The sequence below is a fragment of the Bombina bombina genome, chromosome 1 (genome assembly GCF_027579735.1).
Source record: "Bombina bombina isolate aBomBom1 chromosome 1, aBomBom1.pri, whole genome shotgun sequence".
NCBI lineage: Eukaryota > Metazoa > Chordata > Amphibia > Anura > Bombinatoridae > Bombina > Bombina bombina.
The window spans coordinates 943,295,521-943,405,027 of record NC_069499.1 but is presented as its reverse complement, the minus strand read 5'-3'; the positions used below and the strand labels follow the sequence as shown (position 1 = coordinate 943,405,027).

The window sequence follows — 109,507 nt, the reverse complement described above, 5'->3', positions numbered from 1 at the left end:
GGATAGGAGAGAGAGGAGAGAGAGGAGAGAGAGGAGAGAGAGGAGAGAGAGGAGAGAGAGAGAGAGAGAGAGAGAGAGAGAGAGAGAGAGAGAGAGAGACAGAGAGAGAGAATGAATGAGAGAGAGACAGAGAGAGAGAGAATGAATGAGAGAGAGACAGAGAGAGAGAGAATGAATGAGAGAGAGACAGAGAGAGAGAGAATGAATGAATGAATGAATGAGAGAGAGAGAGAGAGAGAGAGAGAGAGAGAGAGAGAGAGAGAGAGAGAGAGAGAGAGAGAGAGAGAGAGAGAGAGAGACAGAGAGAGAGAGAGAGAGAGAGAGAGAGAGAATGAATGAGAGAGAGAGAGAATGAATGAGAGAGAGAGAGAATGAGAGAGAGAGAGAGAATGAGAGAGAGAGAGAATGAGAGAGAGAGAGAGAGAGAGAGAATGAATGAGAGAGAGACAGAGAGAGAGAGAATGAATGAGAGAGAGACAGAGAGAGAGAGAGAGAGAGACAGAGAATGAGAGAGAGAGAGAGACAGAGAGAGAGAGAGAGAGAGACAGAGAGAGACAGAGAGAGAGAGAGAGAGAGAGAGAGAGAGAGAGAGAATGAATGAGAGAGAGACAGAGAGAGAGAGAGAGAGAGAGAATGAATGAGAGAGAGACAGAGAGAGAGAGAGAATGAATGAGAGAGAGACAGAGAGAGAGAGAGAGAAACAGGCGAATGCAGTGGACTTCAAAGGAAGAAAAGGAGAGGGATGGAAATGGGGATAGGTAATGGTAGGAGCAGGAGAGTAAGATGCCAACACCGCCACCGTGTCTCTCACCTGGCCTAGGTGTGTGGCTAAAGTGAAGACCACCATGTGTGAGAGCAGCAATGGAAGCAGTGTCAGAGGAAGATAGCCAGGTTTCAGTAATAGCTAAAAGGTTGAAAGCGTTGGAAACAAACAGGTCGCGAACAGTTGTAAGCTTGTTACAGACGGAGCGAGCATTCCAGAGGGCACAAGAAAATGGAGGGGTTTGGTGTTGTTTGTTAATGGAGATTGAGAGGTATTTGTCATTGTTGTGACAATCGGCTCAAAGCGGTGGACACAGGACCACTCAATTGAAAGCCCAGGATTGCCGCTTTCAAATAAGGGGTATCAAGTTTTTGCATGCATTGTGAGGAGCAACACAGGGGATACCCCCATTTTGTTCCATATGCTTATGGTTCTGACAGGTGATCACTTAACACAGTGGTCATTGGATAATCACCTGGGAATGTAACTTCTCCTTTGAAAGGGTGGCTTTGCTTCTTTAAAAATAAAAAAAGGGGTCACTTGACTTGTGACAGTATATATTTTGGGGCGCAAGGGCCCTTTTATAGGACAGAGGACTGTAAAAGGCATCAAGTGTACAGGTGATTGCAATTTAAAGGAGCATGAAAGCACTAATTTGATTATGGGCTCTCTCCTCTTTAATGTGTGGTGTATGGTGAGAATGTGCTAGCTGTCTAACACTGCTTGCTTCGTCAGGTAGTTCCGCCAACTTCAACAGCACCACAGGTGCCAGTGGTGACATGACACGGCCTGCAGGGAAGAGAGAGAGAACTGCCCTCTCCTTTCCCCATTTGCAGTGCAGGGGGAACCCTGGATCCAGATCAGAAGGGAGGAAAGATGTGCATGAAAAGAATGCCTCATGCTCATCCAAGAGGTTAAAGGGACATAAAAAGTGTAAAGAGAAAACTACTCTGTTATATGCCAGCCATAGTAAAATGCTGTGATAAACCATTTAAAAAAACGAGTAAAAAACACAGCTCCGAGCAACAATGCCCTACTGTGAGCTAGCCGAAAAACATCTGTGTAGCCACCAATCATCAGCTAGCAGATAATAAAGTAAATTGAAAAGTCTCACTAAATTGGATGCTCTATCTGAACCATGAAAGTTCAAAAGTTGCTTAAATTTAAAGTGAATCTTACAGGAAGTTAATGTTTGTGTATCTAGGGCTCTATTTCTCAGTTACTGATAAACTCACACACACAAAAAAAAAAGACCACTCTTAAATGGAATGAATATTTCAGAACAAGATCCCTTTCAATTCAAAAGATAGAGGCAAGCATTTGTACAATAACAAGTTTCAATTGAAATTATATCCTTTTTGATTCCTTAAAAAACATAATTTATGCTTACCTGATAAATTTATTTCTCTTGTAGTGTATCCAGTCCACGGATCATCCATTACTTGTGGGATATTCTCCTTCCCAAAAGGAAGTTGCAAGAGGATCACCCACAGCAGAGCTGCTATATAGCTCCTCCCCTCACTGCCATATCCAGTCATTCGACCGAAACAAGACGCGAAAGGAGAAACCATAGGGTGCAGTGGTGACTGTAGTTTAATTAAAATTTAAATCTGCCTTAAAAGGACAGAGCGGGCCGTGGACTGGATACACTACAAGAGAAATAAACTTATCAGGTAAGCATAAATTATGTTTTCTCTTGTTAAGTGTATCCAGTCCACGGATCATCCATTACTTGTGGGATACCAATACCAAAGCTAAAGTACACGGATGATGGGAGGGACAAGGCAGGAACTTAAACGGAAGGAACCACTGCCTGTAGAACCTTTCTCCCAAAAACAGCCTCCGAAGAAGCAAAAGTGTCAAATTTGTAAAATTTTGAAAAGGTGTGAAGCGAAGACCAAGTCGCAGCCTTGCAAATCTGTTCAACAGAGGCGTCATTTTTAAAGGCCCAGGTGGAAGCCACAGCTCTAGTAGAATGAGCAGTAATCCTTTCAGGGGGCTGCTGTCCAGCAGTCTCATAGGCTAAGCGTATTATGCTCCGAAGCCAAAAGGAGAGAGAGGTTGTCAAAGCTTTTTGACCTCTCCTTTGTCCAGAGTAAACGACAAACAGGGCAGATGTTTGACGAAAATCTTTAGTAGCCTGTAAGTAAAACTTCAAGGCACGGACTACGTCCAGATTATGCAAAAGACGTTCCTTCTTTGAAGAAGGATTAGGACATAATGATGGAACAACAATCTCTTGATTGATATTCCTGTTAGAAACCACCTTAGGTAAAAACCCAGGTTTGGTACACAGAACTACCTTGTCTGAATGAAAAATCAGATAAGGAGAATCACAATGTAAGGCAGATAACTCAGAGACTCTACGAGCCGAGGAAATAGCCATCAAAAACAGAACTTTCCAAGATAAAAGTTTAATATCAATGGAATGAAGGGGTTCAAACGGAACTCCCTGAAGAACTTTAAGAACCAAGTTTAAGCTCCACGGGGGAGCAACAGTTTTAAACACAGGCTTAATCCTAACCAAAGCCTAACAAAATGCCTGGACGTCTGGAACTTCTGCCAGACGCTTGTGCAAAAGAATAGACAGAGCAGAGATCTGTCCTTTTAAAGAACTAGCTGATAAGCCTTTGTCCAAACCCTCTTGGAGAAAGGACAATATCCTAGGAATCCTAACCTTACTCCATGAGTAACTCTTGGATTCACACCAATAAAGATATTTACGCCATATCTTATGGTAGATTTTCCTGGTGACAGGCTTCCGAGCCTGTATTAAGGTATCAATGACTCACTCAGAGAAGCCACGCCTTGATAGAATCAAGCGTTCAATCTCCATGCAGTCAGTCTCAGAGAAATTAGATTTGGATGATTGAAAGGACCTTGTATTAGAAGGTCCTGCCTCAGAGGCAGAGTCCATGGTGGAAGAGATGACATGTCCACTAGGTCTGCATACCAGGTCCTGCGTGGCCACGCAGGCGCTATCAGAATCACTGATGCTCTCTCCTGTTTGATTTTGGCAATCAGTCGAGGGAGCAGAGGAAACGGTGGAAACACATAGGCCAGGTTGAAGAACCAAGGAGCTGCTAGAGCATCTATCAGCGTTGCTCTGGGGTCCCTGGACCTGGATCCGTAACAAGGAAGCTTGGCGTTCTGGCGAGACGCCATGAGATCCAGTTCTTGTTTGCCCCAACGATGGACCAGTTGAGCAAACACCTCCAGATGGAGTTCCCACTCCCCCGGATGAAAAGTCTGACGACTTAGAAAATCCGCCTCCCAGTTCTCTAAGCCTGGGATGTGGATCGCTGACAGGTGGCAAGAGTGAGACTCTGCCCAGCGAATTATCTTTGAGACTTCTAACATCGCTAGGGAACTCCTGGTTCCCCCTTGATGGTTGATGTAAGCCACAGTCGTGATGTTGTCCGACTGAAATCTGATGAACCTCAGTGTTGCTAACTGAGGCCAAGCTAGAAGAGCATTGAATATTGCTCTTAACTCCAGAATATTTATTGGGAGGAGTTTCTCCTCCTGAGTCCACGATCCCTGAGCCTTCAGGGAGTTCCAGACTGCACCCCAACCTAGAAGGCTGGCATCTGTTGTTACAATCGTCCAATCTGGCCTGCGAAAGGTCATACCCTTGGACAGATGGACCCGAGAAAGCCACCAGAGAAGAGAATCTCTGGTCTCTTGATCCAGATTTAGTAGAGGGGACAAATCTGAGTAATCCCCATTCCACTGACTTAGCATGCATAATTGCTGCGGTCTGAGATGCAGGCGCGCAAATGGCACTATGTCCATTGCCGCTACCATTAAGCCGATTACTTCCATGCACTGAGCCACTGACGGGCGTGGAATGGAATGAAGGACACGGCAAGCATTTAGAAGTTTTTATAACCTGGGCTCCGTCAGGTAAATTTTCATCTCTACAGAATCTATAAGAGTCCCTAGGAAGGAGACTCTTGTGAGTGGTGATAGAGAACTCTTTTCCACGTTCACTTTCCACCCATGCTATCTCAGAAATGCCAGAACTATCTCTGTATGAGACTTGGCAATTTGAAAGCTTGACGCCTGTATCAGGATGTCGTCTAGATACGGAGCCACCACTATGCCTCGCGGTCTTAGAATCGCCAGAAGTGAGCCCAGAACCTTTGTAAAAATTCTCGGGGCAGTGGCCAACCCGAAGGGAAGAGCTACAAATGGGTAATGCCTGTCTAGAAAGGCAAACCTTAGGAACCGATGATGATCTTTGTGAATTGGTATGTGAAGGTAGGCATCCTTTAAGTCCACTGTGGTCATGTACTGACCCTTTTGGATCATGGGTAGGATGGTCCGAATAGTTTCCATTTTGAATGATGGAACTCTGAGGAATTTGTTTAAGATCTTTAGATCCAAGATTGGTCTGAAGGTTCCCTCTTTCTTGGGAACCACAAACAGATTTGAATAAAATCCCTGTCCTTGTTTCGTCCGCGGAACTGGATGGATCACTCCCATTACTAGGAGGTCTTGCACACAGCTAAGGAATGCCTCTTTCTTTATCTGGTTTACTGATAACCTTGAAAGATGAAATCTCCCTTGTGGAGGAGAAGCTTTGAAGTCCAGAAGATATCCCTGAGATATGATCTCCAACGCCCCGGGATCCTGAACATCTCTTGCCCACGCCTGGGCGAAGAGAGAAAGTCTTCCCCCACCTAGATCAGTTTCCAGATAGGGGGCCGTTCCTTCATGCTGTCTTGGGGGCAGCAGCAGGCTTTCTGGCCTGCTTGCCCTTGTTCCAGGACTGGTTAGGTTTCCAGGCCTGTCTGGAATGAGCAACAGTTCCCTCTTGTTTTGAAGCGGAGGAAGTTGATGCTGCTCCTGCCTTGAAATTTCGAAAGGCACGAAAATTAGACTGTTTGGCCTTTGATTTGGCCCTGTCCTGAGGAAGGGTATGACCCTTGCCTCCAGTAAATGTCAGCAATAATTTCCTTCAAGCCAGGCCCGAATAAGGTCTGCCCCTTGAAAGGAATGTTGAGTAATTTAGACTTTGAAGTCACGTCAGCTGACCAGGATTTAAGCCATAGCGCCCTACGCGCCTGGATGGCGAATCCGGAATTCTTAGCCGTTAGTTTAGTCAAATGAACAATGGCATCAGAAACAAATGAGTTAGCTAGCTTAAGCGTTCTAACCTTGTCAATTTCATTCAATGGAGCTGTCTGGATGGCCTCTTCCAGGGCCTCAAACCAGAATGCCGCCGCAGCAGTGACAGGCGCAATGCATGCAAGGGGCTGTAAAATAAAACCTTGTTGAATAAACATTTTCTTAAGGTAACCCTCCAATTTTTTATCCATTGTATCTGAAAAAGCACAACTGTCCTCAACCGGGATAGTGGTACGCTTTGCTAAAGTAGAAACTGCTCCCTCCACCTTAGGGACCGTCAGCCATAAGTCCCGTGTAGTGGCGTCTATTGGAAACATTTTTCTAAATATGGGAGGTGGGGAAAAGGGCACACCGGGTCTATCCCACTCCTTGCTAATAATTTCTGGAAGCCTTTTAGGTATAGGAAAAACGTCAGTACACACCGGCACCGCATAGTATCTATCCAGCCTACACAATTTCTCTGGAATTGCAACTGTGTTACAGTCATTCAGAGCAGCCAATACCTCCCCAAGCAATACACGGAGGTTCTCAAGCTTAAATTTAAAAATTAGAAATCTCTGAATCAGGTTTCCCCGAGTCAGAGATGTCACCCACAGACTGAAGCTCTCCGTCCTCATGTTCTGCATACTGTGACGCAGTATCAGACATGGCTCTAACAGCATTTGCGCGCTCTGTATCTCTCCTAACCCCAGAGCTATCGCGCTTGCCTCTTAATTCAGGCAATCTAGATAATACCTCTGACAGGGTATTATTCATGATTGCAGCCATGTCCTGCAAGGTAATCGCTATGGGCGTCCCTGATGTAATTGGCGCCATATTAGCGTGCGTCCCCTGAGCGGGAGGCGAAGGGTCTGACACGTGGGGAGAGTTAGTCGGCATAACTTCCCCCTTGACAGAACCCTCTGGTGATAATTCTTTGACTGATCTTTACTGTTTAAGGTGAAATCAATACATTTAGTACACATTCTCAAATGGGGCTCCACCATGGCTTTCAAACATAATGAACAAGTAGGTTCCTCTGTGTCAGACATGTTTAAACAGACTAGCAATGAGACTAGCAAGCTTGGAAAACACTTTAAAACAAGTTTACAAGCAATATAAAAAAAACGTTACTGCGCCTTTAAGAAACACAAATTTTCCCAAATTTTGAAATAACAGTGAAAAAATGCAGTTACACTAACAAAATTTTTTCAGTGTATGTAATAAGTTAGCAGAGCATTGCACCCACTTGCAAATGGATGATTAACCCCTTAATACCAAAAACCGAATAACAAATGACAAAAACGTTTTTTAAACAGTCACAACTGCCACAGCTCTACTGTGGCTTTTTACCTCCCTCAATACGACTTTTGAAGCCTTTTGAGCCCTTCAGAGAAGTCCTGGATCATGCAGGAAGAAGCTGGATGTCTGTGTCTGTAATTTTTGCTGTGCAAAAAAAACGCCAAAATAGGCCCCTCCCACTCATATTACAACAGTGGGAAGCCTCAGGGAACTGTTTCTAGGCAAAATTCAAGCCAGCCATGTGGAAAAAACTAGGCCCCAATAAGTTTTATCACCAAACATATGTAAAAAACGATTAAACATGCCAGCAAACGTTTTAAAATACACTTTTATAAGAGTATGTATCTCTATTAATAAGCCTGATACCAGTCGCTATCACTGCATTTAAGGCTTTACTTACATTACTTCGGTATCAGCAGCATTTTCTAGCAAATTCCATCCCTAGAAAAATATTTTAACTGCACATACCTTATTACAGGAAAACCTGCACGCTATTCCCCCTCTGAAGTTACCTCACTCCTCAGAATATGTGAGAACAGCAAAGGATCTTAGTTACTTCTGCTAAGATCATAGAAAACGCAGGCAGATTCTTCTTCTAAATACTGCCTGAGATAAACAGTACACTCCGGTACCATTTAAAAATAACAAACTTTTGATTGAAGAAATAAACTAAGTATAAAACACCACAGTCCTCTTACGACCTCCATCTTAGTTGAGAGTTGCAAGAGAATGACTGGGTATGGCAGTGAGGGGGGGAGCTATATAGCAGCTCTGCTGTGGGTGATCCTCTTGCAACTTCCTGTTGGGAAGGAGAATATCCCACAAGTAATGGATGATCCATGGACTGGATACACTCAACAAGAGAAAAGGTCTTTAATATGGTGTCTAGTTTAACCAACTCATGTGTGACCCAGAGGGTTGCAGAAATTTGAAGTGATGCAGTAATGTTACTTGTAATTTCTTTTTGAAACAGGAAGAAATTAAAAGGAATGTACAAGAAGGCTATAGAAGATATCTGAAAATGAGCCAGCTCTGTTCTATTAAGTCTGGCTTCCTATTGTGTATTATGATTAGTATATACCTGTTATTCAATAATATAAAGCATTTTAAGGAGCTAATGGATGAAAAAGGGAATAATGAAGTAATAGAGTGTGGATACTACCCAGCAGAACTGTGTAAAGCTCTTTTTGAAGGAAAACCTGCAGCACTGATAGTTGGAAATGTGTGCCAAGAAGCACTCCCACCCTCAAATGATCAAGGTCTGAGGTACCTACAATTACCTACCAACTGCTCAGAAATAATTAAAGAAATGCACATTATCACTAAACCCCTTTCTGAAGAAGAAGCCAACTTTCATTTGGCTTATATAATAACCATTCATAAGAAACTCCAGATGTTTGTCAAGCTTCTCACAGCAATATATGCTCCTCAAAATGTTTACTGCATTCATATTGACAAAAAAGCCCCCAAGACCTACAAAAATGCTGTCTATACTATAGCCAGCTGCTTTCAGAACATTATTATTTCCTCAAAACAAGAAAATGTTGTGTATGGTGGATTTTCACGTCTGAAAGCAGATATTAATTGCATGGAAGACCTAATTCGTTCAAAGACACCATGGAGTTATGTTATCAATGTGTGTGGGCAGGATTACCCTATAAAAACAAACAAGGAAATTATAAAATACCTGAAAAGCAAGTGGAGAGGGAGAAATGTAACTCCTGGCACAATACAGCCACCTCACATGAAGTACAGGACAGAGGTGAGCTATAAAGAATTCCTCAATCAGGGAAAACCATATATCTGTCCATCTTCCATATTGAAAAACAGGCCGCCGCATAATCTTACTCTATATTTTGGAACAGCATACTATGCCCTCACACGAGACTTTGTGGAGTTTGTTTTATCAGACATCCGAGCCAAGGACCTTCTTGAATGGTCAAAAGACACATATAGTCCTGATGAACACTACTGGGTGACTCTAAACCATCTTAAAGGTAAGATATGTTTTTATATAGTCATTTGATCTTACTGTACAGTACCAAGTGTGTGTATTTTAGGGGGGTGAGCATAGAAACAGATGTTTAGGGACATCCTGTACGGGACAGAAAAAAAAAAGTGAAATTGATGGAACCAAAAATTTAAACCGTGGCAGAAAATTTTTAGGTTTTTGATGATTTTAAGACAACTTAAAAGGGACACTGAACCCAAAAATTTTCTTTTGTAATTCAGAAAGAGCATGCGATTTTAGGCAACGTTCTAATTAACTCCTATTATCAATTTTTCTTCATTCTCTTGCTATCTTTATTTGAAAAAGAAGGCATCTAAGATTTTTGGGGTTCAGTACTCTGGACAGCACTTTATTGATGGATGAATTTATCCACCAATCAGCAAGGACAACCCAGGTTGTTCACCAAAAATGGGCCGGCATCTAAACTGACATTCTTGAATTTCAAATAAAGATACCAAGAGAATGAAGAAAATTTGATAATAGGAGTAAATTAGAAAGTTGCTTAAAATTTCATGCTCAATTTGAATCACGAAATAATTTTTTTGGGTACAGTGTCCCTTTAAAGCCTAAAAAGGTACATGAAAACCCCCAAAATTATTTCAGGATTTAAATAGAACATACAATTTTAAACAACTTTTCAATGTATTTATATTATCAAATTTGCTTCACGCTCTTGGCATTCTTTGCTGAAGGAGCAGCATTTCACTACTGGGAGCTGAGCACACTGGGTAAGCCCCTTTAAAAGGGATGAATAAAATTGTGGTTGTTCTAAACCAGTGATGCAAGTTAAAATTAAATACCACTTGCTTTTTGTGTAAAAATTGATCTTTTAAAATGTTCGCTTAAAGGGACATTCCTGTGAAAATCATGTATTGGCAAAAATGCCAATGTTATCACTGTTTTGGTGTGAATTTTTCTCTGCATGTGCATGTGAAGCACAGCTAGATATTATCAGTGCACCAGCATTTTAAATACTGCAGCTGTTTAGAGAGCCAGTGGGGTTTATATCATATAAGCAATTAACAAAGAGACATTACCAGAGAATATAAGCACTTTAGGCTATCTGAGCAATGGCTGTGTTTTAAATGCTGGTCCATGGTGCATACTTAGGAGGCAAATTTATCAAGCGGAGGCGGACAGGGGCGCACATACGCGCCCCTTTCCGCCACAGCTCACCTATGGCAGGCTGAATTCCCCTGGCGGAATTCAGCATTGCACACGAGCGTTATTTTGCGCTCAAGTGCAATACTGCCCCCTGCCCGCGCACAGCCAGGCGGGCAGGAGCCATCAATCTCCCCTGTCGGACTAGACCACGGAGATTGAATGAGGTGAAAGATTAGGGAAGCAGCAGTTTAATAACTGCTGCTTGTTAAATACGGTGTGCAGGTTCTCTTGTGAGAACCTGCAGTCGTAGTGGGTCAAAAGGCTTGCAAAGCCTTTGATAAATCGATAAAAGGGGTAGGGAAGTCAAAAATTAAACTTGCAAGAATAAAATAGAGCATATACTGTAATTTTAAGACATTTTTAAACTCACTTCTATTTTCAAATGTGCTTTGTTTGTTGGTATCCCTTGTTGAAAAACTATACACACATATCCTACACTAGTGCACACATTTGTCTCTTGTGATTGGCTAACTAGATGTGTTTAGCTAGCTGCCAATGTTCATTCAGCAAAGGATAGCAAGCGAATGAAGCAAATTTGATAATAGAAGTAAATTGGAACGTTGATTAAAATTGTATGTTCTATTCGAATCATGAAAGAATATTTTGGGGTTTCCTTTCCCTTAAAATACACTTTTAAATCAGATATAGCTTTTAATAGAAACATTTTTGCTAATACATGCTAAATATATATATATATATATATATATATACACACACATATACATATATATATACATATACATACATATATATATACACACACATACAGTATGTCACAAAAGTGAGTACACCCCTCACATTTTTGTAAATATTTTATTATATCTTTTCATGTGACAACACTGAAGAAATGACACTTTGCTACAATGTAAAGTAGTGAGTGTACAACCTGTATAAGTGTCAATTTGCTATCCCCTCAGAATAACTCAATGTACAGCCATTAATGTCTAAGCTGTTGGCAACAAAAGGGAGTACACACACCTAAGTGGAAATGTCCAAAGTGGGCCCAATTAGCCATTTTCCCTCCCCGGTGTCATGTGACTCCTTAGTGTTACAAGGTCTCAGGTGTGAAAGGACAGCAGGTGTGTTAAATTTGGTGTTATCGCTCTCACACTCTCTCATACTGGTCACTGCAAGTTCAACATGGCACCTCATGGCAAAGAACTCTGAGGATCTGAAAACAAGAATTGTTGCTCTATCTAAAGATGGCCTAGGCCATAAGAAGATTGCCAAGACCCTGAAACTGAGCTGCAGCACGATGGGCAAGACCATACAGCGGTTTCACATGACAGGTTCTACTCTGAACAGGCCTCGCCATGGCCGACTAAAGAAGTTGAGTGCACGTGCTCAGCGTCATATCCAGAGGTTGTCTTTGGGAAATAGACGTATGAGTGCTGCCAGCATTGCTGCAGAGGTGGGGAGTCAGTCTGTCAGTGCTCAGACCATACGCCACACACTGCATCAAATTGGTCTGCATGGCTGTCGTCCCAGAGGGAAGCCTCTTCTAAAGATGATGCACAAGAAAGCCTGCAAACAGTTTGCTGAAGACAAGCAGACTAAGGACATGGATTACTCAAACCATATCCTGTGGTCCGATGAGACCAATATACTTATTTGGTTCAGATGGTGTCAAGTGTGTGTGGCTGCAACCAGGTGAGGAGTACAAAGACAAGTGTGTCTTGCCTACAGTCAAGCATGGTGGTGGGAATGTCATGGTCTGTTCCTACATGACTGACATACTGAAACAGAGCATGATCCCCTCCCTTCGAAGACTGGGCCGCAGGGCAGTATTCCAACATAACGACCCCAAACACACCTCCAAGACGACCACTGCCTTGCTAAAGAAGCTGAGGGTAAAGGTGATGGACTGGCCAAGCATGTCTCCAGACAAAAACCCTATCGAGCATCTGTGGGGTATCCTCAAATGGAAGGCGGGGGAGCGCAAGGTCTCCACCAGCTCTGTGATGTTGTCATGGAGGAGTGGAAGAGGACTCCAGTGGCAACCTGTGAAGCTCTGGTGAACTCCATGCCTAAGATGGTTAAGGCAGTGCTGGAAAATAATGGTGGCCCCACAAAATATTGACACTTTGGAAGACATTTTTACTTAGGGGTGTACTCACTTTTGTTGCCAACAGTTTAGACATTAATGGCTGTGTGTTAAGTTATTTTGAGGGGTTGAGGGGACAGCAAATTTACACTGGTATACAAGCTGTACACTCACTACTTTACATTGTAGCAAAGTGTCATTTCCTTAGTATTGTCACATGAAAAGCTATAATAAAATATTTACAAAAATGTGAAGGGTGCACTCACTTTTTTGTGACATATATATAAGGAGGAACCTATTACAAATAGTTATGAAAAATAGGTAATACATTTAAAAGGGCAACCTACACCTTAGATTAAGCTGCAAATAGGCAAATAGGCACTTGCACCTTTTCTATAAAAATGCTTTTAAAAATGAATATTGTTGGGGGACTTCCAGGCGGCCATGATAGGTCGCAGTTTTGTGTGCTGCTCCAGCCTTGATAGATTGGGCTTGACAAAACACAGTAACAAGTTGCCATCTGGCAAGAAATTAAAACTGCTGCAATCAAGCTAATCATCCTTTACCTGATGATCCTAAAATCATTGAGATTGCTGCCAGCACCAGAGCTTACATTGAGGTTGCGGCCTTCAGTAGAGTATCCTCAGGGCTCTGCCGTTGCACAACGCCGTGGTTGTGTTGCAATACAACCAATATTTTACTACCTTCTGAGACAGGGGACACACATTTCTTTGGCTACCACGTGTTGCTTCAATATGGCGCTGGATACTACACTAACTCTGAGGGAAGTGGAAGCCATGCTGGATGCTCATTTCTCTAGTTTCTATGCGGTGTTTGAGGAAGAATATATTTCTTTACAAGGTATCTGCGCTATTGCAAAAGGTGAGCTGCAGCCTTTAACAGAACTACCTACTGAACCTCTCACACATCTCACCCATAAGCCTACTGAAAATCAAGTGGCAAAACCTTATACCCCACAGGAAAACAAAATTCACCCAAGCACAAACATAGCGGTGCCGTGGGTGGCGTATGGCGACAAGCTAACAGCAGGTAGATAACATTAGTGAGAAGCAGTGCCAGTGGTTGGAGCCGAATGTGGCTTGGTGAGCTCTATCAGCGAAGTAACGCTGCAGAGGCCTCCGCAGCTTGATGTTGGTAGTCCAGATTCACGGAGACCTGCGATGTCCACAGCAGTTGATGTGCCTACCCTTAGCACTTGCGGGAAGGGTTCTGTCGATGTGCACCTCCCGACCCACCATACCCGTAATAAGGACCCATCTAAGATTTGCTGGTCCGCATTGGAAGGGCCGGGTTCACTCATGGAAGCGCTGTATCCTGAGAAGTTTGACGACGCAAATTTCAGATCCTTCAGAGGCCGTCATATAGCTCTTCATCTACTGGATAACCACCCCAACAGTTAAATTTGAACTCTCGTCCGCCACCCTCGCAATATCTGGATATCTGCCTGCACTTATGAGAACCGGAATAGGCTAAGATAAACCTTCAGTGGGCCCGTCACTTGCCTGGGAGGGAGCAACTGGCCTTCCTGAGTGGGTCCGGAGTCCTTGTGAAGTGTGAGAGTCTGGGGACTTACCTGTTACAACCCTGGTAATGCAGAGGGACACCAGCATCAAACTTTCATTTAACTATCTACAGTCCCCCTATTATGCAGTTTTAGGAGATTGTGATGAAGTCCTGTGGCTCCCTGATACCACTCGAAACTGGTTCAGCCTGCGATGGAATATGATGGGCTCTCTCGCTATACCCCCTATGCAGAAGCCACTACACACTTTCAAACTGGAGTGGGGTAAAAAGACTAATCTACAGTGTTTCAGACAAGAAGCTTCTTTATGGCTGCGATACTGGTCTGACAATTCATGCTAGAACTGTCGATTCCTCATATCCTAATTATGTAGACTTTGTCTGATTATGAGGCTATACAGCTTTATGCCAGCTATGCTCCTTTGGAGGGACACCCTAGTCCAGCTTCTGTATATAACGATAATATAAAGCTAGTATGAGCCATCCCCTCTTCATTTCATTTTATTGCAGTTTATTAAGGGGCTACAGTAAGGATTTTTTTGTGTGCTTTTTGTACCATTGTAGTGTATGTTATAGGCATCTGATATAAATTGTTCCTCCTAGCTATACAATCATTGGAATGTACAGAATGTCTTACATGTTCATATACCCTACTGGCTAGGTATAATATTGTGACTTACCCCATCTACACAACTAAAAGATACCACCCTATTTGCCATAAAAATATTTGCCTATTGATTAACCTACTTAGGTATAATGCTAGTGCTCATATTACTTGTGAAGCTGGTAGACATAAAGATACCTGTATAGTTATCTAATAAGCTAGTTACCACAGCTAATTGACACAGTTCTCTGTTTGCATAGCCTCTCAACTAGCTATAATACTACTGCAATTCTCTCTGTGCAACTAATAGACATAATGATATTTATACATTTGCTCATTGAGCTAGACACAGTATTATAGAATGTCCTATCTGTATAGCTAATAGATATGGCAATATTTTCCTACTTAATTACTTAGCCAGTACAAATACTATGATCTGCCTTACTCATGAGGCTGACTTAAAGGGACATTAAACCCAAACATTTACTTTCATGATTCAGAGAGAGAATACAATTCTAAACAACATTCCAATTTACTTCTATTATCGAATTTGCTTTATTCTTTAGATATCATTTGTTAAAGAAATAGCAATGCACGTGGGTGAGCCAATCACGAGGCAAATATTTGCAGCCACCAATCAGAAGCTACTGAGCCTATCTAGATATGCTTTTCAGGAAAGACTATCAAGAGAATGAAGCAAATTAGATTATAGAAGTAAATTAGAAAGTGGTTTAAAATGGTATTCTCTGGCATGCTGTCGGACTTCCGGAGGAGCAGCTCAGGTGTATGGTCACGTAAGACACCTGCTCTGATTCACCTTCTTTCAAGCCTGATGGCGGGAAATATGCGCCCAAAACCCTAGACCCTGGGCGGCTTGAATAGCCAAAATTACCGCTACCGGAGTCTGAATTAGTGCCACTCCAAAGCACTAAACTGCATTAAGTAGTACTCTTAAGGACTTACAAAGTTTTCAGTAAAACTCTCTCTGTTTTCTGACACTCAAAATTACTAGTAACTTGTTAAAATAAATAGTGGAGAAGCACAGAGAGGATAACTATTGGCTAAATCAATAAATTCAATGCCGGTAATATTTTGAACTTTTCCTCATTGCTGGCCCCTTTGAGCGGCCGTTGCTACCAACTCAGAGGACAGAACTAACAAATCCACGGCAGAGAAGCTGGGACCTGTTTAAAACAGCGCAGGATTTTACATAATCATTGCTGCCCTGGCTTTAATTCTATCTGTCTTTTCATAGTTTCTGAGGTGAACGAACCATCCTGACCAGGACTTAGCATACGGCCTCTTTTTGACCTTGCTGAACTTCGCATCTCCTACCTGGTTTGGAGTGGGGATTCCTGGCTCGTCGGCCGCTGCTGGCCTTGACGTGGACCATAGTGTCCCTTGATTCGCGGAGATCTTGCCGACGGAGGTAAGCGGAGGCGCAGTGATATCCTGGGCGCTGTATTCGATTGGTCCGGACTTCCCCTCCCACCGGTGCTGCGTGAGGGGTCCGGATCTTGCTCCTGCACTTTGTCGCCCATCTGGATCCTGACGGCTGCCATCTTCCTGGCGTTCGACCTGAGCTCTCCCAGGAAGCTCGCTCCGGGATTTTTTCTCTCTCAGCCTGTCCGGCGCTTCCCCTCCCACCGGTGCTGCGTGTAGGGGAGGCCCGGTCTCTTAGAAGGGTCGCCCTGAATACTGTGTGCCCCTGGTCAGGAATGGGTAAAGTATGCAACACATACATTGACTCTTGTATGTACTCCCTCAGTATCATTCAAGAAACATACCGCACAATATAATATCTCTCCCAGCTTACTGCAATTCAGCAGCCACCAGAACTCACACCTGAAATACTTTGACTTTGTCTGCTACATTTACAAAAATTCATATAAAGACTGTTACCTTGAGAATGGACTTTTTTACTTACTCCACGATAAAAACTGTGGGCTGATAGCAACTGTTTTGATCCATGATTTAACAAATATCTAATTCTTTTTTCTTTTGTTTTTTTTTTTCTTGTATAGAGATATTTAATTAAGGCATTGAAGAGTACCCTTTACATACCTATATAGGTACAGAGTGAAAAGCCCATATCAAACTAGGGCTCTATATAAAGAAGGAAAGAAGAAAAAGGGGAGAGAGAGAAGAAGGGGGGGGGGAGAGGAAAGGAGAGGGGGGTAGTATAATCGTCTTCCCTACGAATATTTACAAATTAAGACATAAATACCTTCCTTTACAGAAAGGCTTATGATAAATTTGAACATATAGCCTTATTGAGAAACAAAGTATAAAAGTTACTAACTAGTTAGATACTGGAAAAGATCCTCAACTCTCTCATATATAGCTAGATCAGTATTCTTGGTTATAAGTCCTGATATAATAACTAATGATGCCATCCTAAGTTACTGATGATAGAAATCAGGGGAGCTTAACCCATTTGTTGGTACTTTTTTGTTTGGTATCAGAGATATATACAAAATACATTATTTGTATCAATATTATTTTTATGTTACCAGGTGCATAAAATCTGAATAATTGAATTGCAACTCTACACAGGGAAAGGCCTGATATTTAATATGTGAGAACAATGTATTAGCTTTCACCTAAGTGATTTTTATTTTTCTGTATAGAGATATAAAAAGCTGCCTGATTAAACATAGCAATACCAATCTGCTACTGTCGCATAGAGGCATAAGAAAGCATCTACTCTACATATTACTATAAACTAATGTTTTTTTGTTCAGATTTACATTCTGACGAATATCTTGCACATTAAATATGGATTACTAGGGCTGATAACATACGGTCAGAGTGTTATTATCTATCATCCTTTTCACTCTTGAAGGCTGAAGGGAATATATACTCCTTTTGTGTAATTAGATGCAGTAAATGCCTCTTTGAGCTTTTTACCTGGTCTAAAGTATTCTTTAAATTAACCTGTTGTTAAGCTCTTAAAGCTAAATATTCTGAGTTCTTAAGCTCTCAATATTAGTGCCTATCAGACCAGATTAACTATATAGGCACTTGCTTGCTATTAATATAGTATCAGGATCTGAGTATTTCTCAGAATCTTGCTACTTAAACTGATATCAACCCCTTATAATTGTGCCTTTGCCAGAATTAAATACATGAATAAGGTTTATTTACAATTAGAATAAATTGCATTTACTTAGGATCTCACACTAGTCACCTTAGGTCACTATAAATACAGATCACTGCACTTTTTTTATATCACTGCCCACAAGTATCCCCTTTTAAAATACAATTCCCTTCACCTGTGTCAGCACTGTCACGTCCTCACATTACTTCACTTTTTCCCCTCCCCCTCCCCTTTTCCCCTTTTTTTTTTCTTTTTTTTCTTCTCACCTCCCTCACTCACTACACAATTCCCACTTTGCACACCTACATTTTTCCCTGCTCTTTCTTTATCTCCTATGCAGGGTCTGATTCACTCCTTATGCACTTTCCAAACACTTTTTCACAAGTACACTCTTTTTTACACAAATTAACTTTTTCACTCTCAGCACATGGACAAATTTTTCCATAATTTGTCCAAGACTCCCTCTCCCGCCATGGCGGCTCGCAATAAGGATAGAAAACACAAAGGCAATTCAGAGAACACTAGTGACAGCCAAGCGACTGTATCAAATAGTTCTACAGTGCAGGAAGCAATAAATATTCAAAGCCTAGTTGTAAGTATCTCAGACGCTCTTTCCCCTAAATTTGATGCTCTGCGAACTGAAATTAAGCAAGATATCTCTGTATTAACTCAGGAAGTACGACAATTTTCTAATAGATTACAAGAAGTTGAGCAGAGGGTGTCAGACCTTGAGGTTTTGACAATGTCGCATAACTCTAAACTGGAAGGCCTAAATACTAAAATTCAAAAAGTCTATAGTAAGCTAGAAGACCTAGAAAATCGTTCTAGGAGAAATAATATTAGAATTATAGGACTCCCAGAAGAGCAACAATATGAAAATCTCTCCTCTTTCATATCTAAAACATTACCTAAAATTCTTAATATTCCATCTGACTACCAATCTATTATTGTTGAAAGAGCGCATAGACTTGGCCCATCTCGCACAGATATGAAAGGTGGAAAAAGGCCTAGACCAGTAATTGCGAGATTGTTAAATTTTCAGGATAAGACGGTCTTACTTCAACACTACCGCAAGTACCAGCCAATTAGTATTGGAGGGGTTTCAATCCTGATTTTTCAGGATTTTTCGGCTGATACAGCGTCAAAAAGAAAAGAACTAGTTCCTATATGTACTAAATTTATACAGCATGGCTATCGGGTCACCATAATTTACCCTTCTAAACTTAAAGTCACAGTAAATGAGATCACACACTGGTTTCAGGAAGCTCATAAAGCTGAAACTTTCTTTAATTCACTAGACCCACCTCCTTAATAAGAGTATAGTCTAAATATGTCAATCAATGAATAAATGAAATGCAGGTTCTAAATGGGGGATACCCCGTGACTCTCTATCAAGCGGGTCATGGGGCAAGGGGTGGGTATTCTCTGTGGGGGTTTGTTTTTTGTTGTTTGGGATTTTTTTTTTTCTTTTCTCTCCCCTCTCTCCCTCCTCCTCTCCCTCTTGTTTTATAAAAGGCAATGATGGTAGATAAATACAAAGTAGTCTCTTGGAATGTGGGAGGTATCTCAACACCTACTAAGAGAAAGGCTATTCTTGCTCAGTTACAGAAAACACAAACAGACATAGGTTTTATACAAGAAACACACCTAAGTACAGAGGAATCTTTAAAATTAAGAGCCTCATGGGTTAAGGAAGTTTATTTTGCACCCAGTGTGAGAAGGAAAAGGGGAGTAGCTATACTAATAGGGAAGAAAATTGATTTGGTGGTTATCCACTCTGAGGCCGATCCTGGGGGAAGGTATGTTCTATTAAAGATTAAAATTGCCCACAAGGTATATACACTCTGTAATGTATACGGCCCCAATGTCTTTGATCCTGAATTCTGGGATACCCTTCAGTCTAAGCTTATTGTATATGCCACCGGGCATTTAATTATCGGGGGGGATTTCAATATGGCATCACAATGTCCAATAGATAGATTGAGATGTAATACCAAACGGCTGAAACAAAAAAAAAGACAATCTGGAATCTAAGATGCTTAAGAAAATTATGCAGAACTTAGGAGTACGAGATATTTGGCGGGCACAAAACCTTGATGTTCAGAAATACACTTGCTTTTCCAAAGCCCATAAAACTCTTTCACGCATTGATATGTTCTTGATTGATGAACATATACCTATCTCTCAGGTCAAATCTGAAATAGCTCAGATTACACTATCAGATCATGGTCCTATCTCCCTTGAACTCCATAATATGCATTCACAACCTACCCCATCTCGTTTCCTATTTCCTTATTTTTTGACGCCTGATTTTAAGTTTAAAAATTGGCTCAAAAGTAAATTTGAGGAATACGTGCATTTTAACAGCGAATATCTAGATCGTCCCGATATATTTTGGGAGGCTGCAAAAGCAGTGATGCGGGGGGAGATTATAGCTTACAGGGCCGCGCTTTTGAAAAAGATGAGATTTAGAGAGAAGGAAGTAGGTAAATTTCTGATTAATTCATATAATCAATTTCTCATGAATAAAACTCCTTCAAATTGGGCGAAATATGTTCGCGCTAAAAATGAAAGGGACACATTTATATTGCAACAAGAGGCCCAAAAGGAACTGAAACTTCAGGCCAAAATGTATAGGTTTGGCAATAAATCTGGTAGAATGCTGGCTAAATTAGTAAAAAATGAGAAAAAGCAGTCAAGTATTGAACAACTTCAATATAAAGGGAAATTATTGCTAAAATCTGAAGATATTTCACAGGCATTATTTGAATATTTTCAAGAGCTTTATGCATCCAAATCATATGACACAATGAACTCTGATGAGTTCTGGAGTAAAATTATTTGCCCCACACTATCAGCAGAATCTGCCGACACCTTAAATTCTCCCATTACTATAGAAGAAGTTGAGAAAGAGATTACTAAATTATCTTCAAATAAAGCAGCTGGTCCAGATGGGCTTCCTAGTGAATTCTATAAAATATTATCCGCGGAAAGTGCCCCTTTGCTGTGTAATCTTTTCAATAATTTTTACATAAATGCTAAACCTGTTCCATCTTCCTTTGCTGCGTCTTTCACGACTTTAATACTTAAGCCTGGCAAAGATCCTAAATGTAAGGAATCATATAGGCCAATAGCCCTTTTGAATTCAGATTATAAAATTTTAACTACAATATTGGCATCTAGACTTCAGGGGGCACTAGGTAAAATCATTCACTCTGATCAAGCAGGGTTTTTAAACAAATGCAATTCCTCTGCAAAAATTAGAGAGTTACTGGTTGTTGCGGAGTATTTTGGGAATTTATCGGGCTCAGAGGAGCGGGGAGAGGGCACCCCTGACCTTGCTATTCTATCTATTGATGCTGAAAAGGCTTTTGATTCTATCATTCATAAACACATAATAAATTCATTAATGCAATTTGGTATTAGAGGTAAGTTCTCTAAATTTGTAGAGAATTTATATAGCCAGCCCTCTACAAGACTCATAGTAAACAATAATCTCACACTTGATATATTACTGGGTAGGGGGACGCGTCAGGGGTGTCCCCTCTCCCCGCTTCTCTTTGATGTTTCCATTGAACCCCTAGCAATCTGGATAAGACAATTTCTTGAGGGTATAAAAATACATAATTACGAGATAAAAATTGGATTATATGCAGATGACTTGCTTTTGTATGTGGCTAACACTAAAGTGAACATTCCCAAGCTGATTTACATAATGGATCACTTTGGATCCTTCTCTGGATATAAAGTGAACTTGACAAAATCGGAAATATTCTGGCTTAGGAAGAACGCTACATCTCTTTTAAATATACCTTTCCGGGAGGTCACGGACTCTTTTAAGTATCTGGGGATCTGTATTCCGGTTAACTCTTCAGATTTATATAATTTTAACATTCCACCAATATTGAAAATTATTAGAGATAAACTTAAGTCATTGCAGAACTTACCTATATCAATTTCTGGTAGAATCGCACTATTTAAAATGGTTCTTCTCCCAAAGTTGCTTTACATTCTTCAAAACACTCCGATAATTTTATTAGAAAAAGATATTCGTACACTTAACAGTTCACTTATACAGTTATGTGGCAGGGGAAAAGATCAAAGATTTCCCTTATCAAATTGTCAATTTCAAAGGAATATGGTGGACTTGCACTACCAGATCTAAGGCTTTATAATCTTTGCTTCTTGGCACGGATAGCAATTGACTGGATTTTATCCAATAATTATGTCTTAAATAATGAACTTGAAACAGACGTTTGCACCCCGTACCTCCCAATAGCATTATTACACTCTGTAACAAAAGAAGTACCTGCGGAAATTAAGAAACTGAAAACAATCTTTAACCCACTTAAGGCATGGCATAAAATCGCCAACCTCCTATCAATTAATGCTAAGGCTTCCTCTTATCTGCCCTTAAGAGGAAATTCGAAATTTCAAGCAGGCCTTAACTCGGCTGTCTTTAAAGGATGGCACAATGCTGGCCTGAGTAAAGTTTATCAAATAATAGATGGGAATAGGGGATGCATTAAAACGTTTCAGGAATTAAAACGGAATTTAATCTATCTAACAAAGATTTCTTTGCTTATCTACAGGCAAGGCATTTTGTCTCGGAAATAACTAAGGAAAGGGGCTGGAGCTGGGGACTAGGAAAACTGGAAGACTGGCTTGTTTTAGCCAGGAATGGACATATGTCCATAGCTCCTTGTTATCATTACCTTAATGCTAGTAAAGGTCTTCCAATTTTATCCAAAATGGCAGCGGATTGGAACATATTAATCCCTCAGGGCAATGTTGAACCAAAGCTGCTTCAATTATCATTAAATAAAATTGCTCAGACCACACTTTCCGCTACCTGGCGTGAATCACAGGTTAAACTTCTTCACAGAGCTTACTTTACACCTGGGAGGGGCCTCAGATGTGGCAATTTTGGATTTAATAAGTGCCCCAAATGTGCATATCCTGCAGCAGATTTATCGCATATGTTCTGGGCATGTCCTAAAATAAGAAACTTTTGGCTCAAGCTAGAATACTGGTTAAAAACTGTTTTAAAGATAGCTCCTGTGACTTTAACATTTTTTCAAATAGTATTTTGTGTAAATGGGGGACCTGGTAAGCAAGTTAATGAAAAAGTAGTAATTTCTTCTATTCTGGCTACCAGGTATCTAATTTGCAAAAAATGGAAAAGTCGAGCACTTCCAAGTATTGTTGAAGTAAAGAACTGCATGAAAAAACAATGCATACTTGAGCAAAGAGATACAAATATAGACAATGAACAAGATATTAGGAAATTTTTTAGCGAATGGGCAATATATTTAAAGATATTTCCCACTACTGAAATAAATCATATAATTTTTCCATTTCGACACTCAGAAACAGTCCTGCTAGGAAACTGGTAGGTGGTTGAAGGGAGATGTGGAGGGAGACTGGGTAAAGGGGGTTTCCCTTTCCCCCCCCCCCTTTTTTTTTTTTTGTTTTGTTTTGTTTGTTTGTTGATTTGTTTTGTTGTTTATTTGTTGGTTTTAGTTGTTTTTTTTTTTAGAATAAAACAAAAAGCACCAACAGAGTATATTTACATAATTAATAGAGGTTAGTTTTTTCCAGATTTGGATTGGTCTTTTCATTTCTTTTATTTGTTTGTCTATGTGAATATACATTATGCAGGTATTATTACTATTTTTGTTTTTTAAGGCCTCTTTTACGGCTTGGAATGGATAAGCCAATGATGTGTTTGTATTATATTTACTCTGTTGGATTATAAATAAAGAATTAAAAAAAAAAAAATGGTATTCTCTATCTGAATCATGAAAGAAAAAACTTGGGGTTAATGTGCCTTTAAAGATACTTGTCTACTTATGTACTTGGCCAGTTAAAACAATGAAAATTATTTTCCTAGTACAACTAATAGACATAGCAATATCTGTTTACATATTTAGTCAGGTAGAACACCACTGTTTATCCTACTTGTATAGCTAATGGTCATAAAAACATGTTAATTTTTTTTTTTCATTACCAAGCTACCTATGGCTCCGTTACTTGTCTTACTAGAGCAACTAATACATATAAAATAATATGTTCACTTATTGATATATAACATACTTTATTATAAAACTCACTCTAATGTACCCATATACAAGGAGAGGTACAAAAGTGGCCTCTTGTGAATGTAGAGGGAAATTTAAGCTTTAAGTTCTAATAGTACCTAAAAAAAAATAAAAAAAAATGGAAGTCTGATTTAAGGTTAATTTTTAAGAAACAGACACCTGTTTAGGAATTCTCATTGTTATGTATATCTGTTAAATATTATGTGCATTTATATCTCGTGACCTGTACTTGTATACTGTAGTATTCCAACCAGATGTCACTGTATTTCTGTCTGTCATGTGATAGTTTTGAACCTCAATTAAAAAAAAAAAAAAAGATTTAAAAAAAAAAAAATGTATATGGCTTTTGCTGCGGAATGGCTCAATAAAAAAAAAAAATTGTAATGCCTAGAGATCATCTAATAAAGTTTATTTTAAAGGAGAAAAAAAAACTAAAAATGAATATTGTTTCTGGACACTTTGAAATGGCTGGGCTGCATATGGCACCCAATCACAAAAGGCTCATTAGTTGGATTCAACAGACTGCCAAGATTCAGCCCAGATCATAATGTCATCAGTGGGCGGCGCTTGGTAGTCATTTCAAAGTGGCCAGAAACAATATTCATTGTAAAATAACTTTTTTACTGTTCCTGCTGCATGATAAGAAAGAGGTGCAGGAGGCTATTTGAAGCTTAATCTAAGGTAAGACTTTACGATGACTAAAAGGTGTAGACTGTCCCTTTAAACTGAAACTAGCAAGAAGTGCATGGCTGTGCAACAACTAAATTCCTAGGACTCTAAAGCTCATTGGCAAATAAAGTTGAGTATTTTAGGCCAAGAAAATCCATTTTCAAGAAACAAAGCACAATAATACATTCTGAAATATTTTCTTTTAAAAGTGATGTATAAATAGTTTGCATATCACGTCTGTTCATGCTTATTGATTAATCCAGTCTTTAGTATAAGTAAACCGTCCAGCAAAACAGCACCAAAACAATGGTTCTATTGGAAACTGTCACTCATAACTACTTACACTGTGGAAATCATTTAATGTGTCTATGTATGTATCACTATATGGATTTGCTAGTATATGTACACTACACACACATATATACAGTTGTGCTCATAAGTTTACATACCCTGGCAGAATTTATGATTTCTTGGCCATTTTTCAATGAATATGAATGATAACACAAATACTTTTTTCACTCATGGTTAGTGTTTGGCTGAAGCCATTTATTATCAATCAACTGTGTTTACTCTTTTTAAGTCATAATGACAACAGAAACTACCCAAATGACCCTGATCAAAAGTTTACATACTCTGGTGATTTTGGCCTGCTAACATGCACACAAGTTGACACAAAGGGGTTTGAATGGCTATTAAACGTAACCATCCTCACCTGTGATCTGTTTTCTTGTAATTAGTGTGTGTGTATAAAAGGTCAATGAGTTTCTGGACTCCTGACAGACCCTTGCATCTTTCATCCACTGCTGCACTGACATTTCTGGATTCTGAGTCATGGGGAAAGCAAAAGAATTGTCAAAAGAATCTGCAGGAAAAGGTAGTTGAATTGTATAAAACAGGAATTGAGAATGGCAATCAGCGTTGTGTTCAAACTCTAATCAAGAAGTAGATAATGAGGGGTTCTGTTGAAACCAAACCACGGTCAGGTAGACCAACTAAAGTTTCAAACACAACTGCCAGGAAAATTTTTCGGGATGCAAAAAAACCCCCACAAATAACTTCAGGTGAAATACAGGACTCTCTGAAAACATGTGGTGTGGCTGTTTCAAGATGCACAATAAGGAGGCACTTGAAGAAAGATGGGTTGCATGGTCGAGTCGCCAGAAGAAATCCATTACTACGCAAATGCCACAAAGTATCCCACTTACAATACACCAAACAGCACAGAGACAAGCCTCAAACCCTCTGGCACAAAGTCATTTGGAGTGATGAGACCAAAATTGAGCTTTTTGGCCACAACCATAAATGTTACATTTGGAGAGGAGTCAACAAGGTCTATGATGAATGGTATTCCATTCCTACTGTGAAACACAGAGGTGGATCGTTGATGTTTTGGGGATGTGTGAGCTACAAAGGCACAGGAAATTTGGTCAGAATTGATGGCAAGATGAATGCAGTATGTTATCAAAAAATACTGAAGGAAAATTTGCATTCATCAGCCCGGAAGCTGTGCATGGGACGTACTTGGACATTCCAAAATGACAATGATTCTAAACAGAAGGCCAAGTCAACCTGTCATTGGCTACAGCAGAATAAAGTGAAGGTTCTGGAGTGGCCATCTCAGTCTCCTGACTTCATTATCATTGAGCCACTCTCTGGAGATCTCAAACGTGCAGTTCATGCAAGGCAGCCCAAGAATTTACAGGAACTGGAGACTTTTTGCCAGGAAGAATGGGCAGCTTTATCATTTGAGAAGATAAAGAACCTCATCCACAAATACCACAAAAGACTTCAAACTGTCATTGATGTTAAAGATGGCAATACACGGTATTAAGAACTGGGGTATGTAAACTTTTGATCAGAGTCATTTGGGTAGTTTCTGATGTCATGATTTAAAGAGAGTAAACACAGTTGATTGATAATAAATGGCTTCAGCCAAACACTAACCATGTGTGAAAGAAAAGTTTTTGTGTTATTCATATTCTCTAAAAAAAATGGCCAACAAATCATAAATTCTGCCAGGGTATGTAAACTTATGAGCACAACTGTGTATATGTATATGTATATATACATATACATATATACATACACATATACACACACTAAAGTGGTTTAAGCATTACTACTCTTAATGAAGACCTCACTTTGACAGTCATCTTTCACTAAGCTTGCTGAACTCAAAAAAATAAAATAAAATACATCAAAAATTAGAGTCACTACATGAAAGTATATCAGACATTCCCAGTCAAGAAAATAAAAAATAGAAATGTGGCAAGAGAACATTATTTGATCGTTGGAGTTTAGACTACCAATTAAAAGACAGTCCATTTGTAGTTGTGAATTGCACAACTATTCAGTGAGGATATGGTAAGTCTAAAGATTTATTTAAAGAGACTGATTCTAAAGATATTGAATATAATTAAAAACAGATAATTTACAGATAAATGTACTGAAACTTGACAAAAATATAGCAGGATGGGTTTTCAGATGTAATTGATTTAAGTGTAATGATTTGTTAGCAAGTAGGGAATTTACAGTAGTAATGGAGTAAGTACAAAAAGGCCCATAAAAATATCAATAGGAAAAAAGAAAGATGAAGATGAAAAGTGTAGAAATCTGCATCTTCATAGAATTAATGCCATCCTGGAGAGAAAAAAAAAATAATAAAAAAACAGAATTTATGCTTACCTGATAAATTACTTTCTCCAACGGTGTGTCCGGTCCACGGCGTCATCCTTACTTGTGGGATATTCTCTTCCCCAACAGGAAATGGCAAAGAGCCCAGCAAAGCTGGTCACATGATCCCTCCTAGGCTCCGCCTACCCCAGTCATTCGACCGACGAAAAGGAGGAATATGCATAGGAGAAATCATATGATACCGTGGTGACTGTAGTTAGAGAAAATAATTAATCAGACCTGATTAAAAAACCAGGGCGGGCCGTGGACCGGACACACCGTTGGAGAAAGTAATTTATCAGGTAAGCATAAATTCTGTTTTCTCCAACATAGGTGTGTCCGGTCCACGGCGTCATCCTTACTTGTGGGAACCAATACCAAAGCTTTAGGACACGGATGATGGGAGGGAGCAAATCAGGTCACCTAGATGGAAGGCACCACGGCTTGCAAAACCTCTCTCCCAAAAATAGCCTCAGAAGAAGCAAAAGTATCAAATTTGTAAAATTTGGTAAAAGTGTGCAGTGAAGACCAAGTCGCTGCCTTACATATCTGATCAACAGAAGCCTCGTTCTTGAAGGCCCATGTGGAAGCCACAGCCCTAGTGGAGTGAGTTGTGATTCTTTCAGGAGGCTGCCGTCCGGCAGTCTCATAAGCCAATCGGATGATGCTTTTAAGCCAAAAAGAGAGAGAGGTAGAAGTTGCTTTTTGACCTCTCCTTTTACCAGAATAAACAACAAACAAAGAAGATGTTTGTCTGAAATCCTTTGTAGCCTCTAAATAGAATTTTAGAGCACGAACTACATCCAAATTGTGCAACAAACGTTCCTTCTTTGAAACTGGTTTCGGACACAAAGAAGGCACAACTATCTCCTGGTTAATGTTTTTGTTAGAAACAACTTTCGGAAGAAAACCAGGTTTAGTACGCAAAACCACCTTATCTGCATGGAACACCAGATAAGGAGGAGAACACTGCAGAGCAGATAACTCTGAAACTCTTCTAGCAGAAGAAATTGCAACCAAAAACAAAACTTTCCAAGATAGTAACTTAATATCTACGGAATGTAAGGGTTCAAACGGAACCCCTTGAAGAACTGAAAGAACTAAATTGAGACTCCAAGGAGGAGTCAAAGGTTTGTAAACAGGCTTGATTCTAACCAGAGCCTGAACAAAAGCTTGAACATCTGGCACAGCTGCCAGTTTTTTGTGAAGTAAAACAGATAAAGCAGAAATCTGTCCCTTCAAAGAACTTGCAGATAATCCTTTCTCCAAACCCTCCTGTAGAAAGGATAGAATCTTCGGAATTTTTATCTTGTTCCATGGGAATCCTTTAGATTCACACCAACAAATATACTTTTTCCATATTTTATGGTAAATTTTCCTAGTTACAGGCTTTCTAGCCTGAACAAGAGTATCAATGACAGAATCTGAAAACCCACGCTTTGATAAAATCAAGCGTTCAATCTCCAAGCAGTCAGTTGGAGTGAAGCCAGATTCGGATGTTCGAATGGACCTTGAACAAGAAGGTCCTGTCTCAAAGGTAGCTTCCATGGTGGAGCCGATGACATATTCACCAGGTCTGCATACCAAGTTCTGCGTGGCCACGCAGGAGCTATCAAGATCACCGAAGCCCTCTCCTGATTGATCCTGGCTACCAGCCTGGGAATGAGAGGGAACGGTGGGAATACATAAGCTAGGTTGAAGGTCCAAGGCGCTATCAGTGCATCTACTAGAGTCGCCCTGGGATCCCTGGATCTGGACCAGTAGCAAGGAACCTTGAAGTTCTGACGAGACGCCATCAGGTCCATGTCTGGAATGCCCCATAATTGAGTTATTTGGGCAAAGATTTCCGGATGGAGTTCCCACTCCCCCGGATGGAAAGTCTGACGACTCAGAAAATCCGCTTCCCAATTTTCCACTCCTGGGATGTGGATTGCAGACAAGTGGCAGGAGTGATTCTCCGCCCATTGAATTATTTTGGTTACTTCCTCCATCGCCAGGGAACTCCTTGTTCCCCCTTGATGGTTGATATATGCAACAGTCGTCATGTTGTCTGATTGAAACCTTATGAATTTGGCCTTTGCTAGTTGAGGCCAAGCTTTGAGAGCATTGAATATCGCTCGCAGTTCCAGAATGTTTATCGGGAGAAGAGATTCTTCCCGGGACCATAGCCCCTGAGCTTTCAGGGGTTCCCAGACCGCGCCCCAGCCCACCAGACTGGCGTCGGTCGTGACAATGACCCACTCTGGTCTGCGGAAGCTCATTCCCTGTGACAGGTTGTCCAGGTTCAGCCACCAACGGAGTGAATCTCTGGTTCTTTGATCTACTTGGATCGTCGGAGACAAGTCTGTATAATCCCCATTCCACTGTCTGAGCATGCACAGTTGTAATGGTCTTAGATGAATTCGTGCAAAAGGAACTATGTCCATTGCCGCAACCATCAAACCTATTACTTCCATGCACTGCGCTATGGAAGGAAGAAGAACAGAATGAAGTACTTGACAAGAGCTTAGAAGTTTTGATTTTCTGGCCTCTGTCAGAAAAATCTTCATTTCTAAGGAGTCTATTATTGTTCCCAAGAAGGGAACACTTGTTGACGGGGACAGAGAACTTTTTTCTATGTTCACTTTCCACCCGTGAGATCTGAGAAAGGCTAGGACAATGTCCGTATGAGCCTTTGCTTTTGACAGAGACGACGCTTGAATCAGTATGTCGTCCAAGTAAGGTACTACTGCAATGCCCCTTGGTCTTAGCACCGCTAGAAGGGACCCTAGTACCTTTGTGAAAATCCTTGGAGCAGTGGCTAATCCGAATGGAAGTGCCACAAACTGGTAATGCTTGTCCAGAAAGGCGAACCTTAGGAACCGATGATGTTCCTTGTGGATAGGAATATGTAGATACGCATCCTTTAAATCCACCGTGGTCATGAATTGACCTTCCTGGATGGTAGGAAGAATTGTTCGAATGGTTTCCATCTTGAACGATGGAACCCTGAGAAATTTGTTTAGAATCTTGAGATCTAAAATTGGTCTGAATGTTCCTTCTTTTTTGGGAACTATGAACAGATTGGAGTAAAACCCCATCCCTTGTTCTCCTAATGGAACAGGATGAATCACTCCCATTCTTAACAGGTCTTCTACACAATGTAAGAATGCCTGTCTTTTTATTTGGTTTGAAGACAATTGAGACCTGTGGAACCTCCCCCTTGGGGGTAGTTTCTTGAATTCCAGGAGATAACCTTGAGAAACTATTTCTAGCGCCCAAGGATCCTGAACATCTCTTGCCCAAGCCTGAGCAAAGAGAGAGAGTCTGCCCCCCACCAGATCCGGTCCCGGATCGGGGGCCAACACTTCATGCTGTTTTAGTAGCAGTGGCAGGTTTCTTGGCCTGCTTACCCTTGTTCCAGCCTTGCATCGGTCTCCAGGCTGGTTTGGTTTGAGAACTATTACCCTCTTGCTTAGAGGGTGTAGAATTTGAGGCTGGTCCGTTTCTGCGAAAGGGACGAAAATTTGGCTTATTTTTAGCCTTAAAAGACCTATCCTGAGGAAGGGCGTGGCCCTTTCCCCCAGTGATTTCTGAAATAATCTCTTTCAAGTCAGGGCCAAATAGCGTTTTACCTTTGAAAGGGATGTTAAGCAATTTGTTCTTGGAGGACACATCCGCTGACCAAGGCTCTGCGCGCCACAATAGCAAAACCTGAATTTTTCGCCGCTAATCTAGCTAATTGCAAAGTGGCGTCTAAGATAAAAGAGTTAGCCAATTTAAGTGCTTGAACTCTGTCCATAACCTCCTCATACGAAGAGTCTTTATTGAGCGACTTTTCTAGTTCTTCGAACCAGAAACACGCTGCTGTAGTGACAGGAACAATGCATGAAATTGGTTGTAGAAGGTAACCTTGCTGAACAAACATCTTTTTAAGCAAACCCTCTAATTTTTTTATCCATAGGATCTTTGAAAGCACAACTATCTTCTATAGGGATAGTAGTGCGTTTGTTTAGAGTAGAAACCGCCCCCTCGACCTTGGGGACTGTCTGCCATAAGTCCTTTCTGGGGTCGACCATAGGAAATAATTTTTTAAATATAGGGGGAGGAACAAAAGGTATGCCGGGCCTTTCCCATTCCTTATTTACAATGTCCGCCACCCGCTTGGGTATAGGAAAAGCATCGGGGGGCACCGGGACCTCTAGGAACTTGTCCATCTTACATAATTTCTCTGGAATGACCAAATTGTCACAATCATCCAGAGTAGATAACACCTCCTTAAGCAGAGCGCGGAGATGTTCCAATTTAAATTTAAAAATAATAACATCAGGTTCTGCTTGTTGAGAAATTTTTCCTGAATCTGAAATTTCTCCCTCAGACAAAACCTCCCTCCTGGCCCCTTCAGATTGGCGTGAGGGTATGTCAGAACCATTATCATCAGCGTCCTCATGCTCTTCAGTATCTAAAACAGAGCAATCGCGCTTTCTCTGATAAGTAGGCATTTTGGACAAAATGTTTTTAATAGAATTATCCATTACAGCCGTTAATTGTTGCATAGTAAGAAGGATTGGCGCACTAGATGTACTAGGGGCCTCTTGTGTGGGCAAGACTGGTGTAGACACAGAAGGGGATGATGCAGTACCATGCTTACTCCCCTCGCTTGAGGAATCATTGTGGGCAACATCATTATCAGTGGCATCATTGTCCCTACTTTGTCTGGACACTATGTCACATTCATCACATATATTTAAATGGGGAGGAACCTTGGCTTCCAAACATACAGAACATCGTCTATCTGATGGTTCAGACATGTTAACAGGCATAAACTTGATAACAAAGCACAAAAAACGTTTTAAAATAAAACCGTTACTGTCACTTTAAATTTTAAACTGAACACACTTTATTACTGAAAATGTGAAAAAGTATGAAGGAATTGTTCAAAATTCACCAAAATTTCACCACAGTGTCTTAAAGCCTTAAAAGTATTGCACACCAAATTTGAAAGCTTTAACTCTTAAAATAACGGAACCGGAGCCGTTTTTACATTTAACCCCTATACAGTCCCTGGTATCTGCTTTGCTGAGACCCAACCAAGCCCAGAGGGGAATACGATACCAAATGACGCCTTCAATAAGCTTTTTCAGTGGTTCTTAGCTCCTCACACATGCATCTGCATGCCTTGCTTTCCAAAAACAACTGCGCATTAGTGGCGCGAAAATGAGGCTCTGCCTATGACTAGAAAAGGCCCCCAGTGAAAAAGGTGTCCAATACAGTGCCTGACGTTTTTTTAATACATCCCCAAGATTAAAAGAACTATTTATAGTTAACATCCATTAAATATACTTATAAAGTAATCGTTTTAGCCCAGAAAAATGTCTACCAGTCTTTAAAGCCCTTGTGAAGCCCTTTATTCTTATACTAAACTAAGAAAATGGCTTACCGGTTCCCATAGGGAAAATGACAGCTTCCAGCATTACCAAGTCTTGTTAGAAATGTGTCATACCTCAAGCAGCAAAAGTCTGCCCACTGTTTCCCCCAACAGAAGTTAATTCATCTCAACAGTCCTGTGTGGAAACAGCCATCGATTTTAGTAACGGTTGCTAAAATCATTTTCCTCTTACAAACAGAAATCTTCATCTCTTTTCTGTTTCAGAGTAAATAGTACATACCAGCACTATTTTAAAATAACAAACTCTTGATTGAAGAATAAAACTACATTTAAACACCAAAAAAACTCTTAGCCATCTCCGTGGAGATGTTGCCTGTGCAACGGCAAAGAGAATGACTGGGGTAGGCGGAGCCTAGGAGGGATCATGTGACCAGCTTTGCTGGGCTCTTTGCCATTTCCTGTTGGGGAAGAGAATATCCCACAAGTAAGGATGACGCCGTGGACCGGACACACCTATGTTGGAGAAAATAGGACTCTATAGGACTGACAAGCTATCCCATCAAAGGTCCTTTACAACTCTACCTTTGGTCATAGGCTTTTTTTTTTTTTTTAAATAAAGTCCTCTCAGTCTACCTAAACATGAAGACAGCGTTTGATTTTCCCAGGGACCAGAGCCAATGCTTTTTCTCTAACTGCAGTATCTTAGCCTGCTATTCCCTGCCTGCCTCAAGTCCAAACCCCAGGGGGGTTAGGACACCAAAACCTTCCCACTTACTCAGTATACCAAGGATTACAGGCCTTGAGGGCAGCAGGGGGATAGTGTGAGTGACGGGGAAGCATCAGTCCCAGGACCTGATAGCAGGCAGTCCCAGTAGACCGCATACAGCTCCGTTTTTTTCTCCCTAAGTGCTGTGGATCATAGTTGTCCATGAGGCAGTGTGTCATGTGATACCATGTACGATTATGTGTGGGGCTGCCCACGCATGGTTATAGTTACTAGCGATACTATAGCATGAGGCAACCTGTATCTGTATATCTAGCAGCGGAAAATCTAGATGGCAAGGATTTTTGCATGGACTTGGAAGGTTAAAAGGGACATGAACCCCAATTTTTTTCATTTATTACTTAGATACAACATACATTTTTAAACAACTTTCTAATTTACTTCTATTATGAATTTTGCTTCATTCTCTGGTGTCCTTTATTAAAGGCACAGCAATGTACTTATAGGAGCTAGCTAAACATATCGGTAACTCCTGAGCCTATCTAGGTATGCTTTTAAAAGGATATTAAGAGAACTAAGCAAGTTAGAAAATAGAAGTAAATGGGAAAGTCGTTTAAAATTCCAAGCTTGACCTGAATCACAAAATACATTTTTGGGGTTTCATGTTTATTAAAGATTCAGATGTACAGGCACACATAGGTAGGACTTTTGGATCCCTCCAACAGCAATATACACTTCCACAGATCACTTCTATGCATATTTAAAGCTCCAACACCATATAAATGGGCAGATCCACAGAGATCAGGGAATCTGTCATGTCTCCCTTCCATATAGATCATGTGGCTTTTAAGATGGGTTGAATTTCTGTATATGTTCTTTATGATATGATAGTTAAAAGGACAGTCAAGTCCAAAAAAAAACTTTCACAATTTAAAAATAGGGAATGTAATTTTAAACAACTTTCCAATTTACATTTATCGCCAATGTTGCTTTGTTCTCTTGGTATACTTAGTTGAAAGCTAAACATAAGAGGTTTATATGCTATTTTCTTAGACCTTGAAGACCATCTCTAATCTGAATTCATTTTGACCACTAGAGGGCATTAGTTCATGTGTTTCATATCCATAAAACATTGAGCTCATGCATGTGAAGTTACCCTGGAGTGAGTACCGATTGGCTAAAATGAAAGTCTGTCAAAAGAACTGAAATAAGGGGGCAGTCTGCAGAGGCTTAGATACAAGGTAATCACAGAGGTAAAAAGTATATTTCTATAACAGTGTTGGTAAAGCAAAACTGAGGAATGGGTAATAACAGAATTTATGTTTACCTGATAAATTACTTTCTCCAACGGTGTGTCCGGTCCACGGCATCATCCTTACTTGTGGGATATTCTCTTCCCCAACAGGAAATGGCAAAGAGCCCAGCAAAGCTGGTCACATGATCCCTCCTAGGCTCCGCCTACCCCAGTCATTCGACCGACGTTAAGGAGGAATATTTGCATAGGAGAAACCATATGGTACCGTGGTGACTGTAGTTAAAGAAAATAAATTATCAGACCTGATTAAAAAAACCAGGGCGGGCCGTGGACCGGACACACCGTTGGAGAAAGTAATTTATCAGGTAAACATAAATTCTGTTTTCTCCAACATAGGTGTGTCCGGTCCACGGCGTCATCCTTACTTGTGGGAACCAATACCAAAGCTTTAGGACACGGATGAAGGGAGGGAGCAAATCAGGTCACCTAGGCTTGCAAAACCTTTCTCCCAAAAATAGCCTCAGAAGAAGCAAAAGTATCAAACTTGTAAAATTTGGTAAAAGTGTGCAGTGAAGACCAAGTCGCTGCCCTACATATCTGATCAACAGAAGCCTCGTTCTTGAAGGCCCATGTGGAAGCCACAGCCCTAGTGGAATGAGCTGTGATTCTTTCGGGAAGCTGCCGTCCGGCAGTCTCGTAAGCCAATCTGATGATGCTTTTAATCCAAAAAGAGAGAGAGGTAGAAGTTGCTTTTTGACCTCTCCTTTTACCAGAATAAACAACAAACAAGGAAGATGTTTGTCTAAAATCCTTTGTAGCATCTAAATAGAATTTTAGAGCGCGAACAACATCCAAATTGTGCAACAAACGTTCCTTCTTTGAAACTGGTTTCGGACACAGAGAAGGTACGATAATCTCCTGGTTAATGTTTTTGTTAGAAACAACTTTTGGAAGAAAACCAGGTTTAGTACGTAAAACCACCTTATCTGCATGGAACACCAGATAAGGAGGAGAACACTGCAGAGCAGATAATTCTGAAACTCTTCTAGCAGAAGAAATTGCAACTAAAAACAAAACTTTCCAAGATAATAACTTAATATCAACGGAATGTAAGGGTTCAAACGGAACCCCCTGAAGAACTGAAAGAACTAAGTTGAGACTCCAAGGAGGAGTCAAAGGTTTGTAAACAGGCTTAATTCTAACCAGAGCCTGAACAAAGGCTTGAACATCTGGCACAGCTGCCAGCTTTTTGTGAAGTAACACAGACAAGGCAGAAATCTGTCCCTTCAGGGAACTTGCAGATAATCCTTTTTCCAATCCTTCTTGAAGGAAGGATAGAATCTTAGGAATCTTAACCTTGTCCCAAGGGAATCCTTTAGATTCACACCAACAGATATATTTTTTCCAAATTTTGTGGTAAATCTTTCTAGTTACAGGCTTTCTGGCCTGAACAAGAGTATCGATAACAGAATCTGAGAACCCTCGCTTCGATAAGATCAAGCGTTCAATCTCCAAGCAGTCAGCTGGAGTGAAACCAGATTCGGATGTTCGAACGGACCCTGAACAAGAAGGTCTCGTCTCAAAGGTAGCTTCCAAGGTGGAGCCGATGACATATTCACCAGATCTGCATACCAAGTCCTGCGTGGCCACGCAGGAGCTATCAAGATCACCGACGCCCTCTCCTGAGTGATCCTGGCTACCAGCCTGGGGATGAGAGGAAACGGCGGGAACACATAAGCTAGTTTGAAGGTCCAAGGTGCTACTAGTGCATCCACTAGAGCCGCCTTGGGATCCCTGGATCTGGACCCGTAGCAAGGAACTTTGAAGTTCTGACGAGAGGCCGTCAGATCCATGTCTGGAATGCCCCACAGCTGAGTGACTTGGGCAAAGATTTCCGGATGGAGTTCCCACTCCCCCGGATGCAATGTCTGACGACTCAGAAAATCCGCTTCCCAATTTTCCACTCCTGGGATGTGGATAGCAGACAGGTGGCAGGAGTGAGACTCCGCCCATAGAATGATTTTGGTCACTTCTTCCATCGCTAGGGAACTCCTTGTTCCCCCCTGATGGTTGATGTACGCAACAGTTGTCATGTTGTCTGATTGAAACCGTATGAACTTGGCCCTCGCTAGCTGAGGCCAAGCCTTGAGAGCATTGAATATCGCTCTCAGTTCCAGAATATTTATCGGTAGAAGAGATTCTTCCCGAGACCAAAGACCCTGAGCTTTCAGGGATCCCCAGACCGCGCCCCAGCCCATCAGACTGGCGTCGGTCGTGACAATGACCCACTCTGGTCTGCGGAATGTCATCCCTTGTGACAGGTTGTCCAGGGACAGCCACCAACGGAGTGAGTCTCTGGTCCTCTGATTTACTTGTATCTTCGGAGACAAGTCTGTATAGTCCCCATTCCACTGACTGAGCATGCACAGTTGTAATGGTCTTAGATGAATGCGCGCAAAAGGAACTATGTCCATTGCCGCTACCATCAAACCGATCACTTCCATGCACTGCGCTATGGAAGGAAGAGGAACGGAATGAAGTATCCGACAAGAGTCTAGAAGTTTTGTTTTTCTGGCCTCTGTCAGAAAAATCCTCATTTCTAAGGAGTCTATTATTGTTCCCAAGAAGGGAACCCTTGTTGACGGAGATAGAGAACTCTTTTCCACGTTCACTTTCCATCCGTGAGATCTGAGAAAGGCCAGGACAATGTCCATGTGAGCCTTTGCTTGAGGAAGGGACGACGCTTGAATCAGAATGTCGTCCAAGTAAGGTACTACAGCAATGCCCCTTGGTCTTAGCACAGCTAGAAGGGACCCTAGTACCTTTGTGAAAATCCTTGGAGCAGTGGCTAATCCGAAAGGAAGCGCCACGAACTGGTAATGCTTGTCCAGGAATGCGAACCTTAGGAACCGATGATGTTCCTTGTGGATAGGAATATGTAGATACGCATCCTTTAAATCCACTGTGGTCATGAATTGACCTTCCTGGATGGAAGGAAGAATAGTTCGAATGGTTTCCATCTTGAACGATGGAACCTTGAGAAACTTGTTTAAGATCTTGAGATCTAAGATTGGTCTGAACGTTCCCTCTTTTTTGGGAACTATGAACAGATTGGAGTAGAACCCCATCCCTTGTTCTCTTAATGGAACAGGATGAATCACTCCCATTTTTAACAGGTCTTCTACACAATGTAAGAATGCCTGTCTTTTTATATGGTCTGAAGACAACTGAGACCTGTGGAACCTCCCCCTTGGGGGAAGCCCCTTGAATTCCAGAAGATAACCTTGGGAGACTATTTCTAGCGCCCAAGGATCCAGAACATCTCTTGCCCAAGCCTGAGCGAAGAGAGAGAGTCTGCCCCCCACCAGATCCGGTCCCGGATCGGGGGCCAACATTTCATGCTGTCTTGGTAGCAGTGGCAGGTTTCTTGGCCTGCTTTCCCTTGTTCCAGCCTTGCATTGGTCTCCAAGCTGGCTTGGCTTGAGAAGTATGACCCTCTTGCTTAGAGGACGTAGCACTTTGGGCTGGTCCGTTTCTACGAAAGGGACGAAAAACATAATTTATGCTTACCTGATAAATTCCTTTCTTCTGTTGTGTGATCAGTCCACGGGTCATCATTACTTCTGGGATATAACTCCTCCCCAACAGGAAATGCAAGAGGATTCACCCAGCAGAGCTGACATAGCTCCTCCCCTCTACGTCAGTCCCAGTCATTCGACCAAGAATCAACGAGAAAGGAGTAACCAAGGGTGAAGTGGTGACTGGAGTATAATTTAAAAGATATTTACCTGCCTTAAAAACAGGGCGGGCCGTGGACTGATCACACAACAGAAGAAAGGAATTTATCAGGTAAGCATAAATTATGTTTTCTTCTGTTATGTGTGATCAGTCCACGGGTCATCATTACTTCTGGGATACCAATACCAAAGCAAAAGTACACGGATGACGGGAGGGATAGGCAGGCTCATTATACAGAAGGAACCACTGCCTGAAGAACCTTTCTCCCAAAAATAGCCTCCGAAGAAGCAAAAGTGTCAAATTTGTAAAATTTGGAAAAAGTATGAAGCGAAGACCAAGTTGCAGCCTTGCAAATCTGTTCAACAGAGGCCTCATTCTTAAAGGCCCAAGTGGAAGCCACAGCTCTAGTGGAGTGAGCTGTAATTCTTTCAGGAGGCTGCTGTCCAGCAGTCTCATAGGCTAAACGTATTATGCTACGAAGCCAAAAAGAGAGAGAGGTAGCAGAAGCTTTTTGACCTCTCCTCTGTCCAGAATAAACGACAAACAGGGAAGAAGTTTGGCGAAAATCTTTAGTTGCCTGCAAGTAGAACTTGAGGGCACGAACTACATCCAGATTGTGTAGAAGACGTTCCTTCTTTGAAGAAGGATTTGGACACAAGGATGGAACAACAATCTCTTGATTGATATTCCTGTTAGTGACTACCTTAGGTAAGAACCCAGGTTTAGTACGCAGAACTACCTTGTCTGAGTGAAAAATCAGATAAGGAGAATCACAATGTAATGCTGATAACTCAGAGACTCTTCGAGCCGAGGAAATAGCCATTAAAAACAGAACTTTCCAAGATAACAATTTTATATCAATGGAATGAAGGGGTTCAAACGGAACACCCTGTAAAACGTTAAGAACTAAGTTTAAACTCCATGGCGGAGCAACGGCTTTAAACACAGGCTTGATCCTAGCTAAAGCCTGACAAAAGGCCTGGACGTCTGGATTTTCTGACAGACGTCTGTGTAACAAGATGGACAGAGCTGAAATCTGTCCCTTTAATGAACTGGCTGATAAACCCTTTTCTAAACCTTCTTGTAGAAAGGACAATATCCTAGGGATCCTAACCTTACTCCAGGAGTAACGTTTGGATTCACACCAGTATAGGTATTTGCGCCATATTTTATGGTAAATCTTTCTGGTAACAGGCTTCCTAGCCTGTATCAGGGTATCAATAACCGACTCAGAAAAACCACGTTTTGATAAAATCAAGCGTTCAATTTCCAAGCAGTCAGTTTCAGAGAAGTTAGATTTTGATGTTTGAATGGACCCTGTATCAGAAGGTCCTGTCTTAGAGGTAGAGACCAAGGCGGACAGGATGACATGTCCACTAGATCTGCATACCAAGTCCTGCGTGGCCATGCAGGCGCTATTAGAATCACAGATGCTCTCTCCTGTTTGATTTTGGCAATCAATCGAGGAAGCAGCGGGAAGGGTGGAAACACATAAGCCATCCCGAAGTTCCAAGGTGCTGTCAAAGCATCTATCAGAACCGCTCCCGGATCCCTGGATCTGGACCCGTAGTGAGGAAGTTTGGCGTTCTGGCGAGACGCCATGAGATCTATCTCTGGTTTGCCCCAACGTCGAAGTATTTGGGCAAAGACCTCCGGATGAAGTTCCCACTCTCCCGGATGAAAAGTCTGGCGACTCAAGAAATCCGCCTCCCAGTTCTCCACTCCCGGGATGTGGATTGCTGACAGGTGGCAAGAGTGAGACTCTGCCCAGCGAATTATCTTTGATACTTCCATCATTGCTAGGGAGCTTCTTGTCCCTCCCTGATGGTTGATGTAAGCTACAGTCGTGATATTGTCCGACTGAAACCTGATGAACCCCCGAGTTGTTAATTGGGGCCAAGCCAGAAGGGCATTGAGAACTGCTCTCAATTCCAGAATGTTTATTGGAAGGAGACTCTCCTCCTGATTCCATAATCCCTGAGCCTTCAGAGAATTCCAGACAGCGCCCCAACCTAGTAGGCTGGCGTCTGTTGTTACGATTGTCCAGTCTGGCCTGCTGAATGGCATCCCCCTGGACAGGTGTGGCCGATAAAGCCACCATAGAAGAGAATTTCTGGTCTCTTGATTCAGATTCAGAGTAGGGGACAAATCTGAGTAATCCCCATTCCACTGACTTAGCATGCACAATTGCAGCGGTCTGAGGTGTAGGCGTGCAAAAGGTACTATGTCCATTGCCGCTACCATTAAGCCGATCACCTCCATGCATTGAGCTACTGACGGGTGTTGAATGGAATGAAGGACACGGCATGCATCTTGAAGTTTTGTTAACCTGTCTTCTGTCAGGTAAATCTTCATTTCTACAGAATCTATAAGAGTCCCCAAGAATGGAACTCTTGTGAGAGGAAAAAGAGAACTCTTCTTTTCGTTCACTTTCCATCCATGCGACCTTAGAAATGCCAGAACTAACTCTGTATGAGACTTGGCAGTTTGAAAGCTTGAAGCTTGTATTAGAATGTCGTCTAGGTACGGAGCTACCGAAATCCCTCGCGGTCTTAGTACCGCCAGAAGGGCACCCAGAACCTTTGTGAAGATTCTTGGGGCCGTAGCCAATCCGAATGGAAGAGCTACAAACTGGTAGTGCCTGTCTAGGAAGGCAAACCGTAGATACCGGTGATGATCTTTGTGAATCGGTATGTGAAGGTAAGCATCTTTTAAATCCACTGTGGTCATGTACTGACCCTTTTGGATCATGGGTAAGATTGTCCGAATAGTTTCCATTTTGAACGATGGAACTCTTAGGAATTTGTTTAGAATCTTTAAATCTAAGATTGGCCTGAAAGTTCCCTCTTTTTTGGGAACCACAAACAGGTTTGAGTAGAACCCTTGTCCTTGTTCCGACCGCGGAACCGGATGGATCACTCCCATTAATAACAGATCTTGTACACAGCGTAGAAACGCTTCTTACTTTATCTGGTTTGTTGACAACCTTGACAGATGAAATCTCCCTCTTGGGGGAGATAATTTGAAGTCTAGAAGGTATCCCTGAGATATGATCTCTAGCGCCCAGGGATCCTGAACATCTCTTGCCCAGGCCTGGGCGAAGAGAGAAAGTCTGCCCCCCACTAGATCCGGTCCCGGATCGGGGGCTCTCGGTTCATGCTGTCTTTGGGGCAGCAGCAGGTTTCCTGGCCTGTTTGCCCTTGTTCCAGGACTGGTTAGGTTTCCAGCCTTGCCTGTAACGAGCAACAGCTCCTTCCTGTTTTGGTGCAGTGGAGGTTGATGCTGCTCCTGTTTTGAAATTCCGAAAGGGACGAAAATTAGACTGTCTAGCCTTAGCTTTGGCTTTGTCTTGAGGTAGGGCGTGGCCCTTACCTCCTGTAATGTCAGCGATAATTTCTTTCAAACCGGGCCCAAATAAAGACTGCCCCTTGAAAGGTATATTAAGTAATTTGGACTTAGAAGTAACATCAGCTGACCAGGATTTTAGCCACAGTGCCCTACGTGCCTGTATGGCGAATCCTGAGTTCTTAGCCGTAAGTTTGGTTAAATGTACTACGGCCTCCGAAATGAATGAATTAGCTAGTTTAAGGACTCTAAGCCTGTCCATAATGTCGTCTAGCGTAGATGAACTAAGGTTCTCTTCCAGAGACTCAATCCAAAATGCTGCCGCAGCCGTAATCGGCGCGATACATGCAAGGGGTTGCAATATAAAACCTTGTTGAACAAACATTTTCTTAAGGTAACCCTCTAATTTTTTATCCATTGGATCTGAAAAAGCACAGCTATCCTCCACCGGGATAGTGGTACGCTTAGCTAAAGTAGAAACTGCTCCCTCCACCTTAGGGACCGTTTGCCATAAGTCCCGAGTGGTGGCGTCTATTGGAAACATCTTTCTAAATATTGGAGGGGGTGAGAACGGCACACCGGGTCTATCCCACTCCTTAGTAACAATTTCAGTTAATCTCTTAGGTATAGGAAAAACGTCAGTACTCGCCGGTACCGCAAAGTATTTATCCAACCTACACAGTTTCTCTGGAATTGCAACGGTGTTACAATCATTGAGAGCTGCTAAGACCTCCCCTAGTAATACACGGAGGTTCTCCAATTTAAATTTAAAATTTGAAATATCTGAATCCAATCTGTTTGGATCAGAACCGTCACCCACAGAATGAAGCTCTCCGTCCTCATGCTCTGCAAGCTGTGACGCAGTATCGGACATGGCCCTAGTATTGTCAGCGCACTCTGTTCTCACCCCAGAGTGATCACGCTTGCCTCTTAGTTCTGGTAATTTAGACAAAACTTCAGTCATAACAGTAGCCATATCATGTAATGTTATCTGTAATGGCCGCCCAGATGTACTAGGCGCCATAATATCACGCACCTCCCGGGCGGGAGATGCAGGTACTGCCGCGTGAGGCGAGTTAGTCGGCATAACTCTCCCCTCGCAGTTTGGTGAAATTTGTTCACATTGTACAGATTGACTTTTATTTAAAGTAGCATCAATACAGTTAGTACATAAATTTCTATTGGGCTCCACCTTGGCATTGGAACAAATGACACAGATATCTTCCTCTGAGTCAGACATGTTTAACACACTAGCAATAACTTGCAACCTGGTTATAATCTTTTTTAGCAAAAACGTACTGTGCCTCAAAGAGGTACTAAACGATTAAATGACAGTTGAGATAATGAACTGAAAAACAGTTATAGCATCAAACTTTAAAACAACACAACTTTTAGCAAAGGTTTGTTCTCATTAGTAAAATAACAATAATTAAATTTGACATACAAATTACAGAGCAACGTTTTTATTCACAGTCAATATAAAATTCTCACAGCTCTGCTGAGAGAATATACCTCCCTCCAAAGAAGTTTGAAGACCCCTGAGATCTGTCAGAGATGAACCGGATCATGCAGGAAATATAAGAGTAGCTGACTGGAAATTTTTGATGCGTAGCAAAGAGCGCCAAAAACGGCCCCTCCCTCTCATACACAGCAGTGAAGAGAAACGAAACTGTCACAATTAAAGCAAACAACTGCCAAGTGGAAAATAATGCCCAAATATTTATTCACTCAGTACCTCAGCAATGTAAACGATTCTACATTCCAGCAAAAACGTTTAACATGATAAATACTTATTAAAAGGATTAGTGACCTTTAACAGAGTAGTTCCGGTGAAATACCATCCCCAGAATACTGAAGTGTATACATACATGTCATTATAACGGTATGGCAGGATTTTTTCATCAATTCCATTCAGAAAATAAAAACTGCTACATACCTCAATGCAGATTCATCTGCCCGCTGTCCCCTGATCTGAAGCTTTTACCTCCCTCAGATGGCCGAGAACAGCAATATGATCTTAACTACTCCGGTTAAAATCATAGTAAAAAACTCTGGTAGATTCTTCTTCAAACTCTGCCAGAGAAGTAATAACACGCTCCGGTGCTATTGTAAAATAACAAACTTTTGATTGAAGTCATAAAAACTAAGTATAATCACCATAGTCCTCTCACACATCCTATCTAGTCGTTGGGTGCAAGAGAATGACTGGGACTGACGTAGAGGGGAGGAGCTATGTCAGCTCTGCTGGGTGAATCCTCTTGCATTTCCTGTTGGGGAGGAGTTATATCCCAGAAGTAATGATGACCCGTGGACTGATCACACATAACAGAAGAAATTAGGTTTATTTTTTGCCTTGAAAAGCCGATCATGAGGAATGGCGTGGCCCTTACCCCCAGTGATATCAGAGATAATCTCTTTCAAGTCAGGGCCAAACAGCGTTTTCCCCTTGAAAGGAATGTTAAGTAGCTTGTTCTTGGAAGACGCATCAGCTGACCAAGATTTCAACCAAAGCGCTCTGCGCGCCACAATAGCAAACCCAGAATTCTTAGCCGCTAACCTAGCCAATTGCAAAGTGGCGTCTAGGGTGAAAGAATTAGCCAATTTGAGAGCATTGATTCTGTCCATAATCTCCTCATAAGGAGGAGAATCACTATCGACCGCCCTTATCAGCTCATCGAACCAGAAACATGCGGCTGTAGCTACAGGGACAATGCATGAAATTGGTTGTAGAAGGTAACCCTGCTGAACAAACATCTTTTTAAGTAAACCTTCTAATTTTTTATCCATAGGATCTTTGAAAGCACAACTATCCTCTATGGGTATAGTGGTGCGTTTGTTTAAAGTGGAAACCGCTCCCTCGACCTTGGGGACTGTCTGCCATAAGTCCTTTCTGGGGTCGACCATAGGAAACAATTTTTTAAATATGGGGGGAGGGACGAAAGGAATACCGGGCCTTTCCCATTCTTTATTAACAATGTCCGCCACCCGCTTGGGTATAGGAAAAGCTTCTGGGAGCCCCGGGACCTCTAGGAACTTGTCCATTTTACATAGTTTCTCTGGGATGACCAACTTGTCACAATCATCCAGAGTGGATAATACCTCCTTAAGCAGAATGCGGAGATGTTCCAACTTAAATTTAAACGTAATCACATCAGGTTCAGCTTGTTTAGAAATGTTCCCTGAATCAGTAATTTCTCCCTCAGACAAAACCTCCCTGGCCCCATCAGACTGGGTTAGGGGCCCTTCAGAACCATTATTATCAGCGTCGTCATGCTCTTCAGTATCTAAAACAGAGCAGTCGCGCTTACGCTGATAAGTGTTCATTTTGGCTAAAATGTTTTTGACAGAATTATCCATTACAGCCGTTAATTGTTGCATAGTAAGGAGTATTGGCGCGCTAGATGTACTAGGGGCCTCCTGAGTGGGCAAGACTCGTGTAGACGAAGGAGGGAATGATGCAGTACCATGCTTACTCCCCTCACTTGAGGAATCATCTTGGGCATCATTGTCATTGTCACATAAATCACATTTATTTAAATGAATAGGAATTCTGGCTTCCCCACATTCAGAACACAGTCTATCTGGTAGTTCAGACATGTTAAACAGGCATAAACTTGATAACAAAGTACAAAAAACGTTTTAAAATAAAACCGTTACTGTCACTTTAAATTTTAAACTGAACACACTTTATTACTGCAATTGCGAAAAAACATGAAGGAATTGTTCAAAATTCACCAAATTTTCACCACAGTGTCTTAAAGCCTTAAAAGTATTGCACACCAAATTTGGAAGCTTTAACCCTTAAAATAACGGAACCGGAGCCGTTTTTACCCTTAACCCCTTTACAGTCCCTGGTATCTGCTTTGCTGAGACCCAACCAAGCCCAAAGGGGAATACGATACCAAATAACGCCTTCAGAAAGTCTTTTCTAAGTATCAGAGCTCCTCTCACATGCGACTGCATGTCATGCCTCTCAAAAACAAGTGCGCAACACCGGCGCGAAAATGAGGCTCTGCCTATGATTTGGGAAAGCCCCTAAAGAATAAGGTGTCTAAAACAGTGCCTGCCGATATTATTATATCAAAATACCCAGAATAAATGATTCCTCAAGGCTAAATATGTGTTAATAATGAATCGATTTAGCCCAGAACAAGTCTACAGTCTTAATAAGCCCTTGTGAAGCCCTTATTTACGATCTTAATAAACATGGCTTACCGGATCCCATAGGGAAAATGACAGCTTCCAGCATTACATCGTCTTGTTAGAATGTGTCATACCTCAAGCAGCAAGAGACTGCTCACTGTTCCCCCAACTGAAGTTAATTGCTCTCAACAGTCCTGTGTGGAACAGCCATGGATTTTAGTGACGGTTGCTAAAATCATTTTCCTCATACAAACAGAAATCTTCATCTCTTTTCTGTTTCTGAGTAAATAGTACATACCAGCACTATTTCAAAATAACAAACTCTTGATTGAATAATAAAAACTACAGTTAAACACTAAAAAACTCTAAGCCATCTCCGTGGAGATGTTGCCTGTACAACGGCAAAGAGAATGACTGGGGTAGGCGGAGCCTAGGAGGGATCATGTGACCAGCTTTGCTGGGCTCTTTGCCATTTCCTGTTGGGGAAGAGAATATCCCACAAGTAAGGATGACGCCGTGGACCGGACACACCTATGTTGGAGAAAAAGGGATTATCTTTCTTTTTAAACAAAAACAATTCTGGTGTTGACTGTCCCTTTAAGCAGAAAAAATATTACTACCTAGACAGTGAATTAATAGTTGGAGTACAGTAAATAAAGTGATGGTTAATCTTAAATGAGGTGACGTTTCCACCTCTAAACCATTAGCTGTGCGTGTCATCTGACAGTGTTCTGTATCCTAGCACGGCGATTGGTTTAGAGGTGGAAAAGTCACCTAATTGAAGAAGAGTGCTGTGACGTGGGCGGCTGGAGGTTATGACTTTAGCAAGCTTCCACGGCACAGACAGGATGAGTTTAGCACACTTTTTTTTTTTTCCTTTAAATAAGTGATAAACTACAGTTCATTTTTAATCATGGTAAATAATAGTACTTTTTAAATGTTCAGATTTACCACCACTTTAAAGAAGGTGCAAACACTTTGCACAAAATAAAGAATAGTTTAGTAAAGGTTCTCAGAGATGCTCAAATTAGGTTGATGCATAAAAATGATGTGATCCCAAACTGTGTATTCCACATTGGGGTTGTGAAAATGTGTGTTAAATATAGACAAATGGCACCAGATTGCCTCTCTGAGGGTGTCCAAAAGTTTCTCAATTCTGGAAAAAGATTAGCTATTGGATATTAACTATTTTTGGAAAGAGTAAAGAATTATCAAAGATACAAATCTCTGAGTTAAGTCTCTTGCACGATTATAGCAGTAGTACTTAATGCACTTCTGTTTTTTGTTTAACCTTAAAAAGTTTTTATGATTTAAAGAAAAAAAATGTGTGTGTTATATATCATTTTTCCACATTAAAAATATTAACATGTTTAACTGCTGCTCTTTCATTTACATGATAAAAACTGTGCCTTTAAGGTTGTTTAAATTCCTCTGATGCAAAAGCACCACATTATGTATTGAAAACATTTTTATTCTGCACCAAGTTCAGCATATAAAGCATTAACACAATGTTTTGTATGGCAGGGAAATTTAGTAAATACTTAGTGATGAATCAGGAGACTAAAAAAAACAATATATTTCTTTTCTACTACTATAAAGTGTGCACTCATGTGAGAAGGCTGCTAGAAACTAGTATTGCAGCAGTTAACAGATCCCAGAGGGTAACCCCAGAGAATACTCATGTCAGGGGTCTCCTAACATAAGCCAGGTAGCAAGCTGCTCTGATAAATTTGAGGTGTTGGATGGATCATTGCCAATTGCTGTAGCAAGTTAATTTACTGAGAGGGGTCAGAATCATTGTTTTTTTGGACAAAAATAAAATAGAGATGCAACCAAAAGGGATATAGTTTGTATGGGAAAAGGAGAGGAAATTGGCATATGCAGGAAGATAAAACCCTCTGGGAATGGTTTCTACCATCTTTAAGAATAGAAAGGGAAATATACCCAAATAACCATGAGCAAATCAGAAGGAGTGTGCTAGAGACAAATTAAAGCTATGTCATTCTTCACTTACATGTTATTTGTAGGGCTGATCATAATGGCAAAGAAACAAAACATACTATTTTATTTAATTACCAACATGTAAAATGTGTAAATGACAGGCACAAGTTTACACAGATGTGTGTGTGTGTAATACTAATTTATAAATCAAAGTCTTCAACTGGGCTTTTGCTTTTACCCACAAGATGCTCCTGGATCCACACCAGATGCTCAATGGGAAGGAAACATCAGGGCTGTTAAATGGAAGGATCAGGAAGGCAAGGCTCACCCTGGATGCAATGGTAATTATCCTATATAATAAAAGGCCAAGTGTGTTTGTCTGAAGCTGTCATGCGCAGTAGACAGCACAGCACGAGGACAAACACACCTGGCCTTTGAGAGTCCCTAAGTCTCTGCTCTGCAGTGCGAGCAGAAGTGTGCGTGACCGAGCGTGGCCGGGGCCGAGCGCCGTGAGGAGCGTGGCCAAGCGTGAAGGGGCGGGGCCAGACGGCCCGTGAAAGGCTGTGCAGTGAGAGCTCAATACAGGGGAGAGAGGGGGGTAGGGAAAAGATAAGAAAGGAGAGAGAGAGAGAGAGAGAGAGAGAGAGAAGAGAGAGAGAGAAAAGAGAAAAGAGAGAGAAGAGAGAGAGAGAGAAAAGAGAGAGAAGAGAGAGAGAGAGAAAGAGAAAGAGAGAGAGAAAGAGAGAGAGAGAGAGAGAGAGAGAGAGAGAGAGAGAGAGAAAAGAGAGAGAGAGAGAGAGAGAAAAGAGAGAGAGAGAGAGAAAAGAGAGAGAGAGAGAGAGAGAGAAAAGAGAGAGAGAGAAAAGAGAGAGAGAGAGAAAAGAGAGAGAGAGAGAAAAGAGAGAGAGAGAGAAAAGAGAGAGAGAGAGAAAAGAGAGAGAGAGAGAAAAAAAAGAGAGAGAGAGAGAAAAGAGAGAGAGAGAGAGAGAGAAAAGAGAGAGAGAGAAAAGAGAGAGAGAGAGAAAAGAGAGAGAGAGAGAAAAGAGAGAGAGAGAGAAAAGAGAGAGAGAGAAAAAAGAGAGAGAGAGAAAAAAGAGAGAGAGAGAGAAAAGAGAGAGAGAGAAAAAAGAGAGAGAAAAGAGAGAGAAAAGAGAGAGGAGAGAAAAGAGAGAGAAAAGAGAGAGAAAAGAGAGAGAAAAGAGAGAGAAAAGAGAGAGGAGAGAGAGAGAGAGAGAGAGAGAGAGAGAGAGAGAGAGAGAGAGAGAGAGAGAGAGAGAGAGAGAGAGAGAGAGAGAGAGAGAGAGAGAGAGAGAGAGAGAGAGAGAGAGAGAGAGAGAGAGAGAGAGAGAGAGAGAGAGAGAGAGAGAGAGAGGAAAGAAAAAGAGGGGGGGATAGAGAGAGCGCAAAAGAGGGGGGGATAGAGAGAGCGCAAAAGAGGGGGGGGATAGAGAGAGCGCAAAAGAGGGGGGGGGATAGAGAGAGCGCAAAAGAGGGGGGGGGGATAGAGAGAGCGCAAAAGAGGGGGGGGGATAGAGAGAGCGCAAAAGAGGGGGGGGATAGAGAGAGCGCAAAAGAGGGGGGGATAGAGAGAGCGCAAAAGAGGGGGGATAGAGAGAGCGCAAAAGAGGGGGGGGAGAGAGAGAGAGAGAGTGCGCAAAAGAGGGGGGGAGAGAGAGAGCGCAAAAGAGGGGGGGGGAGAGAGAGAGCGCAAAAGAGGGGGGGAGAGAGAGAGCGCAAAAGAGGGGGGGAGAGAGAGAGCGCAAAAGAGGGGGGGAGAGAGAGCGCAAAAGAGGGGGGGAGAGAGAGCGCAAAAAAGGGGGGGAGAGAGAGAGCGCAAAAGAGGGGGGGAGAGAGAGAGCGCAAAAGAGGGGGGAAGAGAGAGAGCGCAAAAAAGAGGGGGGAAGAGAGAGAGCGCAAAAGAGGGGGGAGAGAGAGAGCGCAAAAGAGGGGGGAAGAGAGAGAGCGCAAAAGAGGGGGGGAGAGAGAGAGCGCAAAAGAGGGGGGAGAGAGAGAGCGCAAAAGAGGGGGGAGAGAGAGAGCGCAAAAGAGGGGGGGAGAGAGAGAGAGAGCGCAAAAGAGGGGGGGAGAGAGAGAGCGCAAAAGAGGGGGGGGAGAGAGAGAGAGAGCGCAAAAGAGGGGGGGAGAGAGAGAGAGAGAGAGAGCGCAAAAGAGAGGGGGAGAGAGAGCGCAAAAGAGAGGGGGGAGAGAGAGAGCTCAAAAGAGAGGGGAGAGAGAGAGTGCAAAAGAGGGGGGGGGAGAGAGTGCAAAAGAGGGGGGGGGGGGAGAGAGCGCAAAAGAGGGGGAAGAGAGAGCGCGCAAAAGAGAGGGTGGGAGAGAGAGCAAAAGAGAGGGGCAGGGAGAGAGCGCAAGACTGCTGTACCCTGCAAAAAATGGCCCGTGTGAACGGGCTTCAGGACTAGTATAGCATAAAACAAAACTTATGACAACACAGCCAGGCAGAAAAAAATGGTGTTGCCATTGCTTTTTTTGTGTTATAAAAAAAAAAAAATTTGCTTTTGATGTTCACAACATTTTTACACTAGTATTTTTATTATGATATCTTTTTTTTTTATAAAAAGGCTAAAACTGATCTTTACTTGTTCACTAGGTGGTACAAGCTCCTAGTCATCTCTGTACTGTATTGTGACTTATTACTAAGCCCTCCTATAATTTATAACTATATTAATTGTTGCCTTTGCAGGTCACTACATTCGTGACATCTGTGTATACGGACTTGGAGATTTAAAGTGGTTAATGGAGTCTCCACACTTATTCGCCAACAAATTTGATCCAGAACATTATCCACTTTTAACAGATTGCTTAGAAAGACAGTATAGGCTTAAGGTTCTGCAGGAAGCAGAAGTTGCTATTGAAAAAAACTGGCATTTTCAAGATGATGTTTTCAATATAAAAGAAAAGGTCTAAAAACAAGAACACTAACAATACGCTCTTGAAAGAAAGATGACAGCATGAGTCATTGGTTACACACCAAAAGAGAGACATCTACGTTCACACGTGCGTCTTACAGCAACAAATGGAAAAAGGTACACAATAGGAAATCTGCCAGCTTACAGAAAGAAAATCTAGCGCAAAATAAACTAAGTTCAACAGAAATTGCTATCCAATTGGAACACAAACTATAATAAATGCTGGTAGATCCCATTTACGTGTATGAGGAAACTCCTTCAGATATCTGTTACTGGTCACCAGTGTTATATACTGGAAGATCAGAAGATACTTCATGCTGAAAAAGAATAGAGGTTTTGGCACAACTACTACAGGAAAGCAGGAATGGACATTCGCAATGGGAGTAATGTGCTACATATGTTGTGAATACCATTAAATGTCTTAGCAGTTTAAATTAAAACCTTGTTTCATTTTGGTAAGCTTTGATATATTTATATAAGGATTTGAAAAATTTAGTTTTGATGACAGTCATACTAAATACCAATACTGTTTCCTATACCTCTGTATTATAGCTTTAGTCTACTGTACACACATTTCCAAACAAATAAAATGTCTAAAGTCAAAATTAAAATTTAATGAAGCATGCAATTTAAGAAAAGTTTCCAATATACTACCATTATCACAATGTGCATATTCTTTTTATATGCACTCTATGAGGCTTGAAGAGCATGTGCAAAAGCACACATTATATACGTATATGCATTTTTTGATTGATTATGAACTGTCACATGATACAGGGGAATAGAAAATTGGATTAACTTTGAAATTTAAAATGGATATGGATGGAACCCCCCCCCCAAAAAAATTATCTCATGATTTAGAAAGAGTATGCAATTTTAAACAGCTTTCTAATATATTTCTATTCTCTAATTTGCTTTATTCTCTTGTCATCCTTTGTTGAAAAGCATCTCTAAATAGGCTCAGTAGCTGCTGATTGGTGGCTGCATTTAGATGGCTAGTGTGATTGGTTCACTCGTGTTAATCGCTATTTCTTCAACAAAGGATATCTTAAGAATGAAGCAAATTAGATAATAGAAGTAAACTGGAATGTTGTTTAACCCTTTAAGGACACAGCTTTCAGTTTGCTCAATTGTTTTATGACGGAAAAATTCCGTCATATGTCCTTAAGAGGTTAAAAAGGTATTCTCTATCTGAATCATGAAAGAAAAATGTTGGGTTTCATGTCCCTTTAATAGAAAATATTCTACTGCCTATTCAAAGTAAGCGCTATTGGAATGTCTATTGTGTATTTAATTATTATTTTCTACTGTATTTAAAATTAATTTAATTGTTGGCTAAATTCCTTTCAGAAGTATCAGTTTCCTTAAATACTGTACTTAAATGTTAACAAGAAACAAATCTATATTAAAAGAAGATATGTCCTATACAAGTATGGCGGATGTGCAGGATACTATTATAGTTATAAAAGCTCTATATTCATAGGACAAGAATAACAACATAAAATGTTTAAATGATGTAAAGTAAAACAAACTAATATACCCGCATTGTTTATTTTATTTGCTTGTCCCTCAAAATAACTAACGGAACTACAGAAGCTATGTGCCTGGAATGAAAGACAAAGCAAATTGTGCTAACCGTTTTAATGCATTTAAAACATTTATTTTGTGTGCAGATCTTTTGCAAGGCAGAGCTTAGTTCTAAATGTTATGTACATATATTACAAATGACCTTAATGACCCTGTAATAAAAGTGATAGTAGATGTATTAAAATGTGGTTTAGATAAGAGATTCTGATTTGTACCTGCCAACAGGTATTTGTGATTGGCAACTATTTACCATGCGTGCCAATTCTCAAGGAGCAGCAACAGGCCTGGCTTTTTAGTGATAAGGACAGATCAGGATTACTACTACACACAAACACTTGCCCTCATTAATCATGAGCTGCCTGTGCCATCCTTGGTTAAAAGTGACCTTTTGTGTATATATATATATATACACATACACACACACACACAGTAAACATGCTCAGCAGGAGCTGGTGCCTCAGAAAGTGTGAATATAAAAAAAAGACTGAGCACAATTTGAGAGAGATTTCATTTTTACTTTAGTTGCCTTTATATAAAAGTACTTCATCCTTCCACACTGCAGTTTTATGATTAACTTTGCATTCACTCTTTGTGAACAAATCCTAACCGAACACGTTGTTTCATCAACTACAATAAATTTGTTTAGGAGACAGTGAAACATAAGAATTTTCAAATGAATTGATTTGATTATTTTGACTGCTCTATTTGAATTGCAAAGTGAATCTTCTAGCATTCAACACACAATATCTCCCATCCAAAATATATGATTACTTGCCTTAATAAACATTTAACCATCAATATCCTGAATTTTTTTTATTTTCATCTTTAAAAGAGAGGGGGGAAAAAATTTGAAAAACATTTTTTATCTCTCACTGGGGAGTGGGGGAAAGAAAGACCCCCCCCAAGCCTCTTGTAAAGGTGTTCTTGAATCAATTAAGGAGGCCGAAATGATTGGGGTTGCCATTTCCCTTGTTTAGAGGAGAATTGCCTGGTATTTCAGAGCTGGGCTGATCTTGTTAGACACAATCAGACTGATATACTTCAGGAAAGTTGGGCTACAATTAACTCCAGGCCAGGCAGATTGCTTCTCTTTTCTGTTTGTATCTAAATGCAATTAACACTGATGCTTGCATTAACCGTGTCCTTAAACTATGAATATTACAAACCAAAAAGATGATACTACTTTTTCCCACCTGATATCAAGGTATCCTGTTACAGACCAAGAAATTGGGGGTATAATATTTTAGTCATATCTTTAGCTCTTTTGGTTGCTACATTAGTGGGTCCTTTTGGTTTCATATTTACCTTTAGATTGGAATTGATAAATTTCCTTAGGTGACAGAATTAAAATGAGAGATTACAATTTTTGGAGAATTTTCATCATCAGCATCAAATTTCCTAACATTTTTCTATACTAAGCAATCTACAATTTTGAGCAAATTACAATACTACTTATTTCTATGGTTAGCAGTGCATCATAAAGTTCCTCTTTTAGCAGTTTTTGTGAAAGGTTCTTAGATCGTTTACCTCACTATATACAATGTTTTTCATAGTACCAATCCCTTTTGCTTTTTCTCAAACTTTTTTTAATGTGAAAATGTAAATTAAAAAGGGACAGTCAAGTCCAAACAAAACTTTAATGATTTAAATAGAGCATGTCATTTTAAATAGCTTCCCAATTTACCTTTATCACCAATTTTGCTTTGTTCTCTTGGTATTCTTAGTTGAAAGCTAGACCTAGGTTCATATGCTAATTCCTTAGACCTTGAAGACTGCCTCTAATTTGAATGCATTTTGACCATTAGAGGGCATTAGTTCATGTGTTTCATATAGATAACATTGAGTTCATGCACGTGAAATAACGCTAGGAGTGAGCACCGATTGGCCAAAATGCAAGTCTGTCAAAAGAACTGAAATAAGGGGGCAGTCAGCAGAAGCTTAGATACAAGGTAATTACAGAGGTAAAAAGTATATTATTATAACAGTGTTGATTATGCAAAACTGGGGAATGGGTAATAAAGGGATTATCTTTTTTATTTTAAACCACAAAAATTCTGGTGTTGACTGTCCCTTTAAATTAAAGGGATACTAAACCCAATTTTTTTATTTCATGATTCAGATAGAGGATGCAATTTTAAGCAACTTTCTAATTTACTTACACCGCTTTATATAGCCACCAATCAGCAACTGCAACCCAGGTTCTGAACCTACATTCTTGCTTTTCAAATAAAGTAGCAAGAGAACGAAGAAAAATGATAATTGGAGTAAATTAGAAAGTTTCTTAAAATTGCATGCTCTACCTGAATCATAAAAGAAAATATTTGTGTTTAGTATCCCTTTAAGAAATGATCAGGAAGGAATGTTTCTCATATTTAAGAAATTAATTATACCGTTTACAAAGTAGTGCTAAAGCCCATTTGTCACGTTATTGTAGTTATAACAAATATTAACTTACACAGTTTAAAATATTTTCAGCGCTAAAAAAATATACTACCTAGAAAAAAAAAATATACTACCTAGAAAAAAAAAATATACTACCTAGAAAAAAAAAATATACTACCTAGAAAAAAAAAAAAAATTAGAGTCATGCTAAAATGTAATTTTTTAAACAAAGTCCAACAGATTTTATTGGGAAAGAAAACAAATATTTGCTATGGTTTCATTTGGATTGCAAGAGGTGATACAGATTTCTTCTCACAGAGCTTTGGAAAGGCAGATTCCCCAGGGAAGAGTGTAATGTTCCTGGTGAACACAAATAAACCATTAGTAACCAGATGCCTAGCAATTTGGTCACACGGGATGCTACATTCTAAATGGTGAATAAACTAAATGCTTTACGTGTCGTAATGAACTTGAGTAACTCAAGACGGGGGGAAAGGACACAATGGCTGAGATTTTTTATAGTACAGCAAAGTACTAGTACCTGCTAAACATGGATCTCTTTAGTATAATCACTTAAAAGGGACATTGTACACTAGATTTTTCTTTGTTTTGTAGATCTATTTATATAGCCCATCTGGTAGTGTTTTTATAAAAAATGTATAGTTTTGCTTATTTTATTTTTTTAAGAACATTGTGATGATTTTCAGACTCCTAACCAAACCCAACAGTGTCAGATGTATAGACACGTTTACAGACTCCTGTTTATGTTATCTGTCTTTTCATATGCAGGGAAAAGGGGAGGTAGGGAGTGTTTGCTCTTTTCTGTTAACCTTTCAGTGGGTGCCCCAGACTAACTCATCAACAGTGCTAAACTGGGAGCTTCTAAGTAAGTTTAAATTAAAAAAAAAAAAAAAAAAGATTTATAGTGGATGTTTAGATCAGTATCTGTGCATATTCTTCTTTATAGTAGTATCTATTACATGTAGTTATATGAAAATTGGTGTATACTGTCCCTTTAAGTCATCTTGCTTTAATTTCTTTATTACTGCAACAAAACTGCATTTAAAATTGGTTGCAAATATTGGAGAAAAAACACCCACTGTGATTCATAAATAACTAACTTTATTAGCTACAAAATACGTACGATGACACGTTATCATAAAGCTCGTCTACCAGGTAGGCCTTGCTGCTTGTACACAGTGAAGTGTATGAGAGCAGCCCACGCATCACTTACAGGGACTGAGAGGCTTCATTTGTCCCTATGAGAGGCAGATAATTGTACAAATAGAGTGACTGCCTGAGAAATAAGAAACCCTAAGAAATCCTATTGCAAATGTCAGATAGAAATGGTTATCACCTGCCCCAGTGGTCACCATGGAGTTTTTCTAGGGATAGGGAAGGGGGATATACATTTTGTCTGCTCCTCTGATTAAATCTAAATGGAATAAGACCCCTAATTTGAAAGAGGGAGACCCCTTGTTTTTAATGAATTTTCACATGCCCATCTAACTAGTAGGTGATCACCATGGTAATTGTGATCAGTTGCCTCAACTAGACACAAGGGAAACAATTGTTAAAGGGACAGTAAAGGATCAGAATAATGTTATATAATTCTGCACACAGTACAGAATTATATAACATTATTTAAGCGGTAACTTCAAAAATGTATTAGTATTTTCAGAATTTTCAGTGAACGTTGGACTTCGCTCCAGGATCTACTGAACGGGTCTTGAAAGAGTTGGAATAAATGTAATTTTCTCAAGACCCACTCAGTAGATCCTGGAGCGCAGTCCAACGTTCACTGAAAATACTTCTACATTTTTGAAGTTACCGCTTAATTAATGTTATATAATTCTGCACTGTGTGCAGAATTATATAACATTATTATGAACCTTTACTGTCCCTTTAAGTCTTTTAGAGCCTGAACACCCCACCCAATAAGCCACCCAAAGAAGAATGAGACAACATTTTGCAAAGAGCAAAGACCCCTCTTTCCACTTTTGAGTATAAATACCCCTCTCATTAGGTGGTGATTGCAATAAAATTGTAGTCATTTACCCCATGTGTTTACTTATGGGGCACAATATTTCCAAAAGTAAGTAACCTTAACCTCTAAAGATAGAATTCAACACTCAAAACCTTGAATGAAAGAGGCGACTATCCTCTTTCAGAAAATGGGTCTTGTGCCTCTATAGGTAGCAGGTGACTGTACTCATCTGTCCACTACATGACTCACAGGGGCTGATTTATTATGCTGAAAATGCAGTAGTTTCCGTGCGAGTCTCCAGCTGTGTAGAATTTAAAATACCTTTATTTCCATACAGGGTCCAGCAACATATAGCAAAATTTCAAGTACACACTTACCCCTTATTCATGGATGTGTGCCCGAAACATTGCTATATGTTGGTGGACCCTGTATGGAGAAAAAAAAATTCTTAAATTCTACACAGCTGGAGACTTCCTTTTCTTAAGTGTGAATTTGCTTTATAGTGAATAAGAAATGCTGCATTAAAGGGATACTAAATCCAATTTTTTTCTTTCAGGATTCAGATAGAGCATGCCATTTTAAGCAACTTTCTGATTTACTCCTATTATCAATTTTTCTTCATTCTCTTGCTATCTTTATTTAAAATTTAGAATTAAGATTAAGGAGTTCAGCACCCTGGATAGCGCTCACTGATTGGTGGGTACCTTTATCCAAGCTTTGTGCTGAACCAAAAATAAGCCAGCTCCTTAGCTTAGATTTCTGCTTTTTCAAATAAAGAAAGCAAGAGAATGAAGAAAATGGATAAGAGGAGTAATTTAGAAAGTTGCTTAAAATTGCATGCTCTATCTGAATCAGGAAAGAAAAAAAATTGAGTTTAGTATCTCTTTAAAAAAAAAATGGACTGCTATATAAAATGTATACCTAGCTTTACTTGGTACTAGATACAAAATAAATCAGACTGATGAGGGTTTTCAAGCTGTGTATCACTGGGTTATAGCTGCTTTTAAAACATATCTAGCTACAACATTTATACATGGACTAATGTCTAAGTCTAATATACTATGTGAAGTCCACTGTCTGAAAATGATCTAATAAAGCAAACGTTCCAGAGACAGGGGTGCTGTCTTATTCCCCAATATTCTGAAACTGCACTATCAACTAAATAATCCTTTGGCACTGGAACACTGTTTTATGGAAAACAGTTTTAAATACTTATTAGGAAATCATTACTATCATAAATATATTTACCGTCACATAATGTAATATTTTTGGAAGATGGATAGCTGAGCACATATGTTTATATATCATTGAAAGCTGATAATTTGCATTTATTGCTTAATGCTGTTATACCACCAGTCTGATTAGTGGTGTATATTAGTTAAACTAACAGGAAATGCACTATTGTGGCTCCCTCTTTTTAATCTGCATTTTGCTTTTTTTGTTTTTGTTATGTATGTTTTTCTTTGTGGAATAGGAACGCTAACATTTTTAACTGAGCTTGCTATGTTTTAAGTCAATACAAAGAGTACAAAATGTTTGAGCGCAATTTTCACAAAGAAGATTGTGTGTATGAATATTCAAGGCATTTGCTATATTTAAACAAATTCTTTAATGGATTACAAAATCGGCACTATTCACATTTTCTAAACCAAGAACTTGCAGTGATGTCACACATGGAGAAAAGTACAAGTAAAGACATGTTGCCATATCAGCAGAAAAAGGAATTATTAAAAAAATGTTGTTCGATGCGAAAACAATTATGAAATCCCTTCTTTTATTGCTCTACAGCTTAGATTTACCGATTTGCTAAAAAAGACAAATATCTTTAATAGAACATCTAAATAATAATAGTAACATCTAAATAAAAAAGTTATTTATAAGTAACATAACATCTGACACATTAACAAGTATACTTTTAAAAGATGAGTCATTTTGATTTGAAAGAACATATGTGGTATGTACCTTTAAAAACATTTTAGAAGTAATACTAATACAATTTACTCACAATACATAACCCTCATATCTGACTGAAGGCTGCAAGTTCCTAGCTAATCTCATGCTTATAAAGATTAAGGGCATGCATGGCAGTAGCAATGCCTTCTTAGCTTTCAACTAAATTTACTTTTAAAAAGTAAATTTTCTTCTAACTTAAAATGGCCCACATTTTCAATATATAAATACTAATGAAGAGGTTTTTAGATGTGCTCTAGCGGACTGTTTCCCAAACCATGTTCCCCTGTGTTGAATTAGGGGGATCTAGAAGAAATTGCACCAAAAAATATTTCTCTGTATGAAAAGTGAGGTACAGTGGGGCGATGTATAGGGTTCTGTAAAGGTATTATGCACAAAGACACCATTAAAGTTTCCTGGTAAGGGGTAATGAGTTCCTTTTTGAAGAAGACAAGACAAAACGTTCCAAACAAATCCACTTGAAAACACTGCATGAGCATTATTCAGTATGCAATATCAAAATAAATATCTAATACTCATTTTTGTTGCTAAAGCCGGGTTCAACAAATGTTTGTCACTATAAAGGGTCACCTAAAAGGGACAGTAAATATGATATAATTCAAAGTATTAAAAATATCACACAGTGTGGAATACCATTTTAAAAAGCCCTTTTTACACCCCCAAACATGTCTTTTTATTCTTTTCTAAGCTTGCAGGGGGTATTATACTACCAAACCCCTTAAAAGTAAAGCTCTGCTTTACCGGATGATAGTTTTCTAATAAAATCATTCAAATGTGTCAACTCAGCATTTACAGAAAACTAACACACATACATGCTTCACATATATATCACACACATTATGGTTCTGCAAATGTCTGTCTTCTCTCTTTTAATTTATGCAAATTATGACTCTTAGAGAAGTCTCCCTAAGTGTGATGCGGGAAGCCAGACGTGGACCCATTGCTCAGTGTGCTTAGAGGGATATGGCTGCACCTCACTGACGAGGCCCACACTAGGCCAAAACGTACGTCTGGGGCTTTGCCGTTTCCCTTGTTCAGAGAGGGATTGCCTGTACTGTTAAGTCAGGATCAGACTGATAGGCTACATGAAAGTTCTTCTCTGTGAAAGGCACATGTTGAGCAAAGAGAGGCTGCTTCTTGGGAGGTAACTAGTCATAGAACAAGCTATTATCCCCTTAAGGACCAAGGCCATTTTTCAATTTCTTTCCCTCAAAGACCAGGGCTATTTTTAAATTTCTGCGGTGTTTGCGTTTAGCTGTAATTTTCCTTACTCATTTACTGTACCCACACATATTATATACCGTTTTTCTCGCCACTAAATGGACTTTCTAAAGATACCATTATTTTCATCATATCTTATAATTTATTATTAAAAAAAATATAAAATATGAGGAAAAAAATGGAAAAAAAACAACACACTTTTTCTAACTTTGACCCCCAAAATCTGTTACACATTTACAACCACCAAAAAACAACCATGCTAAATAGTTTCTAAATTTTGTCCTGAGTTTAGAAATACCCAATGTTAACATGTTCTTTGCTTTTTTTGCAAGTTATAGGGCAATAAATACAAGTAGCACTTTGCTATTTCAAAACCACTTTTTTTCAAAATGAGAGCTAGTTACATTGGAACCCTGATATCTGTCAGGAATCCCCGAATATCCCTTGACATGTATATATTTTTTTTTAGAAGACATTCCAAAGTATAGATCTAGGCCCATTTTGGTATATTTCATGCCACCATTTCACCGCCAAATGCGATCAAATAAAAAAAAAATTGTTCAATTTTTCACAAACTTTAGGTTTCTCACAGAAATTATTTACAAACAACCGTGCAATTATGGCATAAATGGTTGTAAATGCTTCTCTGGGATCCCCTTTGTTCAGAAATAGCAGACATATGGCTTTGGTGTTGCTTAGAAGGCTGCTAAATGCCACTGCGAACCACACGTGTTTTATGCCCAGCAGTGAAGGGGTTAATTAGGGAGCATGTAGGGAGCTTGTAGAGTTAATTTTAGCTTTAGTGTAGTAGACAACCCAAAGTATTGATCTAGGCCCATTTTGGTATATTTAATGCCACCATTTCACCGCCAAATGCGATCAAATTTTAAAAAAAACGTAATTTTTTTCCGCAATTTTAGGTTTCTCACTGAAATTATTTACAAACAGCTTGTGCAATTATGGCACAAATGGTTGTAAATGCTTCTCTGGGATCCCCTTTGTTCAGAAATAGCAGACATATATGGTTTTGGCGATGCTTTTTGGTAATTAGAAGGCTGCTAAATGCCGCTGCACATCACACGTGTATTATGTCTAGCAGTGAAGGGGTTAATTAGGGATCTTGTAGGGAACTTGCAGGCTTAATTTTAGCTTTAGTGTAGAGATCAGCCTCCCACCTAACACATCAGACCCCCTGATCCCTCCCAAACGGCTCTCTTCCCTCCCCCACCCCACAATTGTCCCCGCCATCTTAAGTACTGGTAGAAAGTCTGCCAGTACTAAGATAAAATGTATCTTATTTTTTATATATATATATTTTTTTAGCATATTTAACCCTTTAAGGACACAGCTTTCAGTTTGCTCAATTGTTTTATGACGGAAAAATTCCGTCATATGTCCTTAAGAGGTTAAATATGCTGCTGTGTAGGATCCCCCTTAGCCCCAAACCTCCCTGATCCCCCCCCACAAACAGCTCTTTAACCCTCCCCCTCTACATTATTGGGAGCCATCTTGGGTACTGGCAGCTGTCTGCCAGTACCCAGTTTACAAAAAAATATATATTTTTTATTCCCCCCACTTTTCTGTAGTTTAGCTTCCCCCCCAAGACTAAACCCCCACCCCCTCCCAGATCACTTTGATTATCTAGTAAATTTTGTATACCCCCCTCTCTCCCTCTAAATTTAAACAAAATCTGTTCTATAGTGTAATGGTTCCCACCCGCTCCCTCCCCGTGCACGCGCCCGCCCGCCCGCCTCCCCTGTGCCCCCAGCGATCCCGCCCACCTCTGAACTACGTAATCCACCGATGGCCGCCCACCCGCGTCGGCTCCCACCCACCAACGATTGCGGCCATCGATGTCCGGTGCAGAGAGGGCCACAGAGTGGCTCTCTCTGCATCGGATGGGGTAAAATGTTATTGCAGTGATGCCTCGATATCGAGGCATCACTGCAATAACCGGAAAGTGGCTGTAAGCGATCAGGATCGCTTCCAGGCGCTTTCAACCCCAACGTCATACAGGGTACGTCGCTGGTCTTTAAAGACCAGTTTGTGCAAGAGGTACCCTGTACGCCGCATGTCGTTAAGGGGTTAAGCGCTTCTCTCTTTTAATACCATACTTCATCTTGGCAATTAGCAAATGTACAGGTGTAGAAGCATATTTATTTAATTGATTCTATTCTTGCATTCTAATGTTTTTAATGAAAATAACTTTTGACAAGAACTTTTTGTTGATCATAAACAATAGCAACGTAATGTTATCTCACTAACAATACATAATGCAATTAATATGTAACAGCTCTGTCAAGTGCTGCTTAAACTGTTGGCATTCTAAAAATAAAACAGACTTACCTAGAATAGTTTAAATGAGGGATACAATGAATGCAAAACCTACCTTATGGCACACGTCTGTTTTAATCTCCTTGAGGGCACGTTCAGAAAACACACAACCACATTGCTGTAGCACGCAAAACCTGCAGAGCAGAATATTTGTTATTTCCCCAACATTTCTTTATAACAGATATCAACTTGGTGTAGTTTATTGGGGCATTAATTTGTATACATTCACAGTATGTATATGTAATTAAAAAGGGGTACTAAACCAAAAAAATGAGAGAGCATGAAATTTTAAGCCCATTTTTAATTTAGCACCTGGGTACTACTTGCTAATTGGTGGCTAAATGTGGCTGAACCTAAAATGGCCCGGTTCCTAAGCTTTACATTCCTGCTTTTAAAATAAAGTCAGCAAGAGAACAAAGAAAAATTAATAATAGGAGTAAATTAAAAACAGTGTTAATTTTGTCGTCTACTAAAACTAGACTAAAATGACTATAAAAACTAAAGAAATTCTGATGACTAAAATACGACTAAAACTAAAATGACATTTTAGTCAAAAGACTATGACTAAAACTAAATCAAAATTTCCTGACAAAAAAACATTTTATGCAAGGTGTTATAATCAATCCATATCCAATTACTTCTCTTTTGTAAAAAATTTACGAAACTTAATTTTATTAAATTTTAAGATAAATAAAGACAAGTTATATACCACAACAGTTAAATCTGTTAAATCCGTATTGCATGTTCAAACCTTAATACCACAAATAAAAACAGGTTAATAAACCTTTACTCCAGGAGTATATAATACAATCAATTGATTCTTCCTATAGAAATAAGCATAACCCATGAATAATGGTTTAAGTTATGCTGTGCCTGTGCTAGCTGCAGAAACTTTTTGCTGTGTTGAGTTACTTGATTCTTGTTTTAATTATTAACAGAGAACTGTTAAAGTTTTTATACTGGGTAATATATTCAATACAGCCAATACAGTTTACAGTTTTGTTTTTTTATATTTTAAAGTTGCATTTCTGTTTGTTTATGAAACTTGGTTTTATTTAATTTTAAGTTTAATTAAGATGTTATATATCACAACGCTAAATCTGTGTCTGTATTGCATGTTTAAACCTTAATACCATAAATAATAACAGGTGTTATGTTTACTCCTGGAGTATATAATCAGTTTGCAAATTATAGAGAAATGCTTAAATAATGCATTACACTTTAACTAAACCCCTTAGATTTTAGTCGACTAAAATCTACTGGAGATTCAGTCGACTAAAACTAAAACAATTCAGATGACTAAAATACGACTATAACTAAAATGGCATTTTAGTCAAGACTAAAACTAAGACTAAATTGAAATTTGCTGTCAAAATTAACACTGATTAAAAAGTTGCTTAAAAATGACATGCTCTATCTGAATGATGAAAGAAAAAAATTGGGTTTAGTGTCCCTTTAAGCGATACATTGCACTCATACAATGGCTGAGGAAAAACCCTGGTAAATAGTTACTTTACGACTGTCATATGCAGCACAGACTTTGTTTGCACAGTTCAGAACAGAACTGTGTTATAAATGGGCACCTAAAAAAAGAGCATTAAACCACTAGATAGCCTGGTTACTCCTCACTATGTTATTGGTTTTCTTCCTGTGCCAGCAGCTGTCTTCAAAGCCATTCTCTTATTTTAACCCTTTACAAGTTCCTCTTAGCAAAGCTCTGCATCTTCACACTGGACGCCACCATCTTGATGTTTGAAAATTCTCGCAACCTTTCATAGATCAGTGAAATTGTGGTCTTCTTGACAAGCCGTATTGTGCACTTCAGATCAGCGTGTGCAAAACATTCTCCTATGCATGCTAACCTAAAGTGCCAGGTACAGCTCTCAAAAAAACGGTCAGTGATCTGTGAAAACACACTGCTTGTGTCACAGGATACAACATTACGCGCATTACAAGATAGAGGCGCCCGGTATAAAGATGCAGAGCTTTACCAACTGGCTTCTGTAATGCAGTAAAAGAAGAGAATACATTTAAAGGGACCTGCATGCACCGGAGAAGTAACCATTATACATTGTACTCAGCAGTTATGTCCCGTTAAACTGTTCACACATAGGTTATATGGTTGGGATAAAATGAACAGTACCAGGACAAATAAAATAAAAGCTATATCCGCACTTGGTAATAATAAATTTTTTGGTAAAACTCACCCAAACTGAACCATTTACGCTATAGGAAAACATGGACATGATATAGCAATACTGCATACAAGCTTCAGTTTTTGTAGTCACTGAACAAATCAGATAGCTTTGTGAGCTTGTAGATCATTTTTAACCCCTTAATGACCACAGCACTTTTCCATTTTCTGTCCGTTTGGGACCAAGGCTATTTTTACATTTTTGCGGTGTTTGTGTTTAGCTGTAATTTTCCTCTTACTCATTTACTGTACCCACACATATTATATACCGTTTTTCTCGCCATTAAGTGGACTTTCTAAAGATACCATTATTTTCATCATATCTTATAATTAACTATAAAAAAAATTAGATAATATGAGGAAAAAATGGAAAAAAAACACACTTTTTCTAACTTTGACCCCCAAAATCTGTTACACATCTACAACCACCAAAAAACACCCATGCTAAATAGTTTCTAAATTTTGTCCTGAGTTAAGAAATACCCAATGTTTACATGTTCTTTGCTTTTTTTGCAAGTTATAGCGCCATAAATACAAGTAGCACTTTGCTATTTCCAAACCCCTTTTTTTCAAAATTAGCGCTAGTTACATTGGAACACTGATATCTTTCAGGAATCCCAAAATATCCCTCGACATGTATATATTTTTTTTTTTAGAAGACACCCCAAAGTATTGATCTAGGCCCATTTTGGTATATTTCATGCCACCATTTCACCGCCAAATGCAATCAAATAAAAAAAAATCGTTCATTTTTTCACAATTTTGTTCACAAACTTTAAGTTTCTCACTGAAATTATTTACAAACAACTTGTGCAATTATGGCATAAATGGTTGTAAATTCTTCTCTGGGATCCCCTTTGTTCAGAAATAGCAGACATGTATGGCTTTTGTTGTTGCTTTTTGGTAATTAGAAGGGCGCTAAATGCCACTGCGCACCACACGTGTATTATGCCCAGCAGTGAAGGGATTAATTAGGGAGCATGTAGGGAGCTTCTAGGGTTAATTTTAGCTTTAGTGTAGTGTAGTAGACAACCCAAAGTATTGATCTAGGCCCATTTTGGTATATTTCATGCCACCATTTCACCGCCAGATGCGATCAAATTAAAAAAAAAAAAAAACGTTACATTTTTCACAATTTTAGGTTTCTCACTGAAATCATTTACAAGCAGCTTGTGCAATTATGGCACAAATGGCTGTAAATGCTTCTCTGGGATCCCCTTTGTTCAGAAATAGCAGACATATATGTCTTTGGCATTGCTTTTTGGTAATTAGAAGGCCGCTAAATGCTGCTGCGCATCAAACGTGTATTATGTCTAGCAGTGAAGGGGTTAATTAGGTAGCTTGCAGGGTTAATTTTAGCTTTAGTGTAGAGATCAGCCTCCCATCTGACACATCACACCCCCTGATCCCTCCCAAACAGCTCCCTTCCATCTCCCACCCCACAATTGTCCCCGCCATCTTAAGTACTGGCAGAAAGTCTGCCAGTACAAAAATAAAGGGTATCTTTGTTTTTGTTTTTAAAAATTTATAGCATATTTACATATGCTGCTGTGTCGGATCCCCCTTAGCCCCCAACCTCCCTGATTCCCCCCCCCCCCAAACACCTCTCTAACCGTCCCTCTCTGCGTTTTTGGGGGCCATCTTGGGTACTGGTAACTATCTGCCAGTACCCAGTTTGCAGAAAAAAATGTTTTTTGGGGGGGTTTTTCGCAGTTTTTTTTCTGTAGTGTAGATTCCCTCCCACATACCAACCCAACACCCCCCCCTGATTTAGCTTTTTTATTTTTATTTAGATTTTATAAACCTGATTACAAATCCTATGGTGCATATTTTCTGTAGTGCAGCGTTCCCATCCGCTCCCTCCCCGTGCACGCCCACGGTCATCCCCGCCCACGATCCCGCCCCCCTGCACATCTCCAGGGCCATCGATGGCCGCCACCCGCCTCCCGGTCCTGCTCCCACCCACCAACGAAGGAAGCCACTGATCTCCGGTGCAGAGAGGGCCACAGAGTGGCTCTCTCTGCATCGGATGGCCATATATGGTTATTGCAGGATGCCTCCATATCGAGCCATCACTGCAATAACCGGAAAGCAGCTGGAAGCGAGCAGGATCGCTTCCAGCTGCTTTCCACACCGAGGACGTGCAGGGTACGTCCTCAGGCGTTAACTGCCTTTTTTTTTTTTTTTTGAGGACGTACCCTGCACGTCCTCGGTCATTAAGGGGTTAAAGTACCAAATCTGTTTTGTTTTAAATAATTGACTGATTTATTTAACTCTCTATTGCTTTCCCTTTTCTCTCAATATACTGACCTGTGTTTCCCATTCATTTCCAGTCCTACCACTGGACATATAAACTGGGCACACTGATCATCGTAAATATCTCCTTTTGTGTTCTTTTTGTCCCCGGCCCATGCTGGATTTCCACTCAGGTTCAATGCAATCACATGCTGCCGAAACGACATAAGGCACTACATTATTTTAGCTGGAATAATTGCAAATTCTGTACAATCATAATAAATAAAATAAATTAGACAAATTAACAAAGAAAGAAAGAAAGAAAAAAAAAAAAAAAAAAAGGAATTTGTTGACCCCCCCCCACCAAAAAAGTAACAGCCACACAAAAAAGAATTAGGAGCTTGGATAAAAGGTTTACTTAAAGCAAAACATATCTAGGTTTCCTAAAAATTAATACTTCTCAGTTCATATTCCATGCATCTAAAAATAAGACCAATACATGACAGAAGTGCTAGGCCTAACTTCTATAATGAAAAGACAAGACTAAAAACAAATTATTACATTAAGCACTCTTCAAGAAATTATAATAGGGTATTAATATTGGAATTCTGAGAGAGACATAACAGACAAAATATCTGTATAATGAGAGATTCATACCTTGATGCTCTTAATATGAGCTGCAGTATCTGCATGTGGTTTATCAGGAGATTTGTCCAGCAAGAACTCAATAACAGCATCTTTGTTGTATAATCTGAGAGGAGGAAAATGTAAGACAAAATAATGTAAGTGTAGTAAGGCATCTAAAGGAGCAAGTCTAGCATTGGTTAAACACATAGTTACTGCATGTATACAGAGTCTGACTGGTGGCACCATCAGTATTCTGCTCTAGGCTAGTAGAGCAGAGCTGACTTTGACTATGTGTCTAACCCATGAGAGTGGCAAAAATACATAGATCAGTGCAATATTAAAAACATTGTAGCACATTACAGCATTGTATTGCTCTTTTATGTACCTTTATTTAAATAAAAAGTTATAATGCACATGCCTGGTGTTTAATGTCCTTTTAAAAGCCAGCTCCTTCAAAGACATATTCTGGTATCAATATTACTATCCAGTACATGCCTGCCAGAATACAATGTACTTACAACTGAAGGAAATGAACCCTGTTTATTTTACTACATCCTCTGAATTTTTATTCAATGTATCTATTATTTGGGAGGGGGGAATGTTTTTTGTTTTTTTAATGATGATTTACTTAATTTTGTCCCAGTGTGCTTCCTATGTTTCGCTTGGTTACAAATTGAAGAAGACTGGAAGACAGCAGTGCACAGGATCAAAACAGTATGAAAGTTAAAGGGACATCTTACTCAAAACTTGTTCCATTATTGATAAACAAAAAGAGCAGCATCTAAGCATAAGAATTAAAGGGACATTGTTCATTAGATATTTCTTTGCATAAATGTTTTGCACATGATCCATTTATATAGCCCATTTTTTTATAAATGTAAAGACTCCTAACCAAGCCCCACAGTGTCAGATGTGTACGCGTGTTTACAAACTCCTGCTGGCTCCTGTTTATGTTATCTGTAATTTAATATGCAGGGAAGGGCTGGAGGGGGGTGTCTGCCTCCCCCCCCCAACCCCTTAGTGTATGTGTGTGTATATATATATATATATATATATATATATATATATATATATATATATATATATATATATATATATATATATATACACACACACACACATATACACACATACACTATCGCCATAGTATTTTGTCGTTAAGACACTTTTCATTGTCTTCTAAGTATTGTTGTGGCTATATGGACATTGTGGTCAGAGTCAATTCGCAAGTCTATAAAAGATATATAGCCAATACACATATTTTTATAGTGTCATCAGGTGAATCAATTGTTATCATGCTCGTGTTATAAAACCTTACTTGCGGTGTAGCTCCATCAGAAAGTGATTTTACATACGCTGCTAAGCAACAGCTGTCCGATCAGTAACGGGTTTGAGCGCAATTTACAGAGCCGACGTATGCGTAGCTTTAGGTATAGCCCAAACATATGGCTAATTAGCATACTGTTATGACGTATGCTTTACCAGTGCTCCATTTCGATTAAGCAAGGATACAAAACGTTAGGCCTCTATCATATATGAAAATACTAAATCAAAAACTACTTTGTATTAGTACGGCATAAGTGATTCAATTAAAGGGACACTCAAGTCAAAAATTAAACTTCATGATTCAGATACAGCATGCAATTTTAAACAACTTTCCAATTTACTTCCATTAACAAAATGTGCACAGTCTTAATATTTTCACTTTTAGAGTCACCAGCTCCTACTGAGCATGTGCAAGAATTCAGAGCATATACGTATATGCATTTGTGATTGGCTGATGGCCGTCACATGATACAGGGGGAGTGGAAATAGACATAACTTTGCAATTTATTTTTAAAAAATATACGACTCATTTGAAGTTCAGACTAAGTACTATTGCATTTTCTTCTTATAATGCAAATCTACTGTATTGACTGGTCCTTTAAATTCTCAACATGATCTAGGTCGGTCACAACAATTGTCACGGTCAGGTTTAAGTAATGTTATTATCCATGTGCCAAGCCCCCCTAGGGGGTATGATCAGACCTCATGTGATAAAATCATAGGTCTGTCTACTGACAAGCGGCAATCACGGTTTTTATAGCATACCTTGTGTCAGAGTTTGTAGGACTCTTACAGCAAGACCTCAAGTTTTATATCATTGGTCTACTGTTTCACAAAAGGCAATCAAGGTTAACAATTAGATGGAGTAGCTACTAGAAACTTCATCCAAAGCCTTTAGTACCTTGATTAGATCTCCAGAGTCCCTTATGTAAGAGTCCATCCATCTGAGTGAGTCCCGATCACTTTAGCATGAATCCAAAGCAGGCCTACCCTTGTGGCAGGGCTAGAGGGGTACCCATCTAGGGCCCCTCGCTTTGAGGTGGCCCAGTATTACAATGGGTGAGGGTATGAGAAGGTGCAATGTACATCTGGTATTCAGATTTTGTGTTTATTGTATCAGGGGGAGTAATAGTGTTATTATTTCTATAGGGCACACTAAATTTTTGGAGAAGAGTAGGCCATACAGGGGGCAGGATAAACAGTGGGAGGGGAATAAGGGGCTGGACTGAGGCCCCAAAAATGTGTCTTGTCCAGGGCTCTGCAAATTCTAAGGATGGTCCTGACCCAAAGTATACTTTTTAGGTAACCCCTGATGGGATTAAATGAAGAGAAATAAGCAACTGAGGCTGCCTAACTCCACAGGAGAAACAATGGTTCTCCAAAATATTTGGAACAACCTACCTTAATTTTCAAAGCATTCTTACTTTATACATAAATCTGTATCTATATATCTTTATCTATGAAACAACTATTGCCACAGAGCAATTGCAAGCTAGCTAGAAGCACCTGACACACTGAGTATAAAACAGTTAAATGGATAGAAAAGTCAAAAATTAAAAATGTGCATGGCTGCATTTCTATTTGAAATAGAAGCATTTTTGCAATATACTTCCGTTAACAAAAATGCTTCTAGAAAAAATAATTGCTTTTCAACTGCATACACAAGTATTTAAAGGGATATAAAACCCATTTTTTTTTTTTCTTTCATGATTCAGATAGAGAATGTGATTTTAAACAACTTTCTAATTTACTTCTATTATCAATTTTTAATTGTTCTCATTGTATCGTATGTTGAAAAGTCGGGATGTATGCTTAGAAGCCAGCCCATTTCTGGAGCACTATATGGCAGCAGGATATGTGCGTATGCCGCTGAAAAACAGTAATAACATTCACTAGAAGCATTTATGCTAGTGACAGTATATTGCAAAAATGCTTCTATTTCAAATTTAAAAATGCACATTTCACTTTTTTACCATTCTATCCCATTAAAATCATCTTACCCAAGCTGCATGTAACTATTTTATAGGCTGTGATGCAATGGCTTAGAGTTTGTATTCCTTTAAAATATGTTTAAAACACTTGAATATTACCGGCCAAGTTCACACGCGACAACTGGTTTCTTAAGTTTCTCTTGGCTCAGGGTGCAGTAATACCAGCGGGCAATTAACTCTGCATTTCTATCAACCTGCATAAAAGAATTCAAAGTGTTAACATGGAAGCATGATATGGAATACAGAAAAGTAATGTGTTCTTTCCAATGCATGGTTTTACTTTTTAGAATAAAACAACAAAAGAGGCCAGCCACATTTAGTTATTCTTCAAACTTCAGTCACTGGCTCAGGATATCATATTTAAAGATAAAAACAAGATATAGCAGGTATTGTCATTAATTAAGAAAAAATATAATATATCAGCCTATTCTATATGTGTAAATAATGTATATATTACAGAAGATGCAAATGTGCTATTATAAAGACATGAATAAAATATAATATAAATGTCAAGTCATTTTACATAGAATACACAACCTGATCAATGGCTAGTACAATCTGAAGAATATAATGCAAGATTTAAAAAGGTGTTCCTATTTTTTTTTTTTATTATTATTTTTTTTTTTTTTAAATTTTAGATCTTCTTTCTTTTTAAATTCTCTTTGCACAAAGCTTTTCACAAAATACCAAATGTGAAAATACCAAATTTTCACATTATAGCACAAGAGAAATGCCTACCAATGTATAGTAATAATAAAACACTATATCAGGCATATCAACAGTTAAATGCTATATCTCAAATTTAAATTAAAGGGACAGTAAACCTTAAAAATAATGTTATATAATTCTGCACATAGTGCAGAATTATATAACATTATTTAGGTGCTATAGCCATAAAAGCATTTTTACCTGTTTAATTTGCTAAAATACGGCGCTTTTATAGACCCGCTCTCTGCTGAGCGGGTCTGTTATTTTTAGTCAGCGCATCGGGCCAGCTGTATAGTCACAGCCCGGCCCGACCGCGCCATAAGACTAAGTGCAGCTCCCTCCTGTGACAGGAGCGAGCTGCACTTAGTGCTATGGCGTGGTCGGGCCGGGCTGTGACTATACAGCTGGCCCGACGCGCTGACTAAAAATAACAGACCCGCTGAGCAGAGAGCGGGTCTGTAAAAGCGCCGTATTTTATCAAATTAAACGGGTAAAAAATGCTTTTATGGCTATAGCACCTAAATAATGTTATATAATTCTGCACTATGTGCAGAATTATATAACATTATTTTTAAGGTTTACTGTCCCTTTAAATTTAAAAAAACACAACATAATTTTACAGCTTTCTATCTATTAGGGAGTCTGGAGTTTTTAGGAATTAAAGGGACAGTTTACTCAAAAATGTTCTCCCCTTTAATCTGTTCCCAATAATCCACTTTACCTGCTGGAGTGTATTAAAAATTGTTTACAAGTATTTCCTTTACCCTTATATTGGCATTCGAAATAGTTTATTTAGCCTGTGGTATCCCCACCCATCCTGAAAGTTTTTGGCCTCGAGGCCAAGCTGTGTAACAAAGCCAGTAGAAGAAATTACACTCCCAGTGAGTTGTAGAAGAGATAAGGTAATAAAATGTTAATTTTCCATTGTTCTCTCCAAGTTATGGTGATTGGTTTATGAACAGATATAAGATTAAAGAAGCAGGTATATGTACACAATGTGATAAAGTAATGAGATATGACTATAACTACAAGCTCAACCCATTTTATTAGGTTGTGGCTTTAAAACACAAAATCAGATAACGTGTAAACACCGGGCCCGTCTGCTTCTCATACAATTTTAATAAAACATATTGTAAAACAGTAAAAACACAAACAAAAATGATAAGTAAGAAGCGCTCCACAGGGGAGCAGTATACAACTGGAAATATATAGCCATATAGATAACAACCTAATATAACGATCTATAGAGGTCAATACAATTTATTGACCTCTATAGATTGTTATATATCCATATAGATAACAACCTAATATAAAAAAAAAAATCCAGTTTTATACTGCTCCCCTGTGGAGCGCTCCTTACTTATTATTGTTTGTGTTTTCTGCTCTTTATTAGTCACTTAGGGAAGGTGAGTTTTAAGTAGGAACTTGTGTAAAACAAGTTATAGCACTATTTACTATTTTTTCTTGTATTAAAACAGTAAAAGCACAGCAAATATCCACCGTATTTGATTTACTTATAGTAATTTTGTGCAATTTGGGTAAAATGAGCTCAAAACATGGACGTTTGCAAAAACTAAGTAGCTTAGAGAAATAAAAAAATCATTGATAATAAATATTGTGAGTGCTCAGCGGTTTCGCAGCTGAATATTGTAACAAACGAAAACTTAGCTTGGCCTAAGGGTAAAGCGATGTGCCCGGTGTTTACACGTTATCGGTCATGTTTCTAAGAAAATGCACGCATGCGCACCAACTGTTCTTGAAGCACTCGATACGATCTTCTCAAGGGTCTGGCTTTCTTTAGCATCATAAAAAATTCTGCATGCGCACTCTCTATTATTGGAGAATTCGATAAATTCTCCTCAAGGGTCTGCCTCTTTTCAGATGAAAAATCTCAGGTGCGTGCTTGCATGCGCAATGGAGGCCATTAGTGTAATCTGCTTCTGGAAGTGACGTCATATTAGAGTTCTCGATGAATTGGATTCTCGACAGAACACAGGAACCAATTAGCAGCAGCTCCCACTGGTATATGTGTGCGTATTCTTTTTTCAACAAGGGATACTAAGAAAACTAATCACATTTGAAGAAAAAAAGTGAATTTAAAAGTGTCTTAAAATTACATGTTCTATCTAAATCATGCAAGTTTAATTTTGACTTTCCAATCCCTTTATGGTAAAAACTATGTTATAGTGTCCCTTTAACGTAAATGGCTCTAGTAAAATGTATATATTTTTAATTTAAATATGATTTTTTTGTTATATAAATATGATTATTTTGTAAATGCTTTTTTGATGAAAAATCTATTTAAGTATAGTTTCTATTTAAAGGGATATGAAACCCAAAAAAAAATTATTTTCTGATTTAGACAGAGCATACGATTTTAATAAAAAGTTTCTAATTTACTTCTGTTATTAAATTTGCTTTGTTCCCATGATACTCTATGTTGAATTGATACCTGTGTAGGCATCTGGAGCGGAGCACTACGTGGCAGGAAAAAGTGCTGCCCTCTAGTGCTCTAGCAAATGGATACCATTGTTGCCAAACTGCTGCCATAACTTTTACTGCTCTTTCACATACATAATAGACAAAATGGTGCCCTATTTAAAAGAAAATAGTCTGCTGTTGTCAGAGCAGCTACTGTTCAGATTTTAGACATTTGACAATCACAGCAGCACAACAAACGTTCACTGTAAGAACTGTGACCGCACCATATTATGGGTTTATACCTATACTATTATGTGCCAAGTGCTTTATACAGAAACCAGAAATGTAATCTACACATAGAAACATATACACAAGAAAATATATATATATAATCATACACACGTATTATTTGTGAGATGCACACGCATCTGCGTTTTGTTTACACAAATAATAACATACGCAGCATCACGAGGATGTTATCAAACAGGTCCCCTCTCACCTTCTCTACTTTTTTGGGTCCTTTTACCAGTTCGTGTCGCTTAGGTATAGTTCCACCATCGCAACCCATTTTACTCCTGCTACAACAAAACACCGATATTTCCGCAACGCACATCCGCTTCCGGTGTCACAGAAACTCGGCCATCTTGCTACACCTATATTGTGTCCAACCAAAAGCCAGGTAGTTCCATTCAGAGGCTGTTGAAATATACCTCTCTGATCTGATCCTCTAAATGCGAAATTCCTATTAGCCTATTGTATGTTTATATAACGAAATATTTACTTAAAATGTTTGTCACAAATAGATCAATCATATAGTGAATTTGTGTTTTTCAAAAGTTTGAATTTACCTGTTATGGGGGTATTATTTTCTCTTTTTGAACCTCTGGATATTGTGGCAGGGAGTTTCTTGGCCATGCAACGCTTATATAATGCGGTACATGGGTAGCAATATAATATCGCCCAATGACATCCCACATGGACTCCCACCCCTAAACCTAACCTTGAAGATCATTTCTGACCCCATACAAACTAGCCCCCTTATACCAACTAACCCTAACCACTCCCTGCATAAATTACTCTGACAGGAGACACCTAAAAATAAATATAACTCCTATTTAATTACCCCCTCCTCTAAGTTAATCCCCCACCATAAATAATCACTTTAGTGCATATCTCCCATCACCACTCAAGTTGTTTTCCAATCATCACACGCTGGAATTTATTATTTGTTTGTTCTCAGTGTTCTTTGTTTTTAATATTTTGGAATAAAGTGACTTTTTGTACATCTGATCCAGATGGTTGCCTATTTTGGCTTTAAAAATATGTTTAAATAAATACATGTTTCATTTAAAAATGCTAAAATCCCCTATATTAATACATAATTTTATTTAACACACTGTTAGCCAACTTCCTAACATATGGGGTCCTGAACCAATAGTTCAGAAGCTTGAAGGTCCGCAGATCAATATTTAAGAACCTTTAGAAACCGTATATAAATGTATGGCTATAGACAAATAATAATGTTTCCTAAAAATGTCCACTGGCAAAGGGTCTGGTTTAAGTAAAATTCAAGGTTATCCTTTATCTGCTGCTCTTCCACCTGGATGGCTTTTTTTAGTTGTAGCCACCTTGTTTGTCCACCACCAGAATTCCCCAAAGCACACATTTTTAGTTCCACTTTTTCTTGAGGCCACAATAATTATAGCATACATTATTCGTTTTGCTTTTCCCAGGGGCCACACATATATAGTGCAGAGAGCTGCATGTGGCCTATTGGCCATCCCTAGTCTTTGTTTCTGTCTCCTCCCCCTATTTATAATAGGAGGTTGGACATGGAAGAAGTAAAGTCAAAGATCAGCCTGCCCTTTATGTAATTGTGTTCATATTGAAATTTTAACTTTTTTTTTAATTTTTTGGAATCATGCAATCATTAATAAATAGGTTGTATGACTAAATGCATATATATAGGGGAAAAGCAACTGTACGTTGCTGTGTTGTAAGATACTATCATTACAGTGCTGTTGTATTGGATCCTATACAAGTATAACATGTTGCTACCTGCCAGTACCTAGCTTGCTATACTATTGGTACAGAGCCAGGTATAATAATTGGAGATACATTACTTGTAGTACCCATAGGTACACATTTAGCACATACTATAGTATTTAGACCACAAGTATAGACTACCCTCTTTATTGCTGATCCTGCTTATTTTCAGGACTTGATTGTATGATAGATACTGTAGATGAGCACTGCTTAGTGGGAAGACATGTAGGGAAATGTATGTGGGTGTGCGATAGTGTGAATATATAAGTGGGTGTATATATTCAACTGAATGACTGTGATACATTAAAATCCTATATAAGCAAAGGATGAGGCAGACGTCCTTAGGTGTTAAAAACCATTTTCTTTATTCAGTAGTAGGTAAAATCCATAACATCAAAACACAAGGATAAAATGCAGGCTGGTCTGACTAGTTTCGGCGTGGTGCCGTAATCATAAAGCTTGATTACGGCACCACGCCGAAACTAGTCAGACCAGCCTGCATTTTATCCTTGTGTTTTGATGTTATGGATTTTACCTACTACTGAATAAAGAAAAATGTTTTTTTAACACCTAAGGACGTCTGCCTCCTCCTTTGCTTATATATTTTATTGGGACTACAAGGAGTCCCTTTTTGGGCAGATATCCTTTTTGGGTCCTCACACTCAATAGCCAAGGCTGTTAATGCTCCGGGATATCCAAGATTCAGCTTCGTTTGCACATAGAAGCTGATTGGCCGACCGCAACACACCTTTTTTCAAACCCCCCCGCTGACGTCACACGCCGCATCCACTACACCCAGAAGTAAGCTGAAACGGAGAGGAGGTAGCGATTCAAGGGAGATGGTGCTTCAGCCATAGTTTGTCCCTACGCTACATGAGTACACCTCTGAGGAGTTCTAGCACTCGGGAATTGGGTGAGAAAAGCTTGACCACTGCAGAAGGATGAGTGATTTGATCCCTACTCCGCAACTGTGGATGCTGTTTAGATACAGGATTGGGGGCTGTGTGTTTAGGTGTTTGTATATTGATACCACCAGTACTGATTCAACAATTAAGGGGATACATTTCTTACTTGAATCCATACAAGAATACAATATGAACCAACAAATTAATACCCCATACCCCTAAATAAAAACACAACACTCAGGGTTTGGGAAGAAAAAACCGACCTCCCCCAACGGGGGGAGGGGTTGCTTTATTAACATAATTAACTAATTGAATCAATAACAACTGCTCCTAGCTGGCAAGATACCCTGTCCTAACAACCCACTAAGGGGTGTGGCCGCCCTGGGAATGAGGACGCCCTCATTCCGCCTACTTGTTTGCTCAAGGAAGATCGCCCAGCGAGCCGACCAATCCCTAGCCCCTCGGCGACTAGGGTCCTCCACGCTCACTGTCCCTTCCCTCTATCCTTGTCCTCAAATATCTTTGATGCCACACCCCTTTCCGCCCTGAGAAAGCATGACGCCATGCCAACTCCCAACTACCTACCGGGTTGCGGGGTCTCCAAACTGTATAGACATCGGTCCCCCAGCCAAAAGACTGTTAGTTCCGACGGGAGACCCCATACTACTATTACTGCCCATGGGCTTACCAAGGTCCACATGACTATGCAGCCCCCTGCCAAGGGAAACTAAGCCAGCTTAAATACGAACCGCCATCAATCCGCTTCATCGCCTGTAAAGGGATAACATAAACCACAGGGAGGGCTGGGAGGGAAGACAAAAAACAGGTTAGTGATTTACTTTCTGTTTACCTTTCCTTTTATCACTTCTGAATCTCCTCCCATCATTCCCACACTGTCAGAAAACAACACTCCCCCTTTAACCCTTTCCACTCTTTCCTTCCTTCAGAATAAATTCCCCCTTAATTTGTTTCGTCCCTAATTAGGTCCTACACTTTTCTAAGGGGATAAATTTCTTACTTGAATCCATACAAGAATACAATATGAACCAACAAATTAATACCCCATACCCCTAAATAAAAACACAACACTCAGGGTTTGGGAAGAAAAAACCGACCTCCCCCAACGGGGGGAGGGGTTGCTTTATTAACATAATTAACTAATTGAATCAATAACAACTGCTCCTAGCTAGCAAGATACCCTGTCCTAACAACCCACTAAGGGGTGTGGCCGCCCTGGGAATGAGGACGCCCTCATTCCGCCTACTTGTTCGCTCAAGGAAGATCGCCCAGCGAGCCGACCAATCCCTAGCCCCTCGGCGACTAGGGTCCTCCACGCTCACTGTCCCTTCCCTCTATCCTTGTCCTCAAATATCTTTGATGCCACACCCCTTTCCGCCACCCCAAAAGAGGACACGGTACTCTTGCCCCCACCTAACACACACCTGCCTGACGTTCTCCAAAAACAAGTCCATACCCTTATCCGACAGATGAACTTGATCCCTCCTGAACAGACTCACATCCTCAATTTTGATGTTCTCATGAGACACCACCTTACCACCTGCTGCTAATACTACCCTGCCTACATCCCTATTCAGCTTCCTCTTCACCCGGAAACCCGCTTTCCTGGTGGCCATATGTCTCCAAACATTCCTTGAGACAATCTTAGACCATATAATAGTAACCCCTTGAAATTGAGTCTGCAACCATTTGATGTCAGACACCATTATGTCCGACAAATCCCCCATAGGCATAGTCCCTACATCGTTGCCTCCAAGATGAAGAAGAATGACGTGCGGCTTGCCCCATCTTCTCCTAGGCTCCGCTACTTGCTCAGGTAAGTGCCGCCACATCATGCCTCTCCTGCCTAACCATCTAATAGATACCCTCGCGGACGGCAGTCCCAACTGCTGTCCTCCCGGCTGAGACGCAGCCCGAATAGCCGCCCAATGGATATATGAATGTCCGACCACCCATATTCGCCTGCAAGCTGCAACCTGACCTGAAAAACATTGACAACCATAAAGTCCTGGCTTCCCAAACACCCAACCATAATACCACATTTTCGAAAAAACCACAGAAACTCTAAATCAAACTAATGCTGACTAAGTGGCCTAATGTACTTTTTGTATTGCGCCGACGACCACCTCCCCAATGCCTTTATCTGCGCCTCAGACTGTCCTGCCATGGCCGCATCCGTAGCCGAACCTATCCGGAACAAATGCGGCGCCACGACTGCCGGATCCCATCCCAATTCAAGCACAACTTTTCTTAAAACTGCCTTATACTGAAACTGTGACAAATAAGAGCCATCCTCATGCACCAAAAAGGGGCCACTCACATCGGGCCTAACTGCTATGAACCTACAGCATAGCTGTACCGGACAAATAGACGGCTCCACCTGCGACAGCAAGTTGAGCCATCTACCCTTCCCTGCCTGATCTGTATTCGATCTAGCAACAAAAACTAACACCGCCCCATCCTCTACTCTCACATGCTCCCTCAACAATCCTGCACCCTGTAAACTTCTGGATCTGGACACCAACTCGCTTATTCTGAGAGCTGCAAAGTATGCTAACGAAAAAGCTACCGCAAACAAATAGACCTCAAACTTGGAATCACAAACACCATCTAATTGTCCTATCAGCTGCGCCAATCTAGCCCTAGTAATTGGTTCTCTCATATCCTTGCGTCTGCCCCCTAGCCTACGAACCCCTTTTAATGCGGTCCTAGCTATAAAGGTCCTGGTTACATCCTCCACCCCATATAATTTTGAGAAAAAAGCAACTGCAGCCACCTTACCTCCTATGACTCCCGCCGAAACCCCTGCCAACTCCATTGCCCCAAGCCAGCTAATAAACAACGCCACCGAAGGAGTCCTCCATGTGGCACCATACACCCTCAAAAACTCGCCCCACTCACCCCAAGCGCTGCCGTAAGCCTGCCAAGTCCTAGGAGCCAATGCGCCCTTTAATAGCCTTAACGCTGCTCCCCAGAATTCGCCACCTGCCAGAAATACGTTTTGGACAAGCATTACCTCCCTCTCCAGCGCAGGCCTATCCTACCTTTAGCCCGGATCCCCTAACTTGACTAAAAAACCTGCCCACGTAAGTAAACGTCAACTGCTATAAACACTCACAAAATGACACCCGTAGTGCCTAACTTCGCAACTGCAAACAAAACTTCTGAACTTAAGAATGCCCTATCCCCTAAACAGTAAAAAATTTAACTATTGCTGCGGTGCCCACCGGAGAACGCACCCCTGCCTAACGCACCCTGTCTGGCCTGCTGTTCGCCGCTAAATCTGTCCCTCTTCCGAGCACAGTCATTTCCCGGATGAGCCCCCCCCGCAATATATACATACGTGCCTAAAAAGACACTGCATACCCCTGTCACACAGCTTCTCCTGAAACCGCCAGCATTCCCTACCCCCTTTTCTCCGAAATGTGCGATTCTGTTGCCCAGAAACCGTCGGTTTCTCTGCAACCGCTATTGTCCCTTCCATGAGATCAAGATTGGACCATAAGTCCATCTCCTTCATCCCAAAAGTCAGGACTGGATTTGCCTCTAACATTCTGCGAAACTGGGCGTCATATTGACGCCAAGCTGTTCCTTTCCCTCGCTCATGGATGTCATCAATGACCTCCATGTATTTTAGTATATTCACCGCCTGGCCTGGGTTCGCTTCAATATAACATGACGCAAGCACTCTAAAGCACCTCATCCACTCCTGATACGTCTCAGGTCTCTTTATCTTTTTGTCACCTGTCCCATCCTCTGCCATTTCCCTAACCTGATACGCTGCCCTAGATAATTCAAAGATTTTAACATACCGCCCCTCTCTAATCTTCCTAGCTATCTTGGGTTTCAAGTGAGAATGTAACGAATTAATTATGCAGGGATACGTGTCCGCTGTCCCCGCTACCCTGGATTTTTTACCCTTACTAGGCTCCTGTACTGTTGTCAAACTGGAAGACCCCACCATTTCACCACCTGACTGACTTTTTTCCCCACTTTCTACCTTGGGCGTCCTACCTACTAATTTACGAATTTTTTTAAACAACTGCCTATGTCCCTCATCCTTAAGACTCGTGGAGCTATCCGAATCCCCAGAAGTGGAGGACTCGCTCTCTCTAAGGTGTGGTGCGGTTAACAACTTACCAGGCCCTGACGCTGCAGATGCCGCCACCTCCGATGTCCCTGCTACTCTGCTCACCGAGGTTCCTTCGCTGCGCCCAGACAGGGCCCTCTCCTGCATCCCACTGTTCACCTCCTCCATGAGCCTGTTATGGTTTCCAACCTGCAAAATAGAAGAAACGGAGGGAGCACCACAGGAAGTAGCAGACGGCCCAGCAGACCCCCCAACCACCTCCTCAGAAAACCCAGTCCCCACATTAATCCTGACCCTATTCTTAGCTAGCAATCTTTTTTGAAGGTTAGACATTAGGTTCATATGACCTACTCTCACACCTGCTAGGTTTCTCTTAGGTGTAACAAAATTCCCAACTGGCACCCTCCCTGCTCTTTCTTCTGTCACCACAGGCTGTTCCCTGCCTGCCACAGTTCTCAAATCACTTCTTGTTTGAAACACTAAATCCCTTTCCGAAGATAAACTATCCTGTCCTTGAACTGCTCGTTGCCTAGGGGAAACAGGCTTATCTACGCCTGCTACTGATCTCCTAACATCTCCTCTTAAACATCCTGCCTCTTTCTCTCCTATAGTTGAAGCTCTTGGCCCCGGGAATGCTCGCTGCCCAGTGAGAACAGGCTTATCTACGCCTGATAAAGTCTCTAACGATCCAGCCCCTACACCTGCTCGTTGCCTAGGGGAAACATGCTTAGCCATGCCAGATGAACAAGGTTTCTGTCCTGCGACACCTTTTCCCGCCCCCCTCACACTGCCTCGACCCCTCCCTCCCCCAACCCCTCCAACCACGGTCCTAACCGAGCGGGTAAGAGACCCGCGGGACCCCCTGCCCCCCCGTGGTGCTCCACTCACCTTCCTGATTCCGGAACCGCCTGCGACCTCTGCCGCACTCACGCCCGACATGCCCGCTGCCTCACTGCCGCTGAAGTGAACGACCGGAAGATCCAAAATGGCGGCCGGCACAGTGAGGGGCGGAGCAATGCCGGGCGCGCGCGCGAAAGAGGCAGCAGGGGAGGAGACACTCAAATCACCACGCGGCTCCAGGAAAGGAGCCCCCGGCCTACCTTCCATACCCTGCTGGCCTGATACAAAGCCAGGCGAGGGTGACCTAACGGGGCTCCGCTGAGAAAAGCGGAGCTCCGGGGAGTGAAGCAGCGTGGCATCCACTGCCCCCCTCGCCAGGTCCGCCGCAAATGCAGCCACTAGGGACCTGGGAGGGGGAACACTGGGAACCGGGAGGGAAGCCCCTGGCAGCCCCACAACAGAAAAAGGGGTAGGAAAATCTAGAGGGCCCTGAGTTAGAGTAGAGACAGGAAAGGAGGTAACAGAAGAAGACACCAGGTTAGGAAGGGATACAGGAGCAGAAAAAATAGGACCAGAAGGGCTAGACACAGGGATAGAATAGATAGGAAGAAAGGCAGTGGAAACAACAGGAGCCCCAGCAGCAGAAATTACTGCAGGGGAAGAAGCAGGGATAGTCAAAGAAGGAAGAGTAGAGACACTAGGAGGGTCAGAAATGCCCACAACATCACCAGCTGCTGTAACAACTGTCCTCTTCTTCTTTCCAGATGCATCCTCCTCCTCATCAAACCTCCTTGGAGCCTTAGCAGACCTCTTGGACCTCTCCATGTTGACACCTGTAAGACAAAAAACAGGTTAGTGATTTACTTTCTGTTTACCTTTCCTTTTATCACTTCTGAATCTCCTCCCATCATTCCCACACTGTCAGAAAACAACACTCCCCCTTTAACCCTTTCCACTCTTTCCTTCCTTCAGAATAAATTCCCCCTTAATTTGTTTCGTCCCTAATTAGGTCCTACACTTTTCTTATCATTGTGGACATTACAGGCCTACTCTTGCCTATCCCTTGTGAACTTTATTGCAACTCATAATTACTGGCTACAACAATCCGCTTAAGTACTTGAAATGTATTGACTGGGAACTATCTCTATGTTTATTAAAATCCTATGATACATATTCCCTACATTTTCAAAAATCTTCTTAGCTACCTATATGTTTCTTCTCTAACAGGAGGAAAATATTGGGTCAGCTACACACATTTTCTAATTGAGGGGAGGTGAGTTTTTGATAATCACAAAATACAGGGTGAATAATGTTTAACCACTTTAAATAATTTGTAATTATTTAAAATAAAAGGGCAATTTTAATTTTTAGTTTTGCATTTAATTATGTTTTTACATTTTTTTATCATTTTATATTGATGGATCATATTTGCATAGTTTTGATGAAACCAGGACAATTATTATTCACTGCAATACAAGGGAGGAACTACTGCAGGTGCAGCCAGTGCAATGCTGGGGGGCCCATAGCGGCAACTGGCTGAAAATATTAAAATTTATTTATATGTGATTATTTTTTTCACCTGGTTCATTTCTAGCTGACAATGGTTTTTATTTTTACTGCTCTGAGGAGAAATAAACGGGCCAGGTAGATAGGGTACCGCAGCCACTGCACTATAACTCCCTTTCAATCTGCAGAACTGAATCATCTATCTACAAACCGCTCCATGCAACCCGTAGCTAGGTTTGCCACCCAGATGATATTTTACCAACATGGCTGGTATTTTAAAGTTAAGGTCAAAGTTGAAAATAAAGATTAAATAAAGATTCTGTCATGTTCAGAGTTCTTCAAAGTGCATTGTAATCCAATTATAAACAAATAATCATTTAATAACAGTCAGCTTTAGTTCCTGAATTATGCCGTATAATTATTTATGCAAATGTATGCTAATTATGCTGGCCAGTATTTTTCCCCAGAAAAGGTGGCAACCCTACCCATAGTGCTGCATGCACCATTCAGGGAGTGGATCAGTTTAATTAAGAAAGGCTGAGAGGCGAGCGAGTGTTAGGCAACACTTTGTGGCTTTATGTAGTAGGGAAACAGGAGCGCTTGGTTGCAGAGACTCAGACTGCCTGGGCTCTATTAATATCCAAAGCAGAGAAAGAAATGCGAGTCGGGGCAACAGGCTCAAAAAGTAAAACTTAACTTTATTGCCAGACACAGTAAAAAAACGTCAGCAGCAGTCTAACATGTTTCAGCTCCTGCCTTACTCATAGACCGTGCTATCTCTGGCTCACAGCCCTCTAAAATTGTAGCAATTACTCTGACATCACATGCAGCATCAGAAACATTTTTAACCTTTACTATATAATGCAATGGAAAAAAGGTTATTTTTCCCCCAAACGTTCATATATACAAAATTGACTATCATTAAAGAGATAGTAAATGTTTCTTAATCTGTATCTACAGACTACCTCTCAAACTTATGTCATGATTGTAATAACTATATTGCAATAGTGGTTACACTATATGTGATTGTTAATGCAAAGAAGTACATATATCAAATATTATATTATACACAACTCTCACAGGTGCTAAGATCAATATTGCAATTCTAATACATAGGTGATTACATTGCATTTAACTTTCAACAGATTACTTGCGGATATATGACAAAGACGCACTGCCCCCAATATCTAAAACAAAGTATATATAACTTTTAGGGCATGATATGTCTTTGAAGTTGAATATGTATACTCGCATTGCCCCGACTCGTATTTTTTTTCTCTGCTTTGGATTTACCTGTCAGACATACAGAAGTCTGCAAGCGGTTTGCGGGGCAACGCTGAAAGTGGCTGCATAATTAAGGAGGCGTGTGAGTATATACCACAGATTGTGAGGTGGAATAAAGGGGAGGATCTATTACTGAGGATAAGGACCGGGACCGTGGTGGAGCCTGAGACAGTTTTGCGGAGAGGTAACCAACTTAGTACAAGGTACTGTCTATCAACTTACAAGTGTATACTGACTGTGTGTCTTTTCCTACTGAGCGGATTACTGGTTTTGAACTCCCCTTTAAAACTGTTTGAGCGCTAGAGAAGGGATTGTGTGTAAAAGAGGAGCTCTATTAATACCTTTTATTTAGATGTGCACGTTTAGCGCTCAGTTTTTCACAACAAAATAATAAATCCTGAATTGGTGTTGGAATATTTTCTATCATGTATTATACATTTTTTCTATGGAGCATCTAGATATAGATAGATAGATAAAGAGTTGGACACTAAATTTCTAATTTGCTCCTATTAGCAATTTTTCTTCGTTCTTTTGCTATCTTTATTTAAAAAGCAGGAATGTAAAGCTTAAGAGTCGGCCCATTTTTGGTTGAGAACCTGGGTTATGCTTGCTTATTGGTTTGCTAAATGTAGCCACCAATAAACATTGCTATCCAGGGTGCTGAATCTAAAATGGGCCGGCTCCTAAGCTTAAAATTCCTGCTTTTTAAATAAAGATAGCAAGAGAACAAAGAAAAATTGATAGTAGGAGTAAATTAGAAAGTTGCTTAAAATTACATGCTCTATCTGAATCATGAAAGTAAAAATTTGGGTTTAGTATCCCTTTAAAGTGAATGTAAAATCATCGATCAAAATGAATATCTTACCCAGACTCCTCTACCTCTTTAGAACATTACCAATTGAGGTCCCCAACAAAGATTTAGATACTATCCAATCCAAATTGATCTCTTATTTAAGAAGAGGTAAACATGCCAGAATACCCGAAATCATACTCACGAGACATAGACAGTTGGGAGGAGTGGGCCTCCCTAATTTAAGAGACTACTACCAGGCTGCCAGACTGACCCAGACAGCGACATTAGGGAGACGGAACTGTGATATTATATGGCCTGCTTTAGAAGCCGCCATGGGGGGACTCAGCTCGCCAGAAGACATATTGTGGAGGAGAGAGTCACTGACGACCACAAAAGGTTTCAAACCACGCGCTTTGTTGATCTCTTGCCGACAATGGCACAAATCAATACACTCTCACAAGTTGATATCACAATACGCTCTTGAAAAACCACTAAAATATATAATCCCAGGAGACTGCCATATACATATAGACAAATGGGAGAACAAAGGCCTATATAGAGTGGCAGATTTCCTACAACAAGGCTCTATGATCACATTCACACAACTGCAGGAAAGATTAGGACCAAGTTCCTTACAATGGTTTGTGTATTTGCAGATTTCCTCAGCTGTCCATTCTTACACCTATGATAGGAGGGAAGGTCGCTCCACAACACTTGAGAAGCAGTGTAGCGCACATTACAGACCCAAACAAGCTATCTCACTTATGTACCACGCGATACAATCAGCCAAAACAAAATACAGACCACCCTTCATTAATAGGTGGGAGAGAGACTTGAACATAGATCTAACAACAGAAGATTGGTACACCCTGACATTTGAGGCAAGTAGCGGTTTATTGAGCGCAGACCTCAGAGAAAATAGCCTGAAATCAGTGTTTCGGTGGTACTTAACTCCGGAGAGAGTAGCATACTCGGTAAAGGGGAACTCCAATCTCTGTTATAGAGGGTGTAAGACCAAAGGTACATACATACATATGTGGTGGGAATGTCCCAAGGTTAAAAACATATGGGATCAGACCTCTTGTCTAACCTTCTTGGAGACCGAATAACCATCAGTGCCTCCCAAGCTTTATTAAATACTAGAACCCAGGGATACAATTCCCACATAAACACTTTCCTTAGAATAATCTTCACTACAGTTAGGACCACAATAGCCAAACACTGGAAGACAGGGGTACCGACATGGTCGGAGGTAACCAACAAAGTGGCTGGTGTGTATGCTATGCATGAGACGGCTGCCCACTTACAAAACAAGATGGACACTTTTGGAAAAATCTGGTTCTACTGGATAATGGGGGGAGCTGATGGGAATCCCTACCAATCTATACAACAGAGTGGGGCTGAGGGGGAGCAACAGACATAAAGCATAACACAAATAAAGACACGTCTGAGATGACAAGAAACAGGAGGTCGAAAATTAAACATATAGCATTCTGACAGGTTTATTGTTATTAATGTTAAAATTACACATGCTTTTATTTTTGTTATTTTTACATTCCATTGCCTTATTTTTGTATTGTTTTTCACAAAAAAAGAGGAAAAGAAATGTGCAACTGGACTACCGAAGACCCAGCTGCGTACTGGATCTCTTACTTTTGTTCAAATCTTTCTATGTTATCACACATTGTTAACCCGGTGTGGGTTGGGTCATTGGTGGCCTAGATTTGTTCCATGTATATTTATTTTGTTGTGATGTCTTGCACTCAATAAAAATCATTTCAACTAAAGTGAATGTAAAGTTTAATCAATAAGTGCCCGGTATCTAAAAATACTCTTAAAAACAGGGGCACTTTCATTCATTAAACTTTATATTGAAGCTTTTTTTTAAAAAATACTTACCTTTTCTTTATGGAAAAACAGACCGGCTATCCTCCGCCCGCAGCTCCTGCTGTAGTTAGCAGATCAATGACAAATTCGTCTTTCTTTAATCGTTGCATGCTCCCTTTGGCGTCCAGCTCGTGAGGCACGCTACTATTGGAGGAAGCCGTATTCGTCATCAATCAGCTAACTACAACAGGAGCTGTGGGCAGAGGATCGCCTGCATAACAACATCTAATCCCAGAATCAATGGGGGGGAGGGTTCTGTCAGTTACCATGTTGGTGTTTGGGGGGGTTATTATTGGCTGCTCTGCTGTCTTCTCTGATTGGCTGCAGGAATATGTGCTAAATTAACCTATGTCTGATGTAATGCATACATTGCATCTTTGCTAAGATGCGGAACTAACTGATGAATCCATGGTGATTACCGGTATGTGAAATAGTATCAACTCTGAATGATTTTAATGAAGTTGTGTATCATGCCCTTATTAATTATTTACCACAGTGAAATGCCTCTGCTTAATGTATATACTTTGTTAGAATTCTCTATGTTTATGGTTGCATTTGATTACCTTATAGAATACCTGTATGTGAATAATAATTGCAACATGGTTGCTACTCTTTGAACAGCAATTGCAACATAGTAACTACAACTTTGTTAGTTATCTGTGGCTTCCTAATGGATCATATAACTTGTAGCCCTTTGTCTAATACATGTAACGTGTATGATGCAATTTTATTTTGTGTACATTTTAACTAAGGTGGGCAGACTGTACCATGATCGTAGCATAGACCACACCCCTAGACTTTAGTGTCGGATGCAGCATTGGTTATATGTTCGTAGCTGCTAAACATAGGGGTCACAAGCCTTAGCAATCTGGGCCATTAGTTTTCTTTCATATAATAGTACTCAGTTACTACACCACCATGGTATTTAACCCCCCCCCCCCCCCAATATATATTGCTTCTAAAGACATAATTTCTGTCATAGAAGCCACTGCTGACTCTCTGAGCAGGCATGGTGTTTGAATACTGCTGCATGGGCTTTCACAGAATATGTGCATATGCAGCTGAAAAACAGTAATATGTTTTATTAAAAGCATTTTTACTGCAAAAATGCTTCTATTTTAAATTGAAATGCACCCATGCATATTTCATTTTTCACCTTTCTGTGCCTTTAATAATTTAATACCCAGGCAGTTTATTAGATGACATTGAATGTGTTACAAGACAACAAAAAGTATTGGTGCACATCCAACCACTTAAGTCAACTCTTTCATGGCATATTTGTATATGCTTCTGTCTGTCAAATATACTTACATAGCTTCTAATAAGATTGGGATAAACATCTCGCAATAATATTGGCTTATATTTGAGCTGCAAAAACAAATATACTTCTATCTGCTAAATATACTTACATAGTTCAAATAAAATTGGGATTAACATCTCGCAATAATATTGACTTATATTTATGCTGCAAAAAATTGCCTGTTAAATATGCTTTTAAATTTAAATAAAAACTTCTCTCTGCTAAATATACTTACATAGTTCAAATAAGATTGGGATAAACATCTCACAATAATATTGACTTATAGTTATGCTGCAAAAAATTGTCTGTTTAAATTTAAATAAAATAGGGATCTTAGTCACACAATATGATCATATTCTGCTAAGCCAGTCACCACTTACAAGGTGTCCCATATTAGACTGGTCCTACTCTAACCAGTTTCCACACTGCAGCAAGTCATGTCTACACAGTGTGAAGCTTTCTAGCTTCTTAAGTATATCACAATTTATCTGGAACACACCTGGGCTGGGTAGCGTGCATTAACCAAAGGGGAGGGATTTGGTCAGCTCCCTATTCAAAGATACAACAAAGGTTTTTTTTGGTTAAGCACACCACAAAATGATTTTATTTGAACTATGTAAGTATATTTAGCAGATAGAAGTATATTTGTTTTTGCAGCTCAAATATAAGCCAATATTATAGCGAGATGTTTATCCCAATCTTATTAGAAGCTATGTAAGTATATTTGACAGACAGAAGCATATACAAATAGGCCATGAAAGAGTGGACTTAAGTGGTTGGATGTGCACCGATACTTTTTGTTGTCTTGTAATTGTTTTGGTCACTTCGGTAGCACTTCCACAATATGTGTGCTAAGATCAAACAGTCCTTTTGTGGTGTGCTTAACCAAAAAACCCCTTTGTTGTATCTTTGAATAGGGAGCTGACCAAATCCCTCCCCTTTGGTTAATGCACGCCACCCAGCCCAGGTGTATTCCAGATAAATTGTGATATACTTAAAGGGACATTATACACTCATTTTTTCTTTGCATAAATGTTTTGTAGATTATCTATTTATATAGCTCATAACGTTTTTTTTTTTTTTTTTTAAATGTATAGTTTTGCTTATTTTTAAATGACATTGCTCTGATTTTCAGACTTCTAACCAAGCCCCAAAGTTGTATGAGAATACCATCAGTTACCTACTCCAGCTTGCTCCTGTTTGTGTAAAGGGTCTTTTCATATGCAAAAGAAGGGGGAGGGGGAGTGTCTTATTTCCCACTTGCAGTGGGCTTTCCAACTATTTTTTTAACAGAGCTAAACTGAGAGCTTCTAAGTAAGTTTTTAAACAGTTTTATACTGGATTTTTATATCAGTATCTGTGCATCTTGTTCTTTATAGTAGTGTCTATTACATGCAGTTATATGAAAATGAGTGTATACTGTCCCTTTAAGAAGCTAGAAAGATTCACACTGTGTAGACATGTGTGGAAACTGGTTAGAGTAGGACCAGTCTAATATGGGACACCTTGTAAGTGGTGACTGGCTTAGCAGAATATGATCATATTGTGTGACTAAGATCCCTATTTTATTTAAATTTAAACAGACAATTTTTTGCAGCATAAATATAAGTCAATATTATTGTGAGATGTTTATCCCAATATTATTTGAACTATGTAAGTATATTTAGCAGACAGAAGTTTTTATTTAAATTTAAAAGCATATTTAACAGACAATTTTTTGCAGCATAAATATAAGTCAATATTATTGCGAGATGTTAATCCCAATTTTATTTGAACTATGTAAGTATATTTAGCAGATAGAAGTATATTTGTTTTTGCAGCTCAAATATAAGCCAATATTATTACGAGATGTTTATCCCAATCTTATTAGAAGCTATGTAAGTATATTTGACAAACAGAAGCATATACAAATATGCCATGAAAGAGTGGACTTAAGTGGTTGGATGTGCACCGATACTTTTTGTTGTCTTGTAATTGTTTTGGTCACTTCGGTAGCACTCCCACAATATGTGTGCTAAGATCAAACAGTCCTTTTGTGGTGTGCTTAACCAAAAAAAAACCTTTGTTGTATCATTGAATGTGTTTACTCATATGTTTTTGTATACCAGTTGCAGATTGACTACAATTGAAATTTGTAAGTATACAATTATTTTCCATGACATCCACTTAGTCATTTTTGTACACTGGGGGAGGGGCTTTGGTTATATATGTTTGTTTTGTTTGTATCACTGTGGTTTGTCTGAGGAAGGGGGGGTACCCTGAAATATCACATTTCCAATAAACCAGTATATAAATATATATCTAGTTATATCTAGAGACATCTTTATTCATAAGGTTTGAACACTCCTTGAAAATGCAGACATTTTCCAAAGTACAGACCTTAGTGAAGAACACCAAGGTACATTTGAAATTAGAAACATTATTTTATAGTGCTTGGTGTTATTATACTGATGCAGATACCACTGGTCCTATAACCAGCCTTCCTCTGGCTATACCCATGAGCCAGTGTCACTACTGTGTCTTTGTATAGTGCTTGGTGTTATTATACTGATGCAGATACCACTGATCCTATAACCAGCCCTCCTCTGGCTATACCCATGTGCCAGTGTCACTACTGTGCCATTATATAGTGATGAGTGTTATTATACTGATGCAGATACCACTGATTCTATAACTAGACCTCCTCTGGCTATACCCATGTGCCAGTGTCACTACTGTGTTATTATATAGTGCTGGGTGTTATTATACTGATGCAGATACCACTTATCCTATAACCAGCCCTCCTCTGGCTACACCCATGTGCCAGTGTCACTACTGTGCCATTATATAGTGATGAGTGTTATTATACTGATGCAGATACCACTGATTCTATAACTAGACCTCCTCTGGCTATACCCATGTGCCAGTGTCACTACTGTGTTATTATATAGTGCTGGGTGTTATTATACTGATGCAGATACCACTTATCCTATAACCAGCCCTCCTCTGGCTACACCCATGTGCCAGTGTCACTATTGTGTCATTATATAGTGCTGGGTGTTATTATACTGATGCAGATACCACTGGTCCTATAACCAGCCCTTGTCTGGCTATTCCCATGAGCCAGTGTCACTACTGTGTCATTATATAGTGCTGGGTGTTATTATACTGATGCAGATACCACTGATCCTATAACCAGCCCTCCTCTGGCTACACCCATGTGCCAGTGTCACTACTGTGCCATTATATAGTGATGGGTGTTATTATACTGATGCAGATACCACTGATTCTATAACTAGACCTCCTCTGGCTATACCCATGTGCCAGTGTCACTACTGTGCCATTATATAGTGATGGGTGTTATTATACTGATGCAGATACCACTGATTCTATAACTAGACCTCCTCTGGCTATACCCATGTGTCAGTGTCTCTACTGTGCCATTATATAGCTCTGGGTGTTATACTGATGCAGATACCACTGATCCTATAGCCAGCCCTCCTCTGGCTATACCCATGTGCCAGTGTCACTACTGTGTCTTTATATAACGCTGGGTGTTATTATACTGATGCAGATACCACTGATTCTATAACTAGACCTCCTCTGGCTATACCCATGAGCCAGTGTCTCTACTATGTCATTATATAACGCTGGGTGTTATTATACTGATGCAGATACCACTGACCATATAACCAGCCATTGTCTGGCTATACGCATGTGCCAGTGTCACTACTGTGTCTTTGTATAGAGCTGGGTGTTATTATACAGATGCAGATACCACTGACCCTATAACCAGCCCTCCTCTGGCTATACCTATGTGCCAGTGTCACTACTGTGTCTTTGTATAGAGCTAGGTGTTATTATACAGATGCAGATACACATCCAGTATTTCACTCAGGCTTTATTTATTCCATAATTTATCACCCAATATTGTTAGCAGTCTCTTGACAAGCCACTAACTTTATTCACACTACATATTTTTTTATTCCTATTATTTAATCAGAAAAAAAGATATACTATGGTTATGGCGGACACTCCAAGGGACACTGCAAGGGCTAGTCACGGAGGGGGGGGGAATCTTGCACAATGGTCCTCTGTTGCAACTTCTGAAATACATAATGCTGTTATTACATTTTATAGCAGATTGAATTGTGTTAGGGCCTCATTTTTTAAAAAATTATATATTTTTCAGTTGTACTATAGACATTTAAAGGGACAGTAAAGACAAAATGAAACAGTAATAATTCAGATAGAGCATGCAATTTTAAACAACTTTTCAATTTACTTTTTTTTAATAAAATTTGCATTATTGTTTAGGTCTCCTTTGTTGAAGGGCAATGTTGTAGGTTTATAGGATCTTAGGACTGTGCACGTGTCGTTAGCATTCTATGGTGGCAGTATTTGCAACTATGTAGATAATTTCTATAAACCTTGTTGTAAACACTGCTTCTGGATAACACATGAATTAGAGTCAGAGCTAGTAAAACCATTTAATCTAAAATCTATATTGCATAACTCATATAATAAGCTACCAAGTAACATCAGCATGTTGAGTACCTTTGCAAATATAATACAGGTTTGGCAGAAATATTCTAAGGTAATGGGGTATACATATCAGATATCCCAATACCTACCTATTATTGGTACTCTGGATTTTATTCCAGGTATAGAAAACAAAGTATTTAGGGAATGGAGAGATAATGGACTGTTATATTTGGCACAGTTGAAACAAGAGGGAACTAGACTAATATATACATTCCAGGAACTGACACATATATATAGAATTCCATCAAAAGACTTCTACGCATATTTACAGATACGAAATTACTTTCATCAAATGATATCTTCATTTGGACATGACTGGAATAAACCTGAATTAGATTTGGGGGTAAAATTATATAAATCTGGCAAACGCTCAATCTCATACTGGTATAAAACCTTGTTAATAAGATTGGGTGTAAAACACATAAACAAACTTAAGGAAAATGTAACTAAATATTTTCCAACAATTCAAACTAAAGATATACAAAAAAGTTTAGACTTGGCAGAAAAAGCCACGTCATTAATTAGTTGGAGAGAAACGCAAGTTAAAATAATTAATAATTACTATTTAACGCCTTACAGAATGAGTAAATGGGCAAAAGAAAAGAAAACTGGCAATTGTTTCAAATGTAATAAGGAAAGAGCAGACTTGCTCCACTGCTTGTGGTTATGTCCAAAAATTAACCAATACTGGGGTAGGATAAATTTCTGGGTAAATAAATTCTTACATGAGAAATTCCAAATCACACCACACCATATTTTTTTCTTACTTAATGACAGAATAGAACAAGGACAACGACGGCTGATAAATATGGCCATTCTTGCGGCACGTGCAGTAATATTCAAGAGATGGAGGTCCCCTGATGCCCCTGGATTGGCTGAATTTTCCAATAGCATGAAACAACAAATGTCTATTGAATTGCAAGATCTGAAGCCAACCTCAGAAAGACAATTTAGATATTTTTTTTCTAAATGGAAGACAGTTATTTTATCTTGGCCTCGCTCATTACAACTTCAATTTATCTCTCCCTTAACTAATACACTACCCTTTATCACTTTAATAGTAGAAGTTTCTGCCACACTATTGGCTGTATTCCTAGGTTTGAGAGATATATTAAATAATCAGAGTGATGGCCAATAGAGGAGCTAAATTAAACTTAAAGGGGTTGGGGCTACAGGAAGGGAGTTTGGAGATAAAGTAGACGAAGGCAGAAGATAGGGAAGTGGAGAGGGAGTTGGGGACTAATGGATACCATAATGGTGTTGAAGTAGTGGAGAAGTTTTCAGACTTATTAGATACTATTAACCTCTATAATGTTCTTAACAAATGGACATATAAGATGAGATATGTCTTCGACTTGAATACATCGAATCTTTATTTATTAAGGCAATATATTAATAAGGAGTTGCATATTTCTCTCCTTTTTTTTTCCTCTCTTTTTTTTTTTTTTTTCTTCTATCCTAATATAACTCATGTCAAGGTCAGAGTAGGGTGGAGGGGAGTTAGGTAGTCAAAGGATAGAGAAGCAGATGATAATTGTTAAGATATTTGTTAACAATGTACGGTAATATAGAAGGTAAATGTGTAGCCTTTGTTATCAAATTGCTTTTTTCTGTGTTTCGTTTTGTCATTTATCTTTTGAAAATCAAATAAAAAGAAGTTTAAAAAAAAAAAAAGAAACTAAAGACACATGCACACTCCTGACATCACGTAGGATTACTCTTTAACAAAGGATACCAAGAGAACTAAGCAAAACTGATACTAGAAGTAAAAGTGGCAAGTTGCTTACAATTTCATGATCTATCAAATCCATTTAAGTTTAATTGTTGAGACATTTCCGCCAATGTGGCACGTGCTGAGCTGTTTTGGAGGTTTTAGATGCTGCTCATATTTCAGCTACATTGTAGGTAATTTTTTCAGTGAGAAATTTATTACAATTTTAATAAACAAGGTTGTAAAAAATAGTTTTTTGTTTCTTTAAAACTCTGTAGTAAAAGGAAGAAAGAGTTATTTACATATAAAAAAGACCCTTTAGGTATATGACTATGTCAGGGGCGTATTATGGTCTAGGCCAACAAGGCCCGTGCCTAGGGCAGCAGATTTTGTATGGCGTCAAGAGCACAATTCACTTAAGACTGATTATCCCAGGCGCGGTCATGCTGCGCACATTGTTTAATTTGCTTTTGCTGCCCTAAAAGTAAAGCAATCTGCAGGTGGAGCTAGAGCTAACATGAGGAGTACACTGAAGATAAGCAATTCAGCATGGGACGGTGGGATCCCAGACACATCTTCACAGGACCGGTAAAATGCACCCTCCACTGACACCAATGCTTTTTAATAGTGTCTGCAGAGAAGGAAAAAAAACAGCAACGGTCAGTAAAGGATTGAAGTGCTTAACACAGTGACGTTTGTTATGGAAGGTATCTACATTCTTGTGACAGCGACACTATGTAGTATGTATGTAGTATGTATACACTCTTGAGCTATTGAAGGAGCCAGTCTCACGGATCTGTACTGTAATCAAACTTGAAGCACGTAACATTTATTTTAGTATAAGCCGTAGAACAGGACACAGCAAAACACGGTACTGTTAAAAGCACAGTGTTTTGCTGTGTCCTGTTCTACGGCTTATACTAGAATACATGTTACATGCTTCAAGTTTGACTACAGTACATATCCGTGAGACCGGCTCCTTTAATAGCTCAAGAGTATATACATACTACATAGTGTCACTGTCACAAGAATGTAGATACCTTCCATAACGAATGTCGCTGTGTTAAGCACTTCAATCCTCCCGCCGCCTGGTGGTGCTGTGCTGGGGTTGTTCCGGCCTCAGGCCAGAGAGACAGAGGAAGTGGCGCCTGAACCGCCAGGTAACAGTGTGGGCACCCGGTCAGGTCAATTACATCAATGATCAATCAGAGCTGAGCAGGCACTTAAATATCCCACCCTGAGCAGTTACATTCATTAGCTACTAGGCTAGCGAGTAGAAACGTTATCCGCCCAGGGAAACCTGACTGAGGGCGGGAAATAAATGTGCCAGGGAACTGGGTAAATAAATACTATACCGGGAGCGAAGGATGTTTGCATAAAACCTAATTAGCTGCAAATTACCCCAGTGAGCTATAGTACAGGGGATTTACTAGCCCTGAAACATATTAAAATAAAGGTGTTTCATGTTTTTAAGACAATCGTGGTCATAAAAACTTGAAGACAATCATGGTCATAAAAACTTGCAATTCAGCACACCTGAGTGTATAAAAGTGTTTTGTTAGCCCTGGAAAACATTTACTTTTAAATTATTATAAAAAATAAATATGTAGTTTTACACCCTGGCCAGAAAAATATAAAGTTGTAAAAAGGCCAAAAACCTTTGGGGGGGAGTGGGGCAGCAGAATTTTGAGTGCCTAAAGCAGCACAGAACCTAAATACTCCACTGGACTATGTATACACCTTTTAATGTGCATGTGGGAGCTCCCATGAGCCTCTACTTAAAGAAATGCAAATCTTTACATACCAGACGATCGCTATTACCATAGTGATCACCTTGGTATAAAATCCTGTATAGGTGCTTTATTTTAAAGAGGGGCTTCTGGGTGTTAAAATGGGGCCATGTGAGTTTCTAGGTCTTTTTGATAACGTTATAAGTGCCTAGAGACCCCCAGCCTACCAACAGTGTGGGGAAGTGTGTAGCTTTTTTTAAATGTTGGTGTTTTAACTTTATATTTTATATATTCTTTTTTTCAAAGTTTCACAGCTTAAAGAGTGACAAAAGGCTGCAATGTAGCAAAAAATATATTTTATTTTGCGCCTGATAGAGCATCATAAGGTAAACATTACAGTACATATATATATATATATTATCCAAACAATCTAAAAATCAATAAAGTAGATAACACAGATCAGTCCCTTATACATATAAAGTGCCAGCAGTAAACCTCAATTGTTATGCAAAGTCTCTCTGGAGCTCTCAGTGCAATCTACACGCACCAGATCCACCGATAATCAACACAGTTTTGAAATAGTGTAAATAAGCTACAAAAATTTACTTAGGATGATCTCACCCAATATTTCCGGTTATCCCATTTAGGATAGAAAGTTCTTAAAATTTTTCAAAGCACTTCTGGGGCAACAGCTCTACGCTTCATTGTGCAGCAGAGCACCGTATTATTTCCCTTGTATTCCAGATTCCAGACTCATCAAAACAATAGCTGACTCGCCATATTTCCTAGCGGCAACTTCACAGATCTCACCAGATCACCACTGCTAGCACTTAGGGAAGCTTTCCATTTGCTTTCCACTGGGTCACCACCCCTTCAGCAGTGCAACGATCAAACAGAGTATGCCAATATGACGTGTTTCACCTCTCTCACTAAGGGGTTGGCCAGGGCTTCACCCAGTTTATAGATTTTTTTTTTAATAACTTTATTAATAAATCAAAGAATTAATTCAAATGGACCCCCCTCTCATAACCATTTCCCCTCCCTCACTAAATCATTTTTCTGTAGCCTAGGGAACCCTCCCCTTCCTCTCCACCCGCGATACGCTGCCCACCTGCCTCCCTTCTTCCCGCCATGGCAGCACCTCAAGCTAATACATACAGTGACACAGAGTGTCACTGTCTGTATCGGCAATCTTCCTTCATGAGGTAAAGGGAGAATGATCAGTTCTTCCTTACCATATAAAGGCATATGCCTTCTGCCCCTGGCTGCAGTCTCCACTATCTAAGCCGACAGCGGGGACCGCAGCATTATTATTATTATCAGTTATTTGTAGAGCGCCAACAGATTCCCCAGCGCTATAAACATAAGCATGGTATGCAAGGTAACATTTAAAGGGATCAAGTGGGTAGAGAGCTCTGCCGAGAGTTGCACTGTTGTAGTCAGCTCTTATGAAGGTGATCTGCAACACCCTATTCCCTACTCACCGCGACGGACACTCTATTGATCTAGTATTCTCCTACCTCTGCTCTCTCTCCGACGCTACCTGTCGCCCATTTCCCATCTCAGACCACCATCTGCTCACCTTTAAGCTTAACATACAGGCTAAACCTACTTCTCCCCCTCACCCCCGCACCTGTAGAAATCTGCACACTGGATCCTCTACAACTCTCCAACCTTATTCAAAAACACCTCCCCCACACTTCCACAATATCCTGCCTTGACCTTGCTACAACCCACTATAACAATACTGTCTCCTCTGCACTGGACACCTTCGCTCCTCCCCAAATATGCAAAACCCCACGCCATCATCTCCAACCCTGGCGCTCTAAGCAAACACACTACCTGCAAAAATGCTCCTGTGCTGCTGAACGTTCCTGGAGGAAATCCCGCTCTGAATCAGATTTCCTCCACTATAAGTTCACTCTTTATTCTTACTCCTCTGCCCTTCACTTAGCCAAGCAAACCTACTTCTCTCGTGCCTCAAACAAACCCTAAACGTCTCTTCTCCATTTTCAACTCTCTCCTTTATCCACCTGCTCCACCCCCTTCATCTGCCTTTAGTGCTCAAAACCTGGCAGACTACTTTTTCAACAAAACAATTACCATCCAAAGTAATATTGCAACACAAGACTGCAATCTTCCATCTCCACCCCCAGCAACCCCCTCCACCACTCTCAGCACCTTCCACCCTACCACTGAGAATGAAGTGAGTTCCCTATTATCTTCCTCGCTACCTGCCCACTTGACCCTATCCCTTCACATCTAATACCTTCTCTGTCTTCTACCCTCACTCCAGCTCTTACTCACATATTCAACCTATCCCTTACTACCAGTTTATTCTCATCTTCCTTCAAACATGCAACGGTCACCCCCATCCTCAAAAAACCCTTCCTCTACCCCAATTCTCCTGCAAACTACCGCCCCATATCACTGCTTCCGCTAGCTTCAAAAGTCCTGGAAAAATTAGTCTTCGATCGCTTAACCCACTTCTTGTCCTCCAACTCACTGCTCGACCCCTTGCAATCTGACTTCCGTTCCCAACACTCAACTGAGACTGCCCTCACCAAGGTTACCAATGATCTTCTTTCTGCTAAAAAAAAAACGGCCACTACTCAATACTTATCTTACTTGATCTGTCTGCTGCCTTTGACACCGTTGACCATCCCCTTCTCCTACGGACTGTTAAACGATAAAGATGTATATCCTGCGCAGATGACAGAAGGGAAAGGGGATAGGGAATACCTCTAGCTCTCCTCAGCGGGTCCCTAGTGTACCCAATACAAAATAGAAAATAGAAGGGGGTGGAGGTGAGCGCCAAAAAAGGCTGAGGTAGGGGATGGGGACACCTGTTAGGCTGATAGAGAGGTGCCCACAATGTGGGTTCTCTTGATGACGATGGTGGAGTTGATGTACAAATAGTATAATAACTATAAATAGGTTATGTAAAGTTTAAAATATATATCAATGTTTAATCCACACAAAATGTTAAAATATCTGTGATCTTCTTAAAAACATACACAATCATAAAAAATAAAAATAACAGTCATATAAAATCATGGATCCATGTTACAATAAGATAAATTCAAAAAAGTTCAAAAAAAATGGGAATGCACAATAAAACCTTTTAACAAAGGATGATCTGATAGACCAAGTGTCCTAATTAGGCCAAGTGTCCTAATTAGAGTAGTACATTATAGAACAGTCCAGATGGTGATGAATGTTCTTATGGTTATGTTTTATCCAATTAAATCGCAATATGGCAAAAAATGTCTTTGTCAGTGACCAATTCTGAAAAAATTCCAAAGCAGTGTGTGTCCTGTGCCTGAAAAAGTGAAAAATGAAAAATACTAAAAATGTGAAAAATAATGTGATCACTTGATGTGAAAAAAATGGAGAAAAATTTTTAGAAAAATTGGAGAAAAAAATGTTATGAAAAAATAATCATAATGAGTGACCTTTCAAAAAATGTGAGAATCCTCAAGTTAATATGGCAAAAAGTAAGTCTTTCAAAGGTGGTTAAAAAAGTGTACATTGTGGGCACCTCTCTATCAGCCTAACAGGTGTCCCCATCCCCTACCTCAGCCTTTTTTGGCGCTCACCTCCACCCCCTTCTACCTTCTCCTACGGACTCTCAGCTCCCTTGGGCTCTATAACACTGCCCTTTACTGTATCCGCTCCTATCTCTCTAATAGGTCTTTTTCTGTCTCCTTTGCTGGCTACTCCTCCTCTCCATTGCCTCTGTCTGTTGGAGTACCTCAAGGCTCTGTTCTGGGTCCTCTACTCTTCTCTATTTATACTTCTTCACTGGGTAAACTTATCAGTAGCTATGGCTTCAACTACCACCTCTATGCTGATAATACTCAGATCTACCTATCCACCCCTTCACTCTCTCCTTCTGTCCTTTCTCACATCAGTGTCTGCTTATCTGGCATTTCTTCTTGGATGGCCTCTCACTACCTAAAAATCAATATGTCCAAGACTGAGCTCCTTCTAATTCCCCCCCCCCCTCTAATTCTACCCCGGTTCCTAAATTTTCAATCACTGTTGGTGACACCACTATCTCCCCATCAGCCCAAGTCCGCTGCCTAGGAGTTTCACTTCATACCCCACATCCAATTGCTCTCTTCCTCCTGTCGCAACCACCTACGCAATATCTCCAAAATTCGTCCGTTTCTTAATGCTGAAACTACTAAACAGCTAATCTACTCCCTGGTAATCTCCCGACTTGACTACTGTAATAACCTACTAACTGGCCTCCCTCTCTCCCGCCTCTCCCCTCTTCAATCCATCCTAAATGCCTCTGCTAGGCTAATCCACCTCTCCCAACGCTCTGTATCTGCTGCACCTCTCTGAGAGTCCCTTCACTGGCTACCCACCCACAGTAGAATTAAATTCAAAATTCTCATCCTGACCGACAAAGCCCTTACCAATGCAGCCCCCCACCTGTCCTCACTTATCAACAAATACACTCCAGCCCACTCCCTAAGATCCAACAATGACCTGCTCCTTGCATCTTCTACCATCACCTCCTCCCATGCTAGGCTACAGGAGTTCTCTCGTGCGGCACCAACCATCTGGAATGCACTTCCTAGAGCTGTCAGACTCTCCCCTAACCTTTCCTCCTTTAAACGCTCCCTAAAGACCTTTCTGTTCAGGGAAGCTTATTACCCAACTCAGTAACAAATTAATTTCACTTGCCTAATTGCTGCCCCCATCTAACTCCACACTAACATCATTCTCACCTTTGCAGTCCCCACCTCCTGTTTCTCACCCTCCTACCCATCTAGATTGTAAGTTCCCACGGGAACAGGGCCCTCAATTATCCCTGTATTTGTTTGTTAAACTTTGTCTGGTGTCTTTTATATTGTATTGTACTGTACTTTTATTTTTTTACCCATGGACAGCGCTGCGGAATCTGTTGGCGCTTTATAAATTAATAATAATAATAATAATAATAACAGCTGGGCTCATAGGCTTACATGCTAAAGGGGTTCAAGGGGATAACAAAGGAGGAGCCGAACTGGGGTTAGGAAAGGTTAGTGTAGGTTGTATGCAACTCTGAACAATGGAGTCTTTAGGGAGCTTTTGAAGCTTTCAAAACTAGGGGAGAGTCTAGTGGAGTGAGGCAGAGAGTTCCAGAAGATAGGGGCAAGTCCTGTAGATGGGAATGTGAGGAGGTAACAAGAGAGGAGGAGCTTGTGAGCAGAGCGAATGGGGTGGGAGGGAGAGGTCTGACAAGGTCTAAGATATAGAGGGGAGCAGTGCAGTTGAGGGCCTTGTATGTCAGAGTCAGGATTTTGTTTTTAATTGTGGCGGGATTGGCAGAGAGGTGCAGCACATGAAGAGGGATATGTAAGGAAGATGAGCCTGGCAGAGGCATTCATTATGGATTGTAAAGGAGCTACATGACAGCTAGGGAGACCAGAGAGGATGGAGTTGCAGTAGTCATAGCGGGAAAGGATGAGAGAGTGGATTCAATTCTTACTTACGTCTTGTGTATGGAAATGTTGAATTTTAGAGATTTTTTAAGGTGGAAGCGGCAGGAATTGGCCAAAGACTGAATGTGAGGAATGAAAGAAAGATCTGAGTCAAGTGTGACCCAAGACATTGGGCATGCGGGATAGGGGTAATGATGGAGTTAGTGACCGATATAGAGAAATGGGGGGTAGATAATTTAGAAGAAAGGGGGAAAATAAGGAGCTCAGTTTTGGAGAGATTTATACAACACAAAAATACTCTACAAGCTACGCTTAGTGGTAATAGTATGGAAATATTGATAGGTGATTATATATCTACTTAAATAAAATTAAATATATATATATATATATAGGTATCACTTTACATATAGAGAGAACAACTAAACCCAGTAGTCAGATATAGAGGAGATAAAAAAAATATATATGTATAAACAATATACTGTATATAGGTTTAGCACATAGACGATAAAGTGTACAAAGCAATATAAAAGCATATAAAAAGTGTGTGTGTGTATGTATGTATGTATGTATATATATATATATATATATATATATATATATACTCCTTACGATAAGAATGCACTCACAGGTCTTGTTTATATATATATATATATATATATATACTCCTTACGATAAGAATGCACTCACAGGTCTTGTTTATTGATGTAACGTTTTCAGGGATATCTTCCACTTCATCAGCATAACATACAAGTGAAAATGTGGCCAATATATTCACACACACACAATAAAATCAAAAGTTAACAAGTAGTACCTGTGTTTAATCAGTGAACCTAATCACCACAGCATTGTGCTGGAACGCAAACCATGCGTTCCAGGTAATGTGAAAAAACGGAAGTGCTATTAAACATAGCACATCCGGTATGTGAATGTCAAATAAACAATATTACAACAATAAATGTTTCGAATTATACATTTATACAATGAATCCACATTGACCTACACATTTTACTTGGGAGTCCAGGTCCAACTATATATAAGTTGTGCAATAATCCATTTGTGCGATCTAAACAATAATGATCATGACTTTAACCACGATGCCAAAGAAATGGCAGAAGCCTTCTGACCTTTCCTAGAACCAGAAAAGATAACAAATAGACTAGAAGTCTTTCGGAAATCTTTAGTAGCTTCAACATAATATTTCAAAGCTCTAACTACATCCAAAGAATGCAACGATCTTTCCTTAGAGTTCTTAGGATTAGGACACAATGAAGGAACTACAATTTCTCTACTAATGTTGTTAGAATTCACAACCTTAGGTAAAAATTTAAATGAAGTTCGCAAAACCGCCTTATCCTGATGAAAAATCAGAAAAGGAGACTCACAAGAAAGAGCAGATAATTCAGAAACTCTTCTAGCAGAAGAGATGGCTAAAAGAAACAAAAATTTCCAAGAAAGTAATTTAATATCCAGCGAATGCATGGGTTCAAACGGAGGAGCTTGAAGAGCCCCCAGAACCAAATTCAAACTCCAAGGAGGAGAAATTGACTTAATGACAGGTTTTATACGAACCAAAGCCTGTACAAAACAATGAATATCAGGAAGATTAGCAATCTTTCTGTGAAAAAGAACAGAAAGAGCAGAGATTTGTCCTTTCAAGGAACTTGCAGACAAACCTTTATGCAAACCATCCTGAAGAAACTGTAAAATTCTAGGAATTCTAAAAGAATGCCAGGAAAAATGATGAGAAGAACACCAAGAAATGTAAGTCTTCCAGACTCGATAATATATCTTCCTAGATACAGATTTACGAGCCTGTAACATAGTATTAATTACAGAGTCAGAGAAACCTCTATGACTGAGAATCAAGCGTTCAATCTCCATACCTTCAAATTTAAGGATTTGAGATCCTGATGGAAAAAAGGACCTTGCGATAGAAGGTCTGGTCTTAATGGAAGAGTCTACGGTTGGCAAGTGGCCATCTGGACAAGATCCGCATACCAAAACCTGTGAGGCCATGCTGGAGCCACCAGCAGAACAGACGAACGCTCCTTTAGAATCTTGGAAATCACTCTTGGAAGAAGAACTAGAGGCGGAAAGATATAGGCAGGATGATACTTCCAAGGACAGATACCTGGGAAGCTTCTTGTTTATATGAGAAGCCATCAGATCTATTTCTGGAAGTCCCCACATTTGAACAATCTGAAGAAATACCTCTGGGTGAAGAGACCACTCGCCCGGATGTAATGTCTGGCGACTGAGATAATCCGCTTCCCAATTGTCTATACCTGGGATATGAACCACAGAAATTAGACAGGAGCTGGATTCTGCCCAAACAAGTATTCGAGATACTTCTTTCATAGCCAGAGGACTGTGAGTCCCTCCTTGATGATTGACATATGCCACGGTTGTGACATTGTCCGTCTGAAAGTAAATGAATGACTCTCTCTTTAGAAGAGGCCATGACTGAAGAGCTCTGAAAATCGCACAGAGTTCCAAAATGTTGATTGGTAATCTCGCCTCCTGAGATTCCCAAACGCCTTGTGCTGTCAGAGACCCCCATACAGCTCCCCAACCTGTCAGACTTGCATCTGTTGAGATCACAGTCCAGGTCGGAAGAACAAAAGAAGCCCCCTGAACTAAACGATGGTGGTCTGTCCACCACGTCAGAGAGTGTCGTACAATCGGTTTTAAAGATATTAATTGTGATATCTTTGTATAATCCCTGCACCACTGGTTCAGCATACAGAGCTGAAGAGGTCGCATGTGAAAACGAGCAAAGGGGATCGCGTCCGATGCAGCAGTCATAAGACCTAGAATTTCCATGCATAAGGCTACCGAAGGGAATGATTGAGACTGAAGGTTTCGACAAGCTGAAACCAATTTCAGACGTCTTTTGTCCGTCAGTGACAGAGTCATGGACACTGAATCTATCTGGAAACCTAAAAAGGTTACCCTTGTCTGAGGAGTCAACAAACTCTTTGGTAAATTGATTCTCCAACCATGTTCTCGAAGAAACGATACAAGTTGATTCGTATGAGATTCTGCTAAAAGTGAAGACTGAGCAAGTACCAAGATATCGTCCAAATAAGGAAATACCACAATACCCTGTTCTCTGATTACAGATAGAAGGGCACCGAGAACCTTTGTAAAAATCCTTGGAGCTGTTGCTAGGCCAAACGGCAGAGCCACAAACTGGTAATGCTTGTCTAGGAAAGAGAATCTCAGAAACTGATAGTGATCTGGATGAATCGGAATATGCAGATATGCATCTTGTAAATCTATTGTGGACATATAATGCCCTTGCTGAACAAAAGGCAGAATAGTCCTTATAGTTACCATTTTGAATGTTGGTATTCTTACATAACGATTCAATATTTTTAAATCCAGAACTGGTCTGAAGGAATCCTCCTTCTTTGGTACAATGAAGAGATTTGAGTAAAACCCCAGCCCCTGTTCCAGAACTGGAACTGGCACAATTACTCCAGCCAACTCTAGATCTGAAACACATTTCAGAAATGCTTGAGCCTTCACTGGATTTACTGGGACACGGGAAAGAAAAAATCTTCTTGCAGGAGGCCTTATCTTGAAGCCTATTCTGTACCCTTGTGAAACAATGTTCTGAATCCAAAGATTGTGAATCGAATTGATCCAAATTTCTTTGAAAAAATGTAATCTGCCCCCTAGCAGCTGGGCTGGAATGAGGGCCGCACCTTCATGTGGACTTGGGAGCTGGCTTTGGCTTTCTAAAGGGCTTGGATTTATTCCAGACTGGAGATGGTTTCCAAACTGATACTGTTCCTGTAGGGGAAGGATCAGGCTTTCGTTCCTTATTATGACGAAAGGAACGAAAACGATTAGCGGACCTAAATTTACCTTTAGATTTTTTATCCTGTGGTAAAAAAAGTTCCTTTCCCCCCAGTAACAGTTGAAATAATAGAATCCAACTGTGAACCAAATAATTTATTACCCTGGAAAGAAAGGAAAAGCAAAGTTGACTTAGAAGACATATCAGCATTCCAAGTTTTAAGCCATAAAGCTCTTCTAGCTAAAATAGCTAAAGACATATACCTGACATCAACCCTAATGATATCAAAGATGGCATCACAAATAAAGTTATTAGCATGTTGAAGAAGATTAACAATGCTATGAGTATTATGATCTGTTACTTGTTGCGCTAAAGCTTCTAACCAGAAAGTTGAAGCTGCAGCAACATTCGCCAAAGATATAGCAGGTCTAAGAAGATTACCTGAACATAAGTAAGCTTTTCTTAGAAAGGATTCAATTTTCCTATCTAAAGGATCCTTAAAGGAGGTACTATCTGCCATAGGAATAGTAGTACGTTTAGCAAGAGTAGAGATAGCCCCATCAACCTTAGGGATTTTGTCCCAAAACTCTAATCTGTCAGATGGCACAGGATATAATCGCTTAAACCGTTTAGAAGGAGTAAATTAATTACCCAGATTATTCCCTTCCCTGGAAATTACTTCAGAAATAGCATCAGGGACGGGAAAAACCTCCGGAATAACTGCAGGAGGTTTAAAAACCGTATTCAAACGTTTAGATTTAGTATCAAGAGGACCAGACTCCTCTATTTCTAATGCAATTAAGACTTCTTTAAGCAAAGAACGAATAAATTCCATTTTAAATAAATAAGATTTATCAGTATCAATCTCTGAAACAGAACCTTCTGAACCAGAAAAATCAGTATCAGAAACAGAATCTGTGATGATCTGCTGTAGCAGATATTGTTGCAGTGAAAATATTAAGTTTGTATCTCTTTTCCTGAATATAGTCAGACAATATGGTCTTGATAACCTGACTAGTCAGTAGTGAGAGTTACTGTTATAGATATAAGCACAAAGTCTTAATCTGAATTGTCTTTCCAGATTAGACAACAGAAGAACATCATTATTTAATATAATACGTCAAGTTATGATTAAGTACAGATCAGATGAGATATAATCACGCAGGAGGTTTAGGAATAACTTCAGCCAAGAAATAACTTCAGTTAAATATGTATCCTCTTCACGCACTCACACACACAACCATAAAATATATACAAGTCCATTCACATATCCATACGTTAGGTATTTAGGCAAACATAGAGATGTTGATACTTTGATTCCTGAGGTAAGTAACATTAGAATCAGGATAAAGATATATGCAGCGTTTTGTAACAGAGAGAACTTGTACCTGTCGACCGGTCCGGTCGGCGTCTTCAGTGTGAGTGCGGCTTCCGGATTGCGGTAAGTAGTTCCGGCGGCTTCATGATCCTCAAAGAGCAAGTGAAGTCCGTAAGTACAGACAGGATAAGAAAGCTGTAAAGTTCGTTAGAACTAATGATATGAGATAACGAAATCCAAGGAGAAAGTAACAGTCCATTAATGAAATAATAAATCAAGAGTAAAGAGTCAAGTAGCAATATTAACTAGAGAAACAGAATCACTCTAGTAAAAGCAATTTCCAGGCAAGGAATGCCTGACCCAAAGGTGCTATAAATAGGGAGTTACCTGTTAAAGGCGGGATATACCTAAAAGGTATATCACAGAATCAGAATGATGATGTTCATTTAAAAAGTCATCTGAAACATGAGAAGTTTTAAAAGACCTTTTACGTTTACTAGAAGGAGGAATAACAGACATAGCCTTCTTAATAGATTTAGAAACAAAATCTCTTATGTTAACAGGGACACCCTGAATATTAGATGTTGATGGAACAGCAACAGGTAATGGAACATTACTAAAGGAAATATTATCTGCATTAGAAAGTTTGTCATGACATTCATCACAAACAACAGCCGGAGAAACAGTTACCACAAGTTTACAACAAATACACTTAACTTTGGTAGATCCAGCATCAGGCAGCGATTTTCCAGAAGTAGCTTCTGATTCAGGGTCAAGCTGAGACATCTTGCAATATGTAATAGAAAAAACAACATATAAAGCAGAATTGATCAAATTCCTTAAATGACAGTTTCAGGAATGGGAAAAAATGCCAATGAACCAGTTTCTAGCAACTAGAAGCAAATAAATAATGAGACTTAAATATTGTGGAGACAATAATGACACCCATATTTTTTAGCGCAAAAAAAGACGCCCACATTAACTGGCGCCTAAATGCTTTTGGCGCCAAAAATGACGCCACATCCGGTAACGCCGACACTTTTGGCGCAAAAACGTCAAAAAAATTACGCAACTTCCGGCGACAAGTACGACGCCGGAAATGACACAGAAAATTTTTGCGCCAAAAAAGTCCGCGCCAAGAATGACACAATAAAATGAAGCATTTTCAGCCCCCGCGAGCCTAACAGCCCACAGGAAAAAAGTCAAATTTTAAGGTAAGAAAAATTGGTTTATTCATATGCATTTATCCCAAATATGAAACTGACTGTCTGAAATAAGGAACATTGAACATCCTGAATCAAGGCAAATAAATGTTTAAACACATATATTTAGAACTTTATATAAAAGTGCCCAACCATAGCTTAGAGTGTCACAAAATAAGACTTACTTACCCCAGGACACTCATCTACATGTAGTAGAAAGCCAAACCAGTAGTGAAACGAGAATCAGTAGAGGTAATGGTATATATAAGAGTATATCGTCGATCTGAAAAGGGAGGTAAGAGATGAATCTCTACGACCGATAACAGAGAACCTATGAAATAGACCCCGTAGAAGGAGATCATTGAATTCAAATAGGCAATACTCTCTTCACATCCCTCTGACATTCACTGCACACTGAGAGGAAAACCGGGCTCCAGCCTGCTGCGAAGCGCATATCAACGTAGAATCTAGCACAAACTTACTTCACCACCTCCATGGGAGGCAAAGTTTGTAAAACTAATTTGTGGGTGTGGTGAGGGGTGTATTTATAGGCATTTTGAGGTTTGGGAAACTTTGCCCCTCCTGGTAGGAATGTATATCCCATACGTCACTAGCTCATGGACTCTTGCTAATTACATGAAAGAAATAAAAAACTCTAAGATTACAAAAAATAATAAACAAAAATAAAAATAATTACACCTAATCTAATAGCCCTATAAAAATAAAAAAGCCCCCAAAATAAAAACACCCCCTAACTTAAAAGGGCCTTTTTGTAGGGCATTGCCCTAAGTTAAACAGCTCTTTTACTTTAAAAAAAATTCAAAGCCCCCCCTAAAAGTAAACCCCCACCCACCCAACCCCCCCAAAATAAAAAACCTAAATCTAAAAATATCATATGATACCCATTGCCCCTAAAGGGACATTTGTATGGTCATTGTCCTTAAAAGGGCATTCAGCTCTTTTACTGCCCAAAGCCCTAATCTAAAAAAAAACACCCCCAAAAAAAACCTAACACTAACCCCAGAATATCTACTCACGGTTCCTGAAGTCTGTTCGTCCATCCTCATCCAGGCGGCAACATCTTCCTCCATCGCGGGACCATCTTCTATCTTCATCCCGGTGGCGTGGAGGTGGGGAGCGGCGATGACATCCAGCGCGGAGCATCCTCTTCAGACGATCACCACCGTACACTGAAGCTTGAATGCAAGGTACCCGTTTAAAAGTGGGGTACCTTGCATTCCTATTGGCTGACATTTTCAAATCAGCCAATAAGATGAGAGTTAGGTGTTAGGTTTAAACATAACTTTCTTTTCCCCATAGACATCAATGGGATTGCGTTACGGCGATTTGCCATTCTCCGATCGCAGGTGTTATTTTTTTTATAACACTTTCTCCCCATTTATTTTTATGGGGGAAAGCGTGCACGAGCACGTAAACTCAGCCCTTGGCTTTTGTGCGGTATAGAGCTTAACGCACCATAATGCACAGCACAAGGAGGTTTTTCAGTAACTCGTAATGGCAGCGCTATGGAAAGTGCGATACAGCTCATTTTATTGCGTTATTTACGCACCCAGTATATCGCAAAACTCGTAATCTAGGC

At 40.0% G+C, this 109,507-nt stretch overlaps 2 protein-coding genes across 2 annotated transcripts; one reads left to right on the top strand and one right to left on the bottom strand.

Annotated features, from left to right (window-relative positions):
• The first annotated feature begins 8,198 nt into the window (after window positions 1–8,198).
• On the top strand, window positions 8,199–50,554 carry LOC128649812 (beta-1,3-galactosyl-O-glycosyl-glycoprotein beta-1,6-N-acetylglucosaminyltransferase 7-like). The gene is made up of 3 exons (XM_053703324.1): window positions 8,199–9,174; window positions 47,845–47,940; window positions 50,301–50,554. Exons 1-3 carry the CDS (start codon window positions 8,199–8,201, stop codon window positions 50,522–50,524), a joined length of 1,296 nt encoding a protein of 431 aa, XP_053559299.1. The 3' UTR covers window positions 50,525–50,554.
• An 11,476-nt stretch (window positions 50,555–62,030) lies between these two features.
• RTF2 (replication termination factor 2) lies at window positions 62,031–74,129 on the bottom strand. Its single transcript, XM_053715991.1, has 5 exons — window positions 74,010–74,129; window positions 70,481–70,575; window positions 67,095–67,188; window positions 66,513–66,649; window positions 62,031–62,142 (listed from the first exon to the last, which is right to left on the bottom strand). Exons 1-5 carry the CDS (start codon window positions 74,121–74,123, stop codon window positions 62,031–62,033), a joined length of 552 nt encoding a protein of 183 aa, XP_053571966.1. The 5' UTR covers window positions 74,124–74,129.
• Between the last annotated feature and the right edge of the window lie 35,378 nt (window positions 74,130–109,507).

Bases quoted from the DNA above. Each gene is read 5' to 3' on its own strand.
- LOC128649812 (XM_053703324.1), top strand. From the start codon at position 8,199: ATGAGCCAGCTCTGTTCTATTAAGTCTGGCTTCCTATTGTGTATTATG. The intron at 9,175-47,844 runs GTAAGATATGTT...TTTACCCACAAG, and splicing joins GACTCTAAACCATCTTAAAG to ATGCTCCTGGATCCACACCA. The intron at 47,941-50,300 runs GTAATTATCCTA...TTGCCTTTGCAG, and splicing joins GGCTCACCCTGGATGCAATG to GTCACTACATTCGTGACATC.
- RTF2 (XM_053715991.1), bottom strand. From the start codon at position 74,123: ATGTGCGTTGCGGAAATATCGGTGTTTTGTTGTAGCAGGAGTAAAATG. The intron at 70,576-74,009 runs GTGAGAGGGGAC...TCTTTTATGCAG, and splicing joins GACCCAAAAAAGTAGAGAAG to GTTGATAGAAATGCAGAGTT. The intron at 66,650-67,094 runs GTATGAATCTCT...TCGTTTCGGCAG, and splicing joins CTCATATTAAGAGCATCAAG to CATGTGATTGCATTGAACCT.